Genomic DNA, 144,179 nt, shown 5'->3' on the forward strand with positions numbered 1-144,179 from the left:
TTCTCAATTAAATGTGTTATTCATACATTTCAGCATTTTTGTATGTGAGAAACTTCTCTATATACATGAGTTTTTGCGTTTTTTGCCTTGTGGTTCGTATGAAACTAAAAAACACTCATTACACACGTTTCTCGTAATATTCTTTTGTTTCCCAATATAGAGTGCTTTCCATCCATTTTCGCATTTTTTGTAGGTAACAAGCTGAAAATTACTCAAAATATATCTTTTTGGTAATGTTATTCTATTTTTTCATATATGTTGGTTTGCATTCGTTTTAACGTTTTTCTTTGTAAACCACTGAAAAGACACGTTTTCAGAAATATTGTTGAAATTGCTGAAAAACACTCAAAAGACATTTCTGGTAAGGTCGTGTAATTTCCCCATATTTTTGGGGGAAATTTGCAGTGCTTTGCATGCACTTCTGGGTATGGTACATAATTCCGGAAAAAAAATCTGATTTTTTTTATAATGTTTTTTTACATAATTTCCCTGAATTTTTACTGAGTTTTGGCATCTTCATACCTATGTAGATGAATAACAAAAAAAAATCTATTTTTTTTTATTTATTTTTTCTCTCTTTGTGGGGTTTTAGTTTTTTGGTACTTGAGGAACTTAAAAACATTAATAATACACGATTTTTTAATGTCCTTTCGTTTCAGGGACATAGCGTTCTTTGCATGTATTTAAGCGTTTATATAGGTAACATGATTAAAAACACTCAAAATCCATGTTTTTGGTAATGTTATTCTGTTTCTCCATAAAGGGTGTTTTGCATGCGTTTTAGCGTTTTTGTATTTAAGGAGTTAAAAACACTTAAAGGCAAGTTCTTCGTAAAAGTTGGTTTTATTCCTATATAATGTGATTATTCTGCTTTTTAGTACTTTGTTGCACATCACGCTCAAAAACACTCAAAAGACACTTTTCTGATAATGTCATTTTTTCCCACATAAAGCTAGTTTCGCACGTAATTTGGGATTTTCGTAACTAAGAATGTGAAAAACACTCAAAATACACACATTTGGTAAGGTAGTTCTGTTTCTATATTAAATGTGTTATTCATGAGTTTTAGCATTTTGGTATGTAAGAAACTTCTCTAGAGACACGAGTTCTGTGTTTTTTGTCTTGTGGTTCCTGTGAAACTATAAAACAATCATTATACACGTTTTTCTAAATGTCCTTTTCCTTCCCAATATAGTGTGCTTTTACATCCATTTTTGCGTTTTTTATAGGTAAAAAGCTCAAAAACACTTTTTGGTAACATTATCCTATTTCTTCATATTCGTTGCTTTGCATCCGTTTTTTCGTTTTTTTCTACGTAAAACTGAAAAGACACGTTTTCAGTAATTTTGTTTTGGATTCACATATTGACTGACTTCCATATTATTTATCGGTTTGGTGCCTAACATGCTGAAAAACACTGAAAAGACAGGCTTCTGGTAAAGTCATTTAATTTCCTCATATAGGTGGCTTTGCATGCTCTTTAGGGTTTGGTAAATAACAATCCGAAAAAAAAGCTATAATTAACTTTTTTGATAATGTTCTTTTATCCACATCAATTTCATGAATTTTGGCAGAATTTTGGCATCTCGGTACTTATGAAAATCAATACAAAAAAATGCTATTTTTTTTAAAATTTTTTCTCTTTAAAAAGTGTTATTTGTGATTTTAACATTTTTGTAATTAAGGAACTTAAAAAGAGTCATAATAAACGTTTCTCGTAATGTCCTATCGTTTCCCAAAGATAGGGTACTTTGCATGTATTTTAGAGTTTTTTATAGATAACATGATCAAAAACACTTAAAAAGATGTTTTCTGTAATGTTTTTCTGCTTCTCCATAATGGAGTGTTTTCCATGCGTTTTAGCGTTTTGGTATGTAAGGAGCTCAAAAACACAAAATGGCAAGTTCTTGGTCAAAGTTGGTTTTATTCCCATGTAATGTGATTGCCCTGCTTTTTTGTGCTTTATTGCCTAACACGCTCAAAAACACTCAAAAGACACTTCTGGTAATATCATTTTTTTCCCACGTAACTCTATTTTCGCATGCTATTTGGGATTTTGTTAACTAAGAATGTAAAAAACGCTGAAAATACACGCTTTTGGTAAGGTTGTTCTGTTTTTCAATGAAGATTGTTATTCATGAGTTTCAGCATTTTGGTATCTAAGAAACTTCTTTATATAGACGAATTTTTTGCGTTTTTTGCCTTTTGATTCTTGTGAACCACAAGTTCTTTTGCTCGAAAATAATAAGATACTCATTATACACGTTTCTCGTAATGTCCTTTTGTTTCCCAATAGGGAGTGCTTTGCATCCATTTTCACCTTTTTTGTAGGTAACAAGCTTAAAAACACTCAAAATATACCTTTTTGGTAATGTTATTCTTTTTTTTCATATTGGTTGGTTTTTATCCGTTTTAGCCTTTTTCTACGTAAAACACCGAAAAGACACGTTTTCAGTAATTTTGTTTTGGATTCCCATATAGAGTGACTTCCATGTTATTTATCGTTTTGGTGCCTAACATGCTGAAAAACACTCATCAGACAGTTTTCTGGCAAAGATGTTTAATTTCACCATATAGGTGGTTTTGCACCTATATAAAAGTCGTAAAAAAAGCTAAAAAAATATTTTTTTTTATAATGTTCTTATTTCAGAAAATTTAATGAATTTTACATGAATTTTGGCATCTCGGATGAATAAGAAAGAAAGAAAATATCGTATTTATTTATTTATTTTTTTCAATAGAAAGTTATTTGTTGCTTTTAGCTTTTTGGTTCTTAATGAATTTAAAAACACTCATAATACACATTTCTCGTAATGTCCTTTCGTTTCCCATAAATAGGGTTCTTAGCTTGTATTTAAGCGTTTAATTGGTAACATGATCAAAAACACTCAAAATACATGTTTTTGGTAATGTTATTCTGTTTCTCCATCAAGTGAGTTTTGCATGCATTTTAGCGTTTTGTTATATAAGGAGCTAAAAAACACTTAAAGGCAATTTCTTGGTAAACATTTGTTTTATTCCCATGTAATGTGATTGCCCTTCTTTTTAGTGCTTTAATGCCTATCACGCTCAAAAACACTCAAAAGACACTTTTCTGGTAATGTCATTTTTTTCCCACATAAAGCTGGTGCAATTTGGTGTTTTGGTAACAAAGCACTCAAAATACACGCATTTAGCAAGATTGTTCTGTTTCTCAATTAAAAGTGTTGTTCCAGAGTTTTAGCTTTTTGGAATATAAGAAACTTCTCTATATACACGAGTTTTTGCGTTTTTTGCCTTGTAGTTCTTGTGAAACTATAAAACACTAATTATACACGTTTCTTGTAATGTCCTTTTGCCTCCCAATATAGAGTGCTTTCCATCCATTTTCGCGTTTTTTCTAGGTAACAATTTCAAAAACACTCAAAATATATCTTTTTGGTAATGTTATTTTATTTCTTCATATTGGTTGGTTTGCATCCATTTTAGCGTTTTTCTACGTAAAACACCTAAAAAACACGTTTTTAGTAATTTTGTTTTGGATTTCCATATAGATTAACTTCCATGTCATTTATGGTGTTGGTTCCTAACATGCTGAAAAACACTCTTAAGACCGTTTTTTGGCAAAGACGTTTAATTTCCCCATATAGGTGGCTTTGCATGCACTTTAGGGGTTTAGTACATAACAGTCCGAAAAAAAAGCTAAATTTAACTTTTTTGATAATGCACTTATTTCACATAATTTCCTGATTTTTGCCCGAATTTTGGCATCTCGGTACCTGTGAAGATTAATAAGAAAGAAAAATAATTATTGTATTTTTTTTATTTATTTATTGTTTCTCAATAAAGAGTGTTATTTGTGGCTTTTAGCTTTTTGGTAATTAATAAACTAAAAAACACTTATAACACACGTTTCTCGTAATCTCTTTTCGTTTCCCAAAAATAGCGTTCTTTACATGTATTTATGCGTTTTTATTAATAACATGATCAAAAACACTCAAAATACATGTTTTTGGTAATGTTGTTCTGTTTCAACATAAATAGTGTTTTGCATGCGTTTTAGTGTTTTAATATGTAAGGAGCTCAAAAACACTTAAAGGCAAGTTTTTGGTAAAAAATTCGTTTTCCTCTAATGTAATGTGATTGCCCTCCTTTTTAGTGCTTTATTGCTTATCACGCTCAAAAACACTCAAAAGACATTTTTCTGGTAAAGTCATTTTTTTCCCACAAATATATTTTCGCATGCAATTTGGGGTGTTTGGTAACTAAGAATGTCAAAAGCACTCAAAATACACGCATTTATTAAGGTTGTTCTGTTTCTCAATAAGGAGTCTTATACATGAGTTTTAGCATTTTTTATTTAGGAAACCTCTCCATATACACGAGATTTTGCGTATTTTGCCTTGTGGTTTTCTTGAACTATAAAACACTCATTATACAATTTTCTTGTAATGTCCTTTTGTTTCCTAATATAGAGTGCTTTGCATCAAATTTCGCGTTTTTTGTAGGTAACAAGCTCAAAAACACTCAAAATATACCTTTTTAGTAACGTTTTTCTAATTCTTGATATTGGTTACTTTGCATCCGTTTTAGCGTTTTTCTACGTAAAACAATGAGAAAACACGTTTTAAGTAACTTTGTTTTGGATTCCCATCTAGAGTGGTCCTTATTATTTATCGTTTTGGTGCCTAACATGCCAAAAAACACTCAAAACACAGATTTCTGGTAAGTTCGTTTAATTTCCTTATATAAGAGGATTTGCATGCAGTTTAGGGTTTGCTACATAAGTCCGAAAAAAAAGCTGAAATTAACTTTTTTGATAATATTCTTTTATCATATGATTGCCCTGAATTTTCCCAGAATTTTGGCATCTCGGTACCTATGAATATGAATAACAAAAAAAAAAAAATTTCAATTTTTTTTTATTTATTTTATTTTTTATTCTCTAAATAAAGAGTTAATTGTGGGTTTTAGCTTTTTGGTACTCAAGGAACTTAAAAAGCACTCATAATACACGTTTCTCGTAAAGTCCTTTTGTTTCCCGAACATAATGTTCTTTGCATGTATTTAAGCGTTTTTATAGATAACATGATCAAAAACACTCAAAATACATGTTTTTGATATTATTTTTCTGTTTCTCCATAAAGTTTTTTTTCCATGCGTTTTAGCGGTTTGGTATATAAAGAGCTCAAAAACACTTAAAGGAAAGTTTTTTGGAATAAATTGGTGTTATTGCAATGTAATATGATTGCCCTGCTTTTTAGTGCATTATTGCCTATCACGCTCAAAAACACTTAAAAGACACTTTTCTGATAATGTCATTTTTTCCTCACATAAAGGTGTTTTCGCATGCAATTTGGTTTTTTGATAACTAAGAATGTGAAAAGTACTCAAAATACACGTATTTAGTAAGGTTGTTGTCTTCCTGAATTAAGAGTGTTATTCATGAATTTCAGCCTTTTGGTATCTAGGAACCTTCTCCATATACACTAGTTTTTGTGTTTTTTGCCTTTTGGTTCTTTTGAACTATAAAAAACTCATTATACACTTTTCTTGCAAAGTACTTTTGTTTTCTAATATAGAGTGCTTTACATCAATTTTCGCGTTTTTTTGTAGGTAACAAGCTCCAAAACACTCAAAATATACCTTTTTAGTAATGTTTTTCTATTTCTTGATATTGGTTGGTTTGCATCCGTTTTAGCGTTTTTCTACGTAAAGCACAGAAAAAAAACACGTTTTCAGCAATCTTGTTTTGGATTCTCATATAGAGTGAGTTCCTTATTATTTATCGTTTTGGTGCCTAACATGCTGAAAAACACTCAAACAAGAGATTTCTGGTAAGGTCGTTTAATTTCCTCATATAGGAGTCTTTGAATGCACTTTAGGATTTGCTACATAACAGTCCGAAAAAAAAGCTAAAATTAACTTTTTTGATAAATTTGTTTTATCATATAATAGCCCTGAATTTTCCCAGAATTTTGGCATCTCGGAACATTTGAAGATGAATAACAAAAAAAAAAAAATCCTATTTTTTTTATTTTCTTACCTTTTTTTTCTAAATAAAGAGTGTTATTTGTGGGTTTTAGCTTTTTGGTACTTAAGGAACTTAAAAAAACACTTATAATACACATTTCTCGTAATGTCCTTTCGTTTCGCAAACATAAGTTTCTTTGCATGTATTTAAGCGTTTTTATAGATCAAACATGATCAAAAACACTCAAAATATATGTTTTTGGTAATTTTAATCTGTTTCTCCATAAAAGGTGTTTTGCATGAGTTTTAGCGTTTTGGTATGTAATGAGCTCAAAACACCTAAAGGCAAGTCCATCGTAAAAGTTGTTTTTATTCCCATGTAATGTGATTGCCATGCTTTTTAGTGCTTTGTTGCCTAACACGCTCAAAAACACACAAAAGACACTTTTCTGGTAATATCATATTTTTTCCCACATAAAGCTAGTTTTGCATGGAATTTTGGGATTTGGTAACTAAGAATGTGAAAAAAAACTCAAAACACAGTCATTTAGTAAGGTTTTTCTATTTCTTAATTAAAAGTGTTATTTATGAGTTTCAGCATTTTGGTATGTAAGAAACTTTTCTAATACACACATTTGGTAAGTTATTTCTGTTTTTAAATTAAAAGTGTTATTCATGAGTTTTAGCTTTTTGGTATGTAAGAAACTTCTTTATGTACACGAGATTTTGAGTTTTTTACCTTGTGTTTCTTGTCAAACTATAAAACACTCATACACGTTTCTCGTAATTTTCTTTTCTTCGTCAATATAAAGTGCTTTCAATCCATTTTTGCATTTATCATAGGTAACAAGCTCAAAAACACATTAAAATATATCTTTTTGGTAATGTTATTCTATTTCTTTATATTGGTTCGTTTACATCCGTTTTAGCGTTTTTCTACATGTATCACTGAAAAGACACGTTTTCAGTAATATGGTTGAAATTGCTAAAAAACACTCAAAAGACAGGTTTCTGGTAAAAACGTGTAATTTTCCCATATAGGTGGATTTCCATGCACTTCAGGGTTTGTACATAACTCCGGAAAAAACCTATTTTTTTTTATAATGATTTTTTTTTTTACAAAATTTCCATGAATTTTGCCAGAATTTTGGCATCTCGGTACCTATGAAGATAAATAACAAAAAAAAAAAAATGTTTCTCTCTATAAAGAGTGTTATTTGTGGGTTTTAGATTTTTGGTACATAAGAAACTTAAAAACGCTCATAATACACGATTTTCGTAATGTCCTTTTGTTATACAAACATAGGGTTCTCTACATGTATTTAAGCGTTTTTATAGGTTACATGATCAAAAACACTCAAAATACATGTTTTTCGTAATGTTATTCTGTTCCTCCATAAAGGGTGTTTTGCATGCGTTTTACTGATTTGGTATGTAAGGAGTTAAAAAACACTTAAAGGCAAGCAAGTTCTTCGTAAAAGTTGGTTATATTCGCATGTAATGTGATTGTTCTGCTTTTTAGTGCTTTGTTGCATATAGAGCTGAAAAACAGTAAAAAGACACTTTTTTGGTAATGTCATTTTTTTTCCCACATGATGGTAGTTTCGCATGTAATTTGGGATTTTCGTAACTAAGAATGTGAAAAACACTTTCTCAATTAAGAGTGTTATTCATGCATTTCAGCATTTTGGTATGTAAGAAACTTCTCTATACACACGAGTTTTTGCGTTTTTTGCCTTGTGATTCTTGTGAAACTATAAAACACACATTATACACTTTTCTCGTAATGTTCGTTTCCCAATATAGAGTGCTTTCCATCCATTTTCGCATTTTTTGTAGGTAACAAGCTGAAAAACACTCAAAATATATCGTTTTGGTAATGTTATTCTATTCCTTCATATTGCTTGGTTTGCATCCGTTTTAGCGTTTTTCTTCCTAAATCACTGAAAAGACACGTTTTAAGTAATATTGTTGAAATTGCTGGAAAACACTCAAAAGACAGATTTCTGGTAAAGTCGTGTAATTTCCCTATATAGGTGGCTTTGCATGTATTTCTCGGTTTGGTACATAATTCTGGAAAAAAGCTAAAATATTTTTTTCTAATGTTTTTTTTTTTACATAATTTCCCTGAATTTGCCTGAATTTTCCATCTTCATACCTATGTAGATGAATAACAAAAAAAATTCTATTTTTTTTTTTTTTTCTCTATTTGTGGGTTTTAGTTTTTTTGTACTTGAGGAACTTAAAAACAATCATAATACACGATTTTCGTAATGACCTTTCGTTTCACAGACATAGAGTTCTTTGCATGTATTTAAGCGTTTTTATAGGTAACATGATCAAAAACACTCAAAATACATATTTTTGGTAATGTTATTCTGTTTCTCCATAAAGGATGTTTTGCATACGTTTTAGCGTTTTGGTATGTAAGGAGTTAAAAACACTTAAAAGCAATTTCTTCGTAAAAGTAGGTTTTATTCCCATATAATGTGATTATTCTGCTTTTTAGTGCTTTGTTGCATATCCCGCTCAAAAACACTCAAAAGACACTTTTCTGATAATATCATTTTTTTCCCACATAAAGCTAGTTTCGCACGTAATTTGGGATTTTCGTAACTAAGAATGTGAAAAACACTCAAAATACACACATTTGATAAGGTAGTTCTGTTTCTCAATTAAAAGTGTTATTCATGAATTTTAGCATTTTGGTATGTAAGAAACTTACCTAGAGACACGACTTTTTGCGTTTTTTTGTCTTGTGGTTCTTGTGAAACTATAAAACAATCATTATACACATTTCTCTAAATGTCCTTTTGCTTCCCAATACAGAGTGCTTTTACATCCATTTTCGCGTTTTTTCTAGGTAAAAAGCTCAAAAACACTTTTTGGTAATGTTATTCTATTTCTTCATATTCGTTGCTTTGCCTCCGTTTTAGCGTTTTTCTACGTAAAACACTGAAAAGACACGTTTTCAGTAATTTTGTTTTGGATTCACATATTGACTGACATATTATTTATCGGTTTGGTGCCTAACATGCTGAAAAACACTGAAAAAACAGGTTTATGGTAAAGTCGTTTAATTTCCTCATATAGGTGGCTTTGTATACTCTTTAGGGTTTGGTAAATAACAATCCGAAAAAAAACTAAAATTAACTTTTTTGATAATGTTCTTTTTTCCACATAAATTCCCTGAATTTTGGCAGAATTTTAGCATCTCGGTACTTATGGAAATCAATACAAAACAAAAATGCTATTTTTTAATTTATTTTTTCTTTTTTTTTCTTTTTAAAGGGTGTTATTTGTGGGTTTTAACGGTTTGGTACTTCAGGAACTTAAAAACAGTCATAATACACGTTTCTTGTAATGTCCTTTCCTTTCCCAAAGATATGGTTCTTTCCATGTATTTAAGCTTTTTTATAGGTAACATGATCAAAAACACTTAAAAAACTTGTTTTTTGTAATGTTTTTCTGCTTCTCCATAAACGAGTGGTTTGCATGCGTTTCAGCGTTTTGGTATGTAAGGAGCTCAAAAACATATAATGGCAAGTTCTTGGTGAAAGTTGGTTTTATTCCCATGTAATGTGATTGCTCTGCTTTTTAGTGTTTTATTGCCTAACACGGTCGAAAATACTCAAAAGACACTTCTGGTAATGTCATTTTTTTTCCCACATAAAGCTAGTTTCGCATGCTATTTGGGATTTTGCTAAGAATGTGAACAACACTGGAAATACACGCTTTTAGTTAGGTTGTTATGTTTTTCAATTAAGATTGTTATTAATGAATTTCAGCATTTTGGTATCTAAGAAACTTCTTTATGTACACGAGTTTTTGCGTTTTTTGCCTTCTGGTTCTTGTAAACCACAAGTTCTTTTGCTCGAAAATAATAAAACACTCATTATACACGTTTCTCGTAATGTCCTTTTGTTTCCCAATAGGGAGTGCTTTGCATCCATTTTTACCTTTTTTGTAGGTAACAAGCTCAAAAACACTCAAAATATACCTTTTCGGTAATGTTATTCTTTTATTTTTTTCATATTGGTTGGTTTGCATCCGTTTTAGCGTTTTTCTACGTAAAACACCGAAAAGACACGTTTTCAGTAATTTTATTTTAGATTCCCATATAGAGTGACTTCCATGTTATTTATCGTTTTAGTGCCTAACATGCTGAAAAACACTCATAAGAAAGTTTTCTGGCAAAGATGTTTGATTTCACCATATAGATGGTTTTGCATGCACTTTAGAGTTTGCTACATAACTGTCGAAAAAAAATTAACAACTAAAATTAACTTTTTTCATAATATTCTTATTTCACAATATTTCATGAATTTTGCCCGAATTTTGGCATCTCGGTACCTGTGAAGATGTATAAGAAAGAAAAAAAATATCATATTTTTTTATTTATTTATTTTTTTCTAAATAGAAAGTTATTTTTATGTTTTAGCTTTTTGGTACTTAATGAATTTAAAAACTCTCATAATACACGTTTCTTGTAATTTCTTTTCGTTTCTTATAAATAGGGTTCTTAGCATGTATTTAAGCGTTTTATTGGTAACATGATCAAAAACACTCAAAATACATATTTTTGGTAATGTTATTCTGTTTCTCCATCAAGTGTGTTTTGGATGCATTTTAGCGTTTTGTTATATAAGGAGCTCAAAAACACTTAAAGGCAAGTTCTTGGTAAACAATGGTTTTATTCCCATGTAATGTAATTGCCCTTCTTTTTAGTGCTTTACTGCCTATCACGCTCAAAAACACTCAATAGACTCTTTTTTTAAAATGTCATTTTTTTTTTACCACTTAAAGCTGGTTTCGCAATCAATTTGGGTTTTGCGTAACAAAGAATGTGAAAAGCACTCAAAATACACGCATTTAGTAGGGTTGTTCTGTTTCTCAATTAAGAGTGTAGTTCATGAGTTTCAGCATTTTGGTATCTAGGAAAATCCTCCATATACACGAGTTTTTGCGTTTTTAGCCTTGTTGTTCTTTTGAACTATAAAACACTCATTATACACTTTTCTCGCAATGTCCCTTTCTTTCCCAATATAGAGTGCTTTGCATCAATTTTTGCGTTTTTTTTTTAAGGTAAGCTCAAAAACACTCAAAATGTACCTTTTTTGGTAATGTTTTTCTATTTCTTGATATTGGTTGGTTTGCATCCGTTTTAGCGTTTTTCTACGTAAAATACCGAGAAGACACGTTTTAAGTAATTTTGTTTTGAATTCCCATATTGAGTGAGTTCATTATTTATCGTTTTGGTGCCTAACATGCTGAAAAACACTCAAAAGACAAAGTAAAGTCATTCAATTTCCTCATATAGGAGCCTTTGAATGCTCTTTAGGGTTTGGTACTTAACAATCCGAAAAAAAAGAAGCTAAAACCATTTTTTTGATAATATTCTTTTATCATTAATTGCCCAAAATTTTCCCAGAATTTTGTCCTCTCGGTACCTATGAAGATGAATGACAAAAAAAAAAAAATTTCAATTTTTAATTTTTTTTTATTTATTTATTTATTTTTTTTTTTTCTAAATAAAGAGTGTTATTTGTGGGATTTAGCTTTTTGGTACTTCAGGAACTTAAAAACACTCATAATACACGTTTCTCGTAATGTCCTTTCATTTCCCAAACATAAGTTTTTTTTTTTATGTATTTAAGCGTTTTTATAGATAACATGATAAAAAACATTCAAAATACATGTTTTTGGTAATGTTATTCCTTTTTCTCCATAAAGTGTGTTTTGCAGGCGTTTTAACGTTTTGGTATATAAGGAGCTCAAAAACACTTAAAGGCAAGTTTTTGGTAAAATTTGGTTTTATTCGAATTTAATGTAATTCCTCTGCTTTTTAGTGCTTTATATCCTATCACGCTCAAAAACACTCAAAATCATTTTTTTCGTAATGTCATTTTTTCCCATATAAATCTGGTTTCGCATGCATTTGGGGTTTTGGTAACTAAAAATGTGAAAAGCTCTCAAAATACACGCATTTAGTAAGGTTGTTTTGTTTCTCAATTAAGAGTGTTATTCATGAGGTGCAGCATTTTGGTATCTAAGAAACTTATCCATATATACGAGTTTTTGCGTTTTTTGCCTTGTGGTTCTCATGAAACCATAAAACACTCATTATACACGTTTCTCGTGATGTCCTTTTGTTTCACAATATAGAGTGCTTTGCATCCATTTTCGCGTTTCTTTTTGGTAATGTTATTCTATTTTTTTCATATTGGTTGGTTTGCATCCGTTTTAGCGTTTTTCTACGTAAAACTCGGAAAAGACACGTTTTCAGTATTTTTTTTTTTTTTTTTGCATTCACATATTAAGTGACTTCCATATTATTTATCCTTTTGATGCCTAACATGCTAAAAAAGAAAACACTCAAAAGAGAGGTTTCTGGTAAAGTCGTGTAATTTCCTCATATAGGTGGCTTTGGATGCACTTTAGGGTTTCGTACATAACAGTCCGAAAACAAAGATAAAATTAACTTTTTTTGATAATGTTAATTTTTCCACATAATTTCCCTGAATTTTGCCAGACTTTTGGCATCTCAGTACCTATGAATATGAATAACAAAAAAATAAATCGCTATTTTTCTATTTATTTATTTTTTCTCTATAAAAAGTGTTATTTGTGGTTTTAAGCTTTTTGGTACTTAAGAAACTTAAAAACACTCATAATACACGTTTATCGTAATGTTTTTTTTTTCGTTTATAGGAAACATGATCAAAAACACCCAAAATACGTGTTTTTGGTAATGTCTTCTGTTTCTCCATAAAGAGTGTTTTGCATGCGTTTTAGAGTTTTTTGTATCTAAAAAGCTCAAAAAATCTTAAAGGGAAGTTCTTGGTAAAAATTGGTTTTATCCCTATGTAATGTGATTGCCATGGTTTTTAGTGCTATATTTCCTAACACGCTCAAAAACACTAAAAAAAAACTTTTTTGTTAAAGTCATTTTTTTCCCACATTTTTATCCCACAATATTTCGCATGCAATTTGGGGTTTTGGTAACTAAAAATGTGAAAAACACCCAAAATACACTCATTTGATAAGCTTTTTCTTTTTCTTTATTCTTCGTAACATCTTGTTTTACTCCAATGTAATGTGATTGCTTTTTAGTGCTTTGTTGCATATAACGCTCAAAAACACTCAAAAGACACTTTTTCTGGTAATGTCATTTATTTCTCACATAAACCTAGTTTCGAATGTAATTTGGAATTTTTGTAACTAAAAATGTGAAAAACACTCAAAATACACACATTTTGTAAAGTAATTCTGTTTCTCAATTAAAAGTGTTATTCATGAGTTTCATCATTTTGGTATCTAAGAAAACATCTCTAGATACACGAGTTTTTGCCTTTTTTGCCTTTTGGTTCTTGTGGAACTATAAAACACTCATTATACACGTTTCTCAGAATGTCCTTTTGTTTTGCAATACTTTGCATCCATTTTTGCATTTTTTTTAGGTAACAAGCTGAAAAACATTCAAAATATGCACATTTTTAGTAATGTTATTCTATTTCTTCATACTGGTTACTTTGCATCCTTTTTAGCGTTTTTTTCTACGTAAAACACTGAAAAGACACGTTTTCAGTAATTTTGTTTTGGATTCCCATATTAAGTGACTTCCATGTTTTTATCGTTTTGGTGCCTAACATACTGAAAAACACTTAAAAGTAAGGTTTCTCGTAAAGTCGTTTAATTTCCTCATGTAGGTGGCTTTGCATTCACTTTAGAGTTTGGTACATAACATTCCGAAAAAAAAAAGCTAAAATTAACTTTTTTGATAATATTCTTTTATCACATAATTGCCCAGAATTTTTTCCAGAATTTTGGCATATCGGTACCTATAACGATAAATAACAAAATAAAAATTGCCGTTATTTTTTATATTTATTTATTTTTTCTTTATAAAGAGTATTATTTGTGGGTTTTAGTTTTTTGGTTCTTAAGGAACTTAAAAAATCTCATAATACACGTTTCTCGTAATGTTTTCTCGTTTCCAAAAGATAGAGTTCTTTGCATGTATTTTCGCGTTTTTATAGGAAGCATGATCAAAAACACTCAAAATACATGTTTTTGGTAATGTTATTCTAATTCTCCATAAAGAGTGTTTTGTATTCGTTTTAACGTTTTAGTATGTCAGGAGCTCAAAAAACTTAAAGGCAAGTTCTTGGTAAAATTGGTTTCATTCCCATGTAATGTTATTGCCCTGCTTTTTAATGTTTTATTGCCTAACACACTCAGAAACACTCAAAGTCACTTTTCTGGTAATGTCATTTCTTACAAACATAAAGCTAGTTTTGCATGCAATTTAGGATTTTCGTAAATAATGATGTGAAAACACTCAAAATACACGCATTTCGTAAGGTTGTTATGTTTCTTATTTAAGAGTGTTATTCATGAGTACCAGAGTTTTCGTAACTAAGAAACTTCTCCATTTACACGAGTTTTTGCGTTTTTTGCCTTGTGGTTCTTGTGAAACTATAAAACACTCATTATTCACGTTTCTGGTAATGTCCTTTTGTTTCCCAATATAGAGTGCTTTGCATTTTTTTTCACGTTTTTTGTAGGTAAGAAGATTCAAACCACTGAAAATATACCTTTTTGGTAATATTCTATTTCTTCATATTTGTTGGTTTGCATCCGTTTTAGCGTTTTCCTACCTAAAACACAGAAAAGACACGTTTTCAGTATTTTGTTTTGGATTCTCATATAGAGTGACTTCCATATTATTTATCGTTTTGATGCCTAACAAGCTGAAACTCAGTCAAAAGACAGGTTTCTGGTAAACACGTTTAATTTCCTCATATAGGTGGCTTTGCATGCACTTTACTTTTTGGTAAATAACAGTCCGAAAAAAAAGCTAAAATTAACTTTTATCACATAGTTGCCTTGAATTTTGGCAGAATTTTAGCATCTCGGTACCTATGAAGATAAATAAAAAAAAAATAAAAAAAATTCCTATTTTTCTATTTATTAATTTATTTTTCTAAATAAAGTGTTACTTGTGTGTTTTATCTTTTTGGTTCTTAAGGAACTTAAAAACACTCATAATACACGTTTCTCGTAATATCCTTTCCTTTCCCAAACATAAGGTTCTTTGCATGTATTTAAGCGTTTTTATAGACAATATAATTAAAAAAAAACTCAAAATACCTGTTGTTGGTAATGTTATTTTGTTTCTATATACAGTGTGTTTTGCATGCGTTTTAGCGCATATATTTAGAGCTGAAAAACACTTCAAGGTAAGTTCTTGGTAAACGTTGGTTTTATTCCATTTAATGTGAATGCCCTGCTTTTTAGTGCTTTATTGCCTAACACTCTCAAAAACACTCAAAAAACACTTTTCTGATAATGACATTTTTTTTCCCACATAAAGCTATATTCGCATGGAATTTCGTTTTTTTTTTAACTAAGAATATGAAAAAAAAACACTCAAAATACACGCATTTAGTAAGGTTGTTCTGTTTTTCATTTAAGAGTGTTATTCATGATTTTCAGCATTTTGGTATCTAAGAAAATTCTCCATATATACGAGATTTTGTGTTTTTTACCTTGTGGATCTTGTGAAACTATAAAACACGTTTCTCGTAATGTCCTTTTGTTTCCCAATATAGAGTGCTTTGCATGCATTTTCGCGTTTTTGTAGGTAACAAGTTCAAAAACACACAAAATATACTTTTTTGGTGATGTTTTTCTATTTCTTCGTATTGGTTGGTTTGCATCCGTTTTAGCGTTTTCCTACGAAAAACACTGAGAAGACATGTTTTCAGGAATTTTGTTTTGGATTCCCATATTGAGTGACTTGAATGGTATTTATCGTTTTGGTGCCTAACATGCTAAAAATACTCAAAAGACTGGTTTCTTGTAAAGTCGTTTAATTTCCATATATAGGTGGCTTTTTATGGACTTTAGTGTTTGGTACATAACAGTCCGAAAAAAAACCTAAAATTAAATTTTTTGATAATATTCTTCTTTCCACATAAATTCCCTAAATTGTGCCAGAATTTTGGCATCTAGGTACCTATGAAAATCAATATAAAAAAAAGCTATTTTTTATTTATTTTTTTTTCTCTATAAACATTTGTTTATTTGTTTGTCTATAAACTATTTGTGGGTTTTAACGTTTTGGTACTTAAGGAACTTAAAAACGGTCCTAATACACGTTTCTCGTAATGTCTTTTCGTTTCCCAAACATAGAGTTTTTTCCATATATTTAAGCGTTTTTATAGTTAACATGATCAAAAACACTTAAAACACATGTTTTTAGTAATGTTATTGTGCTTCTCCATAAAAGAGTTTTTTGCATGTGTTTTAGCGTTTTGGTTTGCAAGGAGGTCAAAAACACTTCAAGGCAAATTCTTGGTAAAGGTTGGTTTTATTCACATGTATTGTGATTGCCCTGTTTTTTTTTTTGTAATTTATTGCCTAACACGCTGAAAAACAATTAAAAGACACTTCTGGTAATGTCTTTTTTTTTCCAGCATATTTTCGCGTGCTATTTGGAGTTTTCGTAACTAAGAATGTGAAAAACACTCAAAATACACCCATTTGGTAAGGTTGTTCTGTTTCTCAATTAATATTGTTATTCATGAGTTTCAGTATTTTGGTATCTAAAAAACTTTTTTATATACACGAGTTTTTTGCGTTTTTTGCCTTATGTTTTTTTTTTTTGTGAACCACAAGTTCTTTTGCTCAAAAATAAAAAGACACTCATTATACACGTTTCTCGTAATGTCCTTTTGTTTCCCAATAAGGAGTGCTTTGCATCCATGTTTGCGTTTTTTGTAGGTACCAAGCTGAAAAACACTCAAAATGTACCTTTGTGGTAATGTATGCATTTTAGAGTTTTTGTATCTAAGGAGCTCAAAAAATCTTAAAGGTAAAAATTGCTTTTATCCCTATGTAATGTGATTGCCATGCTTTTTAGTGCTTTATTTCCTAACACGCTGAAAAACACTAAATAAAACTTTTTTTTTCCTTTTTTTTCCTACATTTTTATCCCACAATTATTCGCATGCAATTTGGGGTTTTGGTAACTAAAAATGTGAAAAACACCCAAAATACACTAATTTGGTAAACTTTTTTTTTTCTTTATTCTTCGTAACATTTGGTTGTATTCCAATGTAATGGGATTGTTCTGCTTTTTAGTGCTTTGTTGCATATAACTCTCCAAAACACTCAAAAGACACTTTTCTGGTAATGTAATTTATTTCTCACATAAACCTAGTTTCGAATGTAATTTGGGATTTTCGTAACTAAAAATGTGAAAACTCATGAATAACAGTCTTAATTGAGAAACAGAACAACCTTACTAAATGAGTGTATTTTGAGTGCTTTTTACATTCTTAGTTACCAAAATCCCAAATTGCATGCGAAACCAGCTTTATGTGGGAAAAATATGACATTACCAGAAAAGTGTCTTTTGAGTGTTTTTGAGCGTGATAGGCAATAAAGCACTAAAAAGCAGGGGGAATCACTTTACATGACAATAAAATAAATTTTACCAAGAACTTGCCTTTAAGTGTTTTTGAGCTCCTTATATACCAAAACGCTAAAATGCATGCAAAACACACTTTATGGAGAAAAAGAATAACATTACCAAAAACAAATATTTTGAGTGCTTTGATCATATTACAAATAAAAACGCTTAAATACATGCAAAGAACCCTATTTTTTTGGAAACGAAAGGACATTACGAGAAACGTGTATAATGAGTGTTTTTAAGATCATTATTTACCAAAAAGCTAAAAGCCACAAATAACACTGTTTATTGAGAAAAAAATAAATAAATACGATATTTTTTTTGCTTTCTTTTTCATCTTGACAGGTACAGAGATGCCAAAATTTGGGCAAAATTCAGGAAATTATGAGTCAATTATCAAAAAAGTTAATTTTAGCTTTTTTTTTTCGTACTGTTATATACCAAACCCTAAAGTGCATGGAAAGCCACCTATATGGGGAAATTAAACGTCTTTGCCAGAAAACTGTCTTATGAGTGTTTTTCAGCTTGTTAGGCACAATAACGGTAAATAACATGCAAGTCACTCTATATGGGAATGTAAAACAAAATTACTAAAAACGTGTCTTTTCGGTGTTTTACGTAGAAAAACGCTAAAACGGATGCAAACCAACCAATAAGAAGAAATAAAATAACATTACCAAAAAGATACATTTTGAGTGTTTTTGAGCTTGTTACCTACAAAAAACGCGAAAATGGATGCAAAGCACTCCCTATTGGGAAACAAAAGGACTTTACGAGAAACGTGTATAATGATTGTCTTATTATTTTTGAGCAAAAGAACTTGTGGTTCACAAGAACCACAAGGCAAAAAACGCAAAAACACGTGTATATAAAGAAGTTTCTTAGATACCAAAATGCTGAAACTCATGAATAACAATATTAATTGAGAAACAGAAGATACTTACCAAATGCGTGTATTTTTAATGTTTTTCACATTCTTAGCAAAACCCCAAATAGCACGCGAAACTATGTTGGAAAAAAATGACATTACCAGAAGTGTCTTTTGAGTGTTTTTGAGCGTGTTAGGCAATAAATAACAAAAAAACAGGGCAATCAAATTACATGGGAATAAAACCAACTTTTACCAAGAACTTGCCTTTAAGTGTTTTTGAGCTCCTTACAAACCAAAACGCTAAAACGCATGCGAAAAACTCCTTTATGGAGAAGCAGAATAACATTACTAAAAACATGTGTTTTAAGTGTTTTTGATCATGTTACCTATAAAAATGCTTAAATACATGGAAAGATTCCTATGTTTAGGAAACGAAAGAACATTACAAGAAACGTGTATCAGGACCGTTTTTAAGTTCCTTAAGTACCAAAACGTTAAAATCCACAAATAGCACTATTTATAGAGAAAAAATAAATAAATAAAAAAATAACTTTTTTTTTATATTGATTTTCATAGGTACCAATGCCAAAATTCTGCCAAAATTCAGGAAATTTATGTGGAAAAAAGAACATTATCAAAAAAGTTAATCATAGCTCTTTTTCGGATTTTTATGTACCAAACTCTAAAGTGCATGCCACCTATATAAGGAAGTTAAACGACTTTACAAGAAACCTGTTTTTTTCAGTGTTTTTCAGCATGTTAGGCACTAAAACGAAAAAAAAATATGGAAGTCAGTTAATATGTGAATCCAAAACTAAATTACTGAAAAAGTGTCTTTTCAGTGTTTTACGTAGAAAAACGCTAAAACGGATGCAAACTAACAAATATGAAGAAATATAATAACATTACCAAAAAGTATTTTTGAGCTTTTTGCCTACAAAAAAACGCGCAAATGGATGGAAAGCACTCTATATTGGGAAGCAAAAGGATATTACGAGAAACGTGTATAATAAGTGTTTTATAGTTTCACAAGAACCACAAGGCAAAAAACAAAAAAACTTGTGTATATAGAGAAGTTTCTTACATACCAAAAACACTAAAACTCATGAATAACACTTTTAATTGAAAAAGAGAACTACCTTACCAAATGTGTGTATTTTGAGTGTTTTTCACATTCTTAGTTACGAAAATCCCAAATTACATGCCAAACTAGCTTTATGTGAGAAAAAAATGACATTACCAGAAAAGTGTCTTTTGAGTGTTTTGGAGCGTTATATGCAACAAAACACTAAAAAGCAGAACAATCACATTACTTTGGAATAAAACCAAATTTTACGAAGAACTTGCCTTTAAGTGTTTCTTAACTCCTTACATACCAAAACGCTAAACGCATGCAAAACAACCTTTATGGAGAAACACAATAACATTACCAAAAACATGTATTTTGAGTGTTTTTGATCATGTTACCTATACAATAGCTTAAATACATGCAAAGAACGCTATGTTTGTGAAACGAAAGGACATTACGAAAATCGTGTATTATGAGTATTTTTAAGTCCCTTAAGTACCAAAAATCTAAAACCCACAAATAACACTCTTTATAGAGAAAAAAAAAAAATAATCGATTTTTTTTTTGTTATTCATCTTTTTGGTACTTAAGGAACTTAAAAACATTTATATTACCCATTTTTCATAATGTCCTTTTGTATTGCAAACATAAGGTTCTTTGCATGTTTTTAAGCGTTTTTATAGATAACATGACCAAAAACACTCAAAATACATGTTTTTGGTAATGTTATTCTGTTTCTCTATAAAATGTGTTTTGCATGCGTTTTAGCGTTTTGGTATGTAATGAGCTCAAAAACACCTAAAGGCAAGTTCTTGGTAAAAGTTTCTTTTATTCCCATGTAATGTGATTGCCCTGCTTTTTAGTGGTTTATTGCCTAACACGCTCAAAAACACTCGAAAGACATTTTCTGGTAATATTATTAATGGAATTTGGGGTTTTGGTAACTAAGAATGTGAAAAACACTCATAATACAGACATTTAGTAAGGTTGTTCTGTTTCTTAATAAAAGTGTTATCCATGAGTTTAAACATTTTGGTATGTAAGAAACTTCATGTACACGAGTTTTTGAGTTTTTTGCCTTGTGGTTCTTGTAAAACTATAAAACACTCATTATACACGTTTCTCGTAATGTCCTTTTCTTTCCTAATATAGAGTGCTTTTCATCCATTTTCGCATTTTTTTTGCTAACAAGGTCAAAAACTCATCAAAATATATAATTTTGGTAATATTATTCTATTTCTTCATATTGGTTGGTTTGCATCCGTTTTAGCGTTTTTCTACGTAAATCACTGAAAAGACATATTTTCAGTAATATTATTGAAATTGCTGAAAAAAACACTCAGAAGACAGGTTTCTGGTAAAAATAAAACACTCAAAAGACACTTTTCTGGTAATGTCAATTTTTCCCACATAAAACTAGTTTTTTCTTGTAATTTCGGATTTTCGTAACTAAGAATGTGAAAAACACTCAAAATACTCATATTTCGTAATATAGATCTGTTTCTCTGAAGTCTTATTCATAAGTTACAGCATTTTGGAATGTAAGAAACTTCATATACACGAGTTTTTGCGTTTTTTGCCTTGTGGTTCTTGTGAAACTATAAAACACTCATTATACTCGTTTCTCGTAATGTCATTTTGCATGCAACAAAGCACTAAAAAGCAGAACAATCACATTACATAGGAATAAAACCAAGTTTTACCAAAAAACATGCCTTTCTGTGTTTTTAACTCCTTACATAAGAAAACGCTAAAACGCATGCAAAACACCTTTTATGGAGAAACAAAATAACATTACTAAAAACATGAATTTTAAGTGTTTTTGATGATGTTACCTATAAAAACGCTTAAATACATACAAAGAACCCTATGTTTGTGAAACAAAAGGATATTACGTAAATTATGTATTATGAGAGTTTTTAGGTTCCTTAAGTACCAAAAAGCTAAAACACACAAATAACACTTTTTATAGAAGAAAAAGAAATAAATGAATAATTTTTTTTTTCTTTTTTGTTATTCATCTTCATAGGTACCGAAATGCTAAAATTCTGGCAAAATTCAGGAAAATTAGATAAAGAAAAAAAAATAATTAATTAATTTTATCTCTTTTCCGGAGTTATGTACCAAACCCTGAAGTGCATGCAAAACCACCTATATGGAAAAATTACACGACTTTACCAGAAACCTGTACCAGAAGGAATTTCAACTATATTACTGAAAACATGTCTTTTCAGAGATTTACGAAGAAAACGCTAAAACGGATGCAAACCAACCAATATGAAGAAATAGAATAACATTACCAAAAAGATATATTTTGAGTGTTTTTAAGCTTGTTACCTACGAAAAATGCAAAAGTGGATAGAAAGCACTCTATATTACGAAACAAAAGAACATTACGAAAAATGAGAAATGATAAGTGTTTTATAGTTTCACAAGAACCACAAGGCAATAAACGCAAAAACTCGTTTATATAGAGAAGTTTCTTACATACCAAAATGATGAAATGCATAAGTAACACTTTTAACGGAGAAACAGAACAACCCTACCAAATTGTGTATTTTGAATGTTTTTCACATTCTTAGTTACGAAATTGCCAAATTACATGCGAAACTAGCTTTATGTGGGAAAAAAATGACATTACCAGAAAAATATCTTTGAGTTTTTTGAGCGTGACATGCAACAAAGCACTAAAAAGCAGAACAATCACATTACTTGGGAATAAAACCAACTTTTACAAAGAATTTGCTTTTAAGTGTTTTTTAACTCCTTACATACCAAAACGCTAAAACGCATGTAAAACACCCTTTATGGAGAAACATAATAATATTACTAAAAATGTGTATTTTGAATGTTTTCGATCATGTTACCTATAAAAACGCTTAAATACATGTAAAGAACCCTATGTTTTTATAAGAAAAGGACATTACGAAAATCGTGTATTATGAGTGTTTTTAAGTTCCTGAAGTACGAAAAAGCTAAAACTCACAAATAACACTTTATAGAGAAAAAAAAATTATTCATCTTCATAGGTACCGAGATACCAAAATTCTGGAAAAATTTAGGGAAATTTTGTAAAAAAAATCATTATAAAAAATAATTTTAGCTATTTTCCGGAGTTATGAACCAAACCCTGAAGTGCATGCAATAGCCACCTATATGGAGAAATTACTCGACTTTACCAGAAACCTGTCTTCTGAGAGTTTTTTTTCAGCAATTTCAATAATATTACTGAAAATGTGTCTTTTCAGTGATATACGTAGAAAAACCCTAAAACGGATACAAACCAACCAATATGAAGAAATAGAATAACATTACCAAAATTATTTATTTTGATGTGTTTTTGACCTTGTTACCAAAAAAAAAAATGCGAAAAAGGATGAAAAGCACTCTATATTAGGAAAGAAAAGGACATTACGAGAAACTTGTATAATGAGTGTTTTATAGTTTCACAAGAACCACAAGGCAAAAAATTCAAAAACACGTGTACATGAAGTTTCTTACATACCAAAATGTTTAAACTCATGAATAACACTTTTAATTAAGAAACAGAACAACCTTACTAAATGCCTGTATTTTGAGTGTTTTTCATATTTTTAGCTACCAAAACCCCAAATTCCATGCGAAACTAGCTTTATGTGAGAAAAAAAATAATATTACCAGAAAATGTCTTTCGAGTGTTTTTGAGCGTGTTAGGCAATAAACCACTAAAAAGCAGGGCAATCACATTACATGGGAATAAAAGCAACTTTTACCAAGAACTTGCCTTTAGGTGTTTTTGAGCTCATTACATACCAAAACGCTAAAACGCATGCAAAACACCTTTTATGGAGAAACAGAATAACATTACCAAAAACATGTATTTTGAGTGTTTTTGATCATGTTATCTATAAAAACGCTTAAATACATGCAAAGAACCTTATGTTTGCAAAACAAAAGGACATTACGAAAAATGTGTAATATAAATGTTTTTAAGTTCCAAAGTACCAAAAAAATGAATAACAAAAAAAAATCTATTATTTTTTTATTATTTTTTTCTCTAAAAAGAGTGTTATTTGTGGGTTTTAGATTTTTGGTACTTAAGGAACTTAAAAATACTCATAATACACGATTTTCTTAATGTCCTTTCGTTTCACAAACATAGCGTTCTTTGCATGTATTTAAGCTATTTTATAGGTAACATGATCAAAAACACTCAAATTACATGTTTTTGGTAATGTTATTGTGTTTCTCCATAAAGGTTGTTCTGCATGCGTTTAGCGTTTTGGTATGTAAGGAGTTAAAAAACACTTAAAGGCAAGTTCTTCGCAAAATTTGGTTTTATTCCAGTGTAATGTGATTCTTCTGCTTTTTAGTGTTTTGTTGCATATAACGCTCAAAAACACTCAAAAGACACTTTTCTGGTAATGTCATTTTTTTCTAACATAAAGCTAGTTTCGCATGTAATTTGGGATTTTCGTAACAAAGAATGTAAAAAACAGTCAAAATACACACATTTGGTAAGGTAGTTCTTTTTTTTCAATTAAAAGTGTTATTCATGAGTTTTAGCGTTTTTGGTATGTAAGAAACTTCTCTATATACACAAGTTTTTGCGTTTTTTGCCTTGTGGTTCTTGTGAAACTATAAAACACTCATTATACATGTTTGTCGTAATGTCCTTTTGCTTCCCAATATAGAGTGCTTTCCATCCATTTGCACGTTTTTTTTCTAGGGAAAAAGCTCAAAAACACTTTTTGGTAATGTTATTCTATTTCTTCATATATGTTGGTTTGCATCCGTTTTAGCGTTTTTCTACGTAAAACACTGAAAAGACACTTTTTCACTAATTTAGTTTTGGATTCACATATTGACTGACTTCCATATTATTTATCGTTTTAGTGCCTAACATGCTGAAAAACACTGAAAAAACAGGTTTCTGGTAAAGTCGTTTAACTTCCTTATATAGGTGGCATGCACTTTAGAGTTTGGTACATAAAAATCCGAAAAAGAGATATAATTAACTTTTTTGATAATGTTTTTTTCCACATAAATTTCCTGTATTTTGGCAGAATTTTGGCATATCTGTACCTATGAAAATCAATATAAAAAAGAAATTATTTTTTTATTTACTTATTTTTTTCTCTATAAAGTGTTATTTGTGTGTTTTAACGTTTTGGTACTTAAGAAACTTAAAAACGGTCCTGATACACGTTTATCGTAATGTCCTTTCGTTTCCCAAATATAGGATTCTTTCCATGTATTTAAGCATTTTTATAGGTAACATAATCAAAAACACTTAAAACACATGTTTTTAGTAATGTTATTTTGCTTCTCCATAAAGGAGTTTTTCGCATGCGTTTTAGCGTTTTGGTTTGTAAGGAGCTCAAAAACACTTAAAGGCAAGTTCTTGGTAAAAGTTGGTTTTATTCCCATGTAATGTGATTGCCCTGTTTTTTTTTTTTTTTTTTGTGATTTATTGCCTAACACGCTCAAAAACACTCAAAAGACACTTCTGGTAATGTCATTTTTTTCCAACATAGTTTCGCGTGCTATTTGGGGTTTTGCTAAGAATGTGAAAAACATTAAAAATACACGCATTTGGTAAGTATCTTCTGTTTCTCAATTAATATTGTTATTCATGAGTTTCAGCATTTTGGTATCTAAGAAACTTCTTTATATACACGAGTTTTTGCGTTTTTTGCCTTTTGGTTCTTGTGAACCACAAGTTCTTTTGCTCAGAAATAATAAGACATTCATTATACACGTTTCTCGTAATGTCCTTTTGTTTCCCAATAGGGAGTGGTTTGCATCCATTTTCGCGTTTTTTGTAGGTAAGAAGCTCAAAAACACTCAAAATGTATCTTTTTGGTAATGTTATTTTATTTCTTCTTATTGGTTGGTTTGCTTCCGTTTTAGCGTTTTTCTACGTAAAACACCGAAAAGACACGTTTTTAGTTATTTTGTTTTAGATTCCCATATAGAGTGACTTGCATGTTATTTACCGTAATGGTGCTTAACAAGCTAAAAACACTCATAAGACAGTTTTCTGGCAAAGACGTTTAATTTCCCCATATAGGTGGCTTTCCATGCACTTTAGAGTTTGGTACATAACAGTACGAAAAAAAAAACTAAAATTAACTTTTTTGATAATTGACTTATAATTTCCTGAATTTTGCTCAAATTTTGGCATCTCATTACCTGTCAAGATGAAAAAGAAAGCAAAAAAAATATCGTATTTATTGATTTTTTTTCTCAATAAAGTGTTATTTGTGGCTTTTAGCTTTTTGGTAAATAATGATCTTAAAAACACTCATTATACACGTTTCTCGTAATGTCCTTTCGTTTCCAAAAAAATAGGGTTCTTTGCATGTATTTAAGCGTTTTTATTTGTAACATGATTAAAAGCACTCAAAATATTTGTTTTTTGGTAATGTTATTCTATTTCTCCATAAAGTGTGTTTTTGCATGCGTTTTAGCGTTTTGGTATATAAGGAGCTCAAAATACTTAAAGGCAAATTCTTGGTAAAAATTTATTTTATTGCCATGTAAAGTGATTCCCCCTACTTTTTAGTGCTTTATTGCCTATCACGCTCAAAAACACTCAAAAGACACTTTTCTGGTGATGTCATATTTTTCCCACATAAAGCTGGTTTCGCATGCAATTTGGGATTTTGGTAACTAAGAATGTGAAAAGCACTCAAAATACACGCATTTAGTAAGGTTGTTCTGTTTCTAAATTAAGACTGTTATTCATGAGTTTTCACATTCTTAGTTACGAAAATCCCAAATTACATTCGAAAATAGGTTTATGTTAGAAATATATGACATTACCAGAAAAGTGTCTTTTGAGTGTTTTGGAGCGTTATATGCAACAAAGGACTAAAAAGCAGAACAATCACATTACATTGGAATATAACCAAATGTTACGAAGAATAAAGAAAAAGAAAAAGCTTACCAAATGAGTGTATTTTGGGTGTTTTTCACATTCTTAGTTACCAAAACCCCAAATTGCATGCGAAATATTGTGGGATAAAAATGTAGGAAAAAAATGACTAACATAAAAAAGTTTTTTTTAGTGTTTTTGAGCGTGTTAGGAAATAAAGCACTAAAAAGCATGGCAATCACATTACATTGGGATCAAACCAATTTTTACCTTTAAGATTTTTGAGCTCCTTAGATACAAAAACTCTAAAATGCATGCAAAAAACCCTTTATGGAGAAACAGAATAACATTACCAAAAACACGTATTTTGGGTGTTTTTGATCATGTTACCTATAAACGAAAAAAAACATAACGATAAACGTGTACTATGAGTGTTTTTAAGTTTCTTAAGTATCAAAAGCTAAAAGCCACAAATAACACTTTTTATAGAGAAAAAAATAAATAAAAAATAGCATTTTTTTTTATTCATATTCATAGGTACTGAGATGCCGAAAGTCTGGCAAAATTCAGGGAAATTATGTGGAAAAATTAACATTATAAAAAAAGTTAATTTTATCTTTTTTTCGGACTGTTATGTACCAAACCCTAAAGTGCATCCAAAGCCACCTATATGAGGAAATTACACGACTTTACCAGAAACCTCCCTTTTGAGTGTTTTTTTTTTTTTCGCATGTTAGGCATCAAAAGGATAAATAATATGAAAGTCACTCAAAATGAGAATGCAAAAAAAAATACTGAAAACGTGTCTTTTCCATGTTTAACGTAGAAAAACGCTAAAACGGATGCAAACCAACCAATATGAAGAAATAGAATAACATTACCAAAAAGGTATATTTTCAGTGTTTTTGAGCCTGTTAACCACAATAAACGTGAAAATGAATGCAAAGCACTCTATACTGGGAAACAAAAGGATATTATGAGAAACGTGTATAATGACTGTTTTATGGTTTCACAAGAACCAAAATGCAAAAAACGTAAAAACTCTTATATATGGATAAGTTTCTTAGATACCAAAATGCTGCAACTCATGAATAACACTCTTAATTGAGAAACAGAACAACCTTACTAAATGCGTGTATTTGGAGAGCTTTTCACATTTTTAGTTACCAAAACCCCAGATAGCATGCGAAACCAGATTTATGTGGGAATAAATGACATTACCAGAAAAATGTCTTTTGAGTGTTTTTGAGCGTGATAGGATATAAAGCACTAAAAAGCAGAGGAATTACATTAAATTAGAATAAAACCAATTTTTACCAAAATCTTACCTTTAAGTGTTTTTAAGCTTCTTATATACCAAAACGCTAAAACGCCTGCAAAACACACTTTATAGAGAAAAAGAATAACATTACCAAAAACATGTATTTTCAGTGTTTTTGATCATGTTATCTATAAAAACGCTTAAATACATCAAAAAAACCTTATGTTTGGGAAATAAAAAGGACATTACGAGAAACGTGTATTATGAGTGTTTTTAAGTTCCTGAAGTACCAAAAAGCTAAAACCCACAAATAACACTTTATTTAAAAAAAAAATAAATTAAAAATAAAAAAATTAAAAATAGAAATTTATTTTTTCATTCATCTTCATAGGTACCGAGATGACAAAATTCTGGGAAAATTCAGGGCAATTAATAAGAGAAATTATCAAAAAAGTTGATTTTAGCTTTTTTTTCGGATTGTTAAGTACCAAACCCTAAAGAGCATGCAAAGCCTCTTATATGAGGAAATTGAATGACTTTACTTTGTCTTTTGAGTGTTTTTCAGCTTGTTAGGCACCAAAACGATAAATAATAATGAACTCACTCAATATGGGAATCCAAAACAAAATTACTTAAAACGTGTCTTCTCAGTATTTTACGTACAAAAACGCTAAAACGGATGCAAACCAACCAATATCAATAGAAAAACATTACCAAAAAGGTACATTTTGAGTGTTTTTTAGCTTATCTTAAAAAAAAAAAACGCGAAAATTAATGCAAAGCACTCCATATTGGGAAAGAAAGGGACAATGCGAGAAAAGTGTATAATGAGTGTTTTATAGTTCAAAAGAACAAGGCAAAAAACGCAAAAACTTGTGTATATGGAGAAGTTTCCTAGATACCAAAATGCTGAAACTCGTGAATGACACTCTTAACTGAGGAACAGAACAACCTTACTAAATGCGTGTATTTTGAGTGCTTTTCACATTCTTAGTTACTCAAAACCCAAATTGATTGCGAAACCAGCTTTATATGGTAAAAAAAAAAAAGACATTTTCAGAAATGTGTCTATTGAGTGTTTTTGACCGTGATAGGCAGTAAAGCACTATAAAGAAGGGCAATCACATTACATAGGAATAAAACCAATGTTTACCAAGAACTTGCCTTTAAGTGTTTTTGAGCTCCTTATATAACAAAACGCTAAAATGCATGCAAAATACATTTCATGGAGGAACACAATAACATTACCAAAAACATGTATTTTGATTGTTTTTGATCATGTTACCAATAAAACGCTTAAATACATGCTAAGAACCCTATTTATGGGAAACAAAAGGACATTACAAGAAACGTGTATTATGAGAGTTTTTAAATTCATTAAGTACCAAAAAGCTAAAACCCACAAATATCTTTATATTGACAAAAAATAAATAAATAAATAAATAAAAAAATACGATATTTTTTTTTCTTATTCATCTTCACAGGTATCGAGATGCTAAAATTCGGGCAAAATTCATTAAATTTTGTGAAATAAGAACATTATCAAAAAAGTTAATTTTAGTTTTTTTTTTTTTCGACAGTTATGTAGCAAACTCTAAAGTGCATGCAAAACCACCTATATGGTGAAATCAAACATCTTTGCCAGAAAACTGTCTTATAAATGTTTTTCAGTATGTTAGGCACCAAAACGATGAATAACATGGAAATCACTCTATATGGGAATCCAAAACAAAATTACTGAAAACGTGTCTTTTCGGTGTTTTACGTAGAAAAACGCTAAAACGTATAGAAACCAACCAATATGAAAAAAATAAAAGAATAACTTTACCAAAAAGGTATATTTTGAGTGTTTTTCAGCTTGTTACCTACAAAAAAGGTGAAAATGGATGCAAAGCACTCCCTCTTGGGAAACAAAAGAACATTACGAGAAACGTGTATAATGAGTGTCTTATTATTTTCGAGCAAAATAACTTGTGGTTCACAAGAACCACAAGGCAAAAAACGCAAAAACTCGTGTATATAAAGAAGTTTCTTAGATACCAAAATGCTGAAACTCATTAATTACAATCTTAATTAAAAAACATAACTTTACCAAAAGTGTTTATTTTCAGTGTTTCTCACATTCTTAGCAGAATCCGAAATAGCATGCGAAACTAGCTTTATGTGGGAAAAAAATGACATTACCAGAAGTGTGTTTTGAGTGTTTTTGACCATGTTAGGCAATAAAGCACTAAAAAGTAGAGCAATCACATTATATGGGAATAAAACCAACTTTCACCAAGATCTTGCCATTATGTTTTTTTTGAGCTCCTTACATACCAAAACGCTAAAACGCATGCAAACCACTCCTTTATGGAGAAGCAGAAAAACATTAGAAAAAACATGTGTTTTAAGTGTTTTTGATCATGTTACCTATAAAAACTCTAATATAAATACATGGAAAGAACCCTATGTTTGGGAAACGAATAGGACATTACGAGAAACGTGTATTATGACTGTTTTTAAGATCCTTAAGTACCAAAACGTTAAAGCCCACAAATAACACTCTTTAAAAAGAAAAAAAAAAAGAAAAAATAAATTTAAAAATAGCATTTTTCTATTGATTTTCATAAGTACCTAGATGCCAAAATTCTGCCAAAATTCAGGGAATTTATGTGGAAAAAAGAACATTATCAAAAAAGTTAATTTTAGTTTTTTTTTCGGATTGTTATTTACCAAACCGTAAAGAGTATACAAAGCCACCTTTACCAGAAACCTGTCTTCTCAGTGTTTTTCAGCATGTTAGGCACCAAACCGATAAATAATATGGAAGTCAGTCAATATATGAATCCAAAACAAAATTACTGAAAACGTGTCTTTTCAGTGTTTTACGGAGAAAAACGCTAAAACTGATGCAAAGCAACGAATATGAGGAAATAGAATAACATTACCAAAAAGTGTTTTCGAGCTTTTTACCTACAAAAAACGCGAAAATGGATGTAAAAGCACTCTATATTGGGAAGCAAAAGGACATTTAGAGAAATGTGTATAATGATTGTTTTATACTTTCACAAGAACCACAAGACAAAAAACGAAAAAACTCGTGTCTCTAGAGAAGTTTCTTACATACCAAAATGCTAAAATTCATGAATAACACTTTTAATTGAGAAACAGAACTACCTTATCATATGTGTTTATTTTCAGTGTTTTTCACATTCTTAGTTACGAAAATCGCAAATTACATGTGAAACTAGCTTTATGTGGGAAAAAAATGATATTATCAGAAAAGTGTCTTTTGAGTGTTTTTGAGCGGGATATGCAACAAAGCACTAAAAAGCAGAATAATCACATTATATAGGAATAAAACCAACTTTTACGAAGAACTTGCCTTTAAGTGTTTTTAACTCCTTACATACCAAAACGCTAAAACGCATGCAAAACACCCTTTATGGAGAAACAGAATAACATTACCAAAAACATGTATTTTGAGTGTTTTTGATCATATTACCTATAAAAAAGCTTAAATACATGCAAAGAAATGTATGTCTGTGAAAGAAAAGAACGTTACGAAAATCGTGTATTATGATTGTTTTTAAGGTTCTCAAGTACAAAAGAACTAAAACCCACAAATAGAGAAAAAAAAAAAAATTCTTTTTTTGTTATTCATGTACATAGGTATGAAGATGCAAAATTCAGGCAAAATTCAGGGAAATTATGTAAAAAAATTATAAGAAAATTTTTTTTAGCTTTTTTCCGGAATTATGTACCAAACCCAACAATACATGCAAAGCCACCTATATGGCAAAATTACACGACTTTACCAGAAATCTGTCTTTTGAGTGTTTTCCAGCAATTACAACAATATTACTGAAAACGTGCCTTTTCAGTGATTTACGAAGAAAAACGCTAAAACGGAGGCAAACCAAGCAATATGAAGGAATAAAATAACTTTACCAAAAAGATATATTTTGAGTGTTTTCAGCTTGCTACCTACAAAAAATGCGAAAATGGATGGAAAGCACACTATATTTCGAAACAAAAGAACATTACGAGAAACGTGTATAATAAGTGTTTTATAGTTTCACAAGAATCACAAGGTGAAAAACGCAAAAACTCGTGTATATAGAGAAGTTTCTTACATACCAAAATGCTGAAATTTATGAATAACACTCTTAATTGAGAAACAGAACTACCTTACCAAATTGTGTATTTTTTTCACATTCGCAGTTACGAAAATCCCAAATTACATGCGAAACTACCTTCATGTGGGAAAAAAAAAATGACATTACCAAAAAAGTGTCTTTTTAGTTTTTTTAAGCTCTCTATGCAACAAAGCACTAAAAAGCAGAACAATCACATTACATGCGAATAAAACCAACTTTTACGAAGAACTTGCATTTAAGTGTTTTTTTAACTCATTACATACCAAATCGCTAAAACGCATGGAAAACACCCTTTAGGGAGAAACAGAATAACATTACGAAAAATATTTATTTTGAGTGTTTTTAATCATGTAACCTATAAAAACGCTTCAATACATGTAAAGAACTCTATGTTTGTATAAAAAAAAAGGACATTAAGAAAATCGTGTATTATGAGTGTTTTTAAGTTCCTTATGTACCAAAAAACTAAAACCCACATATAACACTTTATAGAGAGAAATTATTATTTTTTTGTTATTTATCTTCATAGGTACCGAGATGCCAAAATTCCGGCAAAATTCATGGAAATTTTGTAAAATAAATCATTATAAAAAAATAATATATTTTTTTCTGGAGTTATGTACAAACCCTGAAGTGCATTGAAATCCACCTATATGGGAAAATTACACCTAACTAACTAACCTATATGAAACAAACTAACCTATATGAAGAAATAGAATAACATTACCAAAAAGATATATTTTGAGTGTTTTTGAGATTGTTACAAAAAACATGCAAAAATGGATGTAAAGCACTCTATATTAGGATACAAAAGGACATTACGAGAAACGTGTATAATGAGTGTTTTATAGTTTTAAAAAAAACACAAGGCAATAAACGCAAAAACTCGTGTATATAGAGAAACGTACCAAATGATGAAATGCATGAATAACAGTTTAAGTCGATAAAAAGAACTACCTTACCAAATTGTGTATTTTGAGTGTTTTTCACATTCTTCGTTACGAAAATGCCAAATTACATGCGAAACTACATGTGGAAAAAAAAATGACATTACCAAAAAAGTGTTTTTTTTAGTGTTTTTGAGCGTGATATGCAACAAAGCACAATAAAAACAGAACAATCACATTATATGGGAATAAAACCAACTTTTACGAAGAACTTGCTTTTAAGTGTTTTTTTAACTCCTTACATACCAAATCGGTAAAACGCATGCAAAACACCTTTTATGGAGAAACAGAATAACATTACCAAAAACATGTATTTTCATTGTTTCTGATTATTTAACCTATAAAAACGCTTAAATACATGTAAAGAACCCTATGTTTGTGTAACAAAAGGACATTTTGAAAATCGTGTAATATGAGTGTTTTTAAGTTCCCTAAGTACTAAAAAGCTAAAACCCACAAATAACACTCTTTATAGAGAGAAAAAAAAAATTTTTGTTATTCATCTTCATAGGTATGGAGATGCCAAAATACTGGCAAAATTCATGGAAATTTTGTAAAAAAAAATCATTATAAAAAAATAATTTTAGCTTTTATCTGGAGTTATGTACAAATCATGAAGTGCATGCAAATCCACCTATATGGGGAAATTACACGACTTTACCAGAAACCTGTCTTTCAAGTGTTTTTCAGCAATTTCTAGAATATTACTGAAAATGTGTCTTTTTAGTGATATACGTAGAAAAACGCTAAAACGGATGTAAACCAACCAATATAAAGAAATAGAATAACATTACCAAAAAGATATATTTTAATGTGTTTTTGAGCTTGTTACCTACAATAAATGCAAAAATGGATTGAAAGCACTTTATATTGACAAAGAAAAAAAAATTACGAGAAACGTGTATGAGTGTTTTATAGTTTGACAAGAACCACAAGGTACAAAACTCAAGAAACTCGTGTACATAAAGAAGTTTCTTACATACCAAAAATCTAAAACTCATGAATAACACTTTTAATTTTAAAACAGAAATAACTTAAGAAATGTGTGTATTATAAAAGTTTCTTACATACCAAAATGCTAAAACTTATGAATAACAGTTTTAATTAAGAAATAGAAAAACCTTACTAAATGCCTGTGTTTTGAGATTTTTTTTACATTCTTAGTTACCAATACCCCAAATTCCAATGCAAAACTAGCTTTAAGTGGGAAAAAATATGATATTACCAGAAAAGTGTCTTTTGAGTGTTTTTGGGCGTGTTAGGCAGTAAAGCACTAAAAAGCATGACAATCACATTACATGGGAATAAAAACAACTTTTACGATGAACTTGCCTTTAAGTGTTTTCAGCTCATTACATACCAAAAACGCTAAAACGCATGCAAAACACCTTTTATGGACAAACAGGTTAAAATTACCAAAAACATATATTTGAGTGTTTTTGAACATGTTATCTACAAAAACGCTTAAATACATGCAAAGAACCTTATGTTTGCGAAACGAAAGGACATTACGAGAAATGTGTATTATAAGTGTATTATAAAGCTAAAACCCACAAATAACACTCTTTATTTAGAAAAAAAAAGTAAGAAAAAAAAATAGGATTTTTTTTTTTTTTGGTTATTCATCTTCATATGTTCCGAGATGCCAAAATTCTGGGAAAATTCAGGGCTATTATATGATAAAAGAAATTTATCACAAAAGTTAATTTTAGCTTTTTTTTCGGACTGTTATGTACCAAACCTTAAGTGCATCGAAAGACTCCTATATGAGGAAATTAAATGACCTTACCAGCATGTTAGGCACCAAAACGATAAATAATAAGGAACTCACTCTATATGAGAATCCAAAACAAGATTGCTGAAAACGTGTTTTTTCTGTGCTTTACGTAGAAAAACGCTAAAACGGATGCAAACCAACCAATATCAAAAAATAGAAAAACATTACCAAAAAAGTATATTTTGAGTGTTTTTGAGCTTGTTACCAACAAAAAAAAAACGCAAAAATGGATGCAAAGAACTCTATATTAGAAAACAAAAGTACTTTTCAAGAAAAGTGTATAATGAGTTTTTTATAGTTCAAAAGAACCAAAACGCAAAAAACACAAAAACTCGTGTATATGGAGAAGGTTAATAGATACCAAAATGCTGAAACTCATGAATAACACTCTTAATTGAGGAAGAGAACAACCTTACTAAATACGTGTATTTTGAGTGCTTTTCACATTCTTAGTTATCAAAACACCAAATTGCGAAACCACCTTTATGTGAGGAAAAAATGACATTATCAGAAAAGTGTCTTTTAAGTGTTTATGAGCGTGATAGACAATAAAGCACTAAAAAGCAGGGCAATCATATTACATTGCAATAACACCAATTTATACCAAAAAACTTGCCTTTAACTGTTTTTGAGCTCCTTATATACCCAACCGCTAAAACGTAAGGAAAACAAACTTTATGGAGAAACAGAATAATGCTACCAAAAACATGTATTTTGAGTGTTTTTGATCATGTCATCTATAAAAACGCTTAAATACATGCAAAGAACATTATGTTTGTGAAACAAAAGGACATTACGAGAAACGTGTATTATGAGTGTTTTTTTTTAATTCCTTAAGTAACTAAAAGCTAAAACCCACAAATAACACGTTTTATTAAGAAAATAAAAAATATATAAAAAAAAAAAAAAATATGAATTTTTTTTTTTTGTTATTCATATTTATAGGTACCAAGATGCCAAAATTCTGGGAAAATTCAGGGCAATCATATGATAAAAGAATATTGTCAAAAAAGTTAATTTCAGCTTTTTTTTCGGACTTATGTACCAAACCCTAGATTACATGTAAATCCTCCTATATATAAGGAAATTAAACAGCCTTACCAGAAATCTGTGTTTTGAGTGTTTTTTAGCATGTTAGGCACCAAAACGATAAATAATAAGAAACTCACTCTATATGGGAATCCAAAACAAAGTTACATAAAACGTGTCTTCTCATTGTTTTACGTAGAAAAAAGCTAAAACGGATGCAAAGTAACCAATATCAAGAAATAGAAAAACGTTACTAAAAAGGTATATTTTGAGTGTTTTTGAGCTTATTACCTACAAAAAACGCGAAAATTGATGCAAATCACTCTATATTGGGAAACAAAAGGACATTGCAAGAAAATTGTATATTGAGTGTTTTATAGTTCAAGAAAACCACAAGGCAAAAAGCGTAAAATCTCGTGTATATGGAGAGGTTTCCTAGATTAAAAATGCTAAAACTCATGTATAACACTCTTAATTGAGAAACAGAACAACCTTAATAAATGCGTGTATTTTGAGGCTTTTCATATTTTTAGTTACGAAACACCCCAAATTGCATGCGAAAATATATTTGTGGGAAAAAAATGACTTTACCAGAAAAATGTCTTTTGAGTGTTTTTGAGCATGATAGGCAATAAATCACTAAAAAGGAGGGCAATTACATTACATTGGAGGAAAACGAATTTTTACCAAGAACTTGCCTTTAAGTGCTTTTGAGCTCCTTATATGTTAAAACACTAAAAAGCTTGCAAAACACTCTTTATGTTGAAACAATAACATTACCAAAAACGTGTATTTTAAGTGTTTTTGATCATGTATTAATAAAAACGCATAAATACATGCAAAGAACGCTATTTTTGGGAAACGAAAAAGAAATTACGAGAAACGTGTATTATAAGTGTTTTTGAGTTCATTAATTACCAAAAAGCTAAAAGCCACAAATAACACTCTTTATTGAGAATCAATAAATAAATAAAAAAAAATACACTATTATATTTCTTTCTTATTAATCTTCACAGGTACCGAGATGCCAAAATTCCGACAAAATTCAGGAAATTATGTGAAATAAGTGCATTATCAAAAAAGTTAAATTTAGCTTTTTTTTCGGACTATTATGTACTAAACACCTAAATTGCATGCAAAGCCACCTATATGGAGAAATTAAACGTCTTTGCCAAAAAACGGTCTTAAGAGTGTTTTTCAGCATGTTAGGAACCAACACAATAAATAACATGGAAGTCAATCTATATGGGAATCCAAAACAAAATTAATAAAAACGTGTTTTTTCGGTGTTTTACGTAGAAAAAAGCTAAAATGGATGCAAACCAACTAATATGAAAAAATTAAAAAAACATTACCAAAAAAGGTATATTTTGAGTGTTTTTGAAATTGTTACCTAGAAAAAACGCGAAAATGGATGGAAAGCACTCTATATTGGGAAGCAAAAGGACATTACAAGAAACGTGTGGAATGAGGCAAAAAACGCAAAAACTCGTGTATATAGAGAAGTTTCTTATATTCCAAAATGCTGAAACTCTGGAACAACACTCTTAATTGAGAAACAGAACAATCTTACTAAATGCGTGTATTTTGAGTGCTTTTCACATAGTTTGTTACCAAAACCCCAAATTGCACCAGCTTTATATGGGAAAAAAATGACATTACCAAAAGAATGTCTTTTGAGTGTTTTTGAGCGTGATAGGCATTAAAGCACTAAAAAGAAGGGCAATCACATTACATGAGAATAAAACCAATGTTTACCAAGAACTTGCTTTTAAGTGTTTTTGAGCTCCTTATATAACAAAATGCTAAAATGCATGGAAAACACACTTGATGGAGAAACAGAATAACATTACCGAAAACTTGTATTTTAAGTGTTTTTGATCATGTTACCAATAAAACGCTTAAATACATGTTAAGAACCCTATTTGTGGGAAACGAAAGGACATTACGAGAAACGTGTATTATGAGTGTTTTTAAATTCACTAAGAACCAAAAAGCTAAAAGCCACAAATAACTTTCTATTGAAAAAAAAAAAAAATTTTCTTTCTTTCTTATTCATCTTCACAGGTAACGAGATGCCAAAATTCGGGAAAAATTCATGAAATTTTGTGAATTAAGAACATTATCAAAAAAGTTAATTTTATCATTTTTTTTTTCGACTTTTATATAGCAAACCTTAAATTACATGCAAAACCACCTATATGGTGAAATCAAACTTCTTTGCCAGAAAACTGTCTTATGAGTGTTTTTCAGCATGTTAGGCACCAAAATGATAAATAATATGGAAGTCACTCTATATGGGAATCCAAAACAAAATTACTGAAAACGTGTCTTTTCGGTGTTTTACGTAGAAAAACGCCAAAACGGATGCAAACCAACCAATATGAAAAAAAAAGAATAACATTACCAAAAAGGTATATTTTGAGTGTTTTTAAGCTTGTTACCTACAAAAATGGTAAAAATGATGCAAAGCACTCCCTATTGGGAAACAAAAGGACATTACGAAGAAACGTGTATAATGAGTATCTTATTATTATCGAGCAAAAGAACTTGTGGTTCACAAGAACCAAAAGGCAAAAAACGCAAAAACTCGTGTATATAAAGAAGTTTCTTAGATACCAAAATGCTGAAACTCATGAATAACAATCTTAATTAAAAAACATAACAACCTTACCAAAAGCGTGTATTTTCAGTGTTTTTCACATTTTTAGTTAGCAAAATCCCAAATAGCATGCTAAACTAGGTTTATGTGGGAAAAAAATGACATTACCAGAAGTGTCTTTTGAGTGTTTTTGAGCGTGTTAGGCAATAAAGCACTAAAAAGCAGGGCAATCACATTACATGGGAATAAAACCAACTTTGACCAAGAACTTGCCATTCTGTGTTTTTGAGCTCCTTACATACGAAAACGCTAAAACGCATGCAAAAGACTCCTTTATGGAGAAGCAGAAAAACATTAGAAAAAACATGTGTTTTAAGTGTTTTTGATCATGTTACCTATAAAAACGCTTAAATACATGCAAACTACCCTATCTTTAGGAAACGAAAGGACATTACGAGAAACGTTTATTATGACTCTTTTTAAGTTCCTTAATTACGAAAATGTTAAAACCCACGAATAACACTCTTTAAAGAGAAAAAAAATAAAAATAGCACTTTTTTTTTTTTATTTTCATAAGTACCGAGATGCCAAAATTCTGCCAAAATTCAGGGAATTTATATGGAAAAAAGAACATTATTAAAAATGTTAATTATATTGTTATTTACCAAACCCTAAAGAGCATGCAAAGCCTCCTATATGAGGAAATTAAACGACTTTACCAGAAACCTGTCTTTTCAGTGTTTTTCAGCCAAACCGATAAATAATATGGAAGTCAGTCAATATGTGAATCCAAAACAAAATTACTGAAAACATCTTTTCAGTTTTACGTAGAAAAAACGCTAAAACGGGTGCAAAGCAACGAATATGAAGAAATAGAATAACATTACAAAAAAGTGTTTTTGAGCCTTTTACTTACAAAAAAAGAAAAAATGGATGTAAAAGCACTCTATATTGGGAAGCAAAATAACATTTAGAAAAACGTGGATAATAAATGTTTTATAGTTTCACGAAAACCACAAGACAAAAAACACAGAACTCGTGTCTATAGAGAAGTTTCTTACATACCAAAATGCTAAAAATCATGAATGACACTTTTAATTGAGGAACAGAACTACCTTACCAAATGTGTGTATTTTGAGTGTTTTTCACATTCTTAGTTACAAAAATCCCAAATTACGTGCGAAACTAGCTTTATGTGGAAAAAAAAAAATGACATTATCAGAAAAGTGTCTTTTGAGTGTTTTTGAGCGTGATGTGCAACAAAGCACTAAAAAGCAGATTAATCACATTATATAGTAATAAAGAAAACTTTTACGAAGAACTTGCCTTTAAGTGTTTTTAACTCCTTACATACCAAAACGCTAAAACGTATGCGAAACATCCTTTATGGAGAAACAGAATAACATTACCAAAAACATGTATTTTGAGTGTTTTTGGTCATGGTACCTATATAAACGCTTAAATACGTGGAAAGAACCATATGTCTGTGAAACGAAAGGACATTAAGAAAATCGTGTATTATTATTGTTTTTAAGTTCCTCAAGAACCAAAAAACTAAAACCCCACAAACAGCAATTTCAACAATATTACTGAAAACGTGTCTTTTCAGTGATTTACGAAGAAAAACGCTAAAACAGATGCAAACCAAGCAATATGAAAAAATAGAATAATATTACCAAAAAGATATATTTTGAGTAATTTTCAGCTTATCTACAAAAAATGCGAAAATGGATGGAAAGCACTCTATATTAAGAAACAAAAGAACATTACGAGAAACGTGTATAATGAGTGTTTTTTAGTTTCACACGAACCACAAGACAAAAAACGCCAAAACTCGTGTATATAGAGAAGTTTCTTACATACCAAAATGCTGAAATGCATGAATAACACTTTTAATTGAGAAACAGAACTACCTTACCAAATGTGTGTATTTTGAGTGTTTTTCACATTCTTAGTTACGAAAATCCCAAATTACATGCGAAACCAGCTTTATGTGGGAAAAAAAATGATATTACTAGAAAAGTGTCTTTTGAGTGTTTTTTTCAGCGTGATATGCAATAAACCACTAAAAAGCAGAACAATCACATTTTATGGGAATAAACCTACTTTTACGAAAAACTTGCCTTTGTTTTTTTTTTTAACTCCTTACATACCAAAACGCTAAAACGCATGCAAAACACCCTTTATGGAGAAACAGAGTAACATTACTAAAAACATGTATTTTGAGTTTTTTTTTTAATGTTATTTATAAAAGCGCTTAAATACATGCAAAGAACCTTATGTTTGGGAAACGAATGGACATTACGAGAAACGTGTATTATGAGTGTTTTTAAGTTCCTTAAGTACCAAAAAAACTTAAACCCACAAATAACAATCTTTATAGAGAAAAAAATAATAATAAAATAAAATGTTTTTTTTTGTTATTCATCTTCATGCCAAAATTCTGGCAATATTCTTTAGGAATCGAAAGAGAAAATTACTGGAAACGTGTCTTTTCGGTGTTTTACGTAGAAAAACGCTAAAATGGATGCAAACCAACCAATATGAAGAAATAGAATAACATTACCAAAAAGGTATATTTTGAGTGTTTTTGAGCTTGTTACAAAAAACCCGAAAATGGATGCAAAGCACTCCCTATTGGGAAAGAAAATGACATTACGAGAAATGTAAATAATGAGTGTCTTACTATTTTCGGGCAAAAGAACTTGTGGTTCACAAGAACCACAAGGCAAAAAATGCAAAAACTCGTGTATATAAAGAAGTTTTTTAGATACCAAAATGATGAGACTCATGAATAATAATCTTAATTGAGAAACAGAACAACATTACCAAATGCGTGTATTTTGAGTGTTTTTTCACATTCTTAGCAAAAACCCCAAATAGCAAGCGAAACTAGCTTTAAGTAGGAAAAAAAATGACATTGCCAGAACTGTCTTTTGAGAGTTTTTGAGCGTGTTAGGCAATAAAGCACAAAAAAAGGAGGGCAATCATATTACATTGGAATAAAACCAACTTTTACCAAGAACTTGCCTTGAAGTGTTTTTCAGCTCCTTACATACCAAATCACTAAAACGCATGCAAAACACTCCTTTATGGAGAAGCAGAATAACATTACCAAAAACAAGTGTTTTTGAGTGTTTTTTAACATGTTACAAATAAAAACGCTTAAATACATGCAAAGATCCTTATATTTGTGAAACGAAAGGACATTACGAGAAATATGTATTATGAATGTTTTTTTAAGTTAATTAAGTACCAAAACGTTAAAACCTACAAATAACACTCTTTCTACAGAGAAAAAAAATAAATAAAAATATATTGTTTTTATTTTTTTGTTATTGATGTTCATAAGTACCAAGATGCCAAAATTCTGCCAAAATTCAGGGAATTTATGTGGAAAAAAGAACATTACCAAAAAAGTTATTTATAGCTTTTTTTTCGGATTGTTATGTACCAAACCCTTGAGTGCATGCAAAGCCACATATATAGGGAAGTTGAACGACTTTACCAGAAACCTGTCTTTTCATTGTTTTTCAGCATGTTAGGCACCAAAACGATAAATAATATGGAAGTCAGTCAAAATGTGAATCTAAAACAAAATTACTGAAAACGTGTCTTTTCAGTGTTTTACGTAGAAAAACGCTAAAGCGAATGCAAACCAACCTATATGATGAAATAGAATAACATTACCAAAAAGATATTTTTTGAGTGTTTTTGAGCTTGTTACCTACAAAAAAAATGCAAAAATGGATGTAAAGCACTCTATTTTGGGAAACAAAAGGACATTACGAGAAACGTGTATAATGAGTGTCATAGTTTTAAAAGAACCACAAGGCAATAAACGCAAAAACTCGTGTATATAGAGAAATTTCTTACATACCAAAATGATGAAATGTATGAATAACACTTTTAATCGATAAACAAAAATACCTCACCAAATTGTGTATTTTAAGTGTTTTCACATTCTTAGTTACGAAAATGCCAAATTAAATGCGAAACTACCTTCATGTGGGAAAAATAAATGACATTACCAAAAATGTGTCTTTTTAGTGTGTTTCAGCGTGATATGCAACAAAGCAGTAAAAAGCAGAACAATCACATTACATGGGAATAAAACCAACTTTTACGAAGAACTTGCCGTCATCCAAATCATAATAATCCAAATCATAATAAAACCAACTTTTACGAAGAACTTGCCGTAATTACCAAATCAGTAAAACGCATGCAAAACAGTCTTTATGGAGAAAGAGAATAACATTACGAAAAACATCTATTTTGAGTGTTTTTGATCATGTAACCTATAAAAACGCTTAAATACATGTAAAGAACCCTATGTTTTTATAACAAAAGGAAATTACGAAAATCGTGTATTATGAGTGTTTTTAAGTTCCTTAAGTACCAAAATGCTAAAACCCACAAATAACACTCTTTATAGAGAGAAAAAATTTTTTTTGTTATTTATCTTCATAGGTACCGAGATGCCAAAATTCTTCCAAATTTCATGAAAATTTTGTAAAAAAAATCATTATAAAAAAATTTGCTTTTTTCCGGAGTTATGTACAAACCCTGAAGTGCATACAAATCCACCTATATGGGGAAATTACACGAGTTTACCAGAAACCTGTCTTTTGAGTGTTTTTTAGCAATTTCAACAATATTACTGAAAACGTGTCTTTTCAGTGATTTAGGTAGAAAAACGCTAAAACGAATGTAAACCAACCAATATGAAGATATAGAATAACATCACCAAAAATGTATATTTTGATGTGTTTTGGTGCTTGTTACCTAAAAAAACTGCAAAAATGGATGGAAAGCACTTTATATTGGCAAAGAAAAGGACATTACGAGAAACGTGTATGAGTGTTTTATAGTTTGACAAGAACCACAAGGTAAAAAACTTAAAAACTCGTGTACATAAAGAAGTTTCTTACATACCAAAAAGCTAAAACTCATGAATAACACTTTTAATTTTAAAACATAAATACTTTACCAAATGTGTGTATTACAAAAGTTTCTTACATACCAAAATGCTGAAACTAATGAATAACACTTTTAATTAAGAAATAGAACAACCTTACTAAATGCCTGTGTTTTGAGTTTTTTTTCACATTCTTAGTTACCAAAACCCCAAATTCCATGCAAAACTAGCTTTATGTGGGAAAAAATATGACAATACCAGAAAAGTATCTTATGAGTGTTTTTGAGCGTGTTAGGCAATAAAGCATTAAAAAGCATGGCAATCACTTTACATGGGAATAAAAACAACTTTTACGAAGAACTTGCCTGTAAGTGTTTTTGAGCTCATTACATACCAAAACGCTAAAACGCATGCAAAACACCTTTTTTGGAGAAACAGAATAAAATTACCAAAAACATATTTTGAGTGTTTTTGATCATGTTATCTATAAAAACGCTTATATACATGCAAAGAACCTTATGTTTGCGAAAGAAAAGGACATTACGAGAAATGTGTATTATAAGTGTTTTTAAGTTCCTTAAGTACCAAAAAGCTAAAACCCACAAATAACACTCTTTATTTAGAAAAATAAAGTAAGAAAATAAAAAAAAAATAGGATTTTTTTTTTTTGTTATTCATCTTCATAGGTACCGAGATGGCAAAATTCTGGGAAAATTCAGAGCTAATATATGATAAAAGATAATTATCAAAAAAGTTAATTTTAGCTTTTTTTTCGGACTGTTATATACCAAACCCTAAAGTGCATCCAAAGACTCCTATATGAGGAAATTAAATGACCTTACCAGAAATCTCTTTTTTGAGTGTTTTTCAGCATGTTAGGCACCAAAACGATAAATAATAAGGAACTCATTCTATATGAGAATCCAAAACAAAATTGCTGAAAACGTGTTTTTTATGTGCTTTACGTTGAAAAACGCTAAAACGGATGGAAACCAACCAATATCAAGAAATAGAAAAACATTACCAAAATGTATATTTTGAGTGTTTTTGAGCATGTTACCTACAAAAAAACGCGAAAATTGATAATAAGCACTCTATATTAGAAAACAAAAGGACTTTGCAAAAAAAGTGTATAATGAGTTTTTTTTATAGTTCAAAAGAACCAAAAGGCAAAAAACACAAAAACTAGTGTATATGGAGCAGGTTCCTAGATACCAAAATGCTGAAACTCTTGAATAACACTCTTAATTAAGAAACACACTAACCTTACTAAATGCGTGTATTTTAAGTGCTTTTCACATTCTTAGTTACCAAAACCCCAAATTGCATACGAAACCACCTTCATGTGAGAAAAAATGACATTATCAGAAAATTGTCTTTTAAGTGTTTTTGAGCGTGATAGGCAATAAAGCACTAAAAAGCAGGGCAATCATATTACATTGGAGTAACACCAATTTATACCAAAAACTTGCCTTTAAGTGTTTTTTGAGCTCCTTATATACCAAACCGCTAAAACGCATGCAAATAAAACTTTTAGGAGAAACAGAATAACATTATCAAAAACATGTATTTTGAGAGTTTTTGATCATGTTATTTATAAAAACGGTTAAATACCTGCAAAGAAAATTATGTTTCAGAAACAAAAGGACATTACGAGAAACGTGTATTATGAGTGTTTTTTTAAGTTCCTTAAGTACCAAAAAGGTAAAACTCACAAATATCACTTCATTTAGAAAATAAAAAATTAAAAAATTAAAAAAATTGGAATTTTTTTTGTTATCCATCTTCATAGGTACCGAGATCGCAAAATTCTGGGAAAATTCAGAGCTACTATATGATAAAATAATATTATAAAAAAAAGTTAATTTCAGCTTTTTTTTCGGACTGTTATGTACCAAACCCTAAAGTGCATGCAAAGCCTCCAATATGAGAAAATTAAACGACCTTACCTGAATTCTGTGTTTTCAGTGTTTTTTACCATGTTAGGCACCAAAACGATAAATAATAAGGGACTCACTCTATATGGGAATCCAAAACAAAGTTACTGAAAACGTGTCTTCTCAGTAATTTACGAAGAAAATTGTTAAAACGGATGGAAACCAAGCAATATCAAGAAATAGAAAAACGTTACTAAAAAGGTATATTTTGAGTGTTTTTGAGCTTGTTACCTATAAAAAAAAAAAACGAAAATTGGTGCAATTCGGGCAAAGTTCAGGAAATTATATGAAATAAGAACATTATCAAAAAATTTAAATTTAGCTTTTTTTTCGGACTGTTATGTACCAAACCCTTAAAGTGCATGCAAAGCTACCTATATGGGGAAATTAAACGTCTTTGCCAGAAAACTGTCTTACGGATTTTTTTTCAGCATGTTAGGAACCAACACGATAAAACCCAAGGAAGTCAATCTATATGGGAAAATTACTGAAAACGTGTCTTTTCGGTGTTTTACGTAGAAAACGCTAAAACGGATGCAAACCAACCTAAATGAAGAAATAGAATAACATTACCAAAAAGGTATATTTTGAGTGTTTTTTAAATTGTTACCTACAAAAAAAAAAACGCGAAAATGGATGGAAAGCACTCTATATTGGGAAGCAAAATGACATTACGAGAAACGAGTATAATGAGTGTTTTATAATTTCACAAGAACCACAAGGCAAAAAAAAAACGCAAAAACTCGTGTATATGAAGAAGCTTCTTATATTCCAAAATGCTGAAACTTATGAATAAGACTTTTAATTGAGAAACAGATCTATCTTACCAAATGTGAGTATTTTGAGTGTTTTTCACATTCTTAGTTACGAAAATCCAAAATTACAAGAAAAACTAGATTTATGTGGGAAATGACATTACCAGAAAAGTGTCTTTTGAGTGTTTTAGGGCGTGCTATGCAACAAAGCACTAAAAAGCAGAACAATCACATTACATAGGAATAAAACCAACTTTTTACCAAAAACATGCCTTTCAGTGTTTCTAACTCCTTACATAAGAAAACACTAAAACGCATGCAAAACACCCTATATGGAGAAACAAAATAACATTAATAAAAACATGAATTTTAAGTGTTTTTGTTACCTATAAAATGTTACCTATAAAATGTTACCTATAAAAACGCTTAAATACATGCAAAGAACCCTATGTTTGAGAAACGAAAGGATATTACGTAAATTATGTATTATGAGAGTTTTAAGGTTCCTTAAGTACCAAAAAGCTAAAACACACAAATAACACTTTTTATAGAAGAAAAAAAAATAAATGAATAAATTTTTTTTCTTTTTTGTTATTCATCTTCATAGGTACCGAAATGCTAAAATTCTGGCAAAATTCAGGAAAATTAGATAAAGAAAAAAATAAAATAAAATAATTTTAGCTCTTTTCCGGTGTTAGGTACCAAACCCTGAAGTGCATGCAAAGCCACCTATATGGAAAAATTACACTACTTTACCAGAAACTTGTACCAGAAGCAATTTCAACTATATTACTGAAAACAAGTCTTTTCAGAGATTTACGAAGAAAAACGCTAAAACGGTTGCAAACCAATATGAAGAAAGAGAATAACATTACCAAAAAGATGTATTTTGAGTGTTTTTAAGCTTGTTACCTACAAAAAATGCAAAAGTGGATACAAAGCACTCTAAATTACGAAACAAAAGAACATTACGAGAAATGAGAAATAATAAGTGTTTTATAGTTTCACAAGAACCACAAACGCAAAAACTCGTTTATATAGAGAAGTTTCTTACATACCAAAATCATGAAATGCATAAATAACACTTTTAATGGAGAAACAGAACTACCCTACAAAATTGTGTATTTTGAATGTTTTTCACATTCTTAGTTACGAAATTGCCAAATTACATGCGAAACTAGCTTTATGTGGGAAAAAAATGACATTACCAGAAAAATGTCTTTGAGTTTTTTTGAGCGTGATATGCAACAAAGCACTAAAAAGCAGAACAATCACATTACTTGGGAATAAAACCAACTTTTACGAAGAACTTGCCTTTAAGTGTTTTTTAACTCCTTACATACCAAAACGCTAAAACGCATGTAAAACACCCTTTATGCAGAAACAGAATAACATTACCAAAAATATGTTTTTTTGAGTGTTTATGATCATGTTACCTATAAAAACACTTAAATACATGTAAAGAAGCCTGATTTTATAAGAAAAGGATATTACGAAAATCGTTTATTATGATTGTTTTTAAGTTCCTTAAGTACCAAAGAGCTAAAACTCACAAATAACACTTTATAGAGAAAAAACAATTTTGTTATTCATCTTCATAGGTACCGAGATACCAAAATTCTGGAAAAAATTAGGGAAATTTTGTAAAAAAAAAATATATAATTATAAAACAAAATAATTTTAGCTATTTTCCAGAGTTATATACCAAACCCTTAAGTGCATGCATAGCTACCTATATGGAGAAATTGCTTAACTTTACCAGAAACCTGTCTTTTGAGTCTTTTTTTCAGCAATTTCAATAATATTACTGAAAATGTGTCTTTTCAGTGATTTACGTAGAAAAACGCTAAAACGGATGCAAACCAACCAATACGAAGAAATAGAATAACATTACCAAAATTATATTTTTTGATGTGTTTTTGACCTTGTTACCTACAAAAAAAATGCAAAAATGGATGAAACGCACTCTATATTACGAAAGAAAAGGACATTACGAGAAACGTGTATAATGAGTGTTTTATAGTTTCACAAGAACCACAATGCAAAAAACTAAAAAATTCGTGTACATAAAGTTTCTTACATACCAAAATGTTGAAACTCATGAAAAACACTTTTAATTAAGAAACAGAGCAACCTTACTAAATGTCTGTATTTTGAGTGTTTTTCACATTCTTAGTTACCAAAACCCCAAATTCCATGCGAAACTAGCTTTATGTGAGAAAAAAATAATATTACCAGAAAATGTCTTTCGAGTGTTTTTGAACGTGTTAGTCAATAAACCACTAAAAAGCAGGGCAATCACATTACATGGGAATAAAAACAACTTTTAACAAGAACTTGCCTTTAAGTGTTTTTGAGCTCATTACATACGAAAACGCTAAAACGCATGCAAAACACCTTTTATGGACAAACAGAATAACATTACCAAAAACAAGTATTTTGAGTGTTTTTGATCATGTTATCTATAAAAACGCTGAAATACATGCAAAGAACCTTATGTTTGCAAAACGAAAGGACATTACGAAAAATGTGTAATATAAATGTTTTTAAGTTCCTTAAGTACCAAAAAGCTAAAACCCTTTGTCTTTATTTAAAAAAAATATATATAAGAAAACAAAATAATATATATATATTTTTTTTATTCATCTTCATAGGTACCGAGATGCCAAAATTCTGGGAAAATTCTGGGCTATTATATCATAAAAGATTATCAAAAAAGTTACTTTTAGCTTTTTTTTTTTGACTGTTACGAGTATATACCAAACCCTAAAGTGCATGCAAAGCCTCTTTTATGAGGAAATTAAACGACCTTAAAAGAAATCTGTCTTTTGAGTGTATTTCAGAATGATAGGCACCAAAACGATAAATAAATAAGGAACTCACTCTATATGGAAATCCAAAAGAAAATTATTGAAAACGTATCTTCTCAGTGTTTTACGTAGAAAAACGCTAAAACGGATGCAAACCAATCATTATAAAAAAAATTAAAAAAACATTACGAAAAAGGTATATTTTGAGTGTTTTTGAGCTTGTTACCTACCAAAAACGCGAAAATTGATGCAAAGCACTCTATATCAGGAAATAAAAGGACATTGCAAGAAAGTGTATAATGAGTGTTTTATAGCTGAAAAGAACCAAAAAGCAAAAAAACGCAAAAACTTGTGGATATGGAGAAGTTTCCTACATACCAAAATGCTGAAACTCATGAATAACATTCCTAATTGAGAAACAGAACAACCTTACTAAATGCGTGTATTTTGAGAGCTTTTCACATTCTTAGTTACCAAAACCCCATATTGCATGCGAAACCAGCTTTATGTGAGAAAAAAATGACATTACCAGAAAAATGTCTTTTGAGTGTTTTTGAGCCTAATAGGCAATAAAGAACTAAAAAGTAGGGCAATCACATTACATTTAAATAAAACCAATTTTTATCAAGAACTTGCCTTTAAGTGTTTTTGAGCTCCTTATATACTAAACCGCTAAAACGCATGCAAAACAAACTTTATGGAGAAACAGAATAAAATTAACAAAAACATGTATTTTGAGTGTTTTTGATCGTTATCTATAAAAACGCTTAAATACATGCAAAGAACCTTATGTTTGGGAAACAAAATGAAATTACGAGAAACGTATATTATGAGTGTTTTTAAGTTTGTTTACTACTAAAAACCTAAAACCCACTCTTTATTTAGAAAAAAATAAAAATAAATGAAAAAAATAGGAATTTTTTTTTTTGTTATTCATCTTCATAGGTACCAAAACGCCAAAATTCTGGCAAAATTTAAGGCAGTTATATGATAAGAGAATATTATCAAAAAAGTTGATTTTAGTTTTTTTTTCGGACTGTTATGTACCAAACCCTAAACTGCATGCAAAACCTCCTATATAAGGAAATTAAACGACCTTACCAGAAATCTGTCTTTTGAGGGTTTTTCAGCATGTTAGGCACCGAAATGATTAATAATAAGGAACTCACTTTATAAGGGAATCCAAAACAAAATTACTGAAAACGTGTCTTCTCAGTGTTTTACGTAGAGCTTGTTACCTACAAAAAACGATAAAATTGATACAAAGCAAATTGGGAAACAAAGGGACATTGCGAGAAAACTGTATAATGAGTGTATTATAGTTCAAAAGAACATCAAGGCAAAAACTTCAAAAACTCGTGTATATGGAGAAGTTTCCTAGATACCAAAATGCTGAAACTCATGAATAAGATAAGATTTATGTGGAAAAACATGACAAAATGTCTTTTCAGTGTTTTTAAGCGTGATAGGCAATAAAGCACTAAAAAGAAGGGCAATCACTTTTCATTGGAATAAAACCAATTTTTACCAAGAACTTGCCTTTAAATATTTTTGAGCTCCTTATATACCAAACCGCTAAAACGCATGCAAAACAAACTTTATGGAGAAACAGAATAACATTACCTAAAACATGTAATTTCGGTGTTTTTTATCATGTTATCTATAAAAACGCTTAAATACATGCAAAGAACATTATGTTTGGGAAACAAAAGAACATTACGAGAAACGTGTATCATGAGTGTTTTTTTTTTAAGTTCCTTAAGTACCAAAAAGCTAAAACCCACAAATAACACTCTCTATTTAGAAAAAAAAATAGGATTTTTTTTTCATCTTCATAGGTACCGAGATGCCAAAATTCTGAGGAAATTCAGGAAAATCATATGAACAAAAGAATATAATCAAAAAAGTTAATTTTAGCTTTTTTTCGGACTGTTATGTACCAAACCCTAAAGTGCATGCAAAGCCTCTTATATGAGGAAATTAAACAACCTTACCAGAAATCTGTCTTTTGAGTGTTTTTCAGCATGTTAAGCACCAAAACTATAAATAATAAGGAACTCACTCTATATTTGAATCCAAAACAAAATTACTGAAAATGTATCTTATCAGTGTTTTACGTAGAAAAACGCAAAAACTCGTGTATAAAAAGAAGTTTCTTAGATACTAAAATGCTGAAACTCATGAATAACAATCTTAATTAAGAAACAGAACAACTTTAGCAAATGCGTGTATTTTGAGTTAGCAGTACCCAAAATAGCATGCGAAACTAGCTTTATGAGGGAAAAAACTGACATTACCAGAAGTGTCTTTTAATTCTTTTTGAGCGTGTTAGGCAATGAAGTACTAAAAAGCAGAGTAATCATGGGAATAAAACCAACTTTTAACAAGAACTTGCCAATATGTTTTTTTGAGCTCCTTACATACCAAACCGCTAAAATGCATGGAAAACAATCTTTATGTAGAAACAGAATAACCAAAAACAGGTATTTTGAGTGTTTTTTATAATGTTATCTATAAAAACGCTTAAATACATGCATGCATGTCCTTATGTTTGGGAAACGTAAGGACATTACGAGAAACGTGTATTATGAGTGTTTTTTTTTAAGTTCCTTAACTACGAAAAAGCTAAAACCCACAAATAACACTCGTTATTTAGAAAAAAATAAATAAAAAATAAATACATAAATAAAAGGATTTTCTTTTTTTTTTTGTTATTCACCTTCATAGGTACCGAGATGATAAAATTCTGGGAAATATTAGGGCAATTATATGAAAAGAGATTATTATCAAAAAAGTTGATATTTGTTTTTTTTCGGACTGTTATGTACCAAACACTAAAGTGCATGCAAAGCCTCCCTTATGAGGAAATTAAACGACCTTACCAGAAATCTGTGTTTTGAGTGTTTTTCAGCATGTTAGCACCAAAACGATAAATAATAAGGAACTCACTCTATATGGCAAACCAAAACAAAATTACTGAAAACGTGTCTTCTCAGTGTTTTACGTAGAAAAATGCTAAACGCATAGAAACCAACCAATATCAAGAAGTAGAAAAACATTACCAAAAAGGTATAATTTGAGTGTTTTTGAGCTTGTTACTTACAAAAAAAAAACGCAAAAATTGATACAAAGCACTCTATATTGGGAAACAAAGGGACATTGCGAAAAATAAGTGTATAATGAATGTTTTATAGATCAAAAGAACCAAAAGACAAAAAACGCAAAAACTCGTGTATATGGAGAAGTTTCCTAGATACCAAAATGCTAAAACTCATGAATAACACTCTTAATTGAGAAACAGAACAACTTTACTAAATATGTGTATTTTGAGTGTTTTTCACATTCTTAGTTACCAAAATTCGAAATTGCATGCGAAACCAGCTTTATATGGGAAAAAAATGACATTACCAGAAAAGTGTCTTTTAAGTGTTTTTGAGCGTGATAGGCAATAAAGCACTAAAAAGCAGGGGAATTACTTTACATAGCAATAAAATCAATTTTTACCAAGAACTTGCCTTTAAATGTTTTGAGCTCCTTATATACCAAAACGCTAAAACCCATGCAAAACACACTTTATGGAGAAAGACAATATCATTACCAAAAACATATATTTTGAGTGTTTTTGATCATGTTACCAATAAAAACGCTTAAATACATGCAAAGAACCCTTTTTTTGGGAGACGAAAGGACATTACGAGAAACGTGTATTATGAATGTTTTTAAGATCATTATTTACGAAAAAGCTAAAAGCCACAAATAACACTCTTTATTGAGAAAAAAATAAATAAATAAATAAAATATATATTTTTTTTTCTCTCTTTTTTATCTTTGCAGGTACCAAGATGCCAAAAATTTGGGCAAAATTCAGGAAATTATGAGTCAATTATCAAAAAAGTTAATTTTAGCATTTTTTTTCATAATGTTATATACCAAACCCTAAAGTACATGCAAAGCCACCTTCATGGGGAAATTAAACGTCTTTGCCAGATAACTGTTTTATGAGTATTTTTCAGCTTGTTAGGCACCATAAAGGTAAATAACATGCAATTCACTCTATAGAGGAATCTAAAACAAAATTACTGAAAACGTTTTTTTTCTGTGTTTTACGTAGAAAAACGATAAAACGGATGCAAATCAACCAATGAGAGGAAATAAAATAACAATAACAAAAAGGTACATTTGTAGTGTTTTTGAGCTTGTTACCTACAAAAAACGCGAAAATAGATGCAAAGCTCTCCTTATTGGGAAAAAAAAGGATATTACGAGAAATGTGTATAATGTGTGTCTTATTATTTTTGAGCAAAAGAACTTGTGGTTCACAAGAACCACAAGGCAAAAAACGCAAAAAACTCGTGTATATAAAAAAAGTTTTTAGATACCAAAATGCTGAAACTCATGAATAACAATATAAATTGAGAAACAGAACAACCTTACCAAATGCGTGTATTTTGAGTGTTTTTCACATTCTTAGTTACCAAAACCCCAAATATCACCCGAAACTATGTTGGAAAAAAAAATGACTTTATGACTTTACCAGAAGTATCTTTTGAGTGTTTTTGAACATGTTAGCCAATAAATAAAAAAAAAGAAACAGGGCAATCACATTACATGGGAATAAAACCAACTTTTACTAAGAATTTGCCTTGAAGTGTTTTTGATCTCCTTACAAACCAAACCGCTAAAACGCATGCAAAAAACTCCTTTATGGAGAAGCAGAATAACATTACTAAAAACATGTGTTTTAAGTGTTTTTGATCATGTTCCTTATAAAAACGCTTAAATACATGGAAAGAACCCTATGTTTGGAAACGAAAGGACATTACGAGAAACGTGTATTAGGACTGTTTTTAAGTTTCTTTAGTACCAAAACGTTAAAACTCACAAATAACACTCTTTATAGAGAAAAAAAAAATATTTATATTGATTTTCATAGCTACCAAGATGCCAAAATTCTGGCAAAATTCAGGGAATTTAGGTGGAAAAAAGAACATTATCAAAAAAGTTTATTTTAGGTTTTTTTTTCAGACTGTTATGTACGAAATCTTAAAGTGCATGCAAAGCCACCTATATATGGAAATTAAACGACTTTACAAGAAACCTATCTTTTGAGAGTTTTTTTAGCATGTTAGACACCAAAACGATAAATACCATTGAAGTCACTCAATATGAGAATCCAAAACAAAATTACTGAAAACATGTCTTCTCAGTGTTTTACGTAGAAAAACGCTAAAACGGATGTAAACTAACCAATACGAAGAAATAGAAAAACATCACCAAAAACGTATATTTTCAGTGTTTTTGAACTTGTTACCTACAAAAAACACGAAAATGCATGCAAAGCACTCTATACTGGGAAAGAAAAGGACATTACGAGAAACGTGTATAATGATTGTTTTATTCTTTCACAGGAACCACAAGGCAAAAAACTCGTATATATGGAGAATTTCCTTAGATACCAAAATGCTGAAACTCATGAATAACACTCTTAATTGAAAAACAGAACAACCTTACTAAATGCGTGTATTTTGAGTGTTTTTTTCACATTCTTAGTTAAAAAAAAATCGAAATTCCATGCGAATATAGCTTTATGTGGGAAAAAAATGACATTACCAGAAAACTGTCTTTTGAGTGTTTTTGAGAGTGTTAGGCAATAAAGCACTAAAAACCAGAGGAATCATATTACATGGAATAAAACCAAAGTTTACCAAGAACTTGCCTTTAAGTGTTTTTCAGCTCCTTATATGCCCCAAAACGCATGCAAAATACACTTCATATAGAAACAAAATAACATACATGTATTTCGAGTGTTTTTTAATCATGTTATCTATAAAAACGCTTAAATACATGCAAAGAACCTTATGTTTGGGAAAGGAAAAGATATTACGAGAAACATGTATTATGAGTGTTTTTAAGTTCCTTAAGAACCAAAAAGTTAAAACCCACAAGTAACACTCTTTATTTACAAAAAATAAATAAATAAATAAATAGAAAAATAGGAATTTTATATATATTTATTTTTTTATTTTTCATAGGTACCGAGATGCCAAAATTCTGGCAAAATTCAATGCAATTATGTGATAAAAGTTAATTTTAGCTTTTTTTTCGGACTGTTATTTACCAAACCCTAAAGTGCATCCAACCCACCTATATGAAGAAATTAAACGTCTTTACCAGAAACCTGTCTTTTGAGTAATTTTCAGGTTGTTAGGCATCAAAACAATAAATAATATGGAAGTCACTCTATATGGGAATCCAAAACAAAATACTGAAAACGTGTCTTTTCTGTGTTTTATGAAGGAAAACGCTAAAACGGATGCACACCAACAAATATGAAGAAATAAAATATTACCAAAAAGGTATATTTTGAGTGTTTTTTATCTTGTTACCCATAAAAAACGCGAAAAAGGATGCAAAGCACTCTATATTAGGAAACAAAAGGACATTACGAGAAACGTGAATAATGAGTGTTTTATAGTTTTACAAGAACCACAAGGCAAAACACGCAAAAACTCGTGTAAATGGAGAAGATTCTTAGTTACCAAAAGGCTTGTACTCATGAATAACACTCTTAAATGAGAAACATAACAACCTTACAAAATGCGTGTATTTTGAGTGTTTTTCACATTCTTATTTACCAAAACCCCAAATTGCATGCAAAACTAGCTTAATGTTGGTAAGAATGGACATTACCAGAAAAGTGACTTTGGGTGTTTCTGAGCGTGTTAGGCAATATAAAAAAAAAAAAAGCAGGGCAATAACATTACATGGGAATGAAACCAACTTTCACCAAGAATTTGCATTTAAGTTTTTTTGAGCTCCTTACATACCAAATCGCTAAAACGAATGCAAAACACCCTTTATGGAGAATAAGAATAACATTACCAAAAATATGTATTTTGAGTGTTTTTGATCATGCTACCTATAAAAACGCGAAAATACATGCAAAGAACTCTATGTTTGGGAAACGAAAGGACATTACGAGAAACGTGTATTATGAGTGTTTTTAAGTTCCTTAAGTACCAAAAAGCTAAAACCCACAAATAACACTCTTTATTTAGAAAAAAATAAAAATAAAAAAATAAAATGAAGAATTTTTTTTTTTTTGTCATTCATCTTCATAGGTACCGAGATGACAAATTTCTGGGAAAATTCAGGGCAATTATATGATAAAAGAATATTATCAAAAAAGTTGATTTTAGCTTTTTTTTCGGACTGTTATGTACGAAACCCTAAAGAGCATGCAAAACATCCTATATGAGGAAATTCAATGACTTTACTTTGTCTTTTGAGTGTTTTTCAGCATGTTAGGCACCAAAACGATAAATAATATTGAACTCACTCAATATGAGAATCCAAAACAAAATTACTTAAAAACGTGTCTTCTCAGTATTTTACGTAGAAAAATGCTAAAACGGATGCAAACCAACCGATATCAAGAAATAGAAAAACATTATCAAAAAGTTACATTTTGAGTGTTTTTGAGCCTGTTACCTAAAAAAAAAAAAACGCGAAAATTGATGCAAAGCGCTCTATACTGGGAAAGAATGGGACATTGCGAGAAAAGTGTATAATGAGTGTTTTATAGTTCAAAAGAACCACAAGGCAAAAAACGCAAAAAACTCGTGTATATGGAGAAGTTTCCTAGATACCAAAATGCTGAAACTCATGAATAACACTCTTAATTGAGAAACAGAACAACCTTACTAAATGCGTGTATTTTGAGTGCTTTTTACATTATTAGTTACCCAAAACCCAAATTGATTGCGAAACCAGCTTTATGTGGTAAAAAAAAAAAAAAAAGACATTTTCAGAAAAGTGTCTATTGAGTGTTTTTGAGCGTGATAGGCAGTAAAGCACTAAAAAGAAGGGCAATCACTTTACATGGGGATAAAACCAATGTTTACCAAGAACTTGCCTTTAAGTGTTTTTTGAGCTTCTTATATAACAAAAGGCTAAAATGCATGCAAAACACACTTGATGGAGAAACAGAATAACATTACCAAAAACATGTATTTTGAGTGTTTTTGATCATGTTACCAATAAAACGCTTAAATACATGCCAAGAACCCTATTTGTGGGAAACGAAAGGACATTACGAGAAACGTGTATTATGAGTGTTTTTAAATTCATTAACTACCAAAAAGCTAAAAGTCACAAATAACTTTCTATTGAGAAAAAAAAATAAATAAATAAAAAGATACGATATTTTTTTTTCTTTCTTATTCATCTTCACAGGTACCGAGATGACAAAATTTGGGCAAAATTCATGAAATTTTGTGAAATAAGAATATTATCAAAAAAGTTAATTTTACCTTTCTTTTTCGACTGTTATGTTGCAAACCCTAAAGTGCATGGAAAACCACCTATATGGGGAAATCAAACATCTTTGCCAGAAAACTGTCTCATCAGTGTTTTTCAGCATGTTAGCCACCAAAACGATAAATAATATGGAAGTCACTCTAAATGGGAATCCAAAATAATATTACTGAAAACGACTTTTCGGTGTTTTACGTAGAAAAACGCTAAAACGGATGCAAACCAACCAATATGAAAAAAAAAAAGTAGAATAACATTACCAAAAAGGTATATTTTGAGTGTTTTTGAGCTTGTTACCTACAAAAAAGGTAAAAATGGATGCAAAGCACTCACTATTGGGAAACAAAAGGACATTACGAGAAACATGTATAATGAGTGTCTTATTGTTTTTGAGCAAAAGAACTTGTGGTTCACAAGAACCACAAGGCAAAAATCGCAAAAACTCGTGTATATAAAGAAGTTTTTTTTAGATGCAAAATGATGAAACTTATGAATAACAATCTTAATTGAAAAACAGAACAACCTTACCAAAAGCGTGTATTTTCAGTGTTTTTCACATTCATAGCAAAATCCCAAATAGCATGTGAAACTAGCTTTATATGGCAAAAAAATGACATTACTAGAAGTGTCTTTTGAGTGTTTTTGAGCGTGTTAGGCAATAAAGAACTAAAAAGCATGGCAATTACATTACATGGAAATAAAACTAACTTTGGCCAAGAACTTGCCATTATGTGTTTTTGAGCTCATTACATACCAAAACGCTAAAACGCATGCAAAACACTCCTTTATGGAGAAGCAGAAAAAACATTGTTTTACGTGTTTACGTGTTTTTGATTATGTTACCTATAAAAACGCTTAAATACATGCAAAGAACCCTAGAACCCTAGAAACCTAGAGATCTAGAAAGAACCCTAGAAACGTGTATTATGACCCAAAATAACACTCTTTAAAGAGAAAAAAAAATAAATAAATTGTATTGATTTTCAAAATTTCTATAATATTTGCCAAAATTCTGCTAAATATCAGGGAATTTCTGTGGAAAAAAGAACATTATCAAAAAAGTTAATTATAGCTTTTTTTCGGATTGTTATTTACCAAACCCTAAAGAGCATGCAAAGCAACCTATATGAGGAAATTAAACGACTTTACCAGAAACCTGTCTTTTCCGTGTTTTTCAGCATGTTAGGCACCAAACTGATAAATAATATGGAAGTCAGTCAATATGTGAATCCAAAACAAAATTACTGAAAACGCGTCTTTTCAGCGTTTTACGTAGAATAAACGCTATAACGGATGCAAAGCAACGAATATGAAGAAATAGAATAATATTATCAAAAAGTGTTTTTCAGCTTTTTACCTACAAAAAAAAAAAGCGAAAATGGATGTAAAAGCACTCTATATTGGGAAGGAAAAGGACATTTAGAAAAACGTGTATAATGATTGTTTTATTGTTTAAAAAAAAACAAAAGACAAAAAACGCAAAAACTCGCGTCTTTAGAGAAGTTTCTTACATACAAAAATGCTAAAATTCATGAATAACACTTTTAATTGAGAAACAGAACTACCTTACCAAATGTGTGTATTTTGAGTGTTTTTCACATTCTTAGTTACGAAAATCCCAAATTGCGTGTGAAACTAGCTTTACGACATCAAAAAAGTGTCTTTTGAGTGTTTTTAAGCGTGATATGCAACAAAGCACTAAAAAGCAGAATAATCACATTATATAAGAATAAAACCAACTTTTACGAAAAACTTGCCTTTAAGTGTTTTTAACTCCTTACATACCAAAACGCTAAAATGCATTATGGAGAAACAGAATAACATTACCAAAAACATATATTTTGAGTGTTTTTGATCATGTTAGCTATAAAAACTCTTAAATACATACATAGAACCCTATGTCTGTGAAACGAAAGGACATTACGAAAATCGTGTATTATGATTGTTTTTAAGTTCCTCAAGAACGAAAAAACTAAATGCCACAAATAGAGAAAAATTAAATAAAAAAAATAATTTTTTTTTTTTTATTCATCTACATAGGTATGAAGATGCCATAATTCTGGCAAAATTCAGGGAAATTATGTAAAAAAAACATTATAAAAAAAATTTAGCTTTTTTCCGGAATTATGTACCAAACCCAGAAGTGCATGCAAGTCCACCTATATGGAAAAATTACACGACTTTACCTGAAATCTGTCTTTTGAGTATTAAACAGGAATTTCAACAATATTACTGAAAACGTGTGTTTTCAGTGATTTACGAAGAAAAACGCTAAAACGGATGCAAACCAACCAATATGAAGAAATAGAATAACTTTACCAAAAAGATATAATTTGAGTGTTTTTCAGCTCGTTACCTACAAAATATGCGAAAATGGATAGAAAGCACTCTATATTGTGAAACAAAAAGAACATTACGAGAAACGTGTATAATGAGTGTTTTATAGTTTCACACGAACCACAAGGCAAAAAACGCAAAAACTCGTATTTCTTACCAAAATGCTGAAATGCATGAATAACACTTTTAATTGAGAAACAGAACTACCTTAATTTTGAGTGTTTTTCATATTCTTAGTTACGAAAATCCCAAATTACATGCGAAACTAGCTTTATGTGGAAAAAAAAATATTACAAGAACAGTGTCTTTTGAGTGTTTTTGAGCCTGATATGCAACAAGGCACTAAAAATCAGAACAATCACATTACATGGGAATAAAACCATCTTTTACGAAGAACTTGCCTTTGTGTGTTTTTTTTTTTAACTCTTTACATACCAAAACGCTAAAACGCATGCAAAACACCCTTTATGGAGAAACAGAGTAACATTACCAAAAACATGTATTTTGAGTGTTTTTGATCATGTTATTTATAAAAACGCTTAAATACATGCAAAGAATCGTATGTTTGGGAAACGAAAGGACGTTACGAGAAACGTGTATTATGACTTTTTAAGTTCCTTAATTACCAAAAAAGCTAAAACCCACAAATAACACTCTTTATAGAGAAAAAAAATAAAATATTTTTTTTTTTTTTTTATTCTTCTTCATAGGTACTAAGATGCTAAAATTCTGGCAATATTCTTTAAGAATCGAAAACAAAATTACTGAAAACGTGTCTTTTCGCTGTTTTACGTAGAAAAACGCTAAAATGGATGCAAACCAACCAATATGAAGAAATAGAATAACATTACCAAAAAGGTATATTTTGAGTGTTTTTGAGCTTGTTACCTACAAAAAAACGCGAAAATATATGCAAAGCACTCGCTATTGGGAAAAAAAGGACATTACGAGAAACGTGTATAATGAGTGTCTTATTATTTTCGGGCAAAAGATCTTTTGGTTCACAAGAACCACAAGGCAAAATACGCAAAAACTCGTGTATAAAATGCTGAAACTCATGAATAACAATCTTAATTGAGAAACAGAACAACATTAACAAATGCGTGTATTTTGATTATTTTTTCACATTTTTAAGAAAACCCCAAATAGCTTGCAAAACTAGCTTCATGTGGGAAAAAAATGACATTACCAGAAGTGTTTTTTGAGTGTTTTTCAGCGTGTTAGGCAATAAAGCACTAAAAAGCAGGGCAATCATATTACATTGGAATAAAACCAACTTTTACCAAGAACTTGCCTTGAAGTGTTTTTCAGCTCCTTACATACCAAATCGCTAAAACGCATGTAAAACACTCTTTTATGGAGAAGCAGAATAAAATTACCAAAAAACATGTGTTTTTGAGTGTTTTTATCATGTTACATATAAAAACGCTTAAATACATGCAAAGATCCCTATATTTGGGAAACGAAAGGACATTACGAGAAATGTGTATTATGAATGTTTTCAAGTTCCTTAAGTAACAAAACGTTAAAACCTACAAATAACACTCTTTATAGAGAAAAAATAAATAAATAAAAAAATAGCATTTTTATTTTTTTGTTATTGATGTTCATAGGTACCAAGATGCCAAAATTCTGCCAAAATTCAGGGAAATTATTTGGAAAAAAGAACATTATCTAAAAGTTAGTTTTACCTTTTTTTTGGAGTTATATACCAAACAATAAAGTGTATTGAAAGCCACCTATTTGGGAAAATTTAACGACTTTACAAGAAACCTGTCTTTTGAGTGTTTTTCCGCATGTTAGGCACCAAAACGATAGATAATATGAAAGTCACTCTATATGAAAATCCAAAACAAAATTACTGAAAACGTGTCTTTTAAAAGATTTACGTAGAAAAATGCTAAAATGGATGCAAACCAACCAATATGAAAAAAATAAAATAACATTACCAGAAAAGTATATTTTGTGTGTTTTTGAGCTTGTTACATTAAAAAAAAGAAAACGCAAAAAATAGATGCAAAGCACTATATATAACGAAAAAAAGGACATAACGAGAAACGTGTAAAATGAGTGTTTTATAGTTTCACCAGAATCAGAAGGCAAAAAACGTTTTTAAGAAAAAACGTTTTTAAAAAAAGTTTTTAAGATACCAAAATGCTGAAACTCATGAATAACACTCTTAATCAAGAAACAGAGCAACCTTACTAAATGCGTGTATTATGAGTGTTTTTTTACATTCTTAGTTACCAAAACCTCAAATTCCATGCGAAATGTGGGAAAAAAATGATATTACCAGAAAAAATTCTTAGAGTGTTTTTGAGCGTGTTAAGCAATAAAGCACTAAAAAGCAGGGCAATCACATTACATGGGAATAAAACCAACTTTTACGAAGAACTTGCCTTTTAGTGTTTTTGACACGCATTTAGTAAGGTTGTTCTGTTTCTTAATTAAGAGTGTTATTCATAAGTTTCAGCATTTTGGTATCTAAGAAACTTCTCCATATACACGAGTTTTTGCGTTTTTTGCCTTGTAGTTTTTGTTGAACTATAAAATATTTATTATACACTTTTCTCGCAATGTCCCTTTGTTTCCCAATATAGAGTGCTTTGTATCAGTTTTTGTGTTTTTTTGTAGGTAACAAGCTCAAAAACACTCATAATATACATTTTTGGTAATGTTTTTCTGCTTCTTGATATTGGTTAGTTTGCATCAGTTTTAGCGTTTTTCTACGTAAAACACTGAGAAAACACGTTTTTAGTAATTTTCTTTTGGATTCCCACATAGAGTGAGTTCCTTATTATTTATCGTTTTGGTGCCTAACATGCTGAAAAACACTCAAAAGAAAGATTTCTGGTAAGGTCTTGAATTTCCTCATACGCGAGGCCTTGCATGTCTTTTCAGTGTTTTTGATTATGTTACGCAATAAAGCACTAAAAGGATGGGCAATCACATTACATGGGAATAAAACCAAATTTTACCAAAAACTTGCCTTTAAGTGTTTTGGAGCTCCTTACATACGAAAACGCTAAAACGCATGCAAAATACATTTTATGGAGAAACAGAATAATATTACCAAATACATCTATTTTGAGTGTTTTTGATCATGTTATCTATAAAAACGCTTAAATACATGCAAAGAACCTTATGTTTGGGATACGAAAGGACATTACGAGGAACGTGTATTATGAGTGTTTTTTAAGTTCCTTCAGTACCTAAAAGCTAAAACCCACATATAACACACCCTATTTAGAAATTAATAAACAAAAAAAATGGGAATTTTATTTATTTATTTTTTTATTCATCCTTATAGGTACCGAGATGCCAAAATTCTGCCAAAATTCAGGGAATTTATGTGGAAAAAAGAACATTACCAAAAAAGGTAATTATAGCTTTTTCTCGGATTATGTACCAAACTCTAAAGTACATCCAAAGCCACATATATAGGGAAGTGAAACGACTTTACCAGAAACCTGTCTTTTCAGTGTTTTTCAGCATGTTAGGCACCAAAACGATAATAATATGGAAGTCAGTCAATATGTGAATCCAAAACAAAATTACTGAAAACGTGTCTTTTCAGTGTTTTACGGAGAAAAACGATAAAACGGATAGAAACCAACCTATATGAAGAAATAGAATAACTACCAAAAAAGATATATTTTGAGTGTTTTTGAACTTGTTACCTACAATAAAATGCAAAAATGGATGTAAGGCACTCTATATTAGGAAACAAAAGGACAATACGAGAAACATGTAGTGTTTTATAGTTTTTAAAGAACCACAAGACAATAAACGCAAAGACTCGTGTATATAGAGAAATTTCTTACATACCATAATGATGAAATGCATGAATAACACTTTTAATCGATAAACAGAACTACCTTACCAAATTGTGTATTTTGAGTGTTTTTCACATTCTTAGTTACGAAAATACCAAATTACATGCGAAACTACCTTCATGTGGGAAAAATAAAAAAAATGACATTACCAGAAAAGTGTCTTTTTAGTGTTTTTGAGCGTGATATGCAATAAAGCACTAAAAAGAAGAACAATCACATTATATGAAAATAAAACCAACTTTTACGAAGAACTTGCCTTTAAGTGTTTTTTAACTCCTTACATACCAAATCGCTAAAACGTCTGCAAAACACCCTTTTTTGGAAAAAAACAGAATAACATTACCAAAAACATGTTTTTTTGATTTGAGTTTTTTTGATCATATAACCTATAAAAACGCTTAAATACATGTAAAGAACACTATGTTTGTATAACAAAAGGACATTACTAAAATCGTGTACTATGAGTGTTTATAAGTTCCTTAAGTACCAAAAAGCTAAAACCTACAAAAAAATTTTTTTGTCATTTATCTTCATAGGTCCCGAGATGCCAAAATTCTGGCAAAATTCATGAAAAATTTGTAAAAAAAAAAATCATTATAAAAATTTTTTTTAGCTTTCTTCCGGTTATGTACAATCCCTGAAGTGCATGCAAATCCACCTATATGGGGAAATTACACGACTTTACAAGAACCTGTCTTTTGAGTGTTTTTCAGCAATTTCAACAATATTACTGAAAACGTTTTTTTTCCGTGATTTACGTAGAAAAACGCTAGAACGGATGTAAACCAAACAATATGAAGAAATAGAATAACATTACCAAAAAGATATATTTTGATGTGTTTTTGAACTTGTTACCTACAAAAAATGCAAAAATGGATGGAAAGCACTTTATATTGGCAAAGAAAATGACATTACGAGAAACGTGTATGAGTGTTTTATAGTTTGACAAGAACCACAAGGTAAAAAAGTGAAAAACTCGTGTACATAAAGAAGTTTCTTACATACCAAAAAGTTGAAACTCATGAATAACACTTTTAATTTTAAAACAGTAATACCTTACCAAATGTGTGTATTAGAAACGTTTCTTACATACCAAAATGCTGAAACTCATGAATAACACTTTTAATTAAGAAATAGAACAACCTTACTAAATGCCTGTGTTTTGAGTTTTTTTTTCACATTCTTAGTTACCAAAACCCCAAATTCCATGCAAAACTAGCTTTATGTGAGAAAAAATATGATATTACCAGAAAAGTGTCTTTTGAGTGTTTTTGAGCGTGTTAGGCAATAAAGTACTAAAAAGCAGGGCAATCACATTACATGGGAATAAAAACAACTTTTACAAAGAACTTGCCTTTAAGTGTTTTTGAGCTCATTATATACCAAAACGCTAAAACGCATGCAAAAAAACTTTTATGAAGAAATAATAAAATTACCAAAAACATATATTTTGAGTGTTTTTGATCATGATATCTATAAAAACGCTTAAATGCATGGAAAGAACCTTATGTTTGCGAAACGAAAGGACATTACGAGAAATGTGTATTATGAGTGTTTTTAAGTTCCTTAAGTACCAAAAAGCTAAAACCCACAAATAACACTCTATTTAGAAAAAAAAATGGAAAAAAAGTAAGAAATTGAAAAAATAGGATATTTTTTTTTTTTTTTTTCATCTTCATAGGTACCGATATGCCAAAATTCTGGTAAAATTCAGGACTATTATGTGATAAAAGAAGATTATCAAAAAAGTTAATTTTAGAGTTTTTTTCGGACTGTTATGTACCAAACCCTAAAGTGCATCCAAAAACTCCTATATGAGGAAATTAAACGACCTTACCAGAAATCTGTTTTCTGAGTGTTTTTCAGCATGTTAGGCACCAAAATGATAAATAATAAGGAACTCACTCTATATGGAAATCCAAAACAAAATTGCTGAAAACGTGTTTTTTCTGTGTTTTACGTAGAAAAACGCTAAAACGCATGCAAACCAACCAATATAAAGAAATAGAAAAACATTACCAAAAAGGTATATATTGAGTGTTTTTGAGCTTGTTACCTATAAAAAACGCGGAAATTGAAAAAAAAACACTCTTTATTATAAAACAAAAGGACTTTGCAAGAAAAATAAATAATGAATATTTTATAGTTCAAAAGAACGAAAAAGGCAAAAAATACAAAAACTCGTGTATATGGAGATGGTTCCTAGATACCAAAATGCTGAAACTCATGAATAACACTCTTAATTGAGAAACAAAACAACCTTACTAAATGCGTGTATTTTGAGTGCTTTTCACATTCTTAGTTACCAAAACCCCAAATTGCATGCGAAACCACCTTTATGTGAGAAAAAAATGACATTATCATAAAAGTGTCTTTTAAATTTTTTTGAGCGTAATAGGCAATAAAGCACTAAAAAGCAGGGCAATCATATTACATTGGAATAACACCAATTTATACCAAAAACTTGCCTTTAAGTGTTTTTGAGCTCCTTATATATCAAATCGCTAAAACGCATGCAAAACAAACTTTATGGAGAAACGGAATAACATTACCAAAAACATGTATTTTGAGTATTTTTTATCATGTTATCTATAAAAACGCTTAAATACATGCAAAGAACATTATGTTTGGGAAAGGACATTACGAAAAACGTGTATTATGAGTGTTTTTTAAGTTCCTTAAGTACCAAAAAGCTAAAACCCACAAATAACACCCTTTATTTGGAAAAAAAAAAAAAAAATAGGATTTTTTTTTTTTATTCATATTCATAGGTACCGAGATGCCAAAATTCTTTTATCAAAAAAGTTAAATTTAGCTTTTTTTCGGACTATCATCTACCAAACCCCTAAAGTGCATGCAAAGCCACCTATATGGGGAAATTAAACGTCTTTGCCAGAATACTGTCTTATGAGTGGAAGTCAATCTATATGGGAATTCAAAACAAAATTACTGAAAACGTGTCTTTTCGGTATTTAACGTAGAAAACGCTAAAACGGATGCAAACCAACCAAAATGAAGAAATAGAATAACATTACCAAAAAGTATATTTTGAGTGTTTTTGAGCTTGTTACCTAGAAAAAAAGCGAAAATGGAAGGAAAACACTCTATATTGGGAAGCAAATGGACATTACAAGAAACGGATATAATGAGTGTTTTATAGTTTCACAAGAACCACAAGGCAAAAAACGCAAAAACTCGTATATAAAGAAGTTTCTTACATTCCAAAATGCTGAAACTCATGAATAAGACTTTTAATTGAGAAACAGAACTATCTTACCAAATGTGAGTAATTTGAGTGTTTTTCACATTCTTAGTTACGAAAATCCGAAATTACAAGCGAAACTAGTTTTATGTAGAAAAAAATGACATTACAGAAAAGTGTCTTTTGATTGTTTTAGAGCGTGATACGCAAGAAAGCACTAAAAAACGGAACAATCACATTACATAGGAATAAAACCAACTTTTACCAAAAACATGCCTTTAAGTGTTTTTAACTCCTTACATAAGAAAACGCTAAAACGCATGCAAAACACTCTTTATAGAGAAAGAAAATAACATTACTAAAAACATGAATTTTAAGTGTTTTTGATGATGTTACTTATAAAAACGCTTAAATACATGCAAAGAACTCTATGTTTGTTAACGAAAGGATAGTACGAAAATTATGTATTATAAGAGTTTTTAGGTTCCTTAAGTACGAAAAAGCTAAAACACACAAATAACACTCTTTATAGAGGAAAAAAAATAAAAATAAATGAATAATTTTTTTTTTTTTTTTTTGTTATTTATCTTCATAGGTACCGAGCTGCTAAAATTCTGGCAAAATTCAGGGAAATTATGTAAAGAAAAAAAATTAACAAAAAAAATAATTTTACCTTTTTTTCCGGAGTTATGTACCAAACCCTGAAGTGCATGCAAAGCCACCTATTTGGGAAAATTACACGACTTTACCAGAAACCTGTACCAGAAGCAATTTCAACAATATTACAGAAAACGAGTCTTTTCAGAGATTTACGATGAAAAACGCTAAAACGGATGCAAACCAACCAATATGAAGAAAAAGAATAACATTACCAAAAAGATATATTTTGAGTGTTTTTAAGCTTGTTACCTACAAAAAATGCAAAAATGGATGGAAAGCACTCTATATTAGGAAACAAAAGAACATTACGAGAAATGAGAAATAATGAGTGTTTTATAGTTTCACAAGAACCACAAGGCAATAAACGCAAAAACTGGTGTATATAGAGAAGTTTCTTACATACCAAAATTATGAAATGCATAAATAACACTTTTAATCGAGAAACAGAACTACCGTACTAAATTGTGTACGAGTATTTTTAGTGTTTTTCACATTCTTAGTTACGAAATTGCCAAATTACATGCTAAACTAGCTTTATGTGGGAAAAAAATGACATTACCAGATAAATGTCTTTTGAGTGTTTTTGAGCGTGATATGCAATAAACCACTAAAAAGCAGAACAATGAAATTACTTAGGAATAAAACCAACTTTTACGAAGAACTTGCCTTTAAGTGTTTTTTAACTCCTTACATACCAAAACGCTAAGACGCATGTAAAACACCCTTTATGTAGAAATAGAAAAACATTACCAAAAATATGTATTTTGAGTGTTTTTGATCATGTCACCTATAAAAACGCTTAAATACATATAGAGAACCATAACACTTTATAGAGAAAAAAAAATTATTCATTTTCATAGGTACCAAGATACCAAAATTCTGGAAAAATTCAGGGAAATTTTGTAAAAAAAATCATTATAAAAAAAAATAATTCTGGCTTTTTCCGGAGTTATTTACCAAACCCTGATGTGCATGCAAAGCCACTTATATGGAAAAATTACTCGACTTTACAAGAAACCTGTCTTTTGAATGTTTTTTCAGCAATTTCAATAATATTACTGAAAACGTGTCTTTTTAGTGATTTACGTAGAAAAACGCTAAAATGGATGCAAACCAACCAATATGAGAAAAAATAGAATAACATTACCAAAAAAGATATATTTTGATGTGTTTTTAAGCTTGTTACCTACAAAAAATGCGAAAATGGATGAAACGCACTCTATATTAGGAAAGAAAAAGAAATTACGAAAAACGTGTATAATGAGTGTTTTATAGTTTCACAAGAACCACAAGGCAAAAAACTCAAAAACTCGTGTACATAAAGAAGTTTCTTACATACCAAAAACCTGAAACTCATGAATAACACTTTTAACTGAGAAACAGAATTACTTTACCAAATGTGTGTATTAGAGAAGTTTCTTACATACCAAAATGCTTAATCTCATGAATAACACTTTTAATTAAGAAACAGAACAACCTTACTAAATGCCTGTATTTTGAATGTTTTTCACATTGTTAGTTACCAAAATCCCAAATTCCATGCGAAATTAGCTTTATGTGAGAAAAAATAATATTACCAGATATTACCAGTCTTTCCAGTGTTTTTGAGCGTGTTAGGCAATAAACCACTAAAAAGCAGGGCAATCACATTACATGGGAATAAAACCAACTTTTACCAAGAACTTGCCTTTAGATGTTTTTGAGCTCATTACATACCAAAACGCCAAAACGCATGGAAAACACATTTTATGGACAAACAGAATAACATTAACAAAAACATGTATTTTGAGTGTTTTTGATCATGTTATCTATAAAAACGCTTAAATACATGCAAAGAGCCTAATGTTTTGAAAACGAAAGGATATTACGAGAAATATGTATTATCAGTGTTTTTTAGTTCCTTAAGTACCAAAAAGCTAAAACCCACAAATAACACTCTTTATTTAGTAAAATAAATAAATAAAAAATAAAAAAAATATGATTTTTTTTGTTATTGATCTTCATAGGTACCGAGATGCCAAAATTCTGGGAAAATTCCGGGTTATTATATGATAAAAAAAATTTTCAAAAAAGTTAATTTTAGCTTTTTTTTCGGACTGTTATATACCAAAACGTAAAGTGCATGCAAAGCCTCCTATATTAGGAATTTAAACGACCTTAAAAGAAATCTGTCTTTTGAGTGTTTTTCCGAATAGTAGGCACCAAAACGATAAATAAATAAGGAACTCACTCTATATGGGAATCCAAAACAAAATTACTGAAAACGTGTCTTCTCAATGTTTTACGTAGAAAAACGCTAAAACGGATGCAAACCAAGCAATATAAAAACAAAATTGAGAAACATTACCAAAAAGGTATATTTTGAGTGTTTTTCAGCTTGTTACCTACAAAAAACGCGAAAATTTATGCAAAGCACTCTATATTAGGAAATAAAACGACATTGCAAGAAAGTGTATAATGAGTGTTTTATAGTTCAAAAGAAACAAAAGGCAAAAAACGCAAAAACTTGTGGATATGGAGAAGTTTCCTAGATACAAAAATTCTGAAACTTATGAATAACATTCCTAATTGAGAAACAGAAAAACCGTACTAAATGCGTGTATTTTGAGAGCTTTTCACAATCTTAATTACCAAAATCCCAAATTGCATGCGAAACCAGCTTTATGTGAGAAAAAAAATTACCAGAAAAATGTCTTTTAAGTGTTTTTGAGCCTAATAGGCAATAAAGCACTAAAAAGCAGGTCAATCACATTACATTTGAATAAAACCAATTTTTATCAAGAACATGCCTTTAAGTGTTTTTGAGCTCCTTATATACTAAAACGCTAACACGCATGCAAAATAAACTTTATGAGAAACAGAATAAAATTACCAAAAACATGTATTTTGAGTGTTTTTGATTATGTTATCTATAAAAACGCATGCTAAGAACCTTATGTTTGGGAAACAAAAGGACATTACGAGAAACGTATATTATGAGTGTTTTTAAGTTTGTTAAGTACAAAAAACGTAAAACCCACTCTTTATTTAGAAAAAAAATAAATGAAAAAAAAAACATTTTTTTTTTTTATTAATCTTCATAGGTACCGAAATGCCAAAATTCTGGGAAAATTCAAGGCAATTATATGATAAGAGAATATTATCAAAAAAGTTGATTTTAGCTTTTTTTCGGACTTATGTACCAAACCCTAAACTGCATGCAAAGCATCCTATATAAGGAAATTAAACGACCTTACCAGAAATATGTCTTTTGTGTGTTTTTCAGCATGTTAGACACCAAAATGATAAATAATAAGGAACTCACTTTATATGGAAATCCAAAACAAAATTACTGAAAACGTGTCTTCCCAGTGTTTTACGTAGAAAAACGCTAAAATGAATGCAAACCAACCAACATCAAGAAGTAGAAAAAAACATTACCAAAAAGGTATATTTTGAGTGTTTTTGAGCTTGTTACCTACAAAAAAAAGCTAAAATTCATACAAAGCACACTATATTGGGAAACAAAGGGACATTGCGAGAAAAGTGTATAATGAGTGTATTATAGTTTAAAAGAAACACAAGGCAAAAAACGCAAAAACTCGTGTATATGGAAAAGTTTCCTAGATACCAAAATGCTGAAACTCATGAATAACACTCTTAATTGAGAAACAGAACAACCTTACCAAATTCGTGTATTATGAGTGTTTTTCATATTCTTAGTTACTAAAAACCCAAATTTCATGTGAAACCAGATTTATATGGGAAAACATGACATTTGCAGAAAAATGTCTTTTGAGTGTTTTTGAGCGTGATAGGCAATAAACCACTAAAAAGCAGGGCAATTACTTTTCATTGGAATAAAACAAATTTTTACCAAGAATTTGCCTTTAAATGTTTTTGAGCTTCTTATATACCAAACTGCTAAAACGCATGCAAAACAAACCCACAAATAACACTTTATTTACAAAAAAAAAAAAAAAAGGAATTTTTTTTTTCATCTTCATAGGTACCGAGATGCCAAAATTCTGGGAAAATTTAGGAAAATTATATGAACAAAAGAATATTATCAAAAAAGTTAATTTTAGCTTTTTTTCGGACTGTTATGTACCAAACCCTAAAGTGCATGCAAAGCCTCCTATATGAGGAAATTAAACGAGCTTACCAGAAATCTGTCTTTTGAGTGTTTTCCAGCATGTTATGCACCAAAACGATAAATAATAAGGAACTCACTCTATATGCAAATCCAAAACAAAATTACTGAAAATGTATCATCTCAGTGTTTTACGTAGAAAAACGCAAAAACTCTTGTATAAAAAGAAGTTTCTTAGATACCAAAATATTCCTAGTTAGCAATACCCAAAATAACATGCAAAACTAGTTTTATGAGGGAAAAAAATGAAATTACCAGAAGTGTCTTTTAATTGTTTTTGAGCGTGTTAGGCAATGAAGTACTAAAAAGCAGGGCAATCACATTACATGTGAATAAAACCAGCTTTTACCAAGAACTTGCCAATATGTGTTTTTGAGCTCCTTACATACCAAACAGCTAAAACGCATGGAAAACAAACTTTATGGAGAAACACAATAACATTACCAAAAACATGTATTTTGAGTGTTTTTAATAATGTTATCTATAAAAACGCTTAAATACATGCAAAGAACCTTATGTTTGGGAAACGTAAGGACATTACGAAAAACGTGTATTATGAGTGTTTTTAAGTTCCTTAACTATCAAAAAGCTAAAACCCACAAATAACACTCGTTATTTACAAAAAAAAATTAGAAAATAAATAAATAAAAGGATTTTTTTTTTTTGAGCATATTAAGCACCAAAACTCTAAAACACATGAAAAATACTTTACATGGGAAGACAAAATAACATTATCATCGTGTGCATTTTGAGGGTTTATCTTCTTATGTACCAAAACGCTAAAACGCGCGAATATTTGTATATATGGAAAAAACAGAATGACATTACCAAAAACCTAATGTGAGTGTTTTTCTTTGTGTTTAGGTACCAAAACTCCAAAATGCATACAAAGCACTGATACAGATTGCTTTATATGCATTTTGGATACAAAAACGTGCGTTATTTTATTTTATTTTTTTTAAGCTCGTAACATACCAAAAAGTTCAAACATGCGAAACGCTCTTTATGGAGAAACAGAGCAACGTTGCCAAAAACGTGTTTTGGGTTTTTTTTTTTTTTTCCACAATGCTGGGTACCAAAATAACAAAACACATGCAAAGCATCCTATTTGAGTTAATAAAACGGCATTCCCAGAGATGTGTCATTTCTGTTTTTTTTTAGCATATTAGCCACAAAAAAACCTATAAAAACACTGAAAACACTCTATATGGGAAAATAAAACATTATCAAAAACACGTCTTTTGAGTGTTTTTGAGCTTCTTCCGTACCAAAAGTCTAAAACAGTGTAACACTGTTTATAGAGAAACAGAACATTACCAAAAAATGTGTTTCTTCATTGTTTTTGAGCTTGTAAGGTAACAAAACACCAAAGTCCATGATAATCACCCGATATGGGGAAACGAAACGATATTAACAGAAATGTGTGTTATAATTGTTTTTTAACTTCTTCTGTACCAAAACGCTAAAAACACGTGAATATCACTATATTGAGAAACAGAACAGCATCATCAAAAACTTGTATTATGAGAGCTTTTCTCAATGTTAGGTACCAAAATGCTAAAATGCATATAAAGCACCCTATAAGAAGAAACAGAATGATATTATAAAAAACCTGTATTATAAGTGTTTTTACCAAAACGCTAAGGTGCATGCAAACTCCCAATAAGCCAAAAACGAATAACAATAACAAAAACGTGTCTTTTGAACGTTTTTCTACTTCTTAGTACCAAAACGCGGAAACGCATACAAAACGTTGTTCATGGAGAAACAAGTACATAACCGAGAATTTGTCTTTTCATTGTTTTCCAACTTGTTGGGTACCGAAACGTGAAAATGCATGCAAAGCACCCTATTTGGGTAGCGAATCGACATCACCAGAAACGTGTAATTTGTGTGACTTGAGCATATTAGGCACGGAAACGCTAGAAAGTAGAGGGAAACAAAGCAACATTATCAACAACGTGTCTTTTAAGAAATCTTAAACTTCTTACGTACCAAAACGCTGAAACATATGTAAAACACCCTTTAAGGTGAAACAAAACTATATTAAGAAAAACGTGTGTTTTGAGTGTTTTTGAGCTATTTAGGTAACAAACGCCAAAATGCATCCAAAGTATCCGTTACTGGGAAACGAAACGATATTAACAGAAACGTGTGTTATAAGAGTTTTCAACATTATTGATACCAGAACACTAAATTACGTGAATAGCTCTATATATGGAAAAATAGAACAACATTACCAAAAACGTGTATTATGAGTGTTTTCGCCATGTTACGTACTAAAACGTCAAATGCAGACAAGCAACCTATATGACAAAAAATAAATAAATAAATAAATAAATAAATAAAATTACTAAAATGGTGTATTATGAGTGTTATTAAGATTGTTAAGTACCAAAACGCCAAAATGCACGCAAATTACCCTATATGTGAATAGCAAACAACAATACCAAAAGCATCTTTTCAGTAGTTCCAGCTTATTATGTAACAACCCTCCAAAATATATACAAATCACCCTATCCGGGGTTAGAACACGACATTCCCATAAACGTGTCAAAAGGGTGTTTTTTTGAGGATATTAGGCACCAAACGGTAAAAAGGAAAAAAAAAAACATTCACTATAGAATATCAAAACTGTGTATTTTGTGTGTGTTTTTTTTAAGCTTCTTACGTACCAAAACGCTAAAACACGTGTTAAATACCCTTTAGAGAGAAAATGAGCAACATTACCAAAAACGTATGATTTGTGTGTTTTCCAGATTGTTAGGTTTAGGTATTAAAACGCCAAAATGAATGATTTGATATGTCTAAAGGAAACAATATTAACAGAAACGTGTATTATGAGCGTTTTTTTTAGCTTCTTATGTACCAAAACGCTAAAACACATGAATAGGAATCTATATGGAGAAACAAAACAACATTATAACTATGTTAAGTGCCAAAACGCCAAAATGCATACAAAACACCCTACATAGAGAAATCAGAACATTATCTAAAACGTGTATTATAAGTGTTTTGAACTTGTTATTTACCAAAACGCTAAAAGTGCATACAAAAAATCCTTCATGGAGAAAAAAAATGAAAAAAAAAGACCATATTGAGTGTTGTTGAGCTTCTTAGCTATCAAAACTGCAAAATGAATGAAATCACCATTTTAGAAGCCGAATGAGATTACCAAAAACAACTCTTTTTGAGTGTTTTTTTGAAAATCTTATGTACAAAAATGCTCTATATTGGAAAAGCAAACAATATAACCAAAACATGTATTTTTAGTGTTTTTTTCAGCTTCTTCCTTTATAAAGAAACAGAAAAACATTGTATAAAACGTGTTTATTGAGTGTTTTTGAGCTTCTTATCTACCAAAACTGCAAAATGCATGCAAAGCACGGAGCGACATTACCAGAAAGATATTTTTTGAGTGTTTTTGAGCTTCTTATGTACCAAAACGCTAAACCGCGTGGGAAACACGTTTTATGGGGATACATTACAAAAAAAAAAGTGTGATTTGAGCGTTTTCCAGCTTGTTAGAAACCAAAACGTGAAATTCAATGGAAATATCACGGTATTGATAATAAAGAATATTATATGTATATATATACATATATATATATATATATATATATATATATATATATATATATATATATATATATATATATATATATATATATATATATATATATATATATATATATATATATATATATATATATATATATATATATATATATATATATATATATATATATATATATATATATATATATATATATATATATATATATATATTAAAGAAAATGTGTCGAGTGTTTTTCAGCTTACGTACTAAAACGGTAAAACGCATGGAAAACACTGTTTGTTGAGAAAAAAAAAAACAATAATATGTATTTTGAGTTATCAGCGTAATAAGTAGTAAAACGCCAAAATGCAAGCAGAGCGCATATATGAAGTAACGAAACGACATTTCCAAAAACGTGTCATTTAGGTGTTTTTTTTTAGGGTATTAGGCACCAAAACGCTAAAAAAAAACAAAAAAAACATGGAAAATACCCTATATAGGAAAATGAAACAACTTCAACAAAATCGTGTCCTTTGTGTGCTTTTGAGCTTCTTACGTAACAAAACGATAACTAAACTAAACAAAAACTTGTGTTTGAGTGTTTTTGAGCTTGTTAGATAACTAATCGCCAAAATGCATGCAAAGTTTCAGATATGGGGAAAAGAAAAGATATTAACGCTGTTTTTTAGCTTCTTATGTAACGAAACGCTAAAACACGTAAATAGCATTCTATATGAAGAAACAGAACATCATTACGAAAAACGTGTATTATGGGTGCTTTTCCCCATGTTAGGGACCAAAACGCCAAAATACATATAAAGCACCCTATATGAAGAAACAGAACGACATGATCGTAAACATGTATTATCAATATTATTGAGTTTGTTAGTTATCAAAACGCCAAAGTACATGCAAAGCACCCTATAGAAGAAGAAAAAAAAAATATTACGAAAAACATATCTTTTGAGTGTTTTTCAGCTTCGTACGTACCGAAAATCTAAAAGGGATTGAAAACGCACCTTACTGAGAAATAGAACATTAAAAAAAAACGTGTGTTTTAAGTGTTTTTAAGTTAGGTACCAAAACGACAGAATGCATGTAGAATACCTTGTCTGGAGTAACTAAAAGATAGTACCTGCAACGTGCCTTTTGGAAATTTTCGAGCAAATTAGGCAACAAAAAGCTAAAAATCATGGAAATAGCTCTATATGAGAAAAGAAAACAACATTGTAAAAAACGTTTCTTTTTAGTGTTTTTGAGAGTACAAAACACTAAAATGGGAAACTTTAGCAAAAAATTCTTATCTCAGTCTTTCAACTTGTTAGGTACCCATATTGCCCCATAAACCCCATATTGCATGCAAAGGACCCTATTTGAGGAAACGAAATGATATTAACAGAAACGTGTATTATGAGTGTTTTTATTATTTTCTTTTTTTCATGTACCAAAACACTAAAACACGTGTATATTACTCTATATGAGGAAAAAAAAACATTAACAAAACCAGTAGCAAAACATCACCAGAAACTTGTCATTTAGGTGTTTTGAGCATATTAGGCAGCAAAACGCTTAAAAAGCAAGGAAAACACCCTATATGGGAAAACGAGATAACCTTAACAAAATCGAGTGTTTTTGAGCTTCTTACGTACCAAAACGATAAAAGATGTCCGAAACAATATTAGCAAAAACGTATGTTCTGAGATTTTTTTTAGCTTGTTTGGTAACAAAACGCCAAAATGTATGCAAATTACCCTATGTAGGTAAATGAAACGATATTAACATAAAGGTGTATTATGTCTTTTTCAGCTTCATAGATACCAAAAGTCTAAAACACGTAAATAATACTATATTTGCAGAAACAAAACAACATTACCAAAAGCGTACTTTATGAGTTTTTTCCCCATGATAGGTACCAAAACGCCTAAAAGCATAGTGAACTCCATACATAAAGAAACAGACCAACATTACGAAAAACTTGTATGCCGAGTGTTTTTGAGCTTGTTAGATACAAAAACACCAAAGTGCATGCAAGACAACCTGTATAGGAAAAACAATCAATATTAACTAAAACTTGTCTTTTGAGTGTTTTTCAGTTTCTTACGTACTAAAACCATAAAACGCATGAAAAACACCCTTTATGGAGAAAGAGGACATTACTGTAAACGCGTTTTTTGAGAGTTTTCCCGATCATTAGCTACCAAAACGCCAAAATGCAGATAACACACTATTTGATGTAAAGAAATTATATTACCGGAAACGTGTCATTTCAGTAATTTGAGCATATTAGAAACCAACCCCCCCAAAAAAAAATAAATAAATAAAAATAAAATATATATATATATATATATATATATATATATATATATATATATATATATATATATATATATATATATATATATATATATATATATATATATATATATATATATATATATATATATATATATATATATATATATATATATATATATATATATATATATATATATATATATATATATATATAACATCGAAAACGTGTCTTTTGAATGTTTTTGAGCTTCTTACGTACCAAATTTCTAAAAAGCATGCAAAACATCCTTTATGGTGAAATAGAACATTAACAAAATTGTGTGTTTTGAGTCTTTTTGAGCTTGTTGGGTACGAAAACGCCAAAATGCACACAAATTAACGGACAATGTCAAACTAAAAGTTAATAAGAAAAAATATTATTATGAGTGTTTTTTTAACTTCTTATGTACGAAAACACTAAAACACATGAATATCACTCTATATGGAGAAAAAAGCATTAACCAAAAAAATGAGTGTTTTCCTCATGTTAGGTACGACAATCTATACAGAATACCATATATGAAAAACAGAAAAACATTACCAAAAACGTATATTATAAGTGTTTTTGAGCTTCTTAGGTAATAAAATACTGAAACACGTGATTAGTACATATGTTTAGGCGATTTGGTTTCTAAAAAGCTGGAAAACGCATAAATCATACGTTTTTGGTAATGTCTCCCGATAAAGGCTATTTATCGTTTTAGCATTTTGGAACGTAAGAAGCTCAAAAACACTCAAAAGACACCATTTTGATAATGTTGTTTTGATTTCCATATAGAGTGTCTTCCATGTTCTTTAGAGTTTTGGTGCTAACTTTGAAAAGCACCGAAATAAAATGAAATGGATGAATTTTTGCGTATTGGTACGTAATAAGCTTAAAAACATTCAAAATACACGTTTTTGGCAATAATATTGTGTTTCTCCATGAAGTTTCTTTTCCATGCATTTTAGTGTTTTGGTACATAAACAGCTGAAAACATTCAAAAGACACGTTTTTGTTTGTTTCTCCCGTATAGCTTACTTTGCCTGCACTTTGGCGTTTTCGAAAACACTACTAATACATGTTTTTGTACCCTATATGAGGAAAGGAAACGCGATTTCCAGAAAAGTGCCTTTTGAATGTTTATTGGTGTGCTAGGCACCAAAACGCTAAAAAAGCATGGAAAGCAAAACAAAGGAAAACAAAACAACTTTACCATAAATGTGTGTTTTCATTATTTTTTACTTTCTTACGTACCGAAACGCTAAATCGCGTGAAAAAAAAAAAATGGAGAAATAATATCAAAAACAAATATTTCGAGTGTTTCTGAGTTAGTTAAGTATAAAAACGCCAAAATGCATATGTAATATCTTAAATGGGAAAATGAAAAGACGTTACTAAAATGTGTACTATTGGTATTTTTTTTTTTTAACTTATTAAGTACGAAGTCGCTAAAATGCATGAATAACACTCTATATGAAATAACATTACCAAAAACGTAAATTTTCAGTGTTCTCACATTGTTATGAATCAAAACACCATAATGCATGTAAAGCACCCTATTTGGGGAAAGGAAACGAGATTTCAGAAACGTATTTAAAATGTGTTCTTCAGCGTGTTAGGCACAAAAATGCTAAAAAGCATACAAATCACCTGATATTGGAATACAAAACATCATTAAGAAAACGTTTCTTTTGAGTGTCCTACGTACCAAAACGATAAAAAAAAAAGAAAATATCCTTTATGGAGAAACAGAATAACATTACCAAAAACAAGTATTTTGAGTGTTTTGTAAGATTGTTACGTAAAAAACGCCTAAATGAATCGAAAATACCCTATATGGGAAAAATGAAGTCATTACGAGAAACGTGTATTATGAGTGTTTTTGACCTTCTTAGTATCAAAAGGATAAAACGCATGAATAACACCCTATATGGAGAAATAGATATATGAAACGACATTAAAAACGCATGAAAATACCCTATATAGAGAAACAGAATACATTTACCAAAAACGTGTATTTTGAGTGTCTTTGAGCGTATTATGTACAAAATCGCCTATCATCAAACAAAACACCCTGCATATGGAAATGAAAGGACATTACGAGAAACGTTTGTTATGTTATTTTTTTTTATTATTTTCTTAAGTACCAAATCAGTATGAAGCCTCAATAGTCCTCTGAAGAAAAAGAACAACCTTACCAAAAACGTGTATTTTTTTACATTGATAATTACCAAAACGCCTACAAGCAAGTAAAGCAACCTATATAAAGAAACGAAACGACATCACTAGAAACTTGTCTTTTGTTATTTTTGAGCGTGTTAGGCACCAAATCAGTAAGAAGCAACGAAATCACCCTATAGGGGAATACAAAACAACTTTACTAAAACGTGTCTTTAGAGTGTTTTTTTTAGGTTCTTACGAACTAAAATGTAAAAAATACATGCAAACACCCTGTTAGGTACCAAAGCACCAAAAAGACCCTATATGAGGAAATGAAAGGACATAACAAAAAACGTGTATTATGAGGTTTTTTTTTTTCTAGCTTCTTAGGTACCAAAACACTAAAATAAATGAGTAGCACACTGTATGGAGAGAGAAAAACATTACCAAAATCGTGTAATTTGAATGTTTTTTTCACATTGTCAGGTAGCAAAACACCATAATGCTTGCTCGCTATACGAGAAAATTTAACAATAATGTAAGAAATGTGTTTTTATGTGTTTTTCACATAAATGCTAAATAGCATGGAAAGCACCTTATATAGAAATGCAAAATAATAAGCATGTCTTTTAAGTGTTTTAAACTTTTTACGTACCAAAACGCTAAAACACGTGCAACAAACACGAATAACCTTACCAAATAGAAAAACCTTACCACAAACGTGTATTTTGAGTCTTTTTGAGTCTGTTACGTACATCATATTAAAAATGCATGTAAAACACCCTTTATGGGGAAACGATAGAACATTACGAGAAACGTGCATTGTCAGTGTTTTCAGTCTCTTAGGTACCAAACACTAAGCCGCTTGAATGAAAATTGAATATATCCTGTATTTCTGAATAGAGAAACAGAACATCACCGAAAACGTGTTTTTATTTTATTTATTTATTTTTTTTACCTTGTTATGTACCAAAACGTCAAAATACATACGAAGCATCCTATATGGGGAAATAGAAAGACATTAGGAGAAAAAAGTTTTATTAGTGTTTTTGAGCTTCCTAAGTACCAAAACGCTAAAACGCATGAATAGCACCCTATATAGAGAAAAAGAACAACATTACCTGAACCAATTATTTTGAGAGTTTCTCATATTATGTAGCAAAACATCATAATGCATGCAGATCCCTATATGAAGAAGCAAAACTATATTAAAGGAAACGTGCCTTTTGAGTGTTTACTTAAGTGTTAGGAATCAAAATGCTAAAGAGCATTGAAAGCACCCTATTTGGCAATATAAAATAACATTACCGAGAAAGTATCTTTAGAGTGTTTTTGACCTTCTTACGTCCGAAATCGATGAAACGCATGCAAAATAACCTTTACGGAGAAACAGAATAACATTACCAAAAACTTGTATTTTGATTGTTTTTGTGCTTGTTAAGTATAAAAATGCCAAATTACACGCAAAGCATCCTACATGGAGAAAAGAAAGGACATTACGAGAAAAGTGTATTATGAGATATTTTGAGCTTTTTAGGTACCAAAACTCAAAAACACGTGATTAGCACTTTATATGGAAAAACAACTCTACCAACAACTTTTACTTAAACTTTTTTTCATATTGTTAAGTACCAAAAGTCAAAATGCATTGGAAGCCCCCTTTATCGGGAAACGAAACATTATTATCAACGTGTCTTTTCAGTGTTTTTGAACGTGTTAGACACCAAAACGCTAAAAAAGCATGGAAAGCGCTCTATAAAGGAATACAAAACAACATTACTAAAAACGTGTTTTATAGGTTCTTATGTACAGAAACGCTAAAACCCAAGCAAAACACCCTTTATGGAGAAGCGAAATAAATATTTCGTTGATAAATTACATTCAGGACAGTTAGGGAACATCCCTTACAGAAGAATAAGATCACAGAAAAATGGTCCTAAATGGATGACTGAGGTTAAAACACTACATAGGGCGAAAGAGAAGTATATATGAGATTAAAGACAGGAGAAGTGCTTTTAAGACCATAATATAATGAATTAGAAAAGTCAGGAGTTTAACAAGGAAAGCTAAAAATAGTTATGAATTAAAGGTAGCCAGCCAAGCGAAGATGGACCCCAAGGGATTTTATCAGACATATAAGACGAAGAACAGAGAAACGATAGTTCCTTAAAGACAGCAGAATGGGACCTGCTTAGTTGTTGGGAGGAGGTTAGTAAAATTGTAAACGAGTATTTTTTAACTGTCTTTGCCCAGGAAAACATGCAAAATTTGCCGAATAGTGAGAAGATATTTAGAGTAGAAGAGAATGAGAAGTTGACAGATATTACCATAACTAAAGAGATAATGGAACAAGAGATAGATAAGCTGAAAAGTTCAAGTCACCAGGACCAGATGAAATATATTCCAGAGTATTTAAGAATTGGAAAAAGGTTATAAGTAATCTGGATAAGGTCATGGCCAAGCGGCAGGCGACAGAGTGTTGTAATAAACGGCTCTAAATCCGAGTGGGGTCAAGTTATTAGTGGGGTGACAGAGGGGTTATTAGTATTAGGGCCGATGTTGTTTGTAATATATGTCAATGACTTGGATAGTGGAATTAGTAGTGTTGTTAGTAAATTTCCGGATGACACGAGAGTATGTAGATTAATTAGGTCAGAATCGCATACCATCGCCTTGCAGGCAGATTTGGATAGGATGAACGAATGGACAGAGAGATGGCAAATGCAGTTTAATATCAACAAATGCAAAGCACTTAGCGTAAGTAGAAGAAACCCACACAGTAGTTACACAATGAACAACCAATTTCAGGTATGTTCAGGGTAAGAAAAAGATTTGAGATTTAAAGTTAGCTCTGAACTCCGTCTAAGAAAGCAATGCAAAGAAGCCGGAAACAAAGCAAATAGTGTATTATGATTCATTTTTAGGAGTGCTAAAAATAAAACTCCCGAAGTAATATTAAAGTTACATTTAGCGTTGGTCAGACTTCATCTAGACTACGCTGTCCTATTCTGGTCACCACATCACAGGAAGGATAAAGGTCTATTAGAATCACTTCAAAGGAGAATGACTAAAAGGATACAGGGGGATGAGGAGTATTCCTTACGAAGCGAGATTCAAGCTGTTAAATTTACATCCTTTAGAGAGACGTAGGTTAAGAGTGGACCTGAGAGAAGTCTTTAAGTGGTATATGGGTTATAACAAGGGGAACATAAGGAAAATTCTTAGAATCTGTAACCATGATAGAACAAGAAAAATAGAACATCAAGTTTTTTAGGCTTGAGCCTGAAAACTTGATGTTCAAAAAGGAAACAGGAAGGAATTGGTTTTCAAATACAGTAGTAGATGATTGAAACGGACTTAGTAATCAAGCTGTTAGTGCTAAGGCATTTGGCAACTGTAAGAGAAAATTACACATTTATAGATGGGGATGTTAGGTTGAAATACGTAGACATATTTCATACAAGTACTGCCACATGTAGGCCTGATGCCTTCTTGCATATTTACTTATTTCTTATGTTCTCATGTTTTTATTACCAAAAGCGTGTATTTTAAGTGTTTTTCAGTTATTCCGTGAAAAAAAAAAATGCCAAAATGCATGAAAAGCACCCTAAATGAGGAAAAAAAGGAACATTACGAGAAACGTGCATTATAAGTGTTTTTGAGATTCTTAGATACCAAAACGCTGAAACTCATCAATAACACACTTAATCGAGAAACAGAACAACGTTACCAAATGCGTGTATTTTGATTTTTTTTTCACATTCTTGGTTACCAAAACCCCAAATTGCATGCGAAACTAGCTTTATTTGGAAAGAATAAAAAAAAAAAGACATTTCCAGAAAAGTGTCTTGTCAGTGTTTTTCAGCGTGTTAGGCAATAGAGCACTAAAAAGCAGGGCAATCACATTACATGGGAATAAAACCAACTTTTACCAAGAACTTGTCTTTAAATGTTTTTTAGCTACTAACATACCAAAACGCTAAAACGCATGCAAAACACCCTTTATGAAGAAACAAAATAACATTACCAAAAACATGTATTTTGAGTGTTTTTGATCATGTTACTTCTAAAAACGCTTAAATACATGCAAAGAACCCTATGTTTGGGAAACGAAAGGACATTACGAGAAACGTGTATTATGAATGTTATTAAATTCCTTAAGCACCAAAAAGCTAAAACCCACAAATAACACTCTTTATAGAGAAACAAAAAAAAAAAAAGTTATTTTCTTTTCTTTTTTTTTGTTATTCTTCTTCATAGGTGCCGAGATGCCAAAATTCTGGCAAATTTCAGGGAAATTATGTGGAAAAAAGAACATTATCAAAAAAGTTAATTTTAGCTTTTTTTCGGACAGTTATGTACCAAAACCGAAATTGCATGGAAACCCACTTCTATAGGGAAATTAAACGATTTTACCAGAAACCTGTCTTTTCAGTGTTTTCAGCATGTTAAGCACCAAAACAATAAATAATATGGAAGTCACTCTATATGGGAATCCAAAAAAAAATTACTTAACACTTGTATTTTCAGTGTTTTACGTAGAAACACGCTAAAACGGATGCAAACAAACTAATATGAAGAAATACAATAACATTGCCAAAAAGGTATATTTTGAGTGTTTTTCAGCCTGTTACTTACAAAAAACGCGAAAATGGATGCAAATCACTCTATATTGGGAAACAAAAGGACATTACAAGAAACCTGTATAATGAATGTTTTATAGTTTCACAACAACCACAAGGCAAAAGTTTCTTAGATACCAAAATGCTGAAACTCATGAATAACACTCTTCAATGAGATACAGAAAAACCTTACGAAATGCGTGTATTTTGAGTGTTTTTCACATTCTTAGTTACCAAAACACGAAATTGCATGCGAAACTAGGTTTATGTGGGGAAAAAACTATATTGCCAAAAAATGTCTTTTGAGTGTTTATGAGCGTGTTAGGCAATAAAGTACTTAAAAGAAGGGCAATCACATTACATGTGAATAAAACAAACTTTTACCAAGACCTTGCCGTTAAAAATTTTTGAGCTCCTTACATACCAAAACGCTAAAACGAATGCAAAAAATCCTTTATGGAGAAACAAAATAACATTACAAAAAAACATGTATTTTGAGTGTTCTTGATCATGTTACCTATAAAAACGCTTAAATACATGCAAAGAATCCTATGTTTGGGAAACGAAAGGACATTACGAGAAACGTGTATTATAAGTGTTATTAAGTTACTTAAATACCAAAAAGATAAAGACCACAAATAAAACTCTTTATAAAGAAACAAAAAAACATAAAAATAAATAAATATATAAATGAAATAAATGAAAATAATATTTTTTTTGTTATTCATCTTCATAGGTACCGAGATGCCAAAATTCTGTTAAAATTCAGGGAAATTATGTGGATAAAAGAAAATTATCGAAAAAGTTAATTTTAGCTTTTTTCTTCGGACTGTTATGCACCAAACCCTAAAGTGCATGCAAAGCCATCTATATGGGGAAATTAAACGAATTTACAAGAAAACTGTCTTTTGAGTGTTTTTCAGCATGTTAGGCACTAAAACGATAAATAATATGGAAGTCACTCTATGGGAATCCAAAAAAAAAAAAACAATTACTGAAAACGTGTCCTTTCAGTGTTTTACGTAAAAAAACGCTAAAACGGATGCAAACAGACCAATATGAAGAAATAGAATAACATTTCCAAAAAGGTATATTTTAAGTGTTTTTGAGCTTGTAACGAACAAAAAAAAACGCGAAAATGGATGCAAAGCACTCTATACTGGGAAACAAAAAGACATTACGAAAAACGTGTATAATGAGTCTTTTATAGTTTCACAAGAACCATGAAGCAAAAAACGCAAAAATTAGAGTATATGGAGAAGTCTCTTAGATACCAAAATGCTGAAACTCCTGAATAACATACTTAATTAAGAAACAGAATAACATTCCTAAATGCGTGTATTTTGAGTGTTTTTCACATTCTTAGTTACTAGAGCCCCAAATTGCATGCGAAACTAGCTTTATGTGGGAAAAAAAATGACATTACCAGAAAAGTGTCTTCTGAGGGTTTTTGAGAGAGTTAGGCAATAAAGCACTAAAAAGGAGGGCAATCATATTACATGGGAATAAAACCAACTTTTACCAAGAGCTTGCCTTTAAGTGTTTTTTAACTCCTTATATACCAAAACGATAAAACACATGCAAAACACCCTTTATTGAGAAACAGATTAACATTACCAAAAACATGTATTTTGAGTGTTTTTGATCATTTTGCCTCTAAAAACGCTTAAATACATGCAAAGAACCCTATGTCTGGGAAACGAAAGGCCATTACGAGAAACATGTATTATGCGTGTTTTTAAGTTCCATAAGTACCAAAAAGCTAAAACCTCTTTATAGAGAAAAAAAAATAAAGAAATAACTAAAAAGTAGGATTTTTTTTTTTTTGTTATTCTTCTTCATAGGTATTAAGATGCCAAAAAATTCTGGCAAAATTCAGGGAAATTATGTGTAAAAAGAACATTATCAAAAAAGTTAATTTTAGCTTTTTTTTCGGACTTATGTACCAAACCATGAAATGCATCCAAAGCCAAACTATATGGGGAAATTAAACGACTTTACTAGAAAGCTGTGTTTCTAGTGTTTTTCAGCATGTTAGTCACGAAAACAATAAGTAATATTAAAGTCATTCTATGTGGGAATCCAAAACAAAATTACTTTAAACGTGTCTTTTTTATGTTTTACGTAGTAAAACGCTAAAACGGATGCAAACCAACCAATATGATGAAATAGAATAAGATTACCAAAAAGGTATAATTTCAGTGTTTATTGAGCTTTTTACTTACAAAAAACGCGAAAATGGATGCAAAGCTCTCTCTATTGGTTAACAAAAGGACATTACGAGAAACGTGTATAATGAGCGTTTTATAGATTCTCAAGAATCACAAGGCAAAAAACGCAAAAACTCATATATATGGAGAAGTTTCTTAGGTACCAAAATGCTGAAACTCCTGAATAATACTCTTAAATGAGAAGCAGAACAACCTTACCAAATGCGTGTATTTTGAGTGTTTTTCACATTCTTAGTTACCAAAACCCCAAATTGCATGCAAAACTAGCTTTATGTGGTAAAAAAAAAATGACATTACCAGAAAAATGTCTTCTGAGTGTTTTTGAGCGTGTTAGGCAATAAAGCACTAAAAAGGAGGGCAATCACATTACATGGGAATAAAACCATCTTTTACCAAGAATTTGCCTTTAAGTGTTTTTGAGCTCCTTATATAACAAAACGCTAAAACGCATTCAAAACAACCTTTATGGAGAAACAGATTAGCATTCCCAAAAACATGTATTTTGATTGTTTTTGATCATGTTACCTCTAAAAACGCTTAAATACATGCAAAGAACCCTATGTCTGGGAAACGAAAGGACATTACGAGAAACGTGCATTATGAGTGATTTTAAGTTCTAAAATAGCTAAAACCTCTTTATAGAGAAAAAAAAAGTAAATAAATAAATAGGATTTTTTTTTTATTCTTCTTCATAGGTACCGAGATCCCAAAATTCTGGCAATATTCAGGGAAATTATATGAAAAAAGAACATTATCAAAAAAGTTAATTTTAGCTTTTTTTTCGAACTGTTATGCACAATACCTTAAAGTGCATGCAAAGCGAACTATATGGGGAAATTAAACGACTTTACGAGAAACCTGTGTTTCTAGTGTTTTTTTCAGCATGTTAGTCACCAAAACAATAAATAATATTAAAGTCATTCTATATGGGAATCCAAAATAAATTACTGAAAACGTGTCTTTTCCGTTTTTTACGTAGAAAATGCTAAAACGGATGCAAACCAACCAACATGAAAAAAATAGAATAAGATTACCAAAAAGGTATATTTTAAGTATTTTTGAGCTTTTTACAAAAAACGCGAAAATGGATGGAAAGCTCTCTATATTGGTTAACATAAGGACATTACGAGAAACGTGTATAATGAGTGTTTTATAGATTCTCAAGAAGCACAAGGCAAAAAACGCAAAAACTCGTATATATGGAGAAGTTTCTTCGATACCAAAATAGTGAAACTCCTGAATAAGACTCTTAATTAAGAAACAGAACAACCTTACCAAATGCGTGTATTTTGAGTGTTTTTCACATTCTTAGTTACCAAAACCCCAAATTGCATGTGAAAGTAGCTTTATGTGGGAAAAAAGTGACATTACCAGAAAAGTGTCTTATTTTTTTTTTTTTTTAGCATGATAGGCAATAAAGCAATAAAAAGCAGGGCAATCACATTATATGGGAATAAAACCAACTTTTACCAAGTGTTTTTTCTAAGTGTTTTTGAGCTCCTTATATACCAAAACGCTAAAACGCATGCAAAACACCCTTCATTTAGAAACAGAATAACATTACCAAAAACATGTATTTTGAGTGTTTTTGATCATGTTACCTATAAAAACGCTTAAATACATGCAAAGAATCTTATGTTTGGGAAACGAAAGGACATTTCGAGAAACGTGTATTATGAGTGTTTTTAAGTTCTTTAAGTACCAAAAAGGCAAAACCCACAAATAGCACTCTTTATAGAGAGAAAAAACATTAAATAAACATAAACATAAATAAACATAAAAGTTCTTTAAGTACCAAAAAGCTAAAACCCACAAATAGCACTCTTTATAGAGAGAAAAAACATTAAATAAACATAAACATAAATAAACATAAATAAAAAAAAATAGGATTTTTTTTTATTCATCTTCATAGGTACCGAGATGCCAAAATTCTGCCAAAATTCAGGGAAATTATGTGAAAAAAGAACATTATGAAAAAAAGTTAATTTTAGTTTTTTTTTTTCGGACTGTTATGTACCAAACCCTAAAGTGCATGCAAAGCCACCTATATGGGGAAATTAAACGACCTTACCAGAAACCTGTCTTTTGTGTTCTTTTTTCAGCATGTTAGGCACCAAAACGATAAATAATATGGAAGTCACTCAATGTGGGAATCCATCACAAAATTACTGAAAAAGTGTCTTTTCAGTGTTTTACGTAGGAAAATGCTAAAACGGATGCAAACCAACTAATATGGAGAAATAGAAAAAAAAAAGTCATAATAAAAGTTTCTTCTAATGTCTTTTTGTTTGCCCTTGCAAAGTATTTTGCATGTATTTATGTTTCTTTTCATATGTAAAAAGAAAAAAAAATTGTTTATGGTAATAAAGGGTGTTTTGCATACATCTCAGCGTTATGGTACGTAAGTAGCTGAAAATACCCAAAAGATAAATTTTTGGTTGTGTTGTTCTTTCATATAGGTAGCTTTCCATGCTTTTTATAACTTTGGTACCTACCACGTTCATCAACACTCAAAAGACATGTTTCTGGAAATGTCGTTTCATCTCCTCATAGATGGTGCTCTGGAGGCATTTCGACGTTTTGATACATAAAATTGTGAAAAACACTCAAAATAAACGTTTTTGGTAATGTTCTGTTTCTCCATATACAGTGGTACTAAATAGTTTTCGCGTTTGGTACCTAAGACGCTCAAAAACACTAATAATACATCTTTCTCGTAATGTCCTTTATTTTATCCGTATTGGGTGATTGTCATGCATTTTGGCGTTTTGTTGCGTAAAAATGTGAAAAAACACTCAAAATATACGTTTTCGGTAATGTTCTTCTGTTTCTTCATATATAATGTTATACATGCGTTTATGCATTTTGCTACTTAAGAATCTCAAAACACTGATAAATGAAGTGTCTTTTTATTTCTTTTCCTATCGCCATTTAGGATACTTTGCATGCATTTTTGCTTTTTTTATACGTAAGAAGCTAAAAAAAAAAATCAAAATACACGTTTCTGGTAATGTTATTCTGTTTTTCCATAAAGTGTGCTTTGCATGCATTTTAGCGTTTTGGTACGTAAGTAGCTGTAGAAACTCTCAAAAGACACGCTTTTGGTAATGTTTTGCTTTTCCAAATAAGGAGCTTTTGTAGCTTTTTAGCGTTTTGGTATCTAATATTGTTGTGTTTCTCCAAAGAGAGTATTATTCATGCATTTTCGCGTTTTGGTACCTGAGAAGCTCAAAAACGCTCTTAATATAAGTTTCTCATAATGTCTTTGGTTACTTTTATTTTTTTTTTTGCGTAACAAGCTCAAAACATTGAAAATACACGCTTTTTTGGTAATGTTATTCAGTTTAAAAAAAAAAAGGCGTTTTGGATGCATTTAAGTGTTTTTGTATATAAGTAGCTCATAAGCACTGAAAAGAAAAGTTTTTGTAATCTTTTGTTTTCTCCTATAGGGTGCTTTCCTTGGTTTTTAGCTTCTTGGTACCTAACTCACTCATAAACATTGAAAGGACATATTTCTGGAAATGTTTCCTCTCCCCATATAGTATGCTTTGCATGCATTTTCGCGTTGCGGTACCTAATAACGTGAAAAAAGCCTTAAAACATAAGTTTTTGTTAATCTTGTTCTGTTTCTCCATATAGAGTATTGTTAATACGTTTTAGTGTTCTGGTACCTATGAAGGTCAATACCACTCAAAATATACGTTTCTTTTAATGTTTTCTTTTCCCGTTTTAGGGTTATTTGCACGTATTCTATCGTTTTTGTATGTAACAGGCTCAAAATCTCTCAAAATGTATGTTTTTTGGTAAAGCTGTTGAATTTCTCCATAAAGTGTGTTTTGCAACCGTTGTAGCGGTTTGGTACGTAAGTAGCTTCAAACACTTAATATTTTCCCATTTACGGTACTTTCCATGCTTCTTAAGAGCTTTTTGTGCCTAACACACTCAAACTCTCAAAAGACATGTTTCTGGAAATATCGTTTATTTTCCCTATATCGGGTGCTTTGCATGCATTTTGGCGTTTTGATACCTAACAAAGCTAAATACACTTAAAATACACGTTTTCTTCATACAGAATGGAAATCATACGTTTTATCGTTTTGGTACCTAATAAGCTGAAAAAAAACTCATAATACTTGTTTCTCTTAAAGTCTTTTTGTTTTCTTATATAGGGTACTTTATATGCATTTTGACGCTTTTGTACATAAGAAGCTGAAAAATCGCTAAAAATGCTCGTTTTTGGTAATGTTTTTGTTTCTGCATGAAGGGTGTTTTGCATGTTTTATCATTTTGGTACATTATGAATTTAAAAACTTCCAAACACGTGAAAAGTCACTTTGTTGGTTATTTCTTTTTCCCTTCTAACATAGTGCTCTTTTCATACTTCTTAGTGTTTTGGTGCCTAACACGTAGAAACACTGTCTAAAGATAGGTTTCTTGTAATGTCGTTTTGTGTCGTCTTTTAGAAGTCTTTGCATGTATTTTTGCGTTTTGGTACCTAATAATATGAAAACCACTCAAAATATATATTTTGTTTCTCCATATAGAGTACTATTAAGGTGCCTTTGTGTTTCGTACCTAAAAAGCTGAAAAGCTCTCATAATACACGTTTCTCGAAATGTCTTCGTTTCTCGGCATAGGGAACTTTGCATACATTTCGGCATTTTTCTACTTACCTCAAAAACACTGAAAATGTAATTTTTTTTTGTATTGTTATTTTGTTTCTCCATAAAGCATGTTTTGTGTCTGTTCAAGCGTTTTGATATAAAAGTAGCTCAAAAACACTAAAAAAAGACTATTTTTTTAGTAATTTTGTTTTGTATTCCCATATAGGATGCTTTCCATTTTTATTTTTTAGAGTTTGGTGCCTAACACGCTCATAAACACTCAAAATTCACGTTTCTGGAAATTTCGTTTCGTTTCTCCTATAGATTGCACTTTGCATGAATTTCGACGTTTTGGTACATAACATATTGAAAACAAACAAAATACACGTTTTTAGTAATGCTGCTCTGTTTCTCCATATAGAGTGGTATTCATGCATTTTCGTATTTTTCAACCTAACAAGGTCTAAAACACTTACAAAATACGTTTCTCGTAATGTTTTTTCGTTTCCCCATATTGGGAACTTTACATGAATTTTGACAATTTTTTCACATAATTAGCTTAAAACATTAAAAATACACGTTTTCCCGTTTCTCCATAAAAGGTGTTTTGCATGCGCCTTTGCGTTTTAGTATGTAAGTAGCTCTAAACAATGAAAAGACTTTTTTGTAATGTTTTGTTTTCCCATGTATGGTTCTTTCCTTGCTTTTTAGCGTTTTGGTACCTAATACGCTTACAAACACTGAAAATACATGTTTCTAGAAGTGTCGTATTTTCCCTCATATATGATGCTTTGCATGCATTTTAGCGTTTTTGTTTCTCCATACGAGTATAGAGTGCTATTCATTCGCTTTAGCGTTTTGGTACCTAATAAGTTGAAAACACTCATACTGCACGTTTCTCGTAATGTACTTTCGTATCCATATATAGTGTACTTTGCATGCATTTTGGCGCTTTTGTACGTGACAAGCTTGAGAAATAAAATGAAATACTAGTTTCTGGTAAAGTTATTTGTTTTTTCCATGAAGGGATTTTTGCAAGCATTTTAGCGTTTTTGTACGTTAGTAGCTGAAAAATACCCCCAAAAATACGTTTTTTGGGGGAATGTTTTTGCTTTTCCAGTATTGGAAAGTTTTCATGCTTTTTACTGTTTTGTTGTTAACAAGTTCATATACACATATACATGGAAATAAAAAAAATAAAAAAAACTACTTTGGCAAAAACGTGTCTTTTTAGTTTTTTTTTTTTTCAGCTTACGTACCAAGAAGGTAAAATGCATGAAAAACACCCTTTATGGAAAAACAGAATAATATCATCAAAAAGAAATCGTTTGAGAGTTTTTGAGCTTGTTATATAGAAAAACGCCATAATGTATGGAAAGTATTCTATATGAAGAAAGAAAAAGACATTACGAGAAACGTGTATTATGAGTAAATTTGAGCTTCTTAGGTAGCAAAATGTGAAAACGCATGAATAGCACTCTGTATGGATAAACATAACAACATTACCAAAAACGTGTATTTTGAGTGTTTTTTCTTTTCATATTGTTAGGTGCCAAAAAGCCAAAATGTATGGAAGCCCACTAACAAACAAAACTAAATTTAATGAAACGTGTCTTTTGAATGTTTATGAAACTGCTAGGTATCAGAATGCTAAAAAGCATGGAAAGATCACCATATGGGAATAAAAAACATTATCAAAAACATGTCTTTTCAGTCTTTTTGAGCTTCTTACGTACCAAAATGCTAATACGCTTGCAAAACACTCTTTATGGAGAAACAGAATAAAATTGCCAAAAACAAGTACTTTGTGTTTATGAGCTTGTTACGTAGAAAACGCAAAAATGCATGCAAAGTAACCTTTATGAGGAAATGAAACGATGTTTCCAGAAACTTGTCTTTTGAGTGTTTAGATACTAAACCGATATAAAGCTTGGAAATCACTTGATTTGAACAACAAAACAACACTAAGAAAAACGTGTCTTTTAAGTGTTTTTGAGCTTATTACATACCAAAAACCTAAGCCGGGTGCAAAAAAAAAAAAAATCTTCATGGAAACATAATAACATTACCAAAAACTTGTAATTGGAGTGTATTTCTCATTGTTAGGAACGCATGCAAAGCATGCGAAAGGAAACGAGTTTTCCAGAAAGGTGTCTTTTGAGTGTTTATGAGTGTTCTAGCTCCAAAACGATGAGAAGCATGGAAATCACACTAATGGAAAACAAAACATTAACAAAAATATCTCTTTTCAGTATTTTTGATCAACTTATATATCAGAATGCTAAAATGCATGCAAAAAAACCCTTGATGGAGAAACAGAATAACATTACCAAAAACAAGTTTTTTTTTATTGTTTTTGAGGCTGTTACGTGAAAAACGTCAAAATACATTCCAAGTACCCTATTTGGTTAAATGGAAAAAAAAATATTACGAGAAAGGTGTTTTTTTTTTTTTTTTTACTTTTTAGGTAACAAACCGCTAAAGGGCAGTAATTAGAGAAAAAAAAAACAATATTTCCAAAAACATGTATTTTGAGTGTATAGAAAAAAAAAACAATATTTCCAAAAACATGTATTTTGAGTGTATTTCACATTGTCAGATACCAAAACTCCAAAATGCAAACAAAACACCCTATATGGTGAAAGAAAAGGAGATTTCAAGAAAAGTGTCTTTTGATTATTAATGAGTGTGTTAGATACAAAAACGAAAAAAATAAGAAACAAAAAAGCACCCTATATGGGAAAACAACACATTACCAGAAACGTTTTTTTTTTTCCACTGTTTTTGAGCAACTTATGTACCAAAACTTTGAAACGCATGCAAAATATTATCAATAACATTAAGAAAATAAGTATTTTGAGTGTTTTTTTCAACTTGTTTCGTAGAAAAACGCCAAAAAGTAAGCAAAGTACCCTAAATGGGGAAATGGATAAACATTACGAAAAACGTGTATTATGAGTATTTTATTTTATTTTATTTTTTTTTTTTTTTTTATGTACGAAGGATACTGGCCAAGGGCAACAAAAATCTAATAAAAAAAAAAAAAATCCCCACTGAAGTGCCAGTCCCATAAAAGGGTCAAAGCAGTGGTCAAAAATTGGTGGATAAGTGTCTTGAAACCTCCCTCTTGAAGGAATTCAAGTCACAGGAAGGTGGAAATACAGAAGCAGGCAGGGAGTTCCAGAGTTTACCAGAGAAAGGAATGAATGATTGAGAATACTGGTTAACTCTTGCGTTAGAGAGGTGGACAGAATAGGGGTGAGAGAAAGAAGAAAGTCTTGTGCAGCGAGGCCGCGGAAGGAGAAGAGGCATGTAGTTAGCAGGATCAGAAGAGCAGTTGGCATGAAAATAGCGGTAGAAAACAGCTAGATATGCAACATTGCGGCGGAGAGAGAGGGGCTGAAGACAGTCAGTTAGGGGAGAGGAGTTGATGAGACGAAAAGCTTTTGATTCCACCCTGTCTAGAAGAGCAGTATGAGTGGAACCCCCCCAGACATGTGAAGCATACTCCATACATGGACGGATAAGGCCCTTGTACAGAGTTAGCAGCTGGTGGGGTGAGAAAAACTGGCGGAGACGTCTCAGAACACCTAACTTCATAGAAGATGTTTTAGCTAGAGATGAGATGTGAAGTTTCCAGTTCAGATTATAAGTAAAGGACAGACCGAGGATGAGGGGGACAGTTGAGTGTCATTGAAGAAGAGGGGATAGTTGTCTGGAAGGTTGTGTCGAGTTGATAGATGGAGGAATTGAGTTTTTGAGGCATTGAACAATACCAAGTTTGCTCTGCCCCAATCAGAAATTTTAGAAAGATCAGAAGTCAGGCGTTCTGTGGCTTTCCTGCGTGATATGTTTACTTCCTGAATGGTTGGACGTCTATGAAAAGACGTGGAAGCGTGCAGGGTGGTATCATCAGCATAGGAGTGGATAGGACAAGAAGTTTGGTTTTGAAGATCATTAATGAATAATAAGAAGAGAGTGGGTGACAGGACAGAACCCTGAGGAACACCACTGTTAATAGATTTAGGAGAAGAACAATGACCGTCTACCACAGCAGCAATATCGGTCAGAAAGGAAACTTGAGATGAAGTTACAGAGAGAAGGACAGAAACCGTAGGAGGGTAGTTTGGAAATCAAAGCTTTGTGCCAGACTCTATCAAAGGCTTTTGATATGTCCAAGGTAACAGCAAAAGTTTCACCAAAGTCTCTAAAAGAGGATGACCAAGACTCAGTAAGGAAAGCCAGAAGATCACCAGTAGAGCGGCCTTGACGGAACCCATACTGGCGATCAGATAGAAGGTTGTGAAGTGATAGATGTTTAAGAATCTTCCTGTTCAGGATAGATTCAAAAACTTTAGATAAGCAGGAAATTAAAGCAATAGGACGGTAGTTTGAGGGATTAGAACGGTCACCCTTTTTAGGAACAGGTTGAATGTAGGCAAACTTCCAGCAAGAAGGAAAGGTAGATGTTGACAGACAGAGCTGAAAGAGTTTGACTAGGCAAGGTGCAAGCACGGAGGCACAGTTTCGGAGAACAATAGGAGGGACCCCATCAGGTCTATAAGCCTTCCGAGGGTTTAGGGCAGCGAGGGCATGGAAAACATCATTGCGAAGAATTTTAATACGTGGCATGAAGTAGTCAGAGGGTGGAGGAGAGGGAGGAACAAGCCCAGAATCATCCAAGGTAACGTTTTTAGCAAAGGTTTGAGCGAAGAGTTCAGCTTTAGAAATAGATGTGATAGCAGTGGTGCCATCTGGTTGAAGTAGAGGAGGGAAAGAAGAAGAAGCAAAGTTACTGGAGATATTTTTGGCTAGATGCTAGAAATCACGAGGGGAGTTAGATCTTGAAAGGTTTTGACATTTTCTGTTAATGAAGGAGTTTTTGGCTAGTTGGAGAACAGACTTGGCATGGTTCCGGGCAGAAATATAAAGTGCATAAGATTCTGGTGATGGAAGGCTTAAGTACCTTTTGTGGGCCACCTCTCTATCATGTATAGCACGAGAACAAGCTGTGTTAAACCAAGGTTTAGAAGGTTTAGGACGAGAAAAAAGAGTGAGGAATGTACGCCTCCATGCCAAACACTATCACCTCTGTTATGCGCTCAGCAAACAAAGACGGGTCTCTGACACGGAAGCAGTAGTCATTCCAAGGAAAATCAGCAAAATACCTCCTCAGGTCCCCCCAACTAGCAGAGGCAAAACGCCAGAGGCACCTTCGCTTAGGGGGATCCTGAGGAGGGATTGGAGTGATAGGACAAGATAAAGATATGAGATTGTGATCGGAGGAGCCCAACGGAGAAGAAAGGGTGACAGCATAAGCAGAAGGATTAGAAGTCAGGAAAAGGTCAAGAATGTTGGGCGTATCTCCAAGACGGTCAGGAATACGAGTAGGTTGTTGCACCAATTGCTCTAGGTCATGGAGGATAGCAAAGTTGTAGGCTAGTTCACCAGGATGGTCAGTGAAGGGAGAGGAAAGCCAAAGTTGGTGGTGAACATTGAAGTCTCCAAGAATGGAGATCTCTGCAAAAGGGAAGAGGGTCAGAATGTGCTCCACTTTGGAAGTTAAGTAGTCAAAGAATTTGTTATAGTCAGAGGAGTTAGGAGAGAGGTATACAGCACAGATAAATTTAGTATGAGAATGACTCTGTAGTCGTAGCCAGATGGTGGAAAACTCGGAAGATTCAAGAGCGTGGGCACGAGAGCAGGTTAAGTCATTGCGCACATAAACGCAGCATCCAGCTTTGGATCGAAAATGAGGATAGAGAAAGTAGGAGGGAACAGAAAAGGGGCTACTGTCAGTTGCCTCAGACACCTGAATTTCAGTGAGGAAAAGAAGATGAGGTTTAGAAGAGGAGAGGTGGTGTTCTACAGATTGAAAATTAGATTTTAGACCGCGAATGTTGCAGAAGTTAATGAAGAAAAAGTTGAGGGCGGTGTCAAGACACTTAGGGTCGTCGACGGAAAGGCAGTCCGACCTGGGGACATTTATGGTCCCCTCCCCAGATGGGGACTCCGAGGCTGGTGTAGGAGTCGCCATGATTTTAAAATTTTTGAGTGAAGGGTGTGTGTGTTATTAGGTGCTTGTAGTTTTGTGTGGAGGAAGAGAGTTGTCTTTAGAGGGCAGACTGTGACTGCCCCCTTGTGTTGTGAGACACAAAGAGAAACGTTCAGTGAGGTCACAGCTGGGTTTAATGATAAGTTCACAGCACCCCCTGAACAGTGCTTTAGACCTCATTGGGAGTAATTATCGTTTCGGCAGGTGTCTACTGCCTCTTCCATTAGTTTCATAGGTACCGAAACGCTATAAATGAGTATGAATAACACTCTATAGAGAGAAACAGAATTATATTACGTGTTATTTTGAATGTATATCATATTGTTAGGTTTTAAAATCCGTGGAAAGCACCCTATATGGAGAAAGGAAGCGAGATTTCCAGAAACGTGTTTTTTTTTTTATATCTATGTGCGTGGAAACACCGAAATGATAAATAAAAAAAAAGGAGGGAAAGTACCCTATATGGGAGAACAAGACATTACCAAAACGTCTCTTTATAGTGTTTTTGAGCTACTTACGTACCAAAAACGCTGAAACTCTTGCAAAAAAAAAAAAAACATGAAGAAACAGTATAAGTATAAAAAACGTGTTTTTGTTTGTTTTTGAGCTTAGTACGTGGAAAAATGCCAAAATGCAAGCAAAAGATTCTGTAATATTAAACGAAAAGACATTAGGAAAAACGTGTATTATGAGAGTTTTAGAGCTTCTTAGGTAGCAAAATACTAAAACGCATGAATTTTATAGTGCACTTTATATCGACAAATCATAACAACATTACCAATGATTTGTACTTTGAGTGTTTTTTTTTTTTTTTATTATTAGGTACCAAAATGCCATAATGTATTCACAGTCACCTATATAGGGAAATAAAACTACATTACTAGAAAAATGTCTTTTGAGGGTTTTTATTTTATTTTATTTTTTATTTTTTTTTCCTATTAGGCATCATAACGCTAAAAAGCCTGGAAATCACCCTATATGGGAATATACATGTAAAACAACATTACGAACGTGTCTTTTCAGGGTTTTAGAATTTCTTTAGCACCAAAACTCTAAAACATATAAAACACACTTTATATATATATATATATATATATATATATATATATATATATATATATATATATATATATATATATATATATATATATATATATATATATATATATATATGTAAGAGAATAACCTTACGAAAACAAGTATTTTGAGTGTTTTTGAGCTTGTTACGTAAGGAAACGCCAAGATATATGCAAAATCCTCTATTTTGGGAAACGAAAGGACATTATGAGAGATCTATTATAATCGTTTTTTTTTTTTTTTTACCTTTTTAGGTACAAAGATGCTAAATCGCATTGACAGCACTTAATATGAAAAAAAAAACATTACCTATAACATATATTTTGAGTGTATTTAACAAAACGCCAAAATGCATGCAAAGCAACGTATAAAACATCATTACGAAAAAACGTGTCTTTTGAATGTTATAGAGCTTCCTACGTACAAAACGCTATAACGAATACAAAACACTTTATGGAGAAAAAGAATATTACAAAAAAAATAACTATTTCAAGTGTTTTTAGGGTATTACGTACAAAAATGCAAAAATGCATGAAAATAACGTTACATGGGGAAACGAAAGGACATTACGAAGAAAATCTATTATAAGTGTTTTTGAACTTCTTAGGTAACAAAATGCTGAAACTCAAGAATAGTACTCGATATCAAGATCAAAAAAACGTGTATTTTGAGTGTTTTCACATTAATAAATAGCAAATCACCAAAATGCATTGAAAATCCTCTATATGGGTAAAAACGAGATTTCCAGAAACGTATCTTTTAAATGTTTTTGAGCGTGTTAAGCACCAATACGCTAAAAAGCATGGAAATCACTTTATTTGGGAATACAAAACGACTTAACGAAAAGCATGACTTTTTGAGTGTTTTTGAACTTCTTATGTACCAAAAATGTAAAATGCATGCAAAACACCCTTTATGCAGAAACAGAATAACATTACCAAAAACAAGTATTTTGAGTGTTTTTGAGCTTGTTACATAGAATAACACCAAAATATATGAAAAGTTTACTATGTGGGGAAACAAAAAAGACATTAGAAGAAAAGTGTATTAAAAGTGTTTTTGAGCTTCCCAGGTACCGAAATGCGAAAACGAATTAATACCACCTTATACGAAGAAACAGAACAACATTACCAAAAACCGCGTAATTTGTGTTTTTTTTTTTTTTTCCACATTGATAAGTACCAATATATTTGGAAACGATAAAATGTGTGTTTTTTTTAGTGTTTCTTTGTATGTTTGTCACCAAAACGCTAAAATGGAATGGTAAACACCATAAATGGGAATAGATTACAACTTTACCAAAAAACGTGTCTTTTGAGTGTTTTTCAGCCTCTTACGTACCGAAACCCTATAAAAGCATGCAAAACACCATTTATGTAGAAGAATATCATTACCAAAAACAAGCATTTTGAGAGTTTTTTGAGTTTCTTGCATACAAAAACATTAAAATGGATGCAAAATACTCTTAATAGGTAGACGTAATGACATTACGAAAAACATGTATTATAATAATTATTTTTTTTTTACATTTTAGGTATTAAAACGCTAAACCTAGAAACAGCACTCTATGAAGAAACAGAACTACATTAACAAAAACGTGTGTTTTGAGCATATTTCACATTATTAGGTACCGAAACGCCAAAATGCATGGAAAGCCCTTGATATGGGGAAATGAAATTGTTACAAGAAAGCATCTTTCGAAACGAAAAGACTTTACGAGAAACGTTTATTATGAATGTTTTTGGTTCTTAGGTACAAAAAACGCTAAAACGCATGAACAGCACTTTATATGAAGACACATAACATTATTAATAACATTTATTTTCAGTCTATTTGAAATTGTTAGGCTTTTTTGTTACCTAACCATGTGAAAAGCAATAAAAATACTCGCTTTTGTTAATGTTGTGTTCCTATATAAAGATTATTTACACCCGTTTTAGCGTTTTTGTGATGTCTTTTCGTTTTTGCATGAATTTTGGCATTTTTTCTACGAAACAAGCTGAAAAAGCACTCCATAAAAGTAGTTTTGCATGCTTCTTAGCGTTTTCGTAAGTCGTTCAAAAAGACCGAAGAGAAACGTTTTTGGTAATGATGTTTCTTTTTTCCATATAGGGTACTTTTCATGCTTTTTTAACCGTTTTGGTGCCTAACACGCTCATAAACACTCAAAAAACACATTTCTGGATATCGTTTCCTTTTCCTATAAAGTGTGCTTTGCGTACATTTTGGCATTTTGGTACCTAACCATGTGAAATACACTCAAAATGCAAGTTTTTATAATGTTAATTTTCTCCATATATTTAGGCGCTTTAGCGTTTTAGTACTTAAGAAACTGAAAAAAACACTTATAACACAAGTTTCTCGCAATGCGTTTTTGTTTCTTCAGATCGTGTAATCAAGGATTTTGGCGTTTTTCTAGGTAATAAGATCAAAAACCCTCGAAATACTTGGTTTCAGTAATATTATCATGTTTTCTACATGAAGAGTGTTTGCATGCATTTTTGCGTTTTGGTACTTAACAAGATCATAATCACTCAAAAAACATGTTCCTGGAAATGTCTTTTTTTTTTCCTCATATAGGGTACCTTACATGTATTTATGCATTTAATTACTTAACAGTGTAAAAGAATACACAAAACACGTTTGTTTTTTTCTTTTGATGTTGTTCTGTTTCTCCATTTAGAGTGTTATTACAGGGTTTTCGCGTTTCCGTAGACAGGAAACTCAAAAACACTCATAACACACATTTCTCGTAATGTCTTTTCATTTCCTCATTTTTTGCATGCATTTTGGCGATTTTGTACGTAACAAGCTCAAAAGCATTTAAATACTTGTTTTTGTTAAGGTTATTCTCTTTCTATTTAAAACGGTGTTTTCCATTCGTTTTATGGTTTTTGTACATAAATAGCTCAAAAACACACCAAACACACGTTTTCAGAAATGTTGTTTTGTTTTCCTCATAGAGGAACTTTTCCATGCCTTTTAGCGTTTTTTGTACCTAACACGCTCATAAACACAATAAAAAGAAAAAAAAAAAAATACATGTTTCTGGAAATGTCGTTTCGTTTCCCTAGAGAGGGCACTTTGCATGCATTATGGTGTTTTTGCTATCTTACAATGTGAAATAAAACTCAAAAATCACGTTTTTTGGTAAGTGTTTTTATTTATTGATTTTTTTTTCATATAGAGTAATACTATTTGTTTTTTAGCGTTTTGGTACCTAAAAAGCTTAAAAACACTGATAATACACTTTTCTTCTAATGTCTTTTCGTTTCTTAATATTAGGTACTTTGCATACATTTTGGCGTTTTCGTAGGTAACAATCTGAAAACCCTTAAAATACTTGTTTTTTTCGTAATTTTATTGTGTTTCTCCATAAATCATGTTTCACGTGCGTTTTAGCTTTTTGGTACGTAAGTAGCTCAAAAACATTTTGGTGTCTAACACGATCATAAACACTCAACAGACACGTTTCACGAAATAACATTTTCTTTCCCAACTATAGCCTATTTTCCTGTTTTTTTGGCTTTTTGGCACCCAATAATGTGTAATACACATAAAACACAAGTTTTTGGTAATGTTTTTTTTTTCCATTGAATACTATTAATACCTTTTAACATTTTGGTACCCAAGATGCTCAAAAGCACTAATAATACACGTTTCAGGTAATGCCCTTTCGTTTCCCATAGTGTACTTTGCGTGCATTTTGTCGTTTTTGTAACAAACTCAAAAAAATTTTTATTTTTTTTTCGCAAATATATAATGTTTCGCCATAAATGTTTTTTTTTTTTTCATGCGTTTTAGCATTATGATACGTAATTACCTGAAAACACTGAAAAGAGACGGTTTCGGTGACGTTTTGTTATCCATATAGGGTGTTTTTTATTTTTTATTTATTTATTTTTTTTTTTTTTGTCGTTTGGTACTTAACACGCTAATAAACTCATAAAAGACACGTTACTAGAAATTTAATTTCTTTTCTCTATATAGGGATCGTTGGATGCATTTTGGTGTTTTGGTATCTATGAATGTGAAAAAAAAACACTCAAAACACGTATTCGGTACTGTTTTGTATCTTCATATAGAATGTTATTTGTGGTTTATTGCGTTTTGATACCTAGGAAGCTCAAAAACATTCATAACACGTTTCTTGTAATGCCTTTTCGTTTCTCCATATAAAATTTTCGTACCTAAGAAGGATGTATTTTGGCGTTTTTCCACCTAAGCTCACAAAACACCCCAAAAAACGTGTTTTTGGTAATATTAGTCTTTTTCTTCATAAAGTGTGTTTTGCATGCGTTTTTTGCGTTTTTGGTATGTAAGATACTGAAAAAAACACTCAAAAGACACGGTTGTTGGTACTATTGTTCTGTTGTTGTTTTTTTTTTTCATATAGAAGGTTATTCATGCGTTTTAGAGTTTGGTACTTAAGAAGTTCAAAAAACAGATTTCTCGCAGAGACTTTTCGTTTCTCCATATCGAGTGCTTTGCATGCATTTCGCTGTTATATCTCCTAATAATGTGAAATACACTTAAAATACACGTTTTTGGTATTAATCTTTTTTCTCCAAATAAAGCGCTATTCATGCGTTTTAACGTTTTGGTACCTAAGAAGCTAAAAAAAAATAATAATAATTATGATAATAAACGTTTCTTGTAATGTCGTTTTGGTTCCCCATATAGGATAGTTTGTATGCATTTTGGTGTTTTTGAAGTAAAAAATAACTCAAAAACACTCGATACTTATTTTCCATAAGTATTTTTTTTTTACCGTTTTTTTTTTAACCATTTTCCTTGCTAATACGTTAAAAACACTGAAAATATATGATTCTGGAAACGTAGTTCTGTTTCCCCTTATAGGGATATTTCCATGCACTTCACCGTTTTGATACCTAACAATGTTAAAAACATTCAAAAAAGTTTTTTTTTATAATAATTTATGTTTCTTTTATATAATGTGATATTCATACATTTTTTTTTTTCTGGTTTGGTACCTAAGAAGCTCAAAAACAATCATAATACACGTTTCTCGTAAAATTCTTTCGTTTCCCCTTATAAACTATTTTCCATGCAATTCAGCGTTTTTGTACGTAAAAAGCTGAAAAAATACAAGTTTTTTGCTAAAGTTATTTTGTTTTTCCATAAAGCATTTGCATGCGTTTTATTATTTTACGACGTAAGTAGCTCAAAAACTCTCAGATGTTTTATTAATGTTTGTTTTACGTTTGTTTGTTTTTTTAGCATTTTTGTGCCTAGCACGCTCACAAACACACAAAAGACCCGTTTCTTGAAATCTCGTTTCCTATCCCGATATAAGGTACTTTCCGTACATTTTGGCGTTTTGGTATCTAACAATGTGAAAAATAACTCAAAATACCAATTTTTGGTTATCTTATTATGTTTATCTACTCGTATATATATATGCATACTTTTTCTCGTTTTGGTACCAAAGAAGCTCAAAAACAGTAAAAACACACGTTTTTTGTAATATCTTTTCGTTACCAGATATAGGGTAATTTACATACATTTTGGCGTTTTCTACGTATTGGGTTGAAAAGCACTAAAAACACGTTTCTTTTGTAATTTTTTACTATTCCTCTATACGTTTTTTTTTTTTTTTTTGCATGCATTTTAGCGTTTTGGTACATACCTCAAAATACACTGAAAAGAGATGTATGTAGTTATATTATTTTGTTTACTCATACAGGATGCTTACATACATTTTAGGGTTTTGGTGCTTAGCACGCTCATAAACACTCAAAAAGACATATTGCCTAACAATATGAAATATAGTCGAGATACATGTTTTCGATAATGCTTTTTGTGTTTCTCCATATAGAGTGTTATTCATGCACTTTAACATTTTGGTACCTAAGAACCTCAAAATACTCATAATAGAAGTTTCTCATGAAGTCTTTTTGTTTCCTTATATAGGGTACTTTGCATGCATTTTCGCTTTTTTTCTACGTAACAAGCTATAAAAAAAAAATAAAATAAAAAAAAATTATGATTTTGATAATATTATTCTGTTTCTACATTAAAGTTTTTTTGCATGCGATTTAGCGTTTCGGTACGTAAATAGATGAAAAGACTCAAAAGGCACGATTAATGTAATGTTGTTTTGTTTTTCGAAATAGAGAAATCATGTATTTTGAGTGTTTCACATTGTTACCCGCCAAAACGTCAAAATGCATGCAAAACCCTTTATAATAGGAAAGGAAGCGACATTTTTCAGAAAAAAAAATAGTGCCTTGAGGGTTTCTGAGCATGTAAGGCACCAAGGTGCTTAAAATCACTATGTATGAAAATTCAAAACATTACGAAAAAAAACGTATCTTATGAGTGCTTTTCAGCTTCTAAATTACATGCAAAAACACCCTTCATAAACACAATAACTTTATAAAAAAATATGTGTTTTAAATGTTTTGAGCTTGTTACGTTGAAAAGTAAAAATGAATGCAATTTACTTTATACGGGGAAACGAGAAATTACGAGAAGCGTGTATTATGAGTTTTTTTTTTTTTATATATTCTTAGGTACCAAAATCCTAAAACGAATGAATAGTACCCTATATCGAAAAACTAACAACATTACCAAAAACGTGTATTTTGAGTGTTTTCTTACATTATTAGGTAGCAAAACACCACGAGGCAAGGAAGGTTCATATATGGGGAAACGAAACAGCATTACCAGAAACGTGTCTTTTCAGTGTTTATGAGCGTGTTAGGCACCAAGACGCTTAAAAGCATGGAAATCACCTTATATAAGAATACAAAACAACGTTACGTACATGTCTTTTGAGTGTTTTTAATCTTCTTACGTACTGAAACGATAAAACCCATATAAAACAGTTCATGGTGAAACAGAATAATTTTACCATCAACAAGTATCTTGACTGTTTTCAGGTTTTTTTACGTACAAAACCGGCAAAATGCATCCAAAGTTCCCTATATGTTTAGACGAAAAGGCATTACGAGAACCATTTCTTAAGAGTGTTTTTTTGGGGCTTCTTAGGTACAAAAACGAGAAATCGCATGACTAGCGATCTCTTTAGAGAAACAAAACAACATTACCAAAAACGTGTATTTTAAGTATATTTCACATTGTTAGGTACCAAAACGCCATTGTCTATGTAATGCACCCTAAATGGCGAAACGAATTTTCCAGAAGTGTCTTTCCAGTGTTGATGAGTGTGCTAGGCACCAAAACGATAAAAGGGAAAACGCTTTGTGTGTCCGCTATATGTGGGAAAACAAAACAACATTACAAAAAATGTCTCTTTTCAGTGTTTGTGAGCTACTTACGTTCCTAAAAGCTAAAACGCATATCAATATGCTTTATTCAGAAACACAATAACTTTATTTCTACTTGTATTTCAATTGTTTTCTGAGTTTGTTACGTACAAAAAAGAAAAAAAACCGTGCAAAGTACTCTCTATGATGAAACGAAAAGACATTACGAGAAAGTGTTTTTAAGCTTCTTAGGTACCAAAACGGAAAAATGCGATAATACAACTATATATGGAGAAACAAAACGACATTACCAAAAACACGCATTTTGAGTGCTTTTTACATTACCAAAATACCTGAAAAGCCTTTATATACGAAAATGAAACGTGATTACAAGAAACGAGAAACGTGTATTTATGTGTCTTTCAGCACGTTAAGCAACAAAACGCTAAAAAAAGCATGGAAAATTACCTTATAGCGGAATACAAAACGTTACGAAAAACGAGTCTTTTGAGAGTTTTGTTTTTACTTTTTACGCTAAAACTCATGCAAAACACCTTTTATGGAGAAACAGAATAACATAAAAAAAAAGTGTTCTGAGTATTTTCGGTTTGTTACTTGGAAAACTCAGAAACGCATACAAAGTATTCTATATGGGGAAAGAAAAATGCATTACGAAAAACTTGTATAATGGATGTTTTCAGCTTTTTAGGTACCAAAAATGAGGAAAAGTAAGAATAACACTTCCTATTCAGAAACACAACAACATTACTAAAAACGTGTATTTTAAGTGTTTTTCGTATTGTAAGATATGAAAACGACAAAATGGATGCAAAACTCTTTATATTCAGGAACGAAGCAACATTACAAGAAATGTATTTTTTTTTGTGTGTGTTTTTGTGCATGTTAGGCACGAAAGTGCTAAAAGGAATGGAATACACCTTATATGGAAAAACAAAACAACATTACTAATATTGTACATTTTGGGTCTGTTTTCAGCTATTTAGGTAACAAAACGATAAAAGGCATGAAAACAAAAAAAAACTAGAAACATTACCATTACCAAAAAAAAAAAAATAAAAATTTAGTGTCTTTTCAGCATATTAGGTCAATATGCATGCAATGTACAATGCAATAGGGATTGGAAAAGGCATAACGAGAAACTTGTATTGAGTGTTTTTTTTTTCAGATTTGCATGAGTAGGACTCTTTAAAGAGAGAAACAGAACAACATTATAAAAAACGTGTATTTTAAGTGCATTTTATATTTTGAAGTGACAAAACGCCAAAATGCATGCAAAGCATCCTATATTTGGCAAAGGTAACGATATTTTAAGAAACGTCTTTTTAGTGTTTATGAAAACAAAAGAACATTACCAAAAACGTGTCTTTTCATTGTTTATAAAGTTACGTACTAAAACGCTAAAACGTATGTAATAAAAAAAAAATGTATACATTTACCCCGCAAAAAAAAAAAAATCGTGTATATTAAGTGTTTTTGAGTTTCATACGTAGAAAAATGCCAAGATCATGAAATTACCCTATATGGAAACAAAAAGACATTACGAGAAAAGTGTATTATGAGTATTTTTGAGCTTTTTTTTTTACCAAAAACGCGTAAAAAAACATGAAAACCACTCTATATGGAGAAAAATAACAACGAAAAATTGTGTGTTTTTCACATTGTTAGTTACCAAAACGCCAAAATGTATGCAAAGAACTCTATATGGAAAAAGAAACGAGAATTACAGAAACGTGTCTTTTGAGTTTTTATGAGCGTGCTAGGTACGAAAACACACACACCAAAAAAAGCATGGAAAGCACCCTAAAAGGAAAATCAAAATACCATTAAAAAAAAAAAAAAAAAAAATGTACCTTTGAGCTTTTCACCTACCAAAATCCAAAATCATATGCAAAAGACCTTTCATGGAGAAACATGATAACATTACAAAAAAAAAAAAAACTATTTTGAGTGTCTTTGAGCTTTTTACATAGAAAAACGCCAAAATGCATGCAATGCAAAGTATTTCCTATGAAGAATCGAAATGACATTACGAGGAAAGAGCATTATGAATGTTCTTGATTTCCTTAGGTACGAAGACGCGAAAACGCTTTAATACACTCTATATGAGGAAAGAAAAAGAAATACTTTCAGAAACGTGTTGTTAATGTCTAATCAACATTACCAAAAACTTGTATTTTGTGTGAATTGCTCAATGATAGGTGGCAAAACACCCTACATGTTGAAAGGAAACAAGATTTCCAGGAAAGTGTCTTTTTCGTGTTTATGAGCGTAATAAGCACCAAAACACTGAAAAGCATGAAAAGCACCTTATGTGAGAAAACAAATCATTACCAAAAACGTCTCTTTTCAGAGTGTTTGAGCTGTTTACGTACCAAAACGCTAAAACGTATGCAAAACACCTTTTATGAAGAAACAAAGATTACTCAAAAGAAATATCTTGAGTGTTTCGGATCTTCTTAGATACGTTCCATACATTTTGGCTTAGGAAAACGCCAAAATGTATAGAGAAACGAAAATACACTACGAGAAACATGTATTATGAGTTTTTTTTAACTTCTTAGTAATCAAAACGCTAAAACGTATAAATAGCTCTCTATATGGAGGAACAGAATATTACCAAAAACGTGAATTTTAAGTGTTTCCACGTTATTAGGTGCAAAAAAGCCAAAATGCATGCAAATTCTACTATATGGGAAAAAAAAGACATTGCAAGAAACTTGTCTTTTGAGAGTTTTTGAGAGTCTTAGGCACAAAAAGCTAAAAAAGCATGGAATTTTTTCGTGTATAGGTATACAAAACAATATTACGAAAAATAATGTTTTTTCACTGTTTTTTAAATTCTTATGTAACAAAACGCTAAATGGCATACAAAACACACTTAATGGAGAAATACAATAACATTATCAAAAATAATTATTTTTTAGAGTTTTTAACTTATTACGCACAAAATCGCTAAAATGCATGCGAAGTACCCTATATGGGGAAACGAAAAGACATTACGAGAAACAAGTATTACTCGTATGAGAGTTTTTGAGCTTCTTAGGTAACAAAACGCTAAAAGACATGAATAGTTAACTATACTGAGAAACATAACCACATTAACCAAAACGTGTATTTTGAGTATATTTAACGTTGTTAGGTATAAAAATGCAAAAAAATACATGCAAAGCACCCTCTATCGGGAAAGGAAACTAGATTTCAAGAAACTAGTCTTTTGAGTGTTAATGAGCGTGTAAGGTACCAAAACGCTAAATAGTATCTAAAGCACCCTATATGAAAAAAAAAAAAGTGATTTTTCAGTGTTTTGAACTACTCACGTACCAAACCATATGCATGCAAAACACCTTATATGGAGTAAGACAATAAACAGGTATTTTGTGTGCTTTTAAGCTTAAGTACTAAAACGTCAAAAACGTACTTCTATATGAGAAAACGAAGACATTATAAAAAAAAAAATCGTGCATTATGAGTGTTTCTGATCTTCCTAGGTGCTAAAACACGAAAACGCTTGAGTCTATATGTAGGGAAAAAAAAAGGAAAACAGAACATCATAAGAACCGTGTATTTTAAATGTATTTCACTCTGTTAGATACTAAAATGCCAAAATGCATGCAAAACATCTTATATGGGGTCAAGAAACGAGATATAAAATCAAATGTATCTTTTGATATATTTTTTAAGCACTCTTTAGGGACAAGATAATAACATTACGAAAAACAAATGTTTTTAATGCAAAATGCAGGCAATGTACCTTATATGGGGAAATGAAAGGACATTACCAGATACGTGTATTATGAGTGTTTTTAAGGTAAAAACACTAAAACGCATGAATAGCATTCTATATGAAGAAACATTATAACATTAATAAAAAGGTTTATTTCAGCGTACTTCACATCTTTGGGTACCAAAACGCCAAAACAATACCAACACGTGTCTTTTGAGTGTTTATAAACGCGTTAGGCACCAAAACGCTCTAAAGCATGGAAAACTCTCTATACAGGGAAACAAAAAAAAAAAAAAAAAAAACGGTTTTTCTGAGTGTTTTGAGCTACTTCCGTACTAATACGCTAAAATTCCTGTAAAAACTCATTTTCTGGAGAAAAAGAATAACGTTACCAAAAACAATTATTAAGAGTGTTTTCATCATCAAAAATCCATGGAAAGTACCCAAAATGGGGAAACTAAAAGACATTACGAGAATTCTGCATTTCAAGTGTGTTTAAGCTTCTTAGGTATCAAAACTTTAAAAGATATGAATAGCATTCTATATGTAGATAAAGAACTTTACCAAAATGTGTATTTCGAGTATTTTCACAATACAAAATACTTTTTATGGGGAAACAATAACATCAGCAAAAATGTTTTGAATATGTTTTTTAGGTTCTTAGGTAACGTCAAAATATATACTGAAATAAATGATATAATCGGGAACGGGTATTATGAGTGTTTTTCAGCTTCTTAGATTTCAAAAGGTAAAAACGCGTGAAAGCAATTTATATGGAGAAACAAAACAATATTACCAAAATGTGTATTTTTAGTGTTTTTCATAATGTTAGGTACCAAAACGCCAAAATGCATAAAGAGCACTGCACATGGGGAAACGAAACGACATTACCAGAGACGTGTCTTTTTTAATGTTTTTGAGCGTTTTAGACATCAAAACGCTAAAATACATGGAAAGCACCCTATACTAGAATACAAAACAATATTACCAAAGGAAAAGTCTTTTGGGTGTTTAAGAGCTACTTACGTATCAAAATACTAAAATACGTGTAAAACAACCTTTATTGAAAAACAATAACATTACCAAAAATTTGTATCTTTATTTTTTAGCTTATTACGTACAGAAACGGCGAAAAAAGAACATATAAAGTACCATATATAATTAAATAAAACAACATTATCAGAGACGTTTATTATCAGTGTTTTTGAGATTCTTATGTACCAGAATCCTAAAACGCATGAATCGCACTCAATATGAAAATACAGAATGTGGGGGAAATTTTGGGAAACGGTACAACATTTCTATTCTAGATACATGCCTTTCCGGTGTTATTTACGTTTTAGGCACCAAGATAAAAAAAAAATCAATAAACTTGTTTTCCATGCGTTTTAGCGTTTTGGTACGTAAACAGCTCAAAAACTCTGAAAAGAGACGTTTTGGTAATGTTTTGTTTTCTCACATAAGGTGCTTTTCATGCTTTTCAGTGTTTTGGTGCTTATTACGCTCATAAACACGAAAAAAGACACTTTCCTGGAAATCTCGTTTCCTTTTAACATGTAGGGTGTTTTGGCACCTATCATTGAGCAATTCACACAAAATACAAGTTTTTGGTAATGTTGATATGTTTCTCCATATAGAGAGTTATGGGTTTTAGAATTTTGGTAATATAGAAGCTCAAAAGCACTAATAATATACGTTTCTTGTAATGTGTTTTCGCTTAATTTGCAAGCATTTTTGCGTTTTTTACGTAACAAGCTCAAAACAATAAAAATATTTGTTTTTGGTAATATTGTTTCTGCATAAAGTGTATTTTCCAGGCGTTTTAGCGTTTTCGTACATTTTCTCCATAATTGGGTGTTTTTGCATACGTTTTAGTGTTTTGGTGTGTAAGCTGAGAAAAACTCGACACGTTTTTGGTAATGTTTTCTACTTACATATATGGCACTTTCCATGCTTTTTACCGTTTTGGTGTCTAAGAACCACAAAAACACGCAAAAGATACGTTTCTTGAAATGTCGTTTCGTTTTTTTTTTTTTTTCAATATAAACGGCTTTTTCCTATGCATTTTGTCGTTTTGGTATCTATCAATGTGAAAAACACTCAGTTTACATATTTTTTGGCAATGTTCTTCAGTTTCTAAATATAGAGTGGTAACAACACGTTTTCGCGTTTTATTACCTAATATGCTGAAGAACACTCATAATACACGTTAATAGTAATGGCTTTTTTTATTACCAGAGACGTGTCTTTTTTAATGTTTTTGAGCGTTTTAGACATCAAAACGCTAAAATACATGGAAAGCACCCTATACTGGAATACAAAACAATATTACCAAAAGAAAGTCTTTTTGGTGTTTAGGATCATCTTACGTATCAAAATACTAAAACAAAATTTATTGAAAAACAATAACATTACCAAAATTTTGTATCTTTATTTTTTGGCTTATTAGGTACAAAAACGGCGAAAAAAAAACATATAAAATATCATATATAATTAAACAAAACAATATTATCAGAGACGTTTACCATCAGTGTTTTTGAGATTCTTATGTACCAGAATCGCACTCAATATGAAAATACAGAATGTGGGGGAAATATGGGGAAACGGTACAACATTTCTAGATACATGCCTTTCCGGTGTTATTTACGTTTTAGGCACCAAGATAAAAAAAAAAAAAAAATCAATAAACTTTTTTTTTTTTGTAATATTCTGGGTTATGAAGAGTGTCTTGCATGCGTTGTAGCGTTTTGGTACGTATCTCAAAAACACTCAAAAGACACTATTTTGTTAATGGTGTTTTATTTTACAAAATAGGGTGCTTTCCATGCTTTTTAGCGTTTTATTGCCTATTTCGCTCATAAACAATGAAACACTTCTATAAATCTGATTTCCTTTCCCCATGCATTTTGGCGTTTTGGTACCTAAGAATATGAAATACATTCAAAATAACGTTTTTGATAATGTTCTGTTTCTACATATGGAGTGACATTCATGATTCTTAGCGTTTTAGTTTTAGTCATAATACACGTTTTTTGCAAACTTTATTCGTTTCCCCATGTAGGTTACTTTGCCTGCATTTTGGCTTTTTTCTATGTAGCAACCTCAAAAACAATTGCAATAGTTTTTTTTTTTTTTGGTAATGTTACTCTGCTTCTAAAGAAATCGTTTTTTTTGGTATTTCTTTTTTTTCGGTTTTTGGTACGTAAGAAGTTTTATAAGCATTCAAAAGACACATTTTTTCCTAATGTTGTTTTCGTTTCTCATACTGAATGATTTTTATGCTGTTTTAGCGTTTTGGTGTCTAACACGCTGATAAACACTCAAAAAAACACGTTTCTGGAAGCATTTCGGCGTTTTGAACCTATCATTGTGAAAAACATATATAAACTGCTATTAAGGTTTTTTTTTTCTAGCTTTTTCGTACCTAAAATCTCAAAACCACGTATCTTTATTGAAAAACGATAACATTACTAAAAATTTGTATCGTTATTTTTTAGCTATTTTTGAGCATTTTGATACAGGTTTCTTTTTCTATCTTTTCGTTCCCCCATATAAGGTACATTCATTTTGTTTTTGCAAGTAACAAGCTCAAAAACACTCACATATTACGTAGACAAACACCAAAATGCATGCAAAGTACCCTATATGAATATGAAAAAACTTTACGAGAAACGTGCATTATTAATTGTTTTCAACTTCTTAGGCATCAAACCGATAAAACTCATAAATAAGACTCAATATGGAGAAACATAAGAACATTACCAAGAGTGTGTATTTTGAGTACAAAAAGTGTATTTTAAGTACCAAAAAGTCAAACTGCATGCAACGCATGGGGAAAGAAAAAAGAAATTTCTAGAAACGTGTCTTTTAAATGTTTATGAGCATTCTAGGCACTAAAAAAAATGGAAAGCACTTCATATAGGAAAAAATTAAAAATATCCAAAACGTCTCTTTTTAATGTTTTTTTTTTTCTTACTTATGTACCAAAACACTAAAATACCTGCAAAACACTCTTTATGGATAAGCAGCATAACTTTACTGAAAAACGTATATTTTGAGTGTTTTTGAGCTTGTTACGTAGTAAAACGCCAAAATCCATGAAAATTACCCTATAATGGAAAACAAAACGACATTACCAGAAACATGTATATACTATGAGTGTTTTTGAGGTTCTTAGGTTTGAAAAAAAATAAATATATGAATACCGCTCTATATGAAGAAAGAACAACATTACCAAAAACGTGTATTTTGAGTGTTTTTTTTAAATTACCAAAAAGCGAAAATGCATGCAAAGCCATTTTGCAAAAATGAAAATGGGGAAATAAAACGGCATTATCAGAAACGTGATTTTGTGTTTTTAGCGTGTTATATACCAAAACGCTAAAACCATAGAATTCACCAAAAATATGAAGTAAAATAACATTACGGAAAGTGTCTTTTGAGTGTTTTGAAAAATCTTACGTATCAAAACGCTAAAACGCATGAAAAACATATTTCATGGACACACATAATAACTTTACCGAAAAACAAGTATTCTCAGTGTTTTTAGCTTGTTAAGTAGGAAAACTCCAAAATGCTTGTAAAGTAACCAATATGGGAAAACGAAAAAACATTAAGCGAAACATAATGATAAAACAAAAAAAAAACATTACGAGAAACATGTATTATGATTGAGTTTGAGCTCCTTGGGTACCAAAATGTAAAACGTGTTAATACCACTCTATATGGAGTAAGAAGCCAACATTACCAAACAAAAGTATCTTGAGTATTTTTGACATGCTTACATACAAAAACGCACAAGTGCGTGCAAAATACCCTATAAGGGGAAACAAAAAGACATTAAAAGAAACGTGTATGTTGAGTGTTTCTTAGATACCAGAACGTTAAAACGCATGAATAACACTCTATATGAAAAAAAAACAACTGCATTTTAATGTATTTCCTATGCATGCAAAGCACCATATTTGGGAGGAAGGAAATGAGATTATCAGAAAAGTGTCTTTTCAGTGTGTATGAGCGTGCTAGGCGACAAAACGCTAAAAAAAAAGTATGGAAAGCAAACTATACGGGAAAACAAAACATTAAAAATAATGCCTTTTGAGGATATTTGAGCTACTTACGTACCAAAACACTAAAACGCATGCAAAACACCTATGATGGAGAACGGGAATAACATTACCAAAAACAAGTCTTTTGATTGTTGTTTAGCTTGTCACACAGAAAAAGCCAAAATGCATTGAAAGTATTCTAAATGGAAAAATGCCATTACGAGAAATGAGTATTATAAGTGGTTTTGAGTTTCCTAAATGACAAATCGCTAAAACACATGAATAGCACTATATATGAAGAAACAAAATATTTTTAAAAAGGTGTATTTTGAGGGGTTTTTTTTCATTGTTAGGTGCCAAAAACGCGAATATGCTTGTAATGCCTCATATATATATATATATATATATATATATATATATATATATATATATATATATATATATATATATATATATATATATATATATATATATATATATATATATATATAGAAACGAATCTACATTACCGGAAACTTTTCTTTTCCAGTATTTTTGACTGTTAGACACCAAAGCGATAGAAAGCATGAATTCACCCTGTATGGGAATGCATAACAACATAACGAAAAACATGTATTTTAGTGTTTTTGATCTTACCTACCAAAAACCATAGCGCATGCTTACTTTATACACGCATACTTTATAGAGAAACATAGTTACATTATCAAAAATAAATATTTTGAGTGTTTTGTCTTAGTTACGTAGAAAAACGCCAAAAACAATGCTAAGTACCCGAAATGGGGAAACGAAAAGCATTAAGAAAAACGTGTATTTTAATTGTATTTCACATTCTTAAGTACTAAAACAGCAAATTTCTTAAAAACCAAGCTACATATGGAAAGGAAAGGAAGTTTCCAGAAACGTGTCTTTTCAGTATTTAAGACAAAGCTGTACACCAGCACGCTAAAAGGTATGGAAATCATCCTATAAGGGAATGAAAAAATACAGAAAACATCTCTTGTGAGTGTTTTTGATGTACTTATGTACCGAAACGCTAAAATGCATCCAAATACTATTTATGGAGAAACAGAATAATATTACTAAAAACAAAAATTTTAAGTGTTTTTTTAGCTTTTTATGTAGAAAAACGCCAAAATGTATGCAATGTACCCAACGTGTGGAAACGAAAAGGCATTACGAGAAACGACTATTATGAGTGTTTTTGAGCCTCTTATCCACATAACCTCAAAAAGGATGAATACCACTCTATATGGAGGAATAGAACAACATTACCGTAAACGTGTATTTTGAGTGTATTTCACATTCACTATATGGGGAAAAGAGACAAGATTTCTAGAAACGTGACTTATTTATTTGTATTAACTGTACTGATTCTAATCGACCTATATCTTTCCTGTAATGTGGGGACCAGAACTGCATAGCGTAGTCTAGATGAGGTCTGACCAGCGCCAAGTATAACTTTAATATTACTTCCGGCCTTCTACTTTTAACACTCCTAAAAATGAACCCTAGTACCCTATTTGCCTTGTTTCTGGCTTCTATGCATTGTTTCCCTAGACGGAGTTCAGAGCTAACTATAACTCCTAAATCTTTCTCGTACCCTGTACCTACCAGAGTTTGGTTGTTTAATGTGTACTGGTTGTTTAATGTGTACATTAAAAAAATTAAACAAGCATTTTGATTGCTTTTGAGCTTTTTATGTACTAAAACTCGAAAACTATATAAGAAGAATCAGAACACCATTACCAAAAAAGAGCGTTTTGAGTGCATTTCACATTGTTAGATAGCAAATCCCCATAATGCTTGCAAATCACCCTATATGGGGTTAAGAAACGACGTTTCTAAAAGACTTCTCTTTTGAGTGTTTATGAACGTGGTAGGCAACAAAACACTAAAAAAGATGGAAAGCACCCTACTTGAGAAAACAAAAACATCACTATCAAAATTGTCTCTTTTCAGCGCTTTTGAGCTATTTACGTACAAAAAAAAAAAAAAAAAAGAATATGTAAAACACCCTGATTAGAAGAAACAGATTATAACCAAAAACAAGATTTCGAGGGTTTTTCGGCTTCTTACGTAGAAAGATGCATGGAAATTACAAGCTATGAGGAAAGGAAAAGACACTAGTCGAAACATGTGTTATGAATGTTTTTGAGCTTCTTAGGTACAAAAACGATAAAACGCATGAATAGCATTATATACTGAGAAACAGAATAACTGCGAAAAATGTGTACTTTGACACCTTTCATGGAGAAACAGAGTAACATTACCAAAAACAACTATTTTCAGTGTTTTTGAGCTTGTTACGTACAAAAATGCCAAAATGCATCCAAGGTACCCTATATGGGAAAACGAAAAGACATTACGAAAAACGTTTATCATGGTCTAGTTACGTACTAAAACAATAAAAAATATCAATAGCACTCTTTTTGAAGAAACACAATAACATGAACAAAAACATGTATTTTAAGTGTATTTCAAAGTTAGGTATCAAAACGCCAAAATGCATGCAAAGCACTCTATATGGGTATAAGAAACGACATTTCGATAAACGTGTCTTTAGAGTGTTTATGAGCGTTGTAGACACCAAAACAATAAAAAAAAAAGCTTAGAAACACCTTATATGGTAAAAGAAAACAGTATTACTAAAAATATCTCTTTCCATCGATTTTAAGCTAATTATGTACCAAAACACTGACAAGCATGTGAAAACCCTTTGTTAAGAACCAGTATATATTTACCAAAAAACGTGTATTTTGATTGTTTTTTTTTATTTGTTACCTAGAAAAATGAATGGAAAAGCATTTTTTAAAGAGACGAAACGACAATCCAAGGATCGAATTTTTTGCGTGCTTTTATGCATACTAGACACCAAAACGCTAAAAACATTGAAATCATCCTTTATGAGAATAAAAACCAACATTATCAAAAATGTGTCTTATGACTTTTGCAGTTTCTTACCTACCAAAATGATTAAACGCATTTAAAAGGACTCTTTTTTTTTTCAAGAAACAGAATAACATTACCAAAAACAAGTATTTTATGTGTATTTTAGTTTGTTATGTACAAAAATACCAAAATGAATGTAAAGGAAGATATGGGAAAATGAAATTACATTAAAAAAAAAGATGTGTATTTTGAGCTTTATAGATACTTAAATGTTCCAACGAATGAATAGGACGCTATATCGAGAAACAGAACATCATTACCAAAAACATATATTTGGGTGTTTTCCAATTATTATATACCAAAACGTCAAAATCCATTGAAAATCCACCATATGGAAAAGAAAACGTGTCTTTTGAGTGTTTTTTTTTTTTGAGGTACGTACCAAAACACTAAAATGCATCCAATAACACCCTTTTATGGAGAAACAGAACAACATTACGTAAAAAAACTAATTTGAGTGTTTTTTGACCTTTTTACGTACAAAAAAAAAAGTAAAAAATGCATACGTAACGAAGACATTACGAAAAAACTGTATTATGGGCGTTTTCAATCCTTTTAGGTATCAAATCGATGAAAGGCGTCAATAGCAATCTATATGGAGAAACATGACATAAAAAAAACGTTTTTTTTTCGTATTTCACAAACATCAAAACACCAAAATGCATGCAGAGCACTCTATATGAGGAAAGGAAACGAAATTTACAGAAACATGTCTTTTGAGTGTTTATGAGCGATATAGGCACCAAAACGATTAAAACATGGAAAGCACCGTATATACGAGAAGTAAACAATAATACCAAAAACGTCTCTTTTCATTGTTTTTGAGTTACTTATGTACCAAAACGCTGAAAAGCATGCAAAAAATCCCTTAATGGGGAAACAGTATATCTTTATGAAAAAAAAAAAAAAAACGTATATTTCGAGTGTTTTAAGATTGTTACGTAGAAAAAAATATAAAATGCATGCAAAGTGCTCTACATAAGAAAGCTAAAAGACATTAGGAAGAACATGTATTAGGAGAGTCTTTCAGCTAAAAAAAAAAAAAAAAAAAAACGCTTAAACAAATAACTATCACTGGATGTGGATAAATAGAATAAAATAAACGAAACAGTATATTTTGAGTGTTTTCATATTATTAGGTACCAAGACGCCAAAATGCATGCAAAGTCTCCGATATTAGAAAAAAGAAACGAAATTAACAGATTTGTGTCTTTTGAGTGTTTTTGAGCATGGTTATACAAAACATTACGAAAAACGCATCTTTTGAGTGTTTTTTTTTCTTTTACTTCTTACTTAACAAAATGCCAAAACTCAAGGAAGACACACTTTATAGAGAAACGGATTAACATTACGAAAAACAAGTTTTTAGAGAGTTCAGCTTGTTACGTAGAAAATTACCTTAAATGCATGCAAACAAGTCTATGAGAAAAAAAAACCATCATGATTATGAGTGTTCTTCAGCATCTCAGTTAAGGAAAAGAGAAAACGCGTTGATACCACTCTATATTTAGAAAAAAAAAAAATTTACCCCCCCAAAAAATAGTGTTTTTTTTCAAATTGTTTGATACCAATACGCCAAAATGCATAGAAAAAGCCCTATATATGTAGAAACGAAACGACACTCTGAGAAACTTATCTTTTGTGTGTTTTTTTTCTTTTTTTTTTGTGCATGTTAGGCACCAAACCGCTAAAAAGAATGGAAAGCACCACATATCAGAAAATAACATTACGAAAAACGTTTTTTTTTTTTTATATTTTTTATCTATTTATTTATTTGTTTTACGCTCAAACGCATGCAAAACTTCCTTTACGAAGAAACAGAATGACATTACCAAAAATAAGTATTTTGAGTGTCGTTGAGCATGTTATGTACAAAAAACAACAAAAATGCATGCAAAATAATCTATATCAAGAGCAAAAAGAACATTACCAGAGATGTGTATTATTAGTGTTTTGAGCTTCTTAGGTACCAAAATCATAAAACGGATAAATAACACTTTATATGAAGGAAAAAAGCAACATTACCAAAATATGTGTATATTGAGTGCATTTCACATTGTTAGGTACGAAAACGGCAAAAGGCATGCAATAAAGCCTACATGAGGAAAGGAATCAAGTTTTCCAGAAACATGTCTTTTGAATGTTTTGAACGTGTTAAGCAACATAACGTTAAAAAAAAAAAACACGAAAAACAACCTATATGGAAAAACAAAACAACTTTACGAAAAAAATGTCTTTTAAACGTTTTTGAGCTTCTTACATACTAAATCACCTAAATGCATGCAAAACAACCTTCTTGTAAAAACAGAATAATATTCCAAAACATAAGTATTTATAGCATTTAAATGCATGCAAAATACCTTATATGGGAAACGAGAGAATATTACCAGAGACGTGTATTATAAGCGTTACTAAAACTCTAAAACATATTTTATATGGAAAACCAAAACATTAATAAAAATGTGTATTTTGATTGTTTTTACATTATTAGTTACCAAAACGCGAAAATACATGCAAAGCCTGCAATATGAGGAAGCGTAACGACATTACCAGAAACGTGTCTTTTCAGTGGTTTTGAGCATGTACTACACCAAAACACACAGAATTCACCTTGTATGCCAATACAAAAAATTACGAAAAACGTGTCCTTTGGGTGTTTTTGATCTTCTTACGTAGCAAAACAATAAAACGTATGTAAAACACACTTTATGGAGAAAGATAATAACATTCCCAAAAACAAGTATTTTGAGTGTTTTTTTCAGCTTCTTACGTACACAAACATCAAAAGCATGGAAAAATACCTTATATGAAGAAACAAAAAGGCATTACGAGAAACGTATATTTATGAATGTTTTTTTTCTGCATCTTAGGTTCAAAAACATGAAATAGATTGAATAACACTTTATATGTATGCAAATGCATGGACACAAAATGCATGAAAAGTGCAATATATGTGGAAAGAAAATGGCGTTTCCACAAACGACTTTTGAGCTTTTATGAGGTATTATCCAGAAAACTCTAAAAAAGATATAAAACATTCTATATACGAAGATAAAACATTATGAAAAACACATCTTTTGAGTGTTTTAAACTACTCACGTAACAAAACGTTAAAAAACATGCAAAACACTGCTTATGAAAAAAATAAAAATAAATAAAATATATATATATATATATATATATATATATATATATATATATATATATATATATATATATATATATATATATATATATATATATATATATATATATATATATATATATATATATATATATATATATATATATATATATATATATATATTTTATTTTATTTTATTTTTTTTTTCAGTTTTTATGCTTGTTACGTACAAAAACATAAAAAAGCATGGTAAGTACCTTATATGATGAAACGAAAAGACATTACGAGAAAAGTGTATTTTGAATGTTTTTGAATATATTAGGTGAAAAAAAAAAACTCGGAAGCGCTATAATAGAAATCTATATGGAGAAACAGAACATGACAAAAACGTGCATTTTTAATGTATTTCATATTTCTATGTACTAAAACGGCAAAATGTACGTAAATCACCTTACATTGGTAAAATAAGACTTTTAGAAATGTGTCTTTTGATTTTTTATGAGCGTGTAAGGCACTAAAAAAATTGATGAGCAAGGGAAGCACCCTATGTAAGACAGCAAAACAACATTACCAAAAACATTTCTTTTCAGCGTTTTTAAACTACCTACCTACGAAAACTCTAAAACGCCTCAAATCCACGATTTATAAGCTCAAAAACAGTCATTATACACGTTTCTCATAATCTTTCGTTTCCCCATTAAAGGAGGTTTTTTCTATGAAAGTAAACTCCGTTTCCTTATTATAGTTAAAGAAAAAAAATATATTAGCGTTTTGCAACCTATTTGAACAAAAAAATAAATAAACGTTTATTGTTTGTTTATTGTTTTGTTTCTTTCATTATATAGTTGTTCGTTTCATTATATTATATATTATATTCATTATTATATATCTTTACGCGTTATTGCATTTTGACACCTTAGCTCAAAAACACTCATTCTACACGTTTCAGGATGGTTTACGTGCATTTTGGTGTTTCGCTACTTAACAAAGTGAAAAATACACTGAAAATAAACGCTTTTAGTAATGTTGTTCTGTTTATATAGAGTGATCTTCACGCGTTTTAAAGTTTTAGTATCTAAAAATCTGAAAAATATAAAAAACATATTTCTTATAATGCTTTTCCTTTCCCCATATAATGTGCTTTGCATATATTTTAGCGTTTTGTTACCCAACAATGTAAATAGCACTCAAAAGTTTTTTGGTAATGTTATTCTATTTCTTTGTATAAAGTGCTATTCATGCGTATTAGCGTTTTGGTACTTAAGCTCAGAAACATTTATAATACACGTTTCTTGTGAAATCTTTTCATTTCCGAAATAAGGTACTTTCCATGAATTTTGGCATTTTTGTACGTAACAAGCACAAAACAAAACAAAAAAAAAAATACACGCTTTTTGGGGATATTATTATTATTTCTCTCCACGAACGGTGTTTTCCATGCTTTTTAACGTTTTGATACGTAATAAGTTCTAAAACATAAAACACTCAAAAGACGCATTTTTCGTAACGTTGTTTTGTATTCCAATGTATGTATTATAATATGTATTTTATCGTTTTTGTGCCTAAGACTTTCAAAAACACTGAAAAGACACTTATCTGATAATGTCGATTCGTTTCACCATATGAAGTTCTTTACATACATTTTTGCTTTCGGTATCAAACATTGTGAAAAATAATCAGAACACACGTTAATGGTAATATTATTAAGTTTCTGCATATAGAGTGCTATTCACGCGTTTTAGCATTTTGTTACTTAAGAAGGTCAAAAACAGTTACAATACACATTTCCGTTGATAAAGATTTGTTTCACGATATGAAGTACTTTGCATATTTTTTCCCGTTTTTTGTTGCTAACAAGCTTAAAAACACTCAAAATACACATTTTTTGTAATGTTATATTGTTTCTCCACAAATAATGTTTTCCATGCGTCTTAGCGATAATGTACATAAAGATCAAAAACATTCAAAAGACACGCTTTTGTAATGTGTTTTTTGTGTTCCAGTATAGAGTGCTTTCCATGCCTTTTATTGTTTTGGTGCGTAACAGACTAAAAAAAAAAACACTCAAAGACATTTTCTGGTAATGTTTCTTTTCCCCATATAGAATACTTTGCATGCATTTTAGCGCTTTGAGACCTAACATTATGAAAAATACTCAAAAGAAACGTTTTGGTAATGTTTTGTTACTCCATATAGCGAGGTATTGACGCATTTTAGAGATTTGGTAATTAAGAAGCTCAAAAACACAAAACACCTTACTGGTAATATCCTTTCGTTTACCCATGTAGTGTGCTTTCCATGAATTTGGCGTTTTGATACGTAACATTATACAAAAAAAAAAATAAATAAAATAAATAAATAAATAAATAAATAAATAAAAATAGACATTTTTAGTAATGTTGTTTTGTTTTCTCAAAGAGTGTGCTCTCCATGATTTTTTGTCGTTTGTTGCCTATCTCGCTCTTAAACACACAAAAGTCACGTTTGTGGTCAAGTCTTTTAATTTCCGCATACAGGAGGCTTTACAAGCATTTTGGCGTTTTGATACCTAACAATATGAATTATACTAAAAAAAAAAAATAATAAAAAAGGTTTTTGATTTTATTCTTTTTGTCGATATAGACACCTATTCATGCGTTTTAGCATTTTCGTACTTAAGAAGCTAAAAAAAAAAAAAAAACACTCATTATACACGTTTCTCATAATGTCCCTTCCTTTGGCTAGATAAGGTGGTTAGACAGCAAAACACTATGATGCATGGAAAGAACTCTGTATTGCAGTACAAAAATACATTAAAAAACCGTGTCTTTTGAGTGTTTTTGAGGTTTTTATGTATCAAAATGCTAACTGGTATGCAAGACCTCCTTTCTGGAGAAAAGAATAACATTACCAAAAATGTGCATTTTGACTATTTTTGCGCTCGTTAAGTACAGAAACGGGAAAAATACATGCAAAGCCACAGAACGCCTGACTTCTGATCTTTCTAAAATTTCTGATTGGGGCAGAGCAAACTTGGTATTGTCAATGCCTCAAAAACTCAATTCCTCCATCTATCAACTCGACACAACCTTCCAGACAACTATCCCCTCTTCTTCAATGACACCCAACTGTCCGCCTCTTCTACACTGAACATCCTCGGTCTGTCCTTTACTTATAATCTGAACTGGAAACTTCACATCTCATCTCTAGCTAAAATAGCTTCTATGAAGTTAGGTGTTCTGAGACGTCTCCGCCAGTTTTTCTCACCCCCCAGCTGCTAACTCTGTACAAGGGCCTTATCCGTCCATGTATGGAGTATGCTTCACATGTCTGTGGGGGGGTTCCACTCATACTGCTCTTCTAGACAGCGTGGAATAAAAAGCTTCTCTTCCCATCAACTCCTTTCCTCTAACTGACTGTCTTCAGCCTCTCTCTCACTGTCGCAATGTTGCATATCTAGCTGTCTTCTACCGCTATTTTCATGCTAACTGCTCTTCTGATCTTGCTAACTGCATGCCTCCCCTCCTCCCGCGGCCTCGCTACACAAGACTTTCTTCTTTCTCTCACCCCTATTCTGTCCACCTCTCTAACGCAAGAGTTAACCAGTATTCTCAATCATTCATCCCTTTCTCTGGTAAACTCTGGAACTCCCTGCCTGCTTCTGTATTTCCACCTTCCTATGAATTGAATTCCTTCAAGAGGGAGGTTTCAAGACACTTATCCACCAATTTTTTACCACTGCTTTGACCCTTGTATGGGACTGGCATTTCAGTGGGCATTTTTTTATTAGATTTTTGTTGCCCTTGGCCAGTATCCTTCCTACATAAAAAAAAAAAATTAAATAAATAAATAAATAACTGGCTCAAAAACTCTGAAAGGACACATTTCTAAAAATTTGTTTCCTTTCCTCATATATGGTTTATTGCATGCATTTTGGCGTTTTCATACCTAACAATGTGAAATACACTCAAAATACACGTTTTTTGCAAGGTTGCTCTATTCCTTCATACAAAATGCTATTCATGTTTTTTTTTTTTTTTTTTTTTTTTTTTTAGCGTTTTGGTGCCTAAGAAACTCAAAATACTTATAACGCATGTCTTTGGTAATTTTGATTTTGGCTCTTTATATAGAGCATTTTGCATGAATTATTTGATTATTTTTTTTTTAATATTGTTCTGTTTTCCCAAATAGGATGATTTACTTGCTTTTTATTGTTTTTGACCCTCGCAATATCATAAACACACATACTTTTCTGGAAATCTCTTTCCCTTTCCCCATATAAGGTGGTTTTGCATTCATTTTGGCAGTTTGGTATATAACAATGTGAAATGCACCCAAAATACTCGTTTTTGGTAATGTTCTTCTTTTTGTCACTATAGAATGCTATTAATTCCTTTTACATTTTGTAACCTAAGACGCTCAAAAACACTGATAATGAGCGTTTCTCGTAACGTTCTTTCGTTTCCCATTCGTTTTAGTTGATAAAAAAATACTGAAAAGAAACATTTTTGTTAATGTTTTGTTTTCCATTCCAGTGTGATTTCCATGCTTTTCATCGTTTTGGAGCTAGAACACTCGTAAACACTCAAAAGACACCTTTCTGGAATACTCGTTTCCTTTCGCTTGCTTTGCATGCGTACCTAACAATGAGAAATACACTCCAATTACAAGTTTTTCGTAATGTTATTATGTCTCCATGAAGATTTTTTTTTCTTTTTTTTGCATCCGGCTTAGGTTTTTGGTATGTAATAAGCTCAAAAACACTTAAAAGACATGTTTTCCTTAGTGTTGTTTTGTTGTTCAAATCAAGTGATTTCCAAGCTTTATATCGGTTTAGTATCTAAACACTCAAAAGGCAAGTTTCTGGAAACATCGTTTCATTTCCTCATAAGGGTTACTTTGCATGCATTTTTGCGTTTTCTACGTAACAAACTCATAAACACTTAAAATACTTGATAATGTTTTTTATTCCCATATGGTCATCTTTCCATGCTTTTTTAGCATTCTGGTACCTAGCAGATTCATAAACATTCAAAAGACACGTTTCATTAAATTTAGTTTCGTTTGTTAGTTAGTGGGCTTCCATACATTTTGGCGTTTTGGCACCTAACAATATAAATAAACACTCAAAATACACGTTTTTGGTAATGTTGTTATGTTTACCCATACAGAGTGCTATTCATGCGTTTTCACATTTTTCTACCTAAGAAGCTCAAATTTACTCATAATACTCGTTTCTCGTAATGTCTTTTTCTTTCTTCATATAGAACACTTTCCATACATTATGGCGTTTTTCTACCTAACAAGCTCAAAAACTCTCAAACGATTTCTTTTTGGTGATATTATTCTGTTTTTCAATAAAGGGTGTTTTTCGTGCATTTTACCTTCTTGGTACGTAAGAAGCTGAAAAAAAAACTCAAAAGTAGTTTTTTTTTCCTTGTATATGTGTGTATGAACTTAACCACAAAACAGTAAAAAGCATGAAAACTTCACTATACTGGAAAAGCAAAACAACATTCCCCCCAAAAACGTATTTTTTTGGGTATTTTTCAGCTACTTACGTACAAAAACGCTAAAATGCTTGCAAAACTCCCTTTATGGAAAAAAAACAAATAACCTTACCAGAAACTAGTATTTCATTTTATTTCTTAAGCTTGTCACGTACAAAAGCGCCAAAATGTATGCAAAGTATACTATATATGGATAAGAAAGTACATTATGAGAAACGTGCAGTAAGAGTGTTTTCAACTTATTAGTTACAAAAACGCTAAAGCGAATGAATAGCACTCTATATGGAGAAACAAAAACGCTAAAATGCATGCAAAGCATCATATATGAGGGAAAATACGAAACTTCTAGAAACGTGTCTTATCAGTGTTTTGTAAGCGTATTAGGTACCAAAACGCTAAAAAGCAAGGAAAGAACCATACATGGGAAAACAAAACATTACAAAAAAGACTTTTCATTGTTTAGAGCTACTTACATACTAAAACGCAAAGGCGCATGCAAAACACCTTTTATGGAGAAACAGGAAAACGTGTATTTTTAATGTTTTAAGCTAATTACGTAAGAAATTGTCAAAATTCATGTAAAGTTCCCAATATGGGGAAACGAAAAGACATTACGAGAAACGTATATTGTAAGTGTTTTAGACCTTACTAGGTTGAAAAATACGAAAATGCATGAATACCACTCTATATGGAGAAACAGACCAACTTTACTAAAAACGTGTATTTTGTTTGTTTTCAATATGTTATGTACCAAAACGTCGAAATTCTTGCAAAGTGCAATCTATGGGAGAAACGAAACGAAATTTCCAGAAACGTGAATTTTGAGTGTTTATGAGCGTGTTAGGCACCAAAACTCTAAAAAATAAAAATGGAAAGCATCCTATATGGGAATACAAAACAAAATTACCCAAAAAATAGTATTTTTTTTAGTGTTTTGAGCTACTTTTATATTAAAACGCTTGAATAGACGCAAAACACGCTTTATAGAGAAACAAAATAACAATACAAAAAAAACTATATTTTCAGTGTTTTTGAGGTATGTAAGTAGAATAACGCCGAAATGTATGCAAAGTTCCCTATGCCAGGAAACGAAGACATTTCGAGAAACGTGTATTATGAGAGCTTTTGAGCTTTTTAGGTACGAAACACAAAGGCACCTTAATAGTACTCTATATGGAGAAACAAAACAACACGAATGAAAATATATATTTTGAGGGGTTTTCATATTATTAGGTACCAAAACGCAAAAATACATTCAAAGACTTCTAAAAGACGATAAAAAACGACATTAGAAGAAACCTATCTTTTGAGAGTGTTTCTACGTGTTAGGCACCAAAACACTAAGAAGTATGAAAAGAGCACTATGTTGGAAGGGAAAAAGAAATAACCAACAAAGTAACTTTTCACGTGTTTGGAAGTTTTTAAATTTATAATGTACCAAAACGATAAAACATGAAAAAAAAACACCCTCTCTGCAGAAACATAAAAACATTACCAAAAACGAGCATTTTGAGCGATTTTTCAGCTTTTTATGTACAAAAGCGTCAAAATGCATATAAAGTATCATATATGAGAAAACGAAAAGACTTTAAGAGAAACCAGTATTATGATTATTTTTTTTTTTTTTAGCTTATTAGGTACCAAAACGATAAAACGTGTGATTTGCATTCTGTATGGAGAAAACGTGTATTATAAGTGTATTTAGCTTTGTTAGGTATCAAAACGACATTTCCAGAAACATGTCTTTTGAGAGTTTATAATTGTGTTAGGCACAAAAAGCTCTTAAAAAGCATGGAAAGTACCGTAAATGGGAAAAACATTAAGTGTTTTGAGCTACTTACGTACCAAACCATAAAAACGATTGCAAAACACACTTTATGGAGAAATTCAAAAACCAAAAAAAATGCATTTTGAGAGATTTTGAGCCTGTTACATACAAAAACGATAAAATACATGCAAATAACCCTAAAAGGGGAAAAGAAAACATTAAAAGAAACGTATATTTTGAGTGCTATTGAGCTTTATAGGTACCAGAACACTAAAACGTATGAACAATACTCTATATGGAGAAACAGAACAAGATTAACCAAAACTTGTGTTTTAAGGCTTTTTTCACGTTATTAGGTACCGCAACGCGAAAATGCATGCAAAGCATACTATATGGGGAGAGGAAACATTTCCAGAAACATGTCCTTTTAGTGTTTATGAGCGAGTTATGTACCAAGAAGATAAAAACCAAGGAAAGCACCCTATAGGAGAAAACAAAAGATTACAAAAACTTTTCTTTTCAGTGCTTATGAGCTACTTACATACAAAAACACTTAAACGCATCCAAAACGCCTTTTTTTTTGGAAAAACTGAATAACATTACCAAAAAAAAACGTGTATTTTCAATGTTTTTGAGCTTGTTACACACACACAAAAAAAGAAGTAACCAAAGACATTATGAGAAACTTATATTAAGAGCGTTTTTGAGCTTCTCAGGTACCAAAACGCGAAAATGCATGAATAATACTCTCTTTGGAGAAACACAACAATATTACATACCAAAACGCTAAAAAGCAACGAAAACTCTCTATTTGGAAAAAGTAAAACATTACCAAAAACGTGTCTTTTGAGAGTTTTTACAGCTACTTACGTACCATAACGCTAAAATGCATGCAAAGCACATTTTATGGAGAAATAGAATAACATTACCAGAAACGTGTTTTTTTTTTTTATCTTACGTATAAAAAAAATGCATGCAGAGTATCCTAAATGGCGATACGAAAAGAAATAAAACGACACTTCTTTTATCAGTGTTTTGAGATTCTTAGGTACCAAAATGCACAAACGCATGTATAACATTATATATGAAGAAACAGAAGAACATTACCGAAAACGTATATTTTGAGTATTTTTTTCACATTGTTACGTAACAAAAACGCCAAAATGCATGGAAATCACCCAATATGGATAAATAATGGAGATGGACATGGATAATGGACGAGAAAAATGTATTAATAGTGTTTTTGAGCGTCTTAGGTACCAAACGCGAAAACTGTTTATTACCACGGTATATGGAGAAAAAGAACATTACCAAAAATGTTTATTTTGAGTGTTTTTCACAATTTTATGTACCAAAACGTCAAAATGCCTCCAGAGCAGCATCTATGGGGAGATGAAACGACATTTCCAGAAACATGTCTTTTGAGTGTTGATGAACGTGTTAGGTACCAAAGTTATAAAAAAAAAAAACATTGAAAGCTACCTATATGAAAGAACAAAACAACCAAAAATTTATCTTTTGGGTATTTTCAGCTACTTACGTAGCATAACGCTGAGATGTATGCAAAACACCCTTTATTACCATAAACAATTTTTTTTCTTTTTACATATAAAAAGAAACATAAATGCATGCAAAATACTTTGCAAGGGGAAACGAAAAGACATTAGAAGAAACTTTTATTATGAATGTTTTTTTTTTTTTTTTCTTAGGTACCAAGACCTATTTGACACATTGAAGAGCACTCTATATGGAGAAAATAACAAGATTACAAAAATGTGCTTTTTGAGTGTTTTTCACATTGTTAGGTAAGAAAACACTCTATAAAAAGTGTTATTTGTGGGTTTTAGCTTTTTCATACATAACTAACTTAAAAAAAAAAAATCATAATTCACGTTTCTCGTAACGTCCTTTTATTTTCCAAACATAGGGTTCTTTGCATGTATTTAGGCGTTTTTATAGGTAACATGATCAAAAACACTCAAAATACATGTTTCTGGTAATGTTATTCTGTTTCTCCATATAGGGTGTTTTGCATGCGTTTTAGCGTTTTGGTATGTAAGAAGCTCAAAAACACTTAAAGGCAGGTTCTTGGTAAAAGGTGGTTTTATTACCATGTAATGTGATTGCCCTCGTTTTTAGTGCTTTATTGCCTATCACGCTCAAAAACACTCAAAAGACACATTTCTGGTAATGTCATTTTCTCCCACATAAAGCTAGTTTCGCATGCAATTTTTGGTTTTGGTAACTAAGAATGTGAAAAGCACTCAAAATACACGCATTTGGTAAGGTTGTTCTGTATTCTCAATTAAGAGTGTTATTCCATAGTTTCAGCATTTTGGTATCTAAGAAACTTATCCATATACACCGACTTTTTGCGATTTTTGCCTTTTGGCTGTTGTGAAACTGTAAAACACTCATTATACACGTTTCTCGTAATGTCCTTTTGTATCCCAATATAGAGTGTTTTCCTTCCATTTTCGCTTTTTTTGTAGGTAAGAAGCTCAAAAACAATCAAAATATACTTTTTTGGTAATTTTATTTTATTTCTCCATATTCGTTGGTTTGCATCCGTTTTAGCGTTTTTCTACGTAAAACACTGAAAAGACACTTTTTTTCAGTAATTTTGTGATGGTATCCCACATTGAGTGACTTTCATATTATTTATCGTTTTGGTGCCTAACATGCTGAAAAAAAACTCAAAAGACAGGTTTCTGGTAAGGTCGTTTGATTTCCCCATATAGGTGGCTTTGCATGCACTTTAGGGTTTGGTACATAACAGTCCGAAAAAAAAGCTAAAATTAACTTTTTTTTAATAATGTTCTTTTTTTCACATAATTTCCCTGAATTTTGCCAGAATTTTGGCATCTCGGTACGTATGAAGATGAATAAAAAAAAAAAACTATTTTTTTATTTATTTTTATTTTTTTTCTCTATAAAGAGTGTTAATTGTGGGTTTTAGCTTTTTGGTACTTAAAAAAATCAAAAACACTCATAATACACGTTTCACGAAATGTCCTTTCGTTTCCCAAACATAAGATTCTTTGCATGTATTTAAGCGTTTTTATAGGTAACATGATCAAAAAACACTCAAAATGCATGTTATTGGTAATGTTATTCTGTTTCTAAATAAAGGGTGTTTTGCATGCGTTTTAGCGTTTTGGTATATAAGGAGCTCAAAAACACTTAAAGGCAAGTTCTTGGTAAAAGTTGGTTTTATTCTTATGTAATGTGATTGCCCTGCTTTTTAGTGCTTTATGCCTATAATGCTAAAAAAAAAAAAAACTTAAGACACTTTTCTGGTAATGTCATTTTTTTTCCCACATAAAGCTACTTTCACATGCAATTTGGGGTTTTGGTAACTAAGAATGTGAAAAACACTCAAAATACACGCATTTGGTAAAGTTGTTCTGTTTATCAATTAAGAGTGTTATTCAGAAGTTTCAGCATTTTGGTATCTAAGAAAATTCTCCATATATACGAGTTTTTGCGTTTTTTGCCTTGTGCTTCTTGAGAATCTACAAAAAACTCATTATACACGTTTCTCGTAATGTCCTTTTGTTAAACAATATAGAGAGCTTTGCATCCATTTTCGCGTTATTTGTAAAAAGCTCAAAAACACTCAAAATATACCTTTTTGGTAATCTTATTATATTTTTTTCATGTTCGTTGGTTTGCATCCGTTTTACCATTTTTCTACTTATAACACGGAAAAGACACCTTTTTAGTAATTTTGTTTTGGATTCCCATATAGAATGACTTCCATAATATTTATTGTTTTGGTGACTAACATGCTGAAAAACACTCAAAACACAGGTTTCTCGTAAAGTCGTTTAATTTCCCCATATAGTTGGCTTTGCATGCCCTTTAGGGTTTAGTACATAACAGTCCGAAAAAAACAGGTAAAATTAACTTTTTTGATAATGTTCTTTTTTCACATAATTTCCCTGAATTTTACCAGAATTTTGGGATCTCGGTACCTATGAAGAAGAATAAAAAAAAAAAAATCCTATTTATTTATTTACTTTTTTTTTCTCTATAAAGAAGTTTTAGCTTTTTGGTACTTATGGAACTTAAAAACACTCATAATACATGTTTCTCGTAATGTCCTGTCGTTTCACAGACAGGGTTTTTTTGCATGTATTTAAGCGTTTTTAAAGGTAACATGATCAAAAACACTCAAATTACATGTTTTTGGTAATGTTAATCTGTTTCTCCAAAAAGCGTGTTTTGCATGCGTTTTAGCGTTTTGGTATATAAGGAGCTCAAAAACAATTAAAGGCAAGTTCTTGGTAAAAGTTGGTTTTATTCCAATGTAATGTGATTGCCCTCCTTTTTAGTGCTTTATTGCCTAACACGCTCAAAAACACTCAAAAGACACTTTTTTGGTAATGTCATTTTTTTACCACATAAATCTAGTTTTGCATGCAATTTGGTGTTTTGGTAACTAAGAATGTGAAAAACACTCAAAATACACGTATTTCGTAAGGTTGTTCTGTATTCTCAATTAAGAGTGTTATTCTTGAGTTTCAGCATTTTGGTATCAAAGAAACTTATCCATATACACGAGTTTTTGCGTTTTTTGCCTTGTGGTTCTTGTGAAACTATAAGACACTCATTGTACACGTTTCTCGTAATGTCCTTTTTGTATCTCAATATAGATTGCTATCCATCCATTTTCACGTTTTTTGTAGGTAAGATTCTCAAAACACTCAAAATATACGTTTTTGGTAATGTTATTCTATTTCTCCATATTCGTTGGTTTGCATCCGTTTTAGCATTTTTCTACGTAAAACACTGAAAAGATACTTTTCAGTAATTTTGTGATGGATTCTAATATTGAGTGACTTCCATATTATTTATCGTTTTGGTGCCTAACATGCTGAAAAACACTCAAAAGACAGGTTTCTGGTAAAGTCGTTTAATTTCCCCATATTTGCATGCACTTTAGGGTTTGGTACATAACAGTCTGGAAAAAAAGCTAAAATTAACTTTTTTTCATAATTTTCTTTTTCCACATAATTTACCTGAATTCTGCCAGAATTTTGGCATCTTCGTACCTATGAAGATGAATAACAAAAAAATAAATAAATAAATAAAAATAAAATAAATTGCTATATTTTTATTTATTTTTTTCTCTATTAAGAGTGTTATTTATGGGTTTTAGCTTCTTGGTACTTAAAGAACTTAAAAAAACACTCAAAATGCACGTTTCTCGAAATTTCCTTTAATTTCCCAAACATAAGGTTCTTTCTATGTATTTAAGCGTTTTTATAGGTAACATGATCAAAAACACTCAAAATACATGTTTTTGGTAATGTTATCCTGTTTCTCCATAAAGGGTGTTTTGCATGCGTTTTAGCGTTTTGGTATATAAGGAGCTCAAAAACACTTAAAGGCAAGTTCTTAGTAAAAGTTAGTTTTATTCCCATGTAATGTGATTGCCCTGCTTTTTAGTGCTTTATTGCCTATCATGTTAAAAAAGAAACACTTAAAAGACACTTTTCTGGTAATGTCATTTTTTTCCCACATACAGCTACTTTCACATAAAATTTGGGGTTTTGGTAACTAAGAATGTGAAAAACACTCAAAATACACGCATTTGGTAAGGTTGTTCTGTTTCTTAATTAAGAGTGTTATTCAGGATTTTCAGCATTTTGGTATCTAAGAAACTTTTCCATATATACGAGTTTTTCGTTTTTTGCCTTGTGCTTCTTGAGAATCTATAAAACACTCATTATAAACGTTTCTCGTAATATCCTTTTGTTAACTAATATAGAGAGCTTAGCATCCATTTTCGTGTTTTTGTAAGTAAAAAGCTCAAAAAAACACTCAAAATATACCTTTTTGGTAATATTCTATTTCTTCATATTGGTCGGTTTGCATCCGTTTTAGCGTTTTTCTACGTAAAACACGAAAAAGACACGTTTAAAGTAATTTTGTTTTGGATTCCTATATAGAATGACTTCCATATTATTTTTTTTTTTTTGGTGACTAACATGCTGAAAAACACTAGAAACACAGGTTTCTCGTAAAGTCGTTTAATTTCCCCATATAGTTGGCTTTGCAAGCACTTTTTGGTTTGGTACATAACAGTCCAAAAAAAGCTAAAATTAACTTTTTTTATAATATTCTTTTTACATATAATTTCCCTGAAATTTGCCAGAATTTTGGCACCTCAGTACCTATAAGGAAGAATAACAAAAAAAAAGATATTTTCATTTATTTCGTTTATTTTTATTTTATTTTTTATTTTTTTTGGTTTCTTTATAAATAGTGTTATTGGTGGGTTTCAGCTTTTTGGTATTTAAGTAATTTAAAAACACTTATAATACACGTTCCTCGTAATGACCTTTCGTTTCCCAAACATAGGATTCTTTGCATGTATTTAGGCATTTTTATAGGTAACATGATGAAAAACGCTCAAAATGCATGATTTTTGTAATGTTATTGTGTTTCTCCATAAAGGGTGTTTTGCATTCGTTTTAGCGTTTTTGGTATGTAAGGAACTCAAAAGTATTTAACGGCAAGTTCTTGGTAAAAGTTTGTTTTATTCACATGTAATGTGATTGCCCTTCTTTTAAGTACTTTATTGCCTAACACGCTCAAAAACACTCAGAAGACATTTTCTGGTAATATAATTTTTTCCCCACATAAACCTAGTTTCGCATGCAATTTCGGGTTTTGGTAACTAAGAATGTGAAAAACACTCAAAATAAACGCATTTGGTAAGGCTGTTCTGTATCTCAATCAAGCGTGTTATTCATGAGTTCCAGCCTTTTGGTATCTAAGAAACTTTTGCCTTGTGGTTGTTATGAAACTATAAAACACTCATTATACACGTTTCTCGTAATGTCCTTTCGTTTCCCAATATAGAGTGCTTTGCTTTTGGCAATGTTATTCTATTTCTTCATATAGGTTTGTTTGCATCCGTTTTAGCGTTTTTCTACGTAAAACACTGAAAAAACAAGTGTTAAATATTTTTATTTTGGATTCCCATATAGAGTGATTTTCATATTATTTATTGTTTTGGTGCCTAACATACTGAAAAACACTCAAAAGACAGGTTTCTGGTAAACTCGTTTAATTTCCCCATAGAGGTGGCTTTGCATGCAATTTAGGTTTTGGTACATAACTGTCCAAAAAAAAGCTAAAATTAACTTTTTTTAATAATGTTCTTTTTTCCACATATTTTCCAGAATTTTGCCAGAATTTTGGCATCTTGGTACCTATGAAGAAGAATAACAAAAAAGAAAAAAGAAAATTACTTTTTTTTTCTTTATAAAGAGTGTTATTTGTGGGTTTTAGGTTTTTGGTGCTTAAGGAACATAATAACATTCATAATACACGTTTCTCGTAATGTCACCTTTCGTTTCCCAAACATAGGGTTCTTTGCATGTATTTAAGCGTTTTTATAGGTAACATGATCAAAAACACTCAAAATACATGTTTTTGGTATTGTTATTTTGTTTCTTCATAAAGGGTGTTTTGCATGCGTCTTACATACGTTTTGGTATGTAAGGAGTTCAAAAACACTTAAAGGCAAGTTCTTGGTAAAAGTTGGTTTTATTCCCATGTAATGTGATTGCCCTGCTTTTTAGTGCTTTATTGCCTAACACGCTCAAAAACACTCAAAAGACACTTTTCTGGAAATGTCTTTTTTTTTCTTTCCACATAAAGCTAGTTTCGCATGCAATTTGGGGTTTTGGTAACCAAGAATGTGAAAAACACTCAAAATACACGCATTTGGTAAGATTGTTCTGTTTCTCAATTAAGAGTGTTATTCATGAGTTTCAGCGTTTTGGTATCTAAGAATCTCAAAAACACTCATAATGCACGTTTCTCTTAATGTCCCTTTCTTTTTCCTCATTTAGGGTGCTTTGCATGCATTTTGGCATTTTTTTTTCACGGAATAGCTGAAAAACACTGAAAATACACGCTTTTGGTTATAAGAACATAAGAACATAAGAAAAAAGTAAATATGCAAGAAGGCATCAGGCCTACGCGTGGCAGTACTTGTATGAAATATGCTTACGTATTTCCACTATCATCCTCATCCATAAATGTGTAATTTTCTCTTACAGTTACCATATGCCTCATCACCAACACCTTGATTAATAAGTCCGTTCCAATCATCTACTACTGTATTTGAGAACCAATTCCTTCCTGTTTCCTTTTTGAACATCACGTTTTCAGGCTCAAGCCTGAAAACTTGACGTTCCATTTTTTCTTGTTCTATCATGGTTACAGATTCTACGAATTTTCCTTATGTTCCCCTTGTTATAACCCATATACCACTTAAAGACTTCTCTCAGGTCCACTCTTAACCTACGTCTCTTTAAAGAATGTAAATTTAACAGCTTGAATCTCGCTTCGTAAGGAATACTCCTCATCCCATGTATCCTTTTAGTCATTCTCCTTTGGACTGATTCTAATAGACCTTTATCCTTCCTGTGATGTGGTGACCAGAATTGGACAGCGTAGTCTAGATGAAGTCTGACCAGCGCCAAATGTAACTTTAATATTACTTCGGGAGTTTTACTTTTAACACTCCTGAAAATGAATCATAATACACTATTTGCTTTGTTTCTGGTCTCTTTGCATTGCTTTCTTAGACGGAGTTCAGAGCTAACTTTAAATCTCAAATCTTTTTCTTACCCTGAACCTACCAGAACTTGGTTCTTCAGTGTGTAACTACTGTGTGGGTTTCTTCTACTTAAGCTAAGTGCTTTGCATTTGTTGATATTAAACTGCATTTGCCATCTGTCTGTCCATTCGTTCATCCGATCTAAATCTGCCTGCAAGGCGATGGTATGCGATTCTGACCTAATTAATCTACATACTCTCGTCATCCGCAAATTTACTAACAACACTACTAATTCCACTATCCAAGTCATTGACATATATTACAAAAAACATCGGCCCTAATACTAATAATCCCTTTGTTACCCCACTAATTACTTGACCCCATTCGGATTTAGAGCCGTTTATTACAACACTCTGTCGCCTGCCGCTTGGCCATGACATTATCCAGATTACTTATAACCTTTTTCCAATTCTTAAATACTCTGGAATATATTTCATCTGGTCCTGGTGACTTGAACTTTTCAGCTTATCTATCTCCTGTTCCACTATCTCTTTAGTTATAGTAATATCTGTCAGCTTCTCATTCTCTTCTACTCTAAATATCTTCTCATTATTCGGCAAATCCTGCATGTTTTCCTGGGCAAAGACAGTTAAAAAAATACTCGTTCACAATTTTACTAATCTCCTCCCAACAACTAAGCAGGTCCCATTCTGCTGTCTTTAAGGAACTATTGTTTCTCTATTCTTCGTCTTATATGCCTGATAAAATCCCTTGGGGTCCATCTTCGCTTGGCTGGCTACCTTTAATTCATAACTATTTTTAGTTTCCCTTGTTAAACTCCTGACTTTTCTAATTCATTATATTATGGCCTTAAAACCACCTCCCCTGTCTTTAATCTCATATATACTTCTCTTTCGCCCTATGTAGTGTTTTAACCTCAGTCATCCATTTAGCACCATTCTTCTGCAATCTTATTCTTCTGTAAGGGATGTTCCCTAACTGTCCTGAATGTAATATATCAACGAAATATTTATTTCGCTTCTCCATAAAGGGTGTTTTGCTTGGGTTTTAGCGTTTCTGTACATAAGAACCTATAAAACACGTTTTTAGTAATGTTGTTTTGTATTCCTTTATAGAGCGCTTTCCATGCTTTTTTAGCGTTTTGGTGTCTAACACGTTCAAAGACACTGAAAAGACACGTTGATGATAATGTCGTTTCATTTCCCGATAAAGGGGGCTTCCAATGCATTTTGACTTTTGGTACTTAACAATATGAAAAAAGTTTAAGTAAAAGCTTTCCGTAGAGTTGTTTTTCCATATAAAGTGCTAATCACGAGTTTTTGAGTTTTGGTACCTAAAAAGCTCAAAATCTCTCATAATACACTTTTCTCGTAATGTCCTTTCTTTTCTCCATGTAGGATGCTTTGCGTGTAATTTGGCAATTTTATACTTAACAAGCACAAAAACAATCAAAATACAAGTTTTTGGTAATATTATTCTGTTTCTCCGTAAAGGTTGTTTTGCATGTATTTTAGCGATTTCGGACGTAAGAGGGTTAAAAAACACTCTGAAGATACTTTCTTGGTAATGTTATTTTATATTGCCAAATAGGGTGCTTTCAATGCTTTTTAGCATTTTGATTCCTAACACTCAAGTAAACACTCAAAAGACACGTTTCCTGTAATATTGTTTTGCTTCTTCATATAGGGATCTGCATGCATTATGATGTTTGCTACATAATATGAAAAACGCTCAAAATAAAGGTTTCAGGTAATGTTGTTCTTTTTCTCTATATAGGGTGCTATTCATGCGTTTTAGCGTTTTGGTACTTAGGAAGCTCAAAAACACTAATAAAACTTGTTTCTCGTAATGTCTTTCTATTTCCCCATATATGATGCTTCGTATGTATTTTGACGTTTTGGTACATAACAAGGTAAAAAAATAAAAATAAATAAATAAAAACACGTTTTTGGTGATGTTCTGTTTCTCTATTAAGAGATATAGGATATATTCAATTTTCATTCAAGCAGTTTAGTGTTTGGTACCTAAGCGACTCAAAACACTGACAAAGCACGTTTCTCGTAATGTTCTATCGTTTCCCCATACAGGGTGCTTTACATGCATTTTTAATATCATGTACGTAACAGACTGAGAAAGACTCAAAATACACGTTTTTGGTATGGTTTTTCTATTTGGTAAGGTCATTCGTGTTTGTTGCACGTGTGTTAGCGTTTTGGTACTTAAAAGACATTTTATTTTATTTTATTTTTATTTTTTATGTAGGAAGGATACTGGCCAAGGGCAACAAAAATCTAATAAAAAAAAATGCCCACTGAAATGCCAGTCCCATAAAAGGGTCAAAGCAGTTATCAAAAATTGGTGGATAAGTGTCTTGAAACCTCCCTCTTGAAGGAATTCAAGTCATAGGAAGGTGGAAATACAGAAGCAGGCAGGGAGTTCCAGAGTTTACCAGAGAAAGGGATGAATGATTCAGAATACTGGTTAACTCTTGCGTTAGAGAGGTGGACAGAATAGGGGTGAGAAAAAGAAGAAAGTCTTGTGCAGCGAGGCCACGGAAGGAGGGGAGGCATGCAGTTAGCAAGATCAGAAGAGCAGTTAGCATGAAAATAGCGGTAGAAAACAGCTAGATATGCAACTTGCGGCGGTGAGAGAGGGGCTGAAGACAGTCAGTTAGAGGAGAGGAGTTGATGAGACGAAAAGCTTTTGATTCCACCCTGTCTAGAAGAGCAGTATGAGTGGAACTCCCCCAGACATGTGAAGCATACTCTATACATGGACGGATAAGGCCCTTGTACAGAGTTAGCAGCTGGGGGGGTGAGAAAAACTGGCGGAGACGTCTCAGAACACCTAACTTCATAGAAGCTATTTTAGCTAGAGATGAGATGTGAAGTTTCCAGTTCAGATTATAAGTAAAGGACAGACCGAGGATGTTCAGTGTAGAAGAGGGTGACAGTTGAGTGTCATTGAAGAAGAGGGGATAGTTGTCTGGAAGGTTGTGTCGAGTTGATAGATGGAGGAATTGAGTTTTTGAGGCATTGAACAATACCAAGTTTGCTCTGCCCCAATCAGAAATTTTAGAAAGATCAGAAGTCAGGCGTTCTGTGGCTTCAATGCGTGATATGTTTACATGCTTATTATTTTGCATTTCTATATAAGGTGCTTTCCATGCTATTTAGCATTTATGTGAAAAACACATAAAAACACATTTCTTACATTATTGTTAAATTTTCTCGTATAGCGCGCAAGCATTATGGTGTTTTGCTATCTGACAATGTGAAAAACATTCAAATTACACGATTTTGGTAATGTTTTTCTCTTTCTCCATAGAGTTTGCTACTCATTTATTTTAGCATTTTGGTACCTAAGAAGCTAGAAAAAAAAAACCCTCATAATACACGTTTTTTGTTATGTCCTTTCATTTCCTCATATAGGGTCTTTTTGGTGCTTTGGTACCTAACAGGGTGTTTGCATTTATTTTGACATTATAGTTCGTAAGAACCTAAAAAAAACACTCTAAAGACACGTTTTAGTAATGTTGTTTTGTTTTCCCCTATAGGGTGATTTCGTTGCTTCTTACTTGATTTGGTGCCTAACACGCTCAAAAAATAACAAAAGACAAGTTTCTAGTGATTTCGTTTCGTTTCTTCATATAGGTTGCTTTACATGCATGTTGGCATTTTGGTAATTATCAATGTAAAAAAATACACGTTTTTGGTAAGGTTTTTCTTTTTCTTCAGAGGAGTATTGAAGCTTTTTACTGATTTGGTACTTAAGAAAGTAATGAAAAAAAGATAACATAACAAACGTTTCTCGTAATGTCCTTTCATTTCCATATGCAGGGTGTTTTGTTTGATGATAGGCGATTTTGTTCATAATACGCTCAAAGACACTCAAAATACACGTTTTTGGTAAATGTATTCTGTTTCTCTATATAGAATATTTTCATGCGTTTTTAATGTCGTTTCATATATCTATTTCTCCATATAGGGTGTTATTCATGAGTTTTACCCTTTTGATAATAAAAAGGTCAAAAACACTCATAATACACGTTTCTCGTAATGTCTTTTCATTTTTCCCATATAGGGTATTTTCGATTCATTTAGGTGTTTTTTTTAGTAACAATCTTACAAAACACTCAAAATACTTGTTTTTGGTAATGTTATTCTGATTCTCCATAAAGGATGTTTTCTATGTTTTTTTTTTTTTATCGTTTTGGTACGTAGGACACTCAAAAGAAACGTTTTCTTAATGTTGTTTTGTATTCCCATATCAGGTGATTTGTATGCTTTTTGGCATTTTTTGCCTAACACGCTGAAGAACACATTTTAGATACGTTTCTGAAATCTCGTTTCCTTTCCCCAAATAGGGTGCTTTACATGCATTATGGCGTTTTGAATCATAACAATGTGAAAACACTGAAAATTCACGTTTTTGGTAATGTTATTTCATATAGAGTGTTATTCATGCATTTTAGCGACTTCGTACCTAATAAGTTAAAAAAAAAACACTAATAGTACACATTTTAGTAACGTCTTTTCATTTTCCCATTTAAGATATTATATATGCATTTTAGCGTTTTTCTACTTAACTAACTCAGAAACACTCGAAATATTTGTTTTTGATATTATTTCTCCATGTTTTTTTTTCACGCGATTTAGCGTTTCGGTACGTAAGAAACTCAAAAATAATGAAAACACACGTTTATGGTAAAGTTGTTTTGTTTTCCTTTATAGGGTGCTTTCCCTGCTTTTTTGCGTTTTGGTGCCTAGCACGCCAATAAACATTCAAAAGGCACTTTTCTGGAAATCGCGTTTCCTTTCCTCATATAGGGTACAAAAACATGTATTAGTAGTGTTTTCGAAAACGCCAAAGTGCATGCAAAGTAAGCTATACGTGACAAACAAACAAAAACGTGTCTTTAGAATGTTTTCAGCTATTTACGTACCAAAACACTAAAATGCATGGAAAAGAAACTTCATGGAGAAACAAAATATTATTGCCAAAAACGTGTATTTTTTAATGTTTTTTTTAAGCTTATTACGTACCAATACGCAAAAATTCATCCATTTCATTTTATTTCGGTGCTTTTCAGCGTTAGCACCAAAACTCTAAATAGCATGGAAGACACTCTATATAGAAATGAAAACAAAATTATCAAAATGGTGTCTTTTGAGTGTTTTTGAGCTTCTTACGTTCCAAAATGCTAAAACGCGTGCACAATAGCCTTTATCGGGAGACATTACCAAAAACGTATGATTTAAGCGTTTTCCAGCTTTTTAGAAACCAAAACGCCTAAATGTATGTAATAATCACGTGTTTCAGTATTTTATTAGCTAAGAAGCTCAAAAGCACTTATAATATACGTTTTTGGTAATGTCGTTCTGTTTTTCATATTATTGTATTCTGTATAGATTGTCGTACCTAACATGAGGCAAACACCCATTTTTTTGGTTAATGCTTTTTTCTCCATATAGAGTGATATTCACGTGTTTTAGTGTTTTCGTACATAAGAAGCTAAACACTCATAATAATATTTTTTTCTTCATAACTTTTAGTTCGTCAATGTCCGTTAATTTGTGTGCATTTTGGCGTTTTCGTACCCAACAAGCTCAAAAAAACTCAAAACACACATTTTTGGTAATGTTCTATTTAACCATAAAGGATGTTTTGCACGCTTTTTAGAAATTTGGTACGTAAGAAGCTCAAAAACATTCAAAAGACACGTTTTCGATATTATATATATATGTATATATTTTTTTTGTTGGGGTTGGTTTCTATTATGCTCAAAACACTGAAATGACACGTTTCCGGTAATATAATTTCTTTACATCAAATAGTGTGCTGTCTGCATTTTGGCGTTTTGGTACCTAATAATCTGGAAAACTCTCAAAACACGTGTTTATAGTAATATTGTCCTCTTTCTCCATAAAGGGTGTTTTTCATGCGTTTTAGAGTTTTAGTACGTAAGAAACTGAAAAACACTCAAAAGACAAATTTTGTTAATATTGATTGTTTTTCCTATACAGGTTGTCTTACATGTACTTTGGTGTTTTTGTATCTAACAAGCTCAAAAACACTCAGCATACAAGTTTTTCGTAATGTTGGTCTGTTTCTTTATATGTTTATGTTTATATGTTTCTTTATATGTTCACTATGCTTTTAGGCGTTTTGGTACCTATCATGGGTAAAAAAACTCATAAAGTACGCTTTTGGTAATGTTGTTTTGTTTCTGCAAATATAGTATTATTTACGTGTTTTAGACTTTTGGTATCTATGAAGCTGGAAAAGACATAATACACCTTTATGTTAATATCGTTTCATTTACCTATATAGGGTAATTTGCATACATTTTGGCTTTTTGTTACCTAACAAGCTAAAAAAATCTTAGAACTTACGTTTTTGCTAATATTGTTTCGGACATCTTTTATCATTTTGGTACGTAAGAAGCTCAAAAACACTCGATTTTGTTAAGGTTATCTCGTTTTCCCATATAGGGTGTTTTCCTTGCTTTTTAAGCGTTTTCCTGCCTAATACGCTCAAAACACTTAAATGACAAGTTTCTGGTGATGTTTTGCTACTGGTTTTGTTAATGTTTTTTATTTTTTCCTCATATAGAGTAATATTCACGTGTTTTAGTGTTTTGGTACACAAAAAAAAATAAATAAAAACACTCATAATACACGTTTCTGTTAATATCGTTTCGTTTCCTCAAATACGGTCATTTGCATGCAATATGGGGTTTATGGGGCAATATGGGTACCTAACAAGTTAAAAGACTGAGATAAGAATTTTTTGCTAGTTTCCCATAAATGTTTCTTTGCTCGCATTTTAGCGTTTTGTACGCTCAAAAACACTAAATAGAAACGTTTTTGACAATGTTGTTTTCTTTTCTCATATAGAGCTATTTCCATGCTTTTTAGCTTTTTGTTGCCTAATTTACTCGAAAATTTGTAAATGGCACGTTGCAGGTACTATCTTTTAGTTACTCCAGACAAGGTATTCTACATGCATTCTGTCGTTTTGGTACCTAACTTAAAAACACTTAAAACACACGTTTTTGTTAATGTTCTATTTCTCAGTAAAGTGCGTTTTCAATCCCTTTTAGAGTTTCGGTACGTACGAAGCTGAAAAACACTCAAAAGATATGTTTTTGGTAATGGTTTTTTTTTCTTCTTCTATAAGGTGCTTTGCATGTACTTTGGCGTTTTGATAACTAACAAACTCAAAAATATTCATAATACATGTTTGTGATCATGTCGTTCTGTTTCTTCATATAGGGTGCTTTAAATGTATTTTGGCGTTTTGGTCCCTAACATAGGGAAAATCACCCATAATACACGTTTTTCGTAATGATGTTATGTTTCTTCATATAGAATGCTATTTACGTGTTTTAGCGTTTCGTTACATAAGAAGCTGAAAAACAGCGTTAATATCTTTTCTTTTCCCCATATCTGAAACTTTGCATGCATTTTGGCGATTAGTTATCTAACAAGCTCAAAAACACTCGTTTTTTGCTAATATTGTTCTGTTTTTTCATAAATTGTTTAGTTTAGTTATCGTTTTGGTACGTAAGAAGCTCAAAAGCACACAAAGGACACGATTTTATTGAAGTTGTTTCATTTTCCTTTATAGGGTATTTTCCATGTTTTTTTTTTTTTAAGCGTTTTGGTCCCTAATACCCTAAAAAAAACACCTAAATGACACGTTTATGGAAATGTCGTTTCGTTACTTCATATAGGGCGCTCTGCATGCATTTTGGCGTTTAACTACTTATTACGCTGATAACTCTCAAAATACACATTATTGTTTTTTTTTTCTCCACAAACAGTGTTTTCCATGCGTTTTATCGTTTTAGTACGTAAGCTGAAAGACACTCGACACATTTTTTTTAATATATATATATATATATATATATATATATATATATATATATATATATATATATATATATATATATATATATATATATATATATATATATATATATATATATATATATATATATATATATATATATATATATATATATATATATATATATATATATATATATATATATATATATATATATATATATATATATATATATATATATATATATATATATATATATATATATATATATATATATATATATATATATATATATATATATATATATATATATATATATATATATATATATATATATATATATATATATATATATATATATATTGTTCTGTTTCTCAATTAAGAGTGTTATTCATGAGTTTCAGCATTTTGGTATCTAGAAAACTTCTCCATATACAAGAGTTTTTGCGTTTTTTGCCTTTTTGTTCTTTTGAAGTATAAAACATTCATTATCCACTTTTCTTGCAATGTCCTTTTTTTTCTTAATATAGAGTGCTTTGCATCATTTTTCGCGTTTTTTTGTAACAAGCTCAAAAACACTCAAAATATACCTTTTCGGTAATGTTTTTCTATTTCTTGATATTGGTTGATTTGCATCCGTTTTAGCGTTTTTCTACGTAAAACACTGAGAAAACAAGTTTTTATTAATTTTGTTTTGGATTCCTATATAGAGTGAGTTCCTTATTATTTATCGTTTTGGTGCCTAACATGCTGAAAAACACTCAAAACACATATTTCTGATAAGGTCGTTTAATTTCCTCACATAGGAGGCTTTGCATGCACTTTAGGGTTTGGTACATAACACTC

Source organism: Scylla paramamosain, chromosome 7 (genome assembly GCF_035594125.1).
Source record: "Scylla paramamosain isolate STU-SP2022 chromosome 7, ASM3559412v1, whole genome shotgun sequence".
In the NCBI taxonomy this organism is placed as follows: Eukaryota; Metazoa; Arthropoda; class Malacostraca; order Decapoda; family Portunidae; genus Scylla; species Scylla paramamosain.